Here is a 144179-nt window from a genome sequence, read left to right as displayed (position 1 = left end):
TGCCACCATGTTTTTGGTATCTCTGATGTGTTCGACATGAGTATCAAATGAAGGAGAGTGGACTAGGTTGTCTTCCAAATAGCCCTCTTAATTAGTCCTCCATGCTTCATTGAAACTCTGCTGAGGCTCAAGGCCTAAATATGCAGTTTTGCTGCCCCAAGGTGTGATGAAGGCTGTGAGGGGGCAACCTTTAGGGTCCAGGAACCCCTGTTGATATGCTTTGCCCTGATCAAGAGCAGAAAACCAGAAGCGGCTGTCAAGGGAATCTAGCCTATCTTGAATTCTGGAAATTTTTTAATTCTGTGCCTCTGTACTGACGTTCTGTTGAGTCCCCTGAAATCTCAGCACAATCTCAGTTCACCTGACTTTTTTCTAATACAGGCAACTGGGGATGAGTAGGGTGACCGGGACTCTGAAATCCACTCATGGTTCAGCAGATCTTGAAGATAGTCTTTCACTTCAGAGGTTTTGAGGCTGATATGTAGGTCTTCAGTGATGTACATGTCTAAAGTGTGGCTGCATCCAACATGATAGTCATCATAAACAAATGCTGACATGCTCGTCTTTACTGAGATGGTCTAATTTATCTGGAAGGTCCCACTGAGGTGGCTTATGGCTGGGGGCAAAGGTGGATAATAACTTTATCTATCTGTATATGTGGCTTTAAGGAAAGTGGTCCCACTGATCCTGATGTCATGTCTTCTCTGCCAGGACTCTGCCCAGACTTTAGCTTGGGTCAGGTGTCACAATAGTTTTAGCACTGATTTAGCAGTATTTACTGACAGTGAGAAGATTCGGATGATTTTTCAAATGTTGCCTGATCTTTTTAGCTGCTTGCTCCATTTACCCACTCAAATCTGCAACATTGGGATCACTAGATCCCCGAATTTGAACTAGAACCCTGTTTTGAAGGTAACAGTCCAAATAAAACTCTGTCTCTATCCACTCATCAGATTTCGCTGCCATTAGTTGCTAGAGCTACCAGTGGTTCTGTTCCCAAAAGCTCAGCATACTTCCTTCCTGCCGCCTGTTACTCTTCTTTAACCAGTTCATGCATGAATTATGACAACCTCAATCAGGATTTCTTTCTTAAGTATTTTTATTCATCTTTAGGTATGAAAAAAAGATTTTTGAACTTCATTTTTTTTAAACATGTACTTTTCAAAGAGTTTTTTACATGTCCACTTAGGTGGACAACATATGTTTTGACTTATGAATTTGGTATTGAGTGACACATCAGTGTCCAATGTAGTGGTTTATGTGCAAGTATACCATCAACACTGACACAAATACAAGAAAACAGCCTTTGAATAGCTGTCCACTGTAGTGACCACTATGTGTGAAAGCGTTAAAGACCAGTGCTGTGGATACCACCTGCTTTTATTGTAGACATTGGTTGAGTCAGTAGGTTGTAAAATACTCGTAATATTGCAATTGTAGTCTATTGGCAGTTTTTACAGTTGAAACACATTTTGTTGTGCATCTGCATCACCAGAACTTGAATAGATTTTCTGTCATTTTAGCATTTGCATTTTTTTAAGCATTGCATTTAGCATTTGAATCATTCAGCCATCATCATTCTTGCATATTTGGTTTTTGTAAAAAAAAGAAAAAAGGATGTGCTAATGTGTACAGAAACAACTAGTCAAAAGGTGTGTGTGAGTGTGAGAGAGAGTGTGTGTGACTGACATTCTGGGGATTTCTCTATATAGCTTTGTTAGTGTTGCTATGATAAATTGTTGTGGCTGTGATGTGGTATTGAGGATGTCATGCTGCCAAGCTTCATGCCAAGGAGTCATAGGAAGACAAAGAAATTGCAAATGCACGTAAGATATTTCTTTTGTTGTTTTTCTTTATTTGAAAAGTAACTACATCAAACAACAAATTACTAGAATTAAGAACTAATGCAATATGTGATATTACTTTTTAACACCCAACACTGATTACTAATACGTCAGTGATAAATCGATTTAATGGTTAGCTGAAAGCAGCACATAGCTAAATGTAAATAATTAAACTGCTATTTAAAAGAAAGTTATGGTTAGCATGTTTTCAGTTCATTCAAAAGCGGACTCATCACCTCATCAGTTGAAAGTCCCTCTCTCATATCTGATAGAAGAACTTTGGCTGTTTCTTTAACTGGGTCAGGGCTGAGCATCTCATTTGCAATGACTTTGCAGGCAGGTCATATTAATGTGTCTGCGATGGTGTATTGCTTTTTGGATTCAGCTTCTAAGTAGCTAGCTTTGAGAAGTCTTTCAGACATCTTTGTGGTTAAACCAAACCAAGAGTGACATGTTTAGCCGCATGTTCTCCTTAAATTCCTGGTTGTCTGAGCAGTGTCCAAAAAATGAAATGGGCTTTATAGATAATTAGGAAACTTTCTGGGGAAAATCTGGTCTTATTAGAAGAGACGGCATCCATCCCACTTTGGATGGAGCAGCTGTCATTTCTAGAAATCTGGACAAATTTATTAACCCCCTCTAAAACGTGGCTATCCAGAGTTGGGACGAGGAAGCAGAGCTGCGGTCTTACATGGCTCTCTGCAGTTTCTCTCTTTCCATCATGCCTGACACCTCCCCCTCCGAACAGAAAAGCAGGACAGAAATCTCTGGAGGGCTACCTTTGGCAGCCCATATCCTGGGAGGGGTGATGGGCAGTAACAGTAGTATTTAAATATTAAAAAATAAACAGAAAGAACAATATAATATCCACAACTACATCAAAGAGTAAAACTGTTAAATGTGGATTATTAAACAATTAGTCTCTCTCCCCTGAGTCCCTGTTAGTAAACCATTTAATAATTGGCTAACATATTGATTTACTCTGCCTTACAGAAACCTGGTTACAGCAGGTTGAATATGTTGAAATAAATCAACGTCCTCATGATAAACTAACTGTCAGAATCCTCGAAGCACAGTCTGAGGGTGCAGAATAACAACAATGTCCCATTCCAGCTTATTAACCATAGACACAGAGTTTTAACTCATTTGATAGCCTGACTCTTAACCTTGTCCACTCTAATTGGAAAACTCAAAAAGCTGTTTTATTTGTTGTTATATATCGTCTGCCTGATCCTTATTAAGAGTTTCTATCTGGTTTCTTGGGCTTTTTATCACATTTAGTGCTTAGTTCAGATAAAATAATTGTTGCGGGTGATTTCAACATTTGTGTAAATACTGAAAATGATAGATTAAACTAGACTCGACTCAGTTGGCTTCTCACAAAATGTGAAAGCGTCCACACACCACTTTAATCCCACTTAGATCTTGTTCTGACATATGACATAGAAACTGAACATTTAACAGTATTCCCCAAAAACCATCTTTCATCTGACCATTTACTAATAACTTTACATTTACAATAATGGATTATACAGCAATGGGGAAACATTTTATCAGAGTAAATGTCTTTCTAAAAGTGCTGTAATTAAGTTTAAGGATTCAATATAAAAGCATCACCTGACCCAGCCGTCTTAGCTAATCTCCAACCTTCATTTAATTATTGAAAGAGTAGTTTTAAAACTTCCAGCTTATCATCTGCAGAGGGATCATTTATTTGAAGAGTTTCAGTCAGGTTTCAGAGCTCATCACAGCACAGAAACAGCTTTAGTGAAGGTTACAAATGATCTTCTTAAGCCCTCTGACAGTGGACTCATCTCTGTGCTTGTCCTATTAGACTTCAGTGTAGCATTCGACACTGTTGACGATATTTTATTACAGCAATTAGAGCATGTCATAGGTATTAAAGGTACTGTGCTGCAATGGTTTATATCATTTCTATCTAATTGACTTCAATTGATTTAATTTGTAGTTTGAATCTGTTTAGTCTTTTTTGTATATTTTTCACATGTTGATTTATTTCACGATTCAGACTGCTGTAAGCACACTGAGCACAAGGGGAAAGAAATGCCAAAGTGAAAAGGAGAGAGGAGATATTTCAGACAAATTAGAGCTACTAGAAACACTAAATTGTTGTGTAAATGACTAAATGACTCATGAAAACAGTGATTAAGAATATAAATGTTTTGTGATGTCATGTGATCCAACACCTCTATTTGCAAAATTTTCCTTTCGGTCAGGAGCGCCGATAAAACAGATTCTCCTGATGTAGTCTGCGGGCAGAATGCATGATGCCATGATGTAAATCTGTGAATCCATTCAAAAAAGTGTATAAATCTGCTTGTCCAACAGAGCTGAATGTAATAATGTAAAGAATAAACCAGTCTCTCCTGTGCAGTAAGTTAACCCTAGCCCTAACCTGGAGATGTGGAAGAAAGGAGCACCAGAGGTTCTAATGGCAGAATGGGGGATTTAGTTGTTTTAGTAGCTTTTGCTGTTTCTGAGATGTTTGTAGCTCAGTTCAGTTGCATTTTATTTATATGGCGCCAAATCACAACAGCAGTTGCCTCAAGGTGCTCAACTATTTTGAAAAACACACAAAGAAAATGGCAATTGTATAAATTCATGTTGAGTCTAAGTGACTCTCAGAATAAAGTTTGTGCTTTTTCAAAGCATGTCTTGTTTCATTACTTCCATATGACAACAAATTAAGATTACACACGTGAGGTTTTTTTTCTCTCTTCTTGACCTCTTCTTCCCTCCACAAATTGTTCCCTCTTTTCCTAAACCCATCTCCACTCACTCCCTTGTTCTCATGTTGACATCTGTTGTGGACCCCTCTGCCTCACTTCCTGCTCCATCTTCAGATGCCCTCTTGCTACAGGAATGCGCTGAACATTGTGGTCACCACCCTTTTTGCTGCGGTGGTCCTCTTCACCATTCTGTTGGCCTATGTTACAGGTTCATTTCAATCACAAACACAAAAAGTATATGATAATTAAAATGTATGATCGTATTTACTGATTTTTTTTTCCCTTCTTCATTGTGAAGGCTACCAGTTTATCCACACTGAGCAGCACCACCTGTCCTTTGGCCTATATGGTGCCTTCCTCTCCCTCCACCTCTTTCTCCAGAGCCTCTTTGCATTCTTGGAGCATCGGCGGATGAGGAGTCCTGCCCGACCTCAACACCTCCGGCGTTCCGTGGCCCTCTGCATCGCAGCTTACCAAGAGGACCCAGACTACCTAAGGAAGTGTCTCCACAGCATCTGCCGAATCTCTTTTCCAGGCTTGAAGGTGGTGCTGGTTGTGGATGGAAATAGACCCGAGGATCGCTACATGATGGACATTTTCCATGAAGTGATGGGAGGAGCGGACCAGGCTGGCAGCATGGTGTGGAAGGGGAACTATCACAGGGACGGTAGTGGAGGTGGGGGGGAAAGCACAGCGCACATGGAAGAGATGGCACAGGTGTCAAGGATGGTCAGAGGTTGCCGCTATTCTTGCATTATGCAGGAGTGGGGAGGTAAAAGGGAGGTGATGTACACTGCCTTCAAAGCGCTGGGGGACAGTGTGGACTACGTGCAGGTAAGGGCTACACAGACACCATCACATATATGTACATTTGCAATGGCAAAGAATTCATTTGAACAATTTAGGCTGACCTGATGTATAATCTGAATATTCATCCTGACCACTTGTTATGATCTGCATAGTTTGTATAGTCATTCTGACCACTTAGCTACTAACCACGGTAATGTAAAACGGGATGGCTGTAGCTCAGGAGTTAGAGCAGGCCATCTACTAATCAGAAGACTGGCAGTTCAATCCCTGGCTGTCCAGCCTGTATGCCAGATACTAAACCCAAGTTGCTCTCCAATACATCCATTTTTGAATGCCAGAGAACCATGTTTGATAACAGATGCCATTTAAAACCTGCACTTATGTCTACCTGTGCTAGCTGTTTCTTCTGAACTACATGCTAATGCTAACACACTAATGTTAAAAACTGGGCAAAATACTGCCTTAGAGCAAGAAGTACATAAGTTCTATGTGGCCATTAGAAAAACCACACTCACAGTGAAATAGAGTACACAAGATTTCTTTTTATTTCAAAGCCTACTAGTGCTGACAGTGTAATTCTGACCTGCAGTCCAGAGCCCAAGGATACCACAGTCAGAATTTCAGCCTGGTTTCATACAGGAAAAGGTGGTCGCTCAGAGGAACAAGATGTCAATCACATATCTTAATAATCGGACTCTTGCATCTTCCTAAGAGAGTTTTCATCTACCTTAATAGGCCTTGTGTTAGTGGAACACGAGTTTCCATACCAGATCCTTGGACTAGAACTCTCTTTTTCTTTGGGTCCTCTGTGATTTCAGCAGGTTGGCCACCTCCTAATTGCACAGTAGACTTTTGCTCAGAGCCCGACGGCAGATTCGGTCCAGTGCTTTTTTAAAAACTTCACAAACCCTGATTTAAATTGATCCTTCTGTCAAATAAAACTACGTTATTTTAAAAATAGGACCAGACCAGGTTACAAACTATGTTTTATAGCCCCCTTCTTTCCTGTTTACCCACAGCCGGATTCCCCCACCAATTATAACGCATGACTTTTCTTACATCAACACTGTGAAATGCGTTGTCAGCAGTATAAAATCCTGCACACCCAAAAATGACCTCTTTTGTATTTAACATGACAGTAACATTACTTGTGATTTTTTTTCATAGTAAAAATAAACCATCTGTTTATTAGAAGAATGAAAATCTTCACCATCCGTGAAGGACTTGCAATGTAATGTAAAACAAGAATGAAATCCTAACTACTTTACACAAGTAATAGTCAAGCAAGACTGTTGAAACTGTTGTTGTTGTTATTTAACTGCTTATGGAAAGACTTTCCGGGTCTGCATCCAGACCTGTGGGTTAATGCTGGATATTGAGTTCCTTCTTCATGGCCAACTGTTGCACGCCTTTGTCCTTGCTGAGGGTAAAGGTCGAGTCCACAGCTGACCCAGGTGCATTGAAATTACAGAGAACCAGCTGGGATGTTTGTCAGCAGCCTCTCATTTTTCTCTTGGATTTTACAATCAATACCAGCCTGTGTTTGGCAACACCTGGGGTCTTAGACTGCTGGTTGTAATTGTCTGAGCCCGTGTTTAACCCCCACTAGGCCTCACCTTTTGTTTTTTATGTCGTCTTTTATTTCTCCAGGTGTGTGATTCAGACACAGTTTTAGACCCAGCATGTACCATAGAAATGCTCAAGATCCTTGAGGAAGATCCAATGGTGGGAGGGGTTGGTGGAGACGTGCAGGTAAAACAGCACTGCAGAGGAAAAGTGTAATGAGAAAGTCAACTTGAATTTCCTCTCTTGTTATTGATTAAACTCAATATCTAAATATCAGAGTCACAGAATACTGAACCCTTTATGCATCAAAATGGCTTTTATCTTCTTTATTACGCTGTGTCTGTGAGTATGCAGTTCATTTTTGCATCAAAGTACAGGGCAAACTTCAGATTGCTAATATGCTCGCTTATGCCCAAACCACCTCAACTGGCTCCTTTCAATGTGGAGGAGTAGCGGCTCCATAGCGGTGGGTGTTGTTGGACAGGGCTTCCCTTTGTCACCGATTGTCACTTTGCCTTCTAGTGTACTTTAAAATATCACAACAATTGGAAATGTCATAGACAGCTCTAAATCCTTCTCAGTCATACAGTTATCTTTTTACATTGAACACGTGTAAAAATAGGAGATATTGTGATTTGGCAAGCAGCCCTACAACTAACTGCCGGATGGCTTTCACTGCAAGACAAGGCCTTGTTAAATCATTCAAAGACAGACAATCCATTTTCTTTGTCCTTGGCATGGCTATTAACACAACAGTGGCCGTCATTCACAAAGAACCGTTCTGGGCACTTCAACGAAAAACTGAAATTATAGCTAGCCTAGCAAGTGGTCGTATCCAGACTGAAGTTATAACAACATTTGCATCATGAGACGATGCTTTCCCTTGTTGTCGGAAGACCATGGCTATATTGTGAAGCTTGAAGGCTCTACTTGAAATGCAAATTGGTCTCATGGTGTGCTCAAAAATCAGTCAATCAATCAATAAATAAAAAGCAAGAGAGGCTGGAATAGACTTACCAGAGCTGGGGGACATAACGAAAGGAGATAAAAAGAAAAGCACGTAACATCAGCTTCACATCCAAAGTGCTGTACAATAAAGGAAATGCCAAAGGGGAATCCACACTGTTACTAGCTCATCTTCCTGTAGCCAATTCCAGCAACGAAGAGGATTGAACAAGATAATTAGTATTCACAAAGCTGAACTTGACAGCTATGGACACTCAGCCCAAAAACCAAGTGCTCAGTCAGGCCTCAAATAAGGACACTAAGGACACTGTAATGCCAGTTCCACCCACAATCCATTGCTCAACAATCTCTCCGTAAAGGCAATGGCAGGTCTGCACCTCCTATGGCAGCCCAAGTCCATAGGACAACTCTGAACAAAAGTCCCACACTAGCTGCTGCTCAAATCAGGCAATTTTACAAGTAGACAGTTCAGTGAGCTACATTTAGGTGAATTATCAGCTGTCATAACGCTAATTATTTAAGCTGACAGAATCAGGTGAACAGACATGCAGCCTACCTATAGCGGGTTAACCTCATATATTGCTGACAGCCAAAGAGAGACATGAGAAACAGAGCAGGGAGCATAACCAGCCCAGCTACAGCCACAACCTTGAATAACATAAAGTTTTACATTAATTAAAGTAAAGGAGTTTAATGAGGTAGATAGATTAATTAGCAATTTAATGAGTTAGATACAGAAATGAGCTGTATCTAACTCAGAAAAGTGGGCTAACCATGCATATTTTTGCACATTTGAAATACTCAAATGTAAAATCCTCACAGAAAAAAACTACAATGCAAAAATGTATAAAACTACATTTGAAATGTCATCTAGGTCCTGAAAATGTGTCTATTTTATTCTATTTATATCTGGGACAAAAAAAGGTGAAGGCTCCTTGGAGAGTTTCAAGACAATATTCTCTAAACCTGAAAAAAAAAGGAAAAGTTGATGGAAAAATCTTAGCTTTCAGTAACTGTTAAGATACAATGAAACCTGACTGTGATTTTCCTTTCTTTCAATCTTAATATATTCTTATGCACTTTCCTATCTTCCAGATACTCAACAAGTACGACTCATGGATCTCCTTCTTAAGCAGTGTGCGCTACTGGATGGCCTTCAACATTGAGCGTGCGTGCCAGTCCTACTTTGGCTGTGTCCAGTGTATCAGTGGCCCTCTCGGGATGTACAGGAACTCCTTGCTACAGCACTTCTTGGAGCCATGGTACCATCAGACCTTTTTAGGCTCCAAGTGCAGCTTTGGAGATGACCGCCACCTCACCAATCGGGTGCTTAGCTTTGGGTACAAGACAAAATTCACAGCTCGATCACAGTGTCAGACTGAGACACCAACCCAGTATCTGCGTTGGCTCAACCAGCAGACTCGATGGAGCAAGTCTTACTTTCGTGAATGGCTCTACAATGCCTTGTGGTTCCATAAACACAGCCTCTGGATGACTTATGAATCCATGGTCACTGGCTTCTTCCCGTTCTTCTTGGTTGCTACAGTCATCCATCTCTTCTATCGTGGACGGCTGTGGAATATCCTGCTCTTCTTATTGACAGTCCAGTTGGTTGGGATGGTGAAGGCGACCTACGCCTGTTTTTTGCGTGGCAGTCTGGTCATGATCTTCATGTCACTTTACTCACTTCTCTACATGTCCAGCCTTCTTCCTGCCAAAATATTTGCCTTGCTTACCATAAACAAGGCTGGATGGGGCACATCAGGCCGCAGGAAGATTGTGGTCAACTTCATTGGAGCGGTGCCAGTTACAGTTTGGGCTATGGTGCTGCTTGGAGGTGTGGCATATACAGTTTACTGTGAAACACAGGAGCCATTCAGTGAGACTGAGAAAGCCTTATTGATAGCAGGGACGATACTCTACGCCTGCTACTGGCTTATTCTTGTGGTACTGTATTTGGCAATTGTAGCCAAACGGTGTAATAAGAGGGAAGAACAGTATCATCTGCCATATGAAGAGGCCTAAACTGGAAATATTGCTCGTCTGAGTTTCACTGCAGTTTGATTCAAGCAAGGTCTCTACTCACCTTGCTGGAACAATAAACATTGAACAAGGAAAACACATCTTCATTGCTGGTGCTACAACACTGTGATTCTTAAATTTGAGAAGCATGACTCTAGTTGTGGGGACTTATAGATCCATACAGTTCTTCCATTTATCCCATTTTTATGGTGCTTCACAGTGAAAACCTTAACCAAGCAGAATAGGTCATAATGTTTTAAAATATCCATATACTTGCTACGAAAAACATCAGGTAATTGATGGGTACAGGTTGCTTTTTGTAATGAAAAGTGTCATACAGTGTTTTACTTTTTTTTTTAAAAATACATGTGAAACTTTTATATTTAAGATGTTTACTTAGATTAGTCAGAGCACCTGCTTTGGAAAAGATTAGGGAGGCTCAGTAGGTGTAGAGTCCAGACAGAGACAAAGCAAATTTTAAAAAATATGAAACTGCCAACAAATTCAACTGAAGATGTGTTTAACATGGAAGAGAGGAAGAGATGAATTTGTCCTGGCCAGTCAGCATGAATTTAAAAATATAGAGAGGTAGGAAGTAGGAAGAGAGTCTTTAAGAAATAAACAGAAAATACACTAGTGTGTGAGTTATACATAAAAATACATCCATACTCTGTAACATCCTAAGATCTGTACAGTTGGTGCATGAAAAAAAATTACATAAATATTCTGTGTCTTAATTTCGCTACTTCCATTTTTACTATTTATACTTTAATAGTATATACATTATACTATGTATCTACTAGTGTAGTGTGTGAATTTCAGTAAAGTAACATTGTCTCAAATTGTCTGTGTAGGTTCTCAGTCATCCAGGTGATCCAGGTGAGGAGCTTGGAAAGAAATCATCTGGACTTCTTTAAGTTTCTTTAAGACTTTTAACCTCTGATCTGAGAAGCTTCTTCAGGTCCACTGGTCATTCACAGTGGGCATAGATGAATGACCATCTTTGTAAAGAGGGGATGGCTTACGACACCAACTGTCTGCCACTTACTATGCAGTTCTGTGTTCCCTTCCCAGGCGCCTCACCCTCCACTTAGCTCTTGCATCAGGTGATCTCAGTGGGTCAGATAATAGGGAAAGGCAAGGCCTCACAATGGTTTCAACCGAAGCCTCTGCTGATAGTGACCTTTTTTCGCACCTTGCGGCGTGTTGTGAGGCACGAGATCAAGTTAGTTTTAGAACTGAAGAAGCTTCTCAGATAAGATGTGAAACGTCTTCAAGTAATTAAGAAGTCCAGTCACTTTCTTTCCAAGCCATTTAGATCATTGTCTCAGATTACAAACAGTAAATTGTAAAGGTCACAAAAATAATGTTTGTAAGGTTTTACCATGATTGTGCACCAGCTGCCACCTTTTGTAATAATTTGAAACATGTTGATCCTAAGATGATACATATTGCTAAATTCATCACCAAACACCACCATAACGTGTTGTGTTAGTGCTTGAAAAAGATCTGCTGTGTTTACCTCGTTGATTAGCATTGCCACATAGCATTCCACTAAAGATGCTTTTTCACACTGATTTGTTTAACTCTCTTTCAGTTACTGTATGTAGCCAAGAGTAGATTAAAAAAGTATGGTTCACTCTTAGCTTTGACCGGTACCTGTAGGGCTCTTGAGATTTGGCAGGTGGGTGAACCACAAGATTTAGTTTATCAGTGCAGGGAAAAATTATTCTCAAATTAATATTTGCTTTGAACTTGAGTAACAGCAAGAAGAGATTTAGACAAATGAGGAATTGCAAGAAACATTACTAATATAGCTTCAAACAGTCATGGAAAGCTGTTACATTATTAAAACTGTTATACTGTTATTAGGCCAGCTAGCATATCTCCCCATGTGAAGACCCTAAATGTATTTAGTTAAGATGCATACATACAGTGATATGAAAAAGTATTTTCCCGTTCCAGATTTCCTGTTTTTTTGCATGTTTGTCACACTTAAATATTTAGGATTATCAAACAAATTTAAATATTAGACAAACATAACACAAGTAAACACAAAATGTAGTTTCTTAAATTCAGCCGTTCATAAGTGGACTGGCTGGTGCGTTTTGGGTCATCGTCCTGCTGCAGAACCCAAGTGCGCTTTACTTTGAGGTCATGAACAGGTGGCCGGACATTCTCCTTCAGGATGTTTTGATAGACCGCAGAATTCTCTGTGTACCACAGCAAGTCTTCAGGTCCTGAGGCAGCAAAACAGCCCCAGACCATCACACTACCACCACCAAATTTTACTCTTGGTATGATGTTCCTTTTCTGAAATGCTGTGTTACTTTTATGTCAGATGTAACGGGACACACACCTTCCAAAAAGTTTAACTTTTGTCTCATCAGTCCACAGAGTATTTTCCCAAAAATCTTGAGGATCATCAAGATGTTTTCTGGTAAAATTGAGACTTGATGTTCCTTTTGCTCCGCGGTGCTTTTCATATTAAAACTCTGCCATGCAGGCCATTTTTTTCCGTCTTTCTTATGGTGGAGTTGTGACACTGACCTTAACTGAGGCAAGTGAGGCCTGCAGTTCTTTAGGTGTTGTTCTGGGGTCTTTTGTGACCTCCTGGATGAGTCATCAATGTGCTCTTAGGGTAATTTAGGTCGGCCGGTCACTCCTTGGAAGGTTCAAAACTGTTCCGTCCTTTCGCCATTTGTGGATAATGGCTCTTATTGTTGGCTGGAGTCCCACAGCTTTAGAAATGCTTTATAACCTTTTCGAGACTGAGAGATGTGTCTGATTTGCTCCTGAATTTCCTTGGACCGTGGCATCAACTCTGGCTTTTGAGGATCTTTTGGTCTACTCCACTTTGTCAGGCAGGTCCTATTTAAGTGATTTCTTAATTGAGAACAGATGTGGCAGCAATCAGGCCTGGATGTGGCCACAGAAATTCAACATGGATATCACATCCAAAGATGTGATATGCCACGGTTAATTTATGTTATAACAGGGGGGTCCAATCCCTTTTTCACACAGGTCGATTTATGTTTGGATTATTTTTGGATTCCCCCCCCCCCCCCCCCCCTTAATAATAAATGCCATCATTTAGAAACTACATTTTGTGTTTACGTGTGTTATCTTTGTCTAATATTTAGATTTGTTTAATTATCTGAAACATTTGAGTGTGACAAACAGACAAAAACATAGGAAATCGGGAAGGGGGCATTCAAGACATTAATATCTTTTGTGCTAGTTAGCAAGCTGGCAAATTGACTAAAGCAATAGGCCTACAGATTTTACACTGCCGCAAACTGCCACTACAGCATGGCACTACAATTCTGAAATTCCTGGGGATAACCCTAAAATGGGCGTTTTTCTAGTAATGCGTAGGCATGCCAATATAAACAACTGTCTTAAACATTGTTGTGATAAATTTTTGAAACAACTGATTTTGCAGCAACTATGAGGAGAAAAAAATCCATATTAATACCTTTAATGATTCAAAGTATGTGGTCGAGGTGCAATTGTCATTTGTTCTACTGGGGTATCAAAGTCTTCTTGTCAAAATCTAAAAACAGTGACCATCTTATCAGACAACAGTATGTTGACACAACTGTATTAAAGTTTAATGATGTTTGGAAGTTATATAGTGATTTCAGACAGTACTATGAACCTCCCTTCTGCATACATGCTAAAGTGTGTACTGTATCAAAACCAGACCTGAAATCTGTTCCTACTGAGACACTGATTGCATTTGGAAGTATACAGGATAGGTGTGGAAGTTTTCTAGACTTTGCGTGTTTCTCATGAATCACGAACAGCATTATCATCCACTATGATTTACCAGAAAAGAGAATCCAAACATCTCTGAAGGTAGGGCTGCATTTTGTTGTGGCTGAGCAGTGTCATTGTTAGAATCGTTATTTTACAGTTCTCGGTGTGTTGTAGTTTAATTCAGAAGTCTTTTTTATATAATGAATTATATATTATATCTGTGTGTTTTTCTGCTGGATACAGTTATGTTGATGTGGGTCATTTACACATTTTACACTAGATTTTGATTTTGTCTGTTCACACCAACAAAAAGACTAAACACCAAAGTTTTTTTCTAGGATATGTTCCAAAAACCTGTATCTGTATGTTTCGTGTGAGAAACATCTGCATAATGGACACTTTAAAATATTTAAGTTATATTCATATTGCTTTATTTTGAGATGTAAAAGCTTCAACTTGAAAGGTGAAAAGGTCACATACATTTAAAGGAACATTACAACTCTGACATTTTGTAGCTCTTGTTTCTTGATCTTCTGCTGTTTCCATCTCTGGGCATCAACAGGATGCTGAAAGTCATTAAACTGCTTTCTATTTAGAACACAAAAATCCTATTCATATGATACAGAAAATGTCTCATTTAAAGGACTACATGGATTTCCCCCCTGTTTAAAATCATTTTCTGACTGTTTTTTTACTGTATTTTTTGTTCACTTGAAAACATAAAATTCATTTTTAATAAGTCACTTTGGAATCGTTCTTTAGTGTCGTCACTCTTCAGTCTTTTTTGTGTCTTTTCTTATCTTTTTCTGCAATCAGCAATATTTTTGCCTTTCACGCTGCTATTTGGTTCATTAACATACAGTACAGACACAGAAAAAGCAAAAAAACACATTAAACAAAGATATACAGAGACATACAAGACAGACAGACTAAGTGAACACAGCATGTTGCCCAAAGATAGCTTGGAGCAGCCAGGGACAGAGCCACCTCCCCATTAGTACATGACCTGCTCTACTACAGCCTTCCCACCTGAGAAAACTAAAACTGGAATTGAATTAAAGAATTGATAGGAAGACATAATTTCTGGTGCCAAGACTGTGTTTGGAGAACTCTAAACATGGCATTAAATCTGCAAAATCCCTTGCCAACTAGATAAAGCAAAAATAGTGAAAATGTAACCAGACAAATTACATAAAGTGGAAATTCTGATAAGCGATTCTACACAAATTTTAATTAAGTTCATCCTTCCTAGGCTGGATCAAAACATTATACAGTTCTTTATAGCATCAATCCTACTGCACTTTATATGCATATGAAACAAAAAATTCTCAATTTGAGTGCATTGACTCTTTATAAATATTTGTAAATATTATACATTTTATAGGTTTTATTTTTTTGCTTTTTTGTACAGAATTTTTTCTTATTCATTTATTTTTTCTGCTATATCTTTAATTCGCTTTTCCTTGCTGCTATAATGTGAATTTCCCAAAGTGAAATAACGTCTATGTCCTGTTCCTCCTCGTGAAGCTTTCTGAAGGAGTCACGTGAAGGACAGTCTTGGATTCCACGCAAATGATTTCAAAGTTGCAGCCCTGCTTTTCCCACTGCTCTCTGCACTTCTTGTAAAATAAAAGCTTTAAAAATTTCTGATATATACAGTGGAAATACAATTTACTAATTACAAGAGAAAGCTGGAGTGGATACTCCAGCAGAACAACATGAGAGATGTGGAGTGGCAAGAAGACAATCACTGGATTCCTGCCATCCAACAGCAGAAGAGCTGAGGGTGGTGAGGAGAGCCAGTCTTTAACAGATTCAACACTGCAGTTAATGCTCAGCCCCCTGCTGACTTACCTCTAGTCTGCCTACAATCCAAAGCAATGCCACTATAGCCTCTCTTATATTAGCCCTGTCACCCCAGGGCTGTGGTCAAAGCCTTGCCAACTGGCAAGGATCCTCATCAGGCTGTTCAACCTCTCCCTGACTCATGCCAGGGTTCCCACCTGTCTGAAGGCCTCCTCCATCATAACCTGCGATTCATTTCAAGCTATGCATGTCTTCCACAGTGTCTTTTATCCTGTCTTTCTCCCATCACCTCCAACTGACTGTGGGAGATGGCGAACCCTCCTTAAAATCTGTTCTGCCAGAGCTTTCTTCCTGTTAAAAGGGAGTTTTTCCTTCACACTGTCACCAAATGCTTGCTCCAAGAGGGTTGTTTGATGGGATTTCTCTCTATTATTGTAGGGCCTTTACCTTATAATGTAAAGCACCTTGAGGCAACTGTTGTTGTGATGCTATATAAATCAAACTGAACGGAATATTCAGATAAAACAAAAACACATTAGACAATTACAGTATTACATATTGAATTTATTCATGTACATATTCTTAAACTGCCCATAAACCTTTATTTTTAACTGTATTTGTTTCAAACATCACATTTATTCAGTTTTAACATCATTCAATTTCATCATCTACACTTCAGTTTATTATAATACAACTGCTGCATCAATCCAAAGACAGTAAAGAAACACAGAAGGGATGAGAAGATAGCTCAGTGACTCACAGTGTGCATGTATCTTTGGGGAAGATACTGAACCCAAATCCACTGCATCTGTGAGAGAGTGTGTGAGTGTTTATTTTTTTATTTTTTTAAAGTCCAATTCAAAATGCTCTCAGACTCTGGGCTACTATGTGATGCTAGAACAAATTCAGTGTGCACTGGCAGAGTTCCCAAATCTCTGGAATGATCAAAATGTGTTACTCCGAATAAATGTGTATTGATTTGCAGTGCCCTTCCCCTCCAGAGTGTTAAGGTGAACTAAAACTACAAAACAATTAGCATCATCTGATTTTTATCTCGATGAATCCATTTTAATTAAATCTATTTTACCAAAAATAAAAGTAAAACAGAAAGTGTAAGTGAAAGTATGTCTAATTTCTGGTTCAAAGCCCCTAAAAAACTTTGTCTGCACCAGTATTTCTTTATAATATATATTCATGACTGCACACAAAAACTGCTGTTACAAACATCTCTTTCACTTGTCCTTATCAGGGTCACAGGTTTAGAGCCTATCCCAGCTACCACAGGCGCAACAGGCACGGGACACCCAGGAAAGGAAATACAGACAGGATAAGACCCACTAACTGCAGGCCTTCATCCTGTGGGAGGAAGAGAAAACCTTCTTGCTGCGAGGCACGAAGGTTGAGGTTGAGTGCATCAGTTATTATATATGACAAATATAATTTTTGCCTTCAGACACGCTTCACCTGTCCATCAGTCCGCCCAGCATATACAGTCTTTCCTATGATTAAAAGGAAATGACAATTTTCATTTGCAGTTTTTCTTTAAATTTGGACAGAAAGTCAGGTAGTGACAAACCCATTGATGTCTTATTTTGCTTTCCAAAAGCTGCCTTCAACAACATTCAGATCAGAAACCATCACAGTATAAATACTTCTTAGAATAAGACAAGTCAGACAGGGACTCTGTCCCAGCAATGAAATGTAGTCCTGCTACACCTTCTTGGGTACATTAGTGATGATAGGTTTGGGGCGGATCTTAAAAATCAGTTTTGTTTTAATGAGTGCGGACACAGAATAAGATGTGGAAGCAGAGCCTTGTTGGTCTGTTTCCATTGCTTCCTGTGTTATTTCATCGTTGTTACTGCTGTGACTGCCCTGTGAATGGCCCGAGTGCTTGGTGAGAACAGCAAAGGGTTTCTCCAGTTTGACCTGCTTCCCGTAGATAATGTGATGTCCTACAATCAGCACTGGCACCCCCTGGTGGATGGGAAACAAAATAATAATACAGTGGCAGTGGATTCTCAGCTTTCCCCCAACACGATGACCATTTACAAGAACAACTTAAGTACCACTTTTTCTTTGATCTGATGATTTGGGTTCATTTTTGGAAGTCTGCTGTCTTAGCCCTAAAAAGGGGTATCAAACAGACGCTTAAGTGCCAAGTTGATGGCAGTCTTGTGCAGCCACAGGCACAGCCCAACTGAGACAAGTGGAAGCGAACATTGTTGTTACTTCAGTTGTACATGTTGATATTATCATCAAGTATGCTGACTTCACGAGTCTGTGTGGCTGGTATGACCATGGTGTTTATGCTGGGAATGGAAAATTCCTAAGCATCTCATTTTCTCTCACCAGCCATTTTTGCACTGATGTGACTGCATTTTGAAACTGAATTAAATTAATCAAAGTACACAGATGTTTTCGACATAACATAGCAGCTGTTTCTTCACATTCTGTTAACATTGTTAGCTAAGTTTGGAAGCCTGTAAACTATTTGCATTTCTTTAATTAATCTTTGTATTATCCAAAACTTGCATTTGGGTGACACAATGACAACTCAAAACAAAACTGAAAATGAAAAAATTCAGAAAACAGAGCTTTTCATGTCAGTCTGTATTTTGTACCAATACTGTCCCATTTCATAAATAAACTTGCTTTATTACTACCTAAAGTACTTTCTTCTGTGTGAGATTGTGCTATTCTCGTATAAACTTAATTTTAATTGATTTATAAACACTGCTATTATTTTTGAGGGAAATGATGCTGGATTTTAGTAAATACATAAATGATCTTTTTTGGGGGGCTATACTGTGTTTTTCAGCATGTTGTGTACCTCTTTGGTATACAGTAGATCTCCCATCACATTTCCTGCCAGACCAGAGTTGTGTCTAGACACCATCTCCCCCTGTAATTCCACCACCAGCCACTCGGGGGGACTGCTGCCATCCGGGCTGCCTCTACAAGAGCAGATGCATATCAACAGCCTATAAAGCAGTCATACTCAGCCTGTTTAATTCGGTAGATAAAAGAGCATATGTTTTTAATTAACATAAAAAAACATCAGATTAAAAGTTATATTTCAAGAGCAATACAACATCCTTTCAAAGTTGCGTTTAATAATGGCAATGCTGGACAATTAAGCAAAACTTTCTGATAAAATCCTGCCACCTTGTGGTGAAAGATTTCAATACATTTTACAGTTATAATTTTCTATAATAAAAAGGTACCCCTAAAAACTTAATTGTAAAAAAACAAACATTCAAGTGTCAATATATTCTAAAAAGAAAAAATATAAATATTCACACTGTTAGCTCAGGCACACACCACTCACATGTACGAAACAGATTCAACTTTAGACTTAAACCTTGACTTCCCTCATTCTCCTACAAACTTATTGAGCTAAAACAAGTATTTTATCTCCGCATGTATAATGTGATAGCAATACTGTATAATGATATAAATTTCAAAAAACCTAAATTTGTTAAAATGAAAAAAAAAAAACCATCTCATCCTCTGATGAATGCACCTGTCCAAGCCTACACAGGGATGTCTAACATTTCTCTCCCTCTCTGTCAGCATCATGGCAAAACCACAGGAGGATTTACTAGAGCTTGAATACCCAGGTCCTGAGTTTTTAAGAATAGAATAGAATAGAATAGAATAGAATTCAACTTTATTGTCATTGCACATGTCACAGGTACAGGGCAACGAAATGCAGTTTGCATCCATCCAGAAGTGCTTTAGTGATATAGATATATTACAATATATATTAGCAATAGTATAGATATGTAAGTATATTAAAGAAATGGGTCTATTATGGTATGTTATAATGTACACGGTATGAAGTATGTTGTGAATATTCTATAACTATAAGTATGTACAGGCTGTAGTGAGTACAAGCTATGTACAGGCTATGAACAGGATATAAATATGAAATGAGCCTTTTCTTACTTTTAACAAACCAAACATTAAGCCTTTCAATGGTCTAGTCTTTGTCAGAAGTGTTGCTGGACCATAAATCCCGCTTTAAATTTAAGTATCAATTCTACTCTCCTCTTAAAATGTGGCTAATGACACTATAGTTGTTCCGATCATTAGCGTGAACTTGCCTTGAGTATTTCCCCCATAAACATATATTTGGCACTAAGTAATGGAAAGATAAAGTTCGCTCATCAGTTTTACCTGATCATTATTTGAACCATCCTCCCGTCAATAACGATTGGCAATAACACTAACTAATTTGCTACCGATGTAGCGCTTCAGCTGCAGTAACAAACCAGCACTCTTCACTCAGTTCGTATTCCGACAGTATTTCCCGCCCACTGGGAGCGTTTCTTCTTCGTCGTCTTCTTCGGCGCTTGACATCAACAACCAGGTGTATTACCGCCACCTACTGAACTGAAGTAACAAGACTCCGGGATGTAATCTACAGCACACGATGGGAAATTCCCATTCCACAAAGAATCCATGCACCAATTACCAACTCCCTGATACTTGGAGCAGTTGAATGAACCATTCCAATAAATCCATATGCAACTACTATCCACTACATTTTATCCAAGCCGTTGTCCGTACTGTCGACGTGATGACGTATGTCCATGAATCCACTACCGGTTCAAAGGGTAACAACGTGGGTCCTGGCGTGTCTCAGTTGGTGTTCAAGATAGTCTGGCGACAGCGAAGAGGCACAGTTGGTAACTTATGTTTTACATTAATAATTAATGCAACTGAATTACACGACGTGTTTGTAATGAGCTGTAAGGTGTTACACTTTGCTAACGAGTAGGTTGTCGCAGTGCTTCTTATATTAGCACACAGAGCGAGCACTTTTTTTTACCTAGATGTGTGAATTTTGTGATATTTGTTTGATTAATATATTCAGCGCAGCGTGTGAGAGATTTTTAACTCGTTTACTCATTATGTACTTCAGGTGGCAGACCGGTGTTACAGTTCACATTAACTGGTTATGTTTATCCACATGTCAGCCCGTTGTAACGAACAAAGTAGAACACCTCAGGCTCCCCCACACCTGGGGGGCTGAGATGTTATAAGAGAAAGAGGGAGTCTAAGACGCGTTTTGACACACAGACAAACAAGCACACACAGACACAAACATACATTCCCACCCTCATGCACGCATATATAAACACTCACCCAACATGGAGACACAGAAATGGACGCCGTACACACACACACACACACACACACACACTGCCCATACAAACTCTGAAGTGCTCCGGAAAAGACCCTAGGCCTCACTCCGTCCACTCATATGTGGTGTTGATGCAAAAGCCTGTTTTTCCTCCCTCGCTTTTTCTTGAACGCGCTAACTCCGGAGTTCGAGGTATCTGGACTGGGCATTCAACATTCCCCGAGTTAGGGTCCGCAGCAAGATGGTGTAGGGAGCAGATGTATTGTAAACAACTCCACATAGCAGGATCCCGATTCACCGGAAGTTGTCACCCTCTCACAAAGCTCCTTTCTGATGGTCTTGTATCTCATCAGAGCTCATCTGACAGCTGTTTTGTCTCATCTATGGTGTGCCATCACCATAGATGAGACAAAACTCATGTTGAGATGTGCCACAAGGGGGCATAGCCAGTCTGTGGGAGCCAGAATTTTGACTGGGCTTCAAGGCATCAAATAGTTATTTCACTTAATCATGTACAAAAAATTGTATCATTTGTATCTATCTGGGGTTTTTTCCTGAACTTTTGGATGATTTTTTTTTAATCTCCATTACAGTGAAAAGACTGCTCATTTCTGTATATTTTATGAACTGGAGATGGCGAACTTTTCATTTTATTGCTTTGATACAAGGTCTTAATCTTGTCAAACTTTGTGATATACTGGCAGGCAGAGGTGACTGCTCGTGGAAAAGGACGAAGCGTTTTATATGATAAAACTGCAAATTGTAAGAAACGTCTTTATGTATTCTAGGTACATTTTCAGATCGGCAGTAAGTGTTTTCAAAAAATAATTTGGGCTTTTTGGAATTGTCAATTTCTTACTAAGAAAAACCTTCAATGAACTTCAAAATGCCATTAAAGGTTGTTTTATGAGTATTGTTTTGCTTCTTTTGCCCAGCTGTCACTGAAATGAGACTACCTTTTTTCCTGTTTTCTAGTCAATAATGGGCGAGTTTAAAGTACACCGAGTCCGCTTCTTCGACTACATGCCGAGTGCTATCCGGACCATGGCGTTCAACAGTCAAACTGAGCGGCTGGCTGTGGCCCGGGCTGATGGCGCAGTAGAAATCTTCAACTTCAATGACAATTTCTTCCAAGAAAAGGTAATGCCATCAGATAGATGACATTACTGCATGGTTTAAATGCACTAAGTATTCATTCACACATCCAAATCATCCATTGGAACACCCGAGTTGGCTACAAGTATATAAAATCAAGCAGCTAGGTATGCAGACTGCTTCTACAATCATTTGTGAAAGAATGGATCAATTTCAAAAGCTCAGTGAACTCCAGCATTGTACTGTGAGAAGATGCCACCAGTGCAACAAGCTCAGTTGTGAAATTACCTCTCTACTAACCATTCCACAGTCCACTGTTAGTAGTACTGTAAACAGGAACTCAGCCATAAAATGGTACGATGTGTAAAATCACAGAGTGAGATCAGGTGCTGAGGTGCATAGTCTGCAGAAGTCTCCAACTTTCTGCAGGTTCATTTGTTACAGACCTCTAAACTTCATATGGCCTCCAGAACAATGCATAGAGAGATTCATAGAATGTGTTTCCACGACCAAGCAACTGCATCCAACCCTTACATCACCAAGCGTCACATACAGGTGGTGTAAGCACGCCACCACTGGTTCCTAGAGTAGTGGAAACATGTTTTCTTGAGTAATGGAGCGTTTTTCCATCTGGCAATCCAATGGATGAGTCTGGGTTTGGAGGTTGCTAGGAGAAGAGTACTTGTATGATTGTGTTGTGCCAAGTGTTACGTTTGGTGGTGTGGGGTTGTTTTTCAGGGGTTGGGCTTGGTCCCATAGTTCCAGTGAAAGAAACCCTAAACCCTTCAGCATGCTCACACATTTTTGGCAATTTCATGCTCCCAACTTTGTGGGAACAGTTTGGGGATGGTCCCTTCCTGTTCCAACATGACTGCACACCAGTGCACAAAACAAAGTCCATATAGACATGAACAGTTTGGCATGGAAGAACTTGACTGACCTGCACAGAGTCCTAATCTCAACCCAACAGAACATCTTTGGGATGGGGGTGAAAAAGGCCCGACAGCGTCTCTACCACCTCAGACGCTTGAGAGACTTCCAACTGCCCTCCAAGGTGCTCAGGAACTTTTACTCGTGCACCATAGAGAGCATCCTGGCGGGAAACATCTTAACCTGGTTCGGGAACAGCACCATGCAGGACAGACGAGCTCTACAGAGGGTTGTGCGGTCAGCTGAGCGCACCATCCGCTCCGAGCTCCCTGACCTGCACTCAATCTACAGCAGGCGGTGCTGGACCAAGGCCAGGAAGATCGTGAAGGACCTCAGCCATCCCAACAACAGACTGTTCTCTCTGTTGAGGTCAGGAAAGCGATTCCGCTCCCTGAAGACCAACACAGAGAGACTGAGGAGGAGCTTCTTCCCGCAGGCGATACGGTCTCTCAATCACACCACCACACAGTACTGACCCACACATATGGTTCTTACACACACACTGGACTTTCTGGACTTTGGTTTTGCACAACACTGGTCACTATATTCTTCATTTCCGGTTAATACTTGTACAGCTGCTGTTATTGTGTATATATTTATTTATATTTAGATTTCTTCATACATTCTTATATAGTTCTATATTGTGTATTTTGTTGTACAGTTATTTTATTTTCAACTTTAATTTATATATTTTATCTTATTCTTCCCAGTTAAATTTACCCTTCATTCTAATTTGTGTTGTACAGTTATTTCATTTTTAACCTTAATTTATATTTTATTCCTTCCTAGTTAAATTTACCCTTTTTAATTTTTCATATTTATTTCTTATCTTATTCATAGCCGTTTCCTTTTTGTTCTCTTTAGGTCACGAGCAGTTGTCCAAGCATTTCACTACATATCGTACTGTGTATGACTGTGTACGTGACAAATAAAATTTGAATTTGAATTTGAATTGGAGCGGAGACTGAGCCAGACCTCCTCATCCAACATTAGTGTCTGGACGCATAAATGTGTTTATGGAAGAATGATGAAACATTTCCATAAACACACTCCTAACCTGTGGAAAGCCTTCCCAGGGAGGATGATGCTGTCACAGCTGCAAAGGGTGGGCTGGCATCATATCGAACCCTATGGATTAAGAATGAGACGTCCATCAAATTCAAATGCGCGTGAAGGCAGATAAGTGATTACTTCAGCAGTATAGTGTAGTTTTGATAATGGCTGGAAGATTAATTGTAGGGAACCCTTCACTGCTCTGTATCACTTTTTGTCACACTCTTAAACCATAGTGTTGTTGTTTTGTGCAGTAATTTCCCTCATTATTGAAGGAGTCAAGGATGAAGCCAACAGAGACACTGGGTCTCCAACTCCTGCATCTGTACCAAATAGATCTAAAAATGCACATAGCACCTTAAAAAATAAAAGGAGATAAACAAAAATACAATTCTGCTGTGTGTTAGTGTGTGAGAGAGAAGATGTCAGGAAGCTCCCACGACAAGTGGAGAGTGGCAGGCATGGGAACCCCCTCACCCCCAGTAACCATGTTAAAGAGCCTAGCCAGACACTCGAACTGCACAAAGAGACACATCCACCTCACCGTTTGAAGTGTGGATGATGGGTGGATGTTCAAGACCAAGGCTTCTGGTTACTGTCCAAATTTCTTTCTTTTTTTTTTATTGCTAAAAGCCAATGAAAGTGGTTAAATGTAGCCACAGGCATGATGATCACTGCTGTGAGTGCGAGATGTGTCAGGTGCCAAAGCTCAGGGTTTGCATTTTTCTACATTTTTTCAAACCCCTCAATCGCATAATGGAGTTTTGCAAAAGTGGTCTTGAGGGTAATAATATGATGCTAAAATTATTATTAATTTTTGGTTTGGGTATTTTGTACTTTGCTTTTGTGTTGTGTCTGTTGTTTCTGTAATGGCAGAAGGAAGGTAGATGATTCACGGCTGCAGACCAAATGAACCTAACCTCCACACTGGTTTTAATTTTCTCAGGTGATCCCAGGACAGGATGGCCGAGCTACTGAGGCTCTGTGTTGGGTGGGCCATCGACTGTTCAGTGCTGGTTTGAATGGAGAGATCATAGAGTATGACCTGGAGAACCTGAGGCCCCAGTATACTGTAGATGCATATGGAGGACCAATCTGGACCATCAGTAGCAACAGCCAGGGAACACAGCTGGCAGTGAGTGTAAACCTTCTGGATGTTATTTTACACTTCAGATATTTCCTGCGTCAGACTCATCAGGAAGTCTTGTTGATACATTAATCACAAGAAATGTTTTCTGGGTCAGGTTGGTTGTGAGGACGGGACTGTAAAGATATTTGCAATATTGGAGGAGAGGATCCAGTTTCAAAGAAACCTCAACAGACATAAAGGTAAGACGACAAACTAGTTCACAGGTCTTTTCTTTAAAGAGTCTACATTTCTGTCTTTAAAATGGCTACAAACGTTAGACAGTGAACAGTAGAACAGCTAATATTACTGCAGCTGCGATTGTCGTCTGTGTGTTGTATTGAAAACAGATCAACTGAACTTAAAATGGTGTCAGGCTGTGCTTTTGCATAATACAAATTTGTACCACAAATGGTGCATCGAGTTTTTTCTGACTCCAACTTGGAGTCTGCGCTCTGGAGAGACAGAGACAGCACCTATACTAATGAGAAGATGAGATCATTTGTGTTATTAACCACTGGATGACAAAACTGTCTTAAACAAATATTTGTGTTTGTGAACCCGCCTGATTCAGTTGTATTTGACCTCTTTAGGACGCATCATATCTTTGTGCTGGCATCCATCGAGTGCACAGATTGCTGCTGGAATGACTGACATGATCAAAATCTTTGATGCAGAGACGGGTATTTTCTCCTTGAGCTGCTTTGCACAATTAGCAGAAATACAATCAGTTAAAACTGAAATGGAGCATGAGAAGAGATGTGTGTTCTTTACTGATGTGATTGTGTTTGTGACTGCAGGGCATGCTACACGCAGACTGCTGGTGGACAGGGCTATGGGAGCATCAAAGAATAAAGAAGTGGTTGTTTGGAGTGTTGGTTATCTGTCCGACCACACCATCATCAGTGGTGATTCTGCAGGAAAGGTCCAGATCTGGAACGGACTCACAGGAACTCTGGTTAGAACTTACCTGGTCACCAAGTGGGATGTTCTGGTTCTGTCCGTTTCAAAGGTGAGATGATACACTCACTGCTGCAGCTAGCTATGGGTGCACACACCTGTAAAGTCACTGGTTATAAATGCTTCACAGGATGAGAGCAGTGTCATAGCTGGAACATCCGACGGCACTGTCATCCAGTTCCAGTTCATCTCCTCAACCGTGGACCAGCATGATAAAGAGTGGGTCCGGACCAGGACGTTTCGAAACCACTCCCATGATGTGAGTGCACTTGCTCACACAGACACCGCAGTGGTTTCTGGAGGTAAGTGTTAAATCTGCTTTTGGAAGTTTCTATATGTAATCGGTTATTGTTGATGTTTCAAAGTTTATACAGGCGATGAGTCCACGATTCTGTCAGTAAAGATGTTTTCTAAGTGTTCTTTTAATGTTGCTATTGACATGATGGCTGGTAGCGAAAGATGAGCTTTGTAGGTGAAGCTGTAACTGAACTAGTTTTTTTGATCTTCCAAAGGAGTAGAGCTGCCTTATTAGATTAAAGGTACAGTCAGTAATTTTTAGGTCATTTAATAGGAAAAAATGATATTATGCTCAAATTTGGAGATTAATGTGTAATTTCAAACAAAGTGATGCATTCACATAAATTTATCTTTTAAAAATACATAGGAGTAATCACGTGAGCTCATATGTAGTACACCAAAGGCACAGGGACAGACGTCAGAGGTGTTCGTGTGCCGTAGAGACATTTAAATGTGTGCCAGCATGAAGGTTCATGCTGTTTAATCATTGGAGACGGGCTCCCCAATAAATGAATGAGAAGGAAAGGGACAAAGCGTCTTAATAAAATGTCATCCTCCTCACCTCAAGCAAACATAGAAGTTAGTATTTGCAGCATATTTTAACATGTCTTTTTTTGGTTTTTTTAGCCAATATTTCAGCCTTGAAGTTTCCTGTGACCTGCTCTCTAGAGCACCCATTCCCAAATTCAAGAGTGCTGTGGCCTACTTAAAAACAAGAAACTCCCATAGAGCCCACCCAAGCTTAAATCTTCACTCTAATCAAAAGATGAGGGAGAGTTATGTCCTTGTGAATGTTACCCAGTCATACGCAAAGTGTTAAAGACAAAGTGAGACTCACCTGCCACTTAGACACAAACCTAAATACAAAAGCAGTAAATTCAGGTCAACGTAATGAATAATATCACAAACTAACCATCTCAAATTATATGTTTTAATTTGCTTTTTATATAAAAAAAAATACATTTATATGAATATGTAGCTGTACACAGTAATTTCAAGCTGAATTTCTGTTATTTCTGCGGCCCTTCTGCAGTAGTATCTTTGTGGCCACCAGGGGGCCCCGGCTCACTCTGAAAATCACTGATCTAGAGATGAATGTAGGAATGCAAGTATTCAACACTGTGTTAACCTGCCACCTCCCCAGGACAAAGTCTGTGATGTCAGATTGCCTGATGTGCAAAGTGTAGGTAACTGCATTTACCTCTACAAAGAGGGCATCACCAGTGTTGCCTCCAGTGCATCCTCTCAAGGCAGCAACCTCACCTAAATAACACTGAGTATTTCCACTTGTCCAGAAGCATCTGGAGCAGACTATTTTCTGCTGTTTGGTACATGTGAGAAACGAAGGCTGGAAAATGTGGAAAATAAAGGATGGCTCGCTTCTGTGCTTCAAATCTGTGCTCATTCTAATGGCCAGTACAGGCAACAACCCTGGTTGCACAAAGAAGGTGGCTTGTATAGAAGTCTTATTGAACACAATGTCATGTCCCTATTAGTGGTCTGTTTGTGGTTATGGTAGTGTCCAGATGGATAATAGAGCTGGGTATAGAGAGGGCCTGTCTTTTAAAAGTCGCTGTTGCTGCCGTTAGTTTTACATTCAAATTCAGTCATGCTGGTCTCATGATGTGTGTTTGTAAAAAGTTAAGGTGACAAAAGGAAAAAACATTTGGGATCATGCAAATCAGCGCATTAAATCAAAGTGGCTAAAGAAGCAACCCAGGGATTTAAAGTTTAGATGTAAAGTTTCGATATTTTCCTTCAGGTATGGACACCCAGTTGGTGGTGCGCCCATTGCTGGATAAGGTGGAGAAGAACACTCAAGAGTCAGCACTGCGCAAAATAGCTTTTCCACATGTGAGTAGAAGAAAACGTCGAACAAGTCAATTCAGCTAAAGTGGCGTCTTTAAAATTGAACTAACCTGTTATTCTATCTGTATTTCATGGATTAGCCTGTTAACAAATTATTCTGAAGCACTTTAATAATGTTTAATACCATTTATTAAAACAATGTTGTCCATGACTGTTCCTGTTACAATGTGCAGTGACCTTTTTTTCTGTCTTCTTGTAGAGGAGCCTGGTTGGCTGTGCAAAGAAAGCTGGACTCCTTCTCTTCCAGTTCCCTGATCGCTTAGAGCTGTGGAAACTTGGAGAAAGTGAAGGACATGGTGAGCAACACACTTGAATAGAGAAACATTTAACTATAAGAAAATGTAAGGAGCTCTTTGATCTACGTAGTTAATCAACAATGAAACAAAAAAATTCTACTGCTATTGAGAATAATCCCCTTATTGTGTCTGCTTCAGCTTTGTTCGTCGTGCTAATTGTGCACTCGGCACCTTCACTGATTTGCTAACAATGAAAATTGCCCTTGAAGGGACAAATAAAACAAATGATTATTTCCAGTTCCACAGTTTATTCTTGAATACTACAGCAGCTTTGCATGAATTACAGTCCAGTAATGAGAATCCTTGATGAGTAAATAATAATAATAATAATAATGACAGCAGGTGTACCATCGCCTTGACGACCTCCATCGCTGTGCTGTGTTTGTGTCACATACTGCGTCACAGGACTTTTGGCTGCACTGCTGTAACAATCCCACATGCATTAGGTGGTGCTCAGTTGTAATAGATGTGGCAGAAACCGAGTGGAGTTTAATTGAGTTGTGCCGAGTAGGTACTGGTGGAAAAGCTAAAGTGTAATAATTCTGTTATGTACACACAGGAAAACCTGGTGACCGTCTACCTGTGAAGAGGAAACCAGAGAAGCTGATCGAGCTGAAGAGGAAGGTATGTGTTAATATTTTCGATGTATCCGTAGTTTCTTTCAGAGCAACATTTGGTTTGCTGCAACGCTCTAAAAGTTGGCTGCTTCCTTTCGAGCTGTGGCGTCAAGGCCTTTCTGTTCACAAGGAATGTCACATTTTTAGAAAGTGTACAGGAAAAAACAATTCTCTACAATCATGAAATCTGGTAACTTATCAGTGTTTAGTTGACATAAACACTAAAATATATAATCTGTCTTGTTTGTGTGTTTAACGCCCTTATATGTGCGAAAAGTGTTTTTACAGTGAAGTTTTCTTGTGTACGTCCTGTGATTCACAAAATAACTTTATAGGACATTTGCTAAAACTACAGCAGCATGATTGCACACATGGTAAGAGTCCAGCAAAACATCCTAATAATAGAAACGTCCTTTATTGTAATTGTACATGTGCAACAAAATTGGGGGTGCACTGCAATTGTATTATGTCTTTATAGTGTGTTAAATAAATACATAAATAAATAAAATTAAAAAAACAGACTTTGACCTTCTAATTCTAATGTGACCAGCTTTAAATATAATTACATTGTCTTCTAATAAAATACATTTAATTTAATTGCAGGGAAATGATGTCCCTAGTGTGTTAGTGTGGCCTTTCTGTTTCCTTTCAGTCAGATTGAACAAGACACTTAACAATGACCCTTGAAGAATTAGCTTTAGGCGCTAGTGTGCTTGATGTATCCATACTTTGTGTGTCGCTTCCTGCAGGGAGAGGATCACATCTGCTGTAGTGCTTTGTCTGCATGTGGAGGCTGGTTGGCATATTCCACTGTCTCCAGTGTTCGTCTCTACAGAATACAGTATAACAACACCATCAGCATTAACAAGGTGGGTACCTTAGCACGAGCATGCCTGTGACATTGCACTTAAATAACACAACTTTAAATCATAGCAGGAGTTTTTGTTTTCTTTTGTTTTTCTAAAGGTGTAAAGTAACTTCAGCAATGTATGTGTCTTAAGTACTGTGTGGGATGTCCCTCTTGTCAAGAACTGTGAGTGCAAACAGTGCACAGCTCTTCTCTCAATGCACCACAGAGTGGCTAAAACTAACATTTACCCCCCTTGACAAGCTACCGGGGTGTAGACCGCAGGTTCACTGGATGTGTCAATTTACCATCCAACAAAAGTTTTTACATGTAAAGCTGCTCAAATAATCACAAGAGTAAAATGATGCCTTTGACTAAATATAACAAAGTGTGATGGTCTCTGTGTCTTCATCTCTCCAGGTGTCCAAGCTGCCTAAAGAGCTTCGCTCGGTCCACCAGCTCTGCTTCTCCTCTGACTCCTCCAAACTCTTTGCTTCCTCCTGCCAATCTTCAGTTATTGTTGTTGCTGTCAGTCAACAGGAGTGCAGATATCTTCATACCCTTAAACATAAGACCGGTGAGTGGAAAGCCAGGAGCACAACCCACAGAAGCCAAACCAAACGGAAAGACAAGACAGTACCTTAAACACAATATATTGTGTACATGCATCATATTTTGAAGCAAATTAATGCCCAGGCCTGAGTGATCTCACCAAGGCTAAAGTTCCAAAAATGCATTCGAGTGAATGCGTTTTTGGAACTTGAAGCTGGCTCCTAGACTCCATGCTCCTCGGAGCCTGTTAGTGAGTCCAGAGTCCAACACACACACACGCACACCATTGTGTGCATTTTTTTCCACTTTTCTATCCAGGTATAGTTTTACTGCGCTGGGAGACTGTTTGGGATCTTTGTCATGCTGATAAATGAAACCACTGTCCAGATGATATTGCATGGTGATCAAAAAGCTGACAGTGATTGTGTGTTCATTTAATTACAATTGCAATAATTTTAACAATACTTCTGGTTCAAAAATAATCCTAAGCCAAGCAAGACGTTCCACCATGTTTTACAGATGCCTGTAAACTCGCTGTTCTGACCTCCTTTATACATATTTATGACGCATCAAAAATATCAAATTTGGGTTCATCATAGCTTCTTGTAATAAGATTACGGTACAAGAAGGTCTGGCCCCTTGGAAGGAAAATATAAAGAAATGATTGCACTAAACGTTCTCCCTCAAATGTCTAGGGACGGTTCTGTAAAGCCCGATATTTACAGGGACAGATCAAAGCCGGACTTAAATGGTAACCAGTAGGCATTCCCGACCTGATGCAGCTCTTTCTGTCAAGTTATTGTTTCCTCTTTGTAGATTGTAGCAGTAGACTCAACTCTTGCTTAACTCTCCTCAGGCTTCTTGCCAGAGATCCTCACTGCTTCTGCTCCATGATGCAAATTGCCAGTGTGGTCACATGTAAACAAATCCTAATGCACGAAGGCCATTCCCTGCCAATGCTACATGCAGCTATACTGTGCAGTTGTAACTGTTTGATAACATCTTGCATAACTGGTGTGTGTATGTATGTGTGTTGGATATCAAGGTTCCAGACAGCCAGTGCACCTCCTTTGTGCCAGTGATGATGGTAAATGGCTGGCTACAGCAAACACTGACTGTGAGATCCACATCTACAACCTCCACAAGATGAAGGTGAGTTCTGATTTATTGATGTGTCAAACTTGAATCATTTTTGATAGATTGGAGTTTGTAAAATTGTAATTTTTGTTTTGTTGTAGCTCCACTGTATGGTTCCTGTGTACAACTCCTGTCCGACTACAATCGCCATCCACCCAGTGACCAACAATCTCATCTCTGTGCATGCTGACCAGCAGGTCAGAAACAGCTTAAGATTTAGTTTTACTCAGATCTCATAGTAACCAACAGATCCTGTAACTGCATGTGTTCTCTGTCGTGTGCAGATCTTTGAATTCTCCTTGGTGCAGAAGGAGTACACACAGTGGAGTCGAAGACTGCAGGCACAAGGACTGCTTTCCCTGTGGCTGGAGCGGGACACGCCCATCACCCACATTACCTTCAACCCGAAAAACCCGGATCACATCATTCTGCACGACACATACATGTTCTGCATCATTGATCAGAGTCTGGTATGTGTGTGCATGTCCATAGCTGTGTTAAAATAGTTGGCCCAGGCGTCAGTGTGATAGAGATGGAGGAGAAAGCTGAATATGATTCAATGGTCTCGATAAGCTTTAATAACAGGAAGTCCAGAACCAGTGGCAGCCCTGATCATGTGACTAACACCACTGTGCTTGCCTCTCTCTTCATGCTACATCATAACTAATTCAGCAGTGTTGTTTTTGAGCACACAAAACTACAAAGCACTGCAGACTTCTGTGGAGAGCAGCAGCTGTTTCTGTGGTTTCCTACTATGGACACCACTGCAGTTTAAGCATCTGTGTGTGTCGAGTCATGAGCAAACATTTTAACCCTCTCCAAGGATTTATGGACAGTTCAGCAGTTATTTCAGACCTTGTTGAACATTCTGTGGTCTGCATTTATACTCCTCTTCACTGATGTTCCCTTGTATGACTGATTAACTAATATCTTTGGATTAGTTTGTATGTATCCATTAGGACAATTAATCGAGAAGTCCTTGGGAGAATTTTTGTTATTCCCGCCAGCTTTTGCCTTGAGCATCCAGCTGGCGCCAGGGGGGGTCGCATGAGAGGAAGATGGTAGTTGTTTTGGTTAGTGCGAACAAACTGCTTCCAATTTTACAGTTGGTCTAATGTCAGTCACTGGTCAACAGGTCTCTCAATTCCCATTGTTCTTCTTCAAGATCTTATCCATATTGCGTTTAAAAACAAACACAGTCTGAGTACTCACAGCCCTGCCCATCGTCTATCATGTCCGCCAGCCTTGTGGGATTTTGAACAGCTATAGCCGCTTCATGTTCTTCGATAAGCCAAGTCCGAGCCAGCTCCAATCAGCTGTTCAATGTCCTCCATCGAGAGTGTCGCCAGACACACGACGCAACCAACCATCGAGTATCTGGCAACAAACGTCTCCGCAGGACAATCAGGCTCTCCCAAGCCCAGGAGGGTGTCAATTCTGTTAAGGGACCAGTTGATCAAATCCATAATTCTTCTTTAGGTTTTTAGAGAACAAGTCTGGGAGACTCTCTTAGGGTTAGAATAAGCGAGACTATACAAAAGACATGAGAAGCCAAGCAGGAAAGATAAGGGAGAGGGAGAAAGTGCGACCGCCTCTGTCAAGAGCTGGCTATATTTTTAGAAAGATTTTTTGAGAATCTTGAGGCTTTACTAATCTCTTTCTGTCACTGTGTATTTCTGTGTCTTTGTATCTACATGCAGCCCTTCCCAGAATTGAATGCAGTGCTCTGGAATCAAATGACATTAAAGAGCCTTCCTGTGTCACAGAGGATTGGACAAAGCCATGCCTTTAAGATCTGTAAGAGTTTCCAGGTAGGATATTTATGGTGACTACAATCTTTCATTTTACTCCTTCAAACAGTAGCGTCCGCTTCACACTCATCTATGTTTATAAGCGCACATGTAGTAATTTTCAAGGATGAAATCCCACCTTGTGAAATACACATCATCACAGTCAGACAAATAATTCAGAGCTGCACGGTGGTCAAAAAGCAAAGAAACCACCTTGTTTCAAATGAGACATTTGAGCAATGTCATTGTTGTTGCAACAAATAAACAATAAACTACAAATAATAAAAAATAACTTTCAGCTTCCATTAATCCTTCACATGAAGCTGTTATACTAGCTCGCACACTTGTAGCCACGTGTCACTAAAGTGTGACTGTTCTTCACTGTGAGTGAGGAAGACACAAAGTTAACCAGAGCAAATGAAAAGAGAAAGTCCTGCTATTGGCTAAAGTTATAAACATGCTGGAAAATAAAATATGTTTTTGTGTTGTAAGGTGCACTATGTCAGGTAAGGGTGGATGTACAGCAACGGTTTTCAGTTCATTGTTTGTAGCTCAGTCCAATAGCAGAGCACTTTATTTTTAGATTCGTGTAAGGGAGAGAAGATCCTGGAAGTTTAGAACTAGCAGTTCCTTGTTTGTCTGGAATTTCAAGTCCCACAGGACCTTGGCACTGTTGTTCACAACCACAGCTGATGATACAGTGGGGCAAAAAAGTATTTAGTCAGCCACCGATTGTGCAAGTTCCCCCACTTAAAATGATGACAGAGGTCAGTAATTTGCACCAGAGGTGCACTTCAACTGTGAGAGACAGAATGTGAAAAAAAAATCCATGAATTCACATGGTAGGATTTGTAAAGAATTTATTCGTAAATTAGGGTGGAAAATAAGTATTTGGTCACCTCAAACATGGAAAATCTCTGGCTCTCACAGACCTGTAACGTCTTCTGTAAGAAGCTTTTCTGTCCCCCACTCGTTACCTGTATGAATGGCACCTGTTTGAACTCATCTGTATAAAAGACACCTGTCCACAGCCTCAAACAGTCAGACTCCAAACTCCGCCATGGCCAAGACCAAAGAGCTTTCGAAGGACACCAGGAAAAGTATTGTAGACCTGCACCAGACTGGGAAGAGTGAATCTACAATAGGCAAGCAGCTTGGTGTGAAAAAATCAACTGTGGGAGCAATCATCAGAAAATGGAAGACATACAAGACCACTGATAATCTCCCTCGATCTGGGGCTCCACGCAAGATCTCATCCCGTGGGGTCAAAATGATCATGAGAACGGTGAGCAAAGATCCCAGAACCACACGGGGGGACCTGGTGAATGACCTGCAGAGAGCTGGGACCAAAGTAACAAAGGTCACCATCAGTAACACACTACAACGGCAGGGAATCAAATCCCGCAGTGCCAGACGTGTTCCGCTGCTGAAGCCAGTGCATGTCCAGGCCCGTCTGAAGTTTGCCAGAGAGCACATGGATGATACAGCAGAGGATTGGGAGAATGTCATGTGGTCAGATGAAACCAAAGTAGAACTTTTTGGTATAAACTCAACTCGTCGTGTTTGGAGGAAGAAGAATACTGAGTTGCATCCCAAGAACACCATACCTACTGTGAAGCATGGGGGTGGAAACATCATGCTATGGGGCTGTTTTTCAGCCAAGGGGACAGGACGACTGATCCGTGTTAAGGACAGAATGAATGGGGCCATGTATCGTGAGATTTTGAGCCAAAACCTCCTTCCATCAGTGAGAACTTTGAAGATGAAACGAGGCTGGGTCTTCCAACATGACAATGATCCAAAACACACCGCCCGGGCAACAAAGGAGTGGCTCCGTAAGAAGCATTTGAAAGTCCTGGAGTGGCCTAGCCAGTCTCCAGACCTCAACCCCATAGAAAATCTGTGGCGGGAGTTGAAAGTCCGTGTTGCTCGGCGACAGCCCCAAAACATCACTGCTCTCGAGAAGATCTGCATGGAGGAATGGGCCAAAATACCAGCTACTGTGTGTGCAAACCTGGTAAAGACATATAGTAAACGTTTGACCTCTGTTATTGCCAACAAAGGTTATGTTACAAAGTATTGAGTTGTATTATTGACCAAATACTTATTTTCCACCCTGATTTACGAATAAATTCTTTACAAATCCTACCATGTGGATTCATGGATTTTTTTTTCACATTCTGTCTCTCACAGTTGAAGTGTACCTCTGGTGCAAATTACTGACCTCTGTCATCATTTTAGGTGGGGGAACTTGCACAATCGGTGGCTGACTAAATACTTTTTTGCCCCACTGTATCTTCCAGAGGGAGACGGCGGCACAAATATTCCTGTACACTATCACAACCACTTGGTTGTGTGTCTCAGTTTATGCCGTTCCAACTTGTATCTCACATTCTGCTAATGTGTGTTGTAGATTGTAGCACTTGGGTTCGTTGGCTGTGGCAGACACCTGCCTCTGTGGATATTATACTGGTTATACGTTCTTGCATAACCAGTGCTTGGAGTTCGTCAGAATTTGTGGGTTTTGTTTGTCCACCAGCTTCTTGAGGATTCACTGCAAGTTCTCAGTGGGTTCTGTGCCGTTTCCTGGCCATGGATCCAGAATTTTGATGCTTCTTTCACCAAGCCACTTAGTTACCACTTTTCTGCTGACATCTCTTCTACTGATCTTTTGTCCCACAGCACCTCATGTGTGTCAGTCTATTGGAGGATCTCTCTCTGGTGGTAGTGGAGCGCCCCCTCCTGGACATCATGTCTCAGCTGCCAGCACCTGTCCGCCAGAAGAAGTTTGCAACCTAAAAGTACATGTGATAGGATGAGATTGTTACCTCGTTGTATTAAGTATCCATTTTGTACAAAAAGTTTTGATAATGTAATTTGAAAATAAAATAAAGTATTTACTGTTATCTGTGTTGGATGCAGAAGTGCGCTGAAATCTTTGTCTCTTCTTCACTTAATGTTATGAACTTGCTGGAAACCAAAAGTGTAAACCAGACTGGAGCTATATGATGGGGAAAAGACAAATGATGGAACGTTTCAAAGACACAAAGACCTGGATGACTTCTAATCTTTAACCTGGATTTCCTTTTCCTTCCGTGTGACTATTAAACAAATATGTAGGACTTGCATTTGCACAAGATCTCTATAATTGGAAACATCCTGTCTCAGTAGTGCTGAAAACTAGTTCATGCATGACTTATATCTCACAGAACTGTATGCTTTTAGAGAAAATAAAGCCAAATGCCACTCTGATTACAGTACTGTTGACATATGAAGCGAACGTTTTTAAACCTGTGCTTTGGTGTTAATTTGTGTTTTTAAAATGTTCATGTTGTTCCCTTTAATGGAATAAATTAATCTGTACAGTTATGGCCTGCATTCGTATAGCGCTTTTCTAGTCCATAGGACCCCAAAGCGCTTTACACTACATTCAGTCATCCACCCATTCACATACACATTCACACACTGGCGATAGCAAGCTACATTGTAGCCACAGCTGCCCTGGGGCGCACTGACAGAGGAGAGGCTGCCGGACACAGGCGCCACCAGGCCCTCTGACCACCACCAGTAGGCAAACACGGGGTTAGTATCTTGCCCAAGGATATTTGGCATGCAGCCTGGGATCGAACCACCGACCTTCTGATTAGTGGCTGACCTGCTCTGCCACCTGAGCTACAGCCAGTTAATTGGGAAAGAATCATTTATAGACACTTGGGGGGGAAAAGCATTACATTACCTGAAGTATACAAATGGTAAATATATTCTATTAAATCTAAAACTTGTCACCTCTCAGTATAGATGGTCTTTGATTCACTCTGCTTATGTAGCGCTAACACAGAGAAACCGACAACCAATTTAGAATCACCAGCAAACCCTGACCCCACTAACTGCATGTCTATGGGCTGTGGGAGGAACCCCGAGAGGACCCACCAAATGAGAGCTCAGGATGTTCTTGATGCACAACTGTGCTTCCCATGTGGGTAATTAATGACTGTGAAATATCCATAAATCACCCCCCTCCCCAATTCAAGGGTGTCGATTAGCTAAAGCATGCCACTTAAGAGATGTGGTGGGCTGCAGAGTCACAGACAACAATTCAAGCTCACATTCACACATTTCAGAATGAGGTCATTGCTTTGAGTTTGCATGCTTTCTCCGGGTTCTTCGGTTTCCTCACACCAGGTTAGTGATTTTAAACTGATCAGTGGTGTGGATTTGAGCGTGAACCCGACAGTTAACTGAACACAGCTGGGAAAGGCTTGAATACCCCCTCAAACCTGAGTTAATTTAGCGCTTAGAAAAATAAACCGATTGACATTGTTTTTTCTGTCCGAGACCAGAATAATATCCACTGTATATGCTTAACTGTATTTACTTTAAGTATCCTCCAAAATAATAACATTACTTGTAACTATGGCACATTCAAGTATCACCTTGGAAGAAGTATCATCTCTCAGTGTTGCCTCTGCAGCAACAACTTTGACTTGGGTAGGGACTCTGTACCAAAGATATGCAACTACTGACTGAAGTTTGCCTTTTTTTTTTTCTAAATCTACACAGGAAATAAAAGTTTCCACGGGCAGAGTTGGGGTCAACATTGGGCAGTCGCATACCTCCAGTGACGTAGTCATGCTGGTGAAAACCAATCTCTGCCCTCTGTCTGATCGAAAAGTGTGGGCGGATGAACACATTTGTGGGATTTTCGTGAAACTGTTGCTTCTTCTCCACCCACTTTCCTGTTTTTTTTTCAAATGACGATTGTGTATTGTCTGGGAATTCCGAGATCCCCAGGAGAATTGGCAGCACTGACAATAGCGGGTGTAGTGGGAGGTGCACACCTGTGCACCAGGTGTGGTAGGTCTTGCTCATTGAGCAAGTGTGGGAATTTACGTGTTTGTCAAGCGCAGAATATTATTTACTTATATATCCACGGTTTGTACTTTTAACTAGTGTTGGACAGGGCGAGGCTCCGTGAAACACTGAAACATTCGAGCCCATCTCCACGGTGACGTCTGCTGGATAATGTGACCATCGCCACATTTTGATAATGCTGTTCTGTGAAACAACGACGCAAGCGTTTATCCTGTCTTCCTTATCTCACCGCAGCAGGTGATGTGCCAGAAAGTGATTGCCGTCCGCGGGAGCGTGCGCAGCTGCTTAAAGCTGCAGCGCCCGGATTACTTGCGTTGCCAGATACTTCCGTGCAACTGATATAATGTGTGTGTGTGTGTGTGTGTGTGTGTGTGTGTGTGTGTGTGTGTGTGTGTGTGTGTGTGTGTGTGTGTGTGTCCTAACTCGTGACAGAAACAATATTTCGGCTTCAAACTTGTTGGGTATCATCAAGAAGGGTTAAATGTGACACACAGGAGCCCAAACATTCCCTCAGAACTGCTGAATAACTTTTAAAAGAACATTAATACCGATAACATGTCATTTTCAACCTGTGCATAAAACGTCAAAAATGTTGTAATTCAAAAATAATACAAAACAAGGATAATGGCCAAATGGAAACAGGTGGGAGGAGATCTGCTTAAACAAATTAGGAACACTGAGTAATAGGAAAGAGAAAACAAGCGGTAATAAAAATGTCGATCCAATACAGCACTTATTAATTGAAACGAAAACCAAAAACGAATAACAATTACATCCAATTAAAGAAGAAACCACCAGTTAAAATAAACTAACAAATAGACCAGAAACAGGGGGTATAGCGGAAGCTCAACACCAGTAAACCATGGAACAACATATATATTAATTCTTTGCATACAGTAACTATGCTAACATGTTAGGAAACACAAAATAATTGAATAATCCTACAAACAAATTGCAATCAAAGCTGAACTCTAATGTTGTGAACAACACAGAAACGCACACAGCAACACGAACATAAATTAATGAATTAATAAACAAATAAACAACCAATAAATATTATAGGAGACAACGATACAAAACAAGAAACACTTCAAATCTCTAGAAAACCATTTCAAAAACATAACTTAACATAACCATTCTACCACTACTGTTCACATAAAGTAATAGATATCTATACGTATAGATATACATGAACACACATATGTACACACTAAATATACATATGTATACATATACATACATATACTGTATACCTGCACGTCCATAAACATAGAAGGTGCAATGTGCATGAATTGTAACCATGGATGTCCACAAAGTCCAGTGAATTATGACATCGTGATTGAGTTATAGAGTCTAACTGCTGTTGGGATGAATTATCTGGGAAAGCGCTCCTTCCTGCAGCAAGGATGTTTCAGGAAGGAGCTGTGATAGTTGTCGAAATTGGTTCATATTTATCATAGTTTCATAACAGTTTTCATAATTATTTTCCCACTTTAGTTGTTACTCCTGTTCCATCTTTGCTGGCGTTTTGTTCATGTTTACCTGCCTTAATAAAACCACTTGCTTTTGGTTCTAGTCTCTGCTCTGTCTCCTCCATTGTATCCATTTGTGTCCTCGTTCTTGTTCAACACAAGCACTTACTGTGATTTTTCTAAAAATAAATATGATTCAAATTTTTTGAATAGCAAATGTTACTTCAAATAATGACTGCATTGTTATATATTTTATTCACAGTTTGCAGAGTGCATCTTAAAAGATGTTCCAGTAGAGTTTGAGAACTCTGCTTCAAGTATTGCAAGTCAGAGACAACAGATTGCAATATGTCTTCTTGAGAATACAGGTATCATTACAAATATAAATTAAATGGTAAAATACAGACTGTTATCTTGAATGTGTTTTTAATATTGTTCTTTTTTTGCTATAATCTTATTATGTAGTCTTGCAAACAGAGTTCATTATTGTTAAAAGTAAAGTATTTGCTTCTTGTATTTGAAGATGACCTGACTGACCTATGCCACTATTGTGGGAACCACGATGGTGACACTCAATGGATAAATGCTTTTGTTTTACATGTCCTCAGCCTATTCAGCTTAAAAAGATGATAAAAAAAATCATGAAACAAAATTTAATTTTAAAAATATCACAGACCACACATCATATGACTTATTGTAGTTGTAATGAATGGTGGACTGCTTTATGATCTGAGTATTTTGCAAGATTGTTATTTACATACTTATTTGTATAACACTTTTAACAAAATACTCGTGTTACCTTGTTTTGTCTAATTCATACTGGCTGCAACATTTACCCACGGTGGTACCACAGGAGCTGTGCCAAGAAGAGATAAGATAACTCTTCATTGCACAGTCATACATAGTACAATAGTACAATGAGATTGGAAAACTGTCCTATGTCGGCAATACATATAATACAACACGACACGATATGACACAGCACAACGCAACACAAACAACACAACACAGTATATTAACTTAGTAATAAAAAAAAGAAGAAGTGTATGTGTATTGCACACTGTTATTATTGCACATTAATTATTATTGCACCTTGTCATAAATATAAATATTATTATTGTTATTGCTTTAAACATTGTTTCCCCCCCCCCCCAAAAAAAGCCCCACAAGAGCAAAAAAAAACCCCATTTGTTTGTGAAGCATGCTGGTCAGAAAGTTAGGGACGCTGTCAATTTTTCTAGGGATTTGAAATGTTTCTTGTTTTGTATCGTTGTCTCCTATAATATTTATTGGTTGTTTATTTGTTTATTAATTCATTAATTTATGTTCGTGTTGCTGTGTGCGTTTCTGTGTTGTTCACAACATTAGAGTTCAGCTTTGATTGCAATTTGTTTGTAGGATTATTCAATTATTTTGTGTTTCCTAACATGTTAGCATAGTTACTGTATGCAAAGAATTAATATATATGTTGTTCCATGGTTTACTGGTGTTGAGCTTCTGCTATACCCCCTGTTTCTGGTCTATTTGTTAGTTTATTTTAACTGGTGGTTTCTTCTTTAATTGGATGTAATTGTTATTCGTTTTTGGTTTTCGTTTCAATTAATAAGTGCTGTATTGGATCGACATTTTTATTACCGCTTGTTTTCTCTTTCCTATTACTCAGTGTTCCTAATTTGTTTAAGCAGATCTCCTCCCACCTGTTTCCATTTGGCCATTATCCTTGTTTTGTATTATTTTTGAATTACAACATTTTTGAAATTTGAGGTTTTATACACTGTGCAATAAAGGCTTGATTTAAATTTGCAGCAAAATGTGTTGCATATAACCCTTGGGAATGATGTCCATAAAATTTGAAGCCGAAATATTATTTCAGTGACAGGATATAGGCGCCAATCACTTTTTGTCAGCTTGAAAATGACTATTATCGGTATTAATGTTCTTTTAAAAGTTATTCAGCAGTTCTAATGGACTGTTTGGGATATAATATGTAACATGTAGCCCTTCTGTATGATACCCAATGGGGCCAGTGCTGATGGGCAATCATAGCCAATCAGCAATCCCACTTCACAGTCTTGAAGTGGCTGCAGCTTGTTTGCCAGTTGCCTCAGATGTGGCCACTGAAGTGCGGTGTCCTTTGTAGGAATGTGAGACTTATCGACTGGGATGAAATCCCTTGTGTATGCCTGGCGTAGCTGAACATGCGACTCACTATGGAGCCCACGAACTTGCAATCCACAAGCCACTTTGCTAGCTATGACTGTGTCTACTGCTGTCATTGTACTGAGCCTTAATTGCACTGGCTGAGTCTTCACATTTAGTGCAGAGACCAGATCTCCCAAGATGAAAGTTGAATCGCTCTGTGTGTCGAGCAGAGCATATGTGAGAATCTCACTGTGGGGGTCTTCTGCCAATGACACAAAAACTGGAACAATGCTAGACGTAGCTGAGGAGTATCTTGTCAATGTGTGTGACATGACATTGCGGACTTCCTTTGTCTCATTTCCTGCAGATGGTGAATCACTGTTTAACATTTCACTGGCTCCCTCAATTCTCTCTATGTGCAAGCAAGTTGGATGATTTCGACCACATATAGTGCATGTGTGCCTTCTTTTGCATTCTTTACTAGTGTGACCCTTTCTTAAACAGCCGAAGCAAAGATGGTTTTCACGAATGAAAGCTCTCTTTTCATCAGGAAGCCTTGTGGCAAAGGTTGGGCACTTGGCGACACCGTGTGTTTCATCGTTGCAGACGAAGCATGGTGGTCTTGGCTTTGAAATTAAGGTCCCTGGTTTACCTGCAGAGTGCTTAGCTTGAGCATTGGTGCTGAGTGCCTTGGTTCTCTTAGGAAGCCTTTCATCTGTTACTTTAGTGGTTAATAAGAAGGGAGAAGCAATGGGGTTGCAGGCTATTCTAGCTTCCCTTTGTAGAAATTTGGTGAAATGAGCAAATGGTGGATACTCTTGACATCTGTCTAGTTCATCCACAACAACGCAACCCCATCTGCGTACCAGCCATTCGGGTAGTTTTTTGAGAAGTTTATGATTTTCTTCACAATCATTTAGAATTGCCAGCCCTTTAACATGAGGGATGGCCTCGGCACAACTTTGAAGGAAATCTGAAAACTCTCTGAGGGCTACTGGGTCATTGGGAGCTATTTTTGGCCATTTCATCAGTTTATCCCTGAAAGCCTTTTGGACGACAAATGAACTTCCATACCTCTCCTGAAGAATCTCCCAGGCACCCTGATATGCATCTTCTGAGTTTCGATAGAAGAATCCTTCGACCGCCTTCCGTGCCTCACCTGCAAGATAACTTTTCAAGTACAACATTTTTTCGCCTGCGGGGAGGGGTTTGTGGCCAATCAATGCCATAAAGGATATCTTCCAGTCTATAAACTTTAAAGGGCTACCAGTGAACACTGTGGGTTCAGGTGCAGGCAGACGGTTGGAGACGAACAAGCTTACAAGCTCCTGTGTTAAGCTGACCTCCTGTTGCTTTTGCAAAATCTCAGGTGGTGCACACTGAGGTCGAAATGATTCAGCCTGTGGATTCAATGGATTCTGAGATTCAATGATTTGGCTATCAAGTTGTGATTTGTCATCTGCTTCATACTTAAGGCTTTCCAATCCATCATAGTTGTTGTAAGCTCTCACTCTGGCTGCTGCTACTTTTACCTCATTTTCTGCCTGTAGCTGTTGCAGTTTAGTTCTCTCTTCCTCTAGCTTTGCTGTCATTTCTGCAATCATTTGTGCTTCCTTGATTTTCCACTCATGTTCTAAGCTACTCAACTTGGCTTGCTGTTCATGTATTCGTTGCATTGCCTTCGCCTGTTCTAGTTTAGCTGCAAGGTCAGCTTCGGCATCCACACGTTTGCTAGAAGTCGTAGAGGTGGCTCCAGAGTATGAATCTGAGCCCTTTGAATGCTCTGAAATAACTGTTTCTGTTTCAGTTTTCCCAAAAACAGATCCATACTCCTCCTTACTTAATATCATCCTTACACGCTCCTTCTCGAGCCTGTCATTAAAAGTCTTATCTATATCTTCTAGTCATTTACTAATGAGATCACAAATTTCTGTTGTTAGGGCAACACACGCATCCATTTTCTTGACAACATCTGGAGTAGAAGTATGATTACGTCGGATAGGCTCATACAGTTCATGCATTAATGCTTCTTTAGCCTTAATGTCCGTTTGTGTTCTAACAAGGTCTTCGTTTGAGCAGAAACCTTTCAGCTTTGTTCTAACTCCTCTTGCTAACTCCTTCCAGGACTCATATGCCTTGCTAAATGACCTTTCATTTTTCTTGGCTTCCTGTTCATGCATCTCCTGCCCCTTTTCTGTTAGTCTTCGCTCTCTGGAGCTGGACCTGGCCTCTTGTGCCTCTGTAGATTTGTCTATTTCTTCAACAGGGGACAACATTATTATTAATTTTATTTTTGGCTTGTTGCACCTGCCCTTTTAAGTGTATATATCTGAACTCAAATGGGTTGAGTGGTGGTTTCAAACTTATTAACACTCAACTTAGATATTTACACCTTTAACCTCACAGACTGGCAACAAAACCCAAATAATACTGATGATGCCCTCAAATCAGACAATTTGCCACTTAAGTTTTTACAGAAGTACAACTGATAGCATAAAGCCCAGATTCAATCTTAGACATTCTGATGTAAGAAATGTGGGATATTCAGCATCACAACTTTACATGCTACTGTGTTAAATACAGAAGAGGTCTTTCTTTCTTGCATTACTTTAGACTGCCATGTTGAAGATCATTTGCTCACACAGCTTACAAGATGAAGGTGTGCATGACATTGTATTTATAATGTCCTTATTTTGAGTCCTTTACTGATCCAGCAGTCTCTGGATGATGCGATACACTCCTTTACTCACAGTTCGACGAAAGAATAAGATGAGTGTAGATGGCTGCAAGGCAGCGATGAGTTTTCACTGTAGCAGCCCTTGGCATCAAGAACGACAGAAGAGTCTCTAACGGGTGCAGCCATTTATTTCCTCACCACACACGGCTCATTCTCTGGACGTTGAGCACCGTGAAAACTATAAAATAAGAAAAAATTGATACCCGTACAGTACTTTTTGAACTATAACAATGAGCAATAACAACAATGAGCTTAAGTTAATTCAGGCAAGTTCAAACAAGTAATTCTGAGATATACAGTCACAGATTAAATAAAACAAAAGGGGTTACTTCAAACAGCATCAAGGGATTACACAGTTCAGTTAAATAAAATATAACAACAGATCATCTCTCATCACATACCTCAGTCCGCTTGCCAAGGGTGCAAAACTCCGGTAAACACTTAAACACTTTGGCCCGTTTCTCATGGGGTGCTGCTAGCTTGCATGACACACATGTCTAGCTAAAAAATAGCACATGGATGTAAGTAACGTAAATACAGAATAAAAAGGTTTTCAGATAGCTCACAATACAAACGCAGCAACATACCTTACATTAGAAACACACTTATCATACTTATCAAAGTATTATCGTAACTTACATGGACTTTGTACAACTTATTCCCAGTGTTGGGAAGGTTACTTTTAAAATGTATTCTATTACAGAATACAGAATACATGCCCCAGAATGTATTCTGTAACGTATTCCGTTACGTTACTCAATGACAGTAACGTATTCTGAATACTTTGGATTACTTAATATATTATCATGCTTTTTACAACAACGTGAATGTACTATTGCTGTGTGATTTATTACTATTACTGAAGGTCCGCGACTCCGAACTGTAGTAAAGGGACCTCTGACTAATACGGCGGGGTCCCTGTCGGATCGTAGCTGAAAAATAGCTTTACTTTGTTGTGTGGGTCAACTTTTCTTGCGAGAGACAGAGAGAGGCGTTGAAAGACTGCTCCAACGGAACTTATTGTTTTCGGAGGAAAACACGAACACGGTGTACAGTCGAGTCTTAATAGCTTACTTACAACTGGGCTCGTCAGGCACTCTTGGCTGAAGTGGTTATTATTATATTTACATGCTTCCAGCTCCCGTTTTTCCTCGATGACAACTCGTACCTTTCCACTCCCCTTTTTCTCCCTCCTCGCGCTCACAGACCCATAACGTGTATGGCAGTCCATTCTCCCTGCAACACGGACTACACTGCCCATGATGCTACATTCTTTAGAGCTATGCTTGTAGCATTCTGCCTGTTAGCTTAGCACAACAACAACGAAAAGGCGCTCTCTCACCCAGGAAGCACACAGTCGCAGAGAGAGAGAGAGCGTCGCCCTGTAACCATGGCAACCATAACGCTGCCGCCTGGAACAACAGAACGTAGCTGTCAAACAAACCCAAACAGTCCTGACCCGCGACAAAATGAAACAGGAAAGTACCGCAGTGTAATCCATTTATTTCAACAAAGTAACTGTATTCTGAATACCACCTTTTTAAACGGTAACTGTAACGGAATACAGTTACTCATATTTTGTATTTTAAATACGTAACGGCGGTACATGTATTCCGTTACTCCCCAACACTGCTTATTCCTGCCGCGACAGACTGCTCTATACGCGTTACGGGGCATGCCTCTGAGCACATCTGTCCTTAGTGCGACTGCGCATACAGTTCCGACAACCCCCGCAAGGATGACTTATGGTACAGATCAGCGGTTCATTACACCCAATAAGTTTGAAGCAGAAATATTGTTTCAGTGATAAGTTATAGGCGGCAATCACTTTTTGGCAGCTTGAAAATGACATATTATCGGTATTAATGTTCTTTTAAAAGTTATTCAGAACAAGACCTCTGAGTGAAAAACCGGATTACATCTGGAGGGGCTAGCTCGAATAACACCTTTGAGCGCAAATTCGATCACATCTTGGGGAAGTGCACTGCGGTCGTGAGTTCTCAGAACCTGCTCTTTGAGCAAAAAGAATGACAACATCACGGAACGTAAGTTTGGATAACATCATAGAAAGCTCGCGGCTCTCCAACGGGAGATTGAGAGACCAGTGTTGGACTGTTAGAACAGCTTTGAAATTCATATGAGTTGTTCGCACTAAAGTAAAAACCATCATCACTTCATGCGGAGACCCAGTAGCGGTTTTAGATACGGGCGACACGGGCGGTTGCCCGGGGCGGCATCGTGGTGGGGGGCGGCATCACGGACATCGGCAAAAAAAAAAAAAAAAATTTAAAAATGCTTGTACTCATGCTGGCCCGACGTCAGCCAGCGCGTATTGGGAATGGCATAGGCACCGATCGGTTTTCTATCGCCCATTTGCTGGGAGTAAGGACGCCCTTCGTTTGCCAGGTGCGCCTGCTGCTTGCGGCGCAGAGAGGAGAGGGCGGGGCGGCGGGGGATTCTCTGACCGGCTGGAGCAGCATCTAATAACCAACTCGCAAAGTAACACAAAATAAAAAGAAACCAACAAACACGAAAACACCAGACATCATGATACAGACTTATAATTTGCACCGATGTTTTTTCAAAATTCTATACACGAAAAGTGAGCGCGAGAGCCCTCGGTGCGCCTGCTGCTGAAGTCAAAGTAAACTTTATTGTCATCTCCGCTACATACAGTCCAGTATATAGAGCAGGGGTCCCCAATCCCAGTCCACGAGGGCCGGTGTCCCTGCATGGTTTAGATGTGTCCTTGATCCATCACAGCTGATTTAAATGGATAAATTACCTTCTCAACATGTCTTCAGTTCTCCAGAGGCCTGGTAATGAACTAATCATGTGATTCAGGTGTGTTGACCCAGGGTGAGATCTAAAACCTGCAGGGACACCGGCCCTCGTGGACTGGGATTGGGGACCCCTGATATAGAGAGACGGACGACAAGGCTCCAGTTACAGCAGTGCAAGCAAACAAAAAATATATATAAGAAGAGTAAGAAAATAAATATACACTTTAGGACCAGGGGTAAAGGGATCAATAACAATTTAAAATTTACAGTTTGATGATTTAAAGTCTCACACACAAGCCATCGAAGGGGGGCTTGCTGCTTCCAAATAGAGCACATTTCATTTATAATGTTGTAAATCCAAATCCATTATGTATTCATGATTTGAATCCTGGGTTGTGTGAAATCTCAGAAATGCACCCTAGACAAAGTGAATCTGTGAACTAAGGTGTAGGTGTGTTAGATCATGTTGTGGTGATCCTTGGGTTGAGATGGGTGTTCATACTGGAGTGCAAAATTAAAACCAATGGAAGACGGACAAGAAAAGTTCAAAGCCATCAGGTCCTCAGTTTAGAAAAAGAGAAAAGGAGGAGAAACGAGCAAAAGATGCAGGTAAGCAGATGTGTCATTGGATACTGGCAGGTCATCCTGAAACAATCAGAATCAGAATACTTTATTAATCCCTAAGGAAATTATGTGAGTTACAGAAGAAATGGTAAAAATAGCAACAGTAACAGACTAAACTCCAAACAGTACATTATGTTACAGATTTTAATATTAATAATTAGTCATTGTCAGTTGTTGATTCGTACTGTTCTCATTGTATGACGAATTATGATAGCTGTTTGGTAGCCGTTTGCATACTATGCATACTCTCTCTCTCTTCATATGTGTGTGTGTACAACAATTTTATGTTAATGTACAATCCTTAATATGTTTTGTGTGTGTGTGTGTGTGTGTGTTTGTGTGTGTGTGTGTGTGTGTGTGGAGGGGGGGGGGGGGGGGGGCGCCAGAGGGGGTGTTCGCCCAGGGCGCCAAACTGGCTAGGACCGCCACTGCTGACACCCACACGCCAGCTGCCGCCTCAAGGCTGGAGCTGAACAAAACACCCTGATGACGACTGTGTTTAGACTGTTCCCCCCATTCCATGCAAGGCCACCTGGGTTGGCTGGAAGACTGTTTACTTAGCCTGGCCGGGCGACACTGTCTCAGCTGAACTCTGGACACACACACACACACACACACACACACATGCACTGATATACACACACTCATCCCCCCTCCCTTTCCAAACGCCTTCGATACTTGTGCCCTACCGGGGAAGATGGCAGTCGACTGGACCAGCGCAGACATGCTGCAGGACCGGATGCACTGTCTACACCGGCTCTCTCTTACCCTTTACCCGCCCCTGTTGCTTGTCTTGTGTTTCTATGGTGTATTGGTAGTCATGTGCTTTTTGTGCTGAGGTGTTTTTTCTGTTATCAAACTGTTCTCCCACTAGGAGCTCAGTCTGAGTGGAGTTTTTTTTCTCCTCCTCTTATCTCATGTTATGTATTTTCGTTGTTTTTTTCCTATCAGCCTACCTTTCTGACATGTCTCCCAAATGTGATGTTTGTGTAAAGTTGGTCAGAAGGTTCCTTTGTAAGTGCGCATGCGCCATTAGCGTGCTGCCTGCTGTAACCCCAATTTCCTTCGGGATTAATAAAGTATTCTGATTCTGATTCTGATATTCAGCAGTTCTTGAAGAGTGTTTGGGATATAATATGTCACATGTAACCCTCCTGGATGATATCCAACAATTTTGAAGCAGAAACATTGTTTCAGTGATAAGATATAGGCGGCATTCACTTTCTGGCAGGTTGAAAATGACATGTTATCGGTAATAATGTTCTTTTAAAAGTTATTCAGCAGTTCTGAGGGAATGTTTGGGCTCCTGTGTGTCACGTTTAACCCTTTTTGATGATACCCAACAAGCAGTGGCGTGTCTAGAAAATTTTTGTTGGGGGGGCCAGGTAGGGGCACAGATTTGGAGAAGGGTGGCAGATGTAATTGGCAGATAATGTTAAAAACAATTCTATTAACCATAATTCAATAACCCTGTAAACCTAATAACCGAATGCGCTTTTAACTCTTATTAGAATGAGATTTTAACCACTACGGTGCAAAGTTTTTAGATACTGCGTTGCTAAAGGACAAGAGATACAATCAGTGTTTTGTCAGTGTTTACTCAGCATTCAAGGACAGCAATATTTGCATAGTATTTTTACTGACATATAGTACACATATGTTTTGGGCAAAAACATTTTTTAATATTAAAATATGAACATTTGTAACAAACAATTGACAAATTAGCCAATGCAAAACTTTATCTGCCTGTTAAAAAAAGAAGATAATCTTCTCACAAACTGGTGTTTGATTGTGAAACAGGAAAAAAGTGGGGAAACAACTGAAAAGACTAACATTTGAATAAAACCTAAAGGCAAGTAAATACTTTCTATGCTGCCTTATGGTAAACTTTGGTAATATTGATAAAGAACAACACTGGCTGATGATGAAATCCAGTCAGCTGGCATGGTGACACTGCCAGTATTAACCTGCAGGGCTGGACTGGGACAGAAAATCGGGCATTTTGACTACAGACCGACCCACCAGGTATTAAAGCCATAAAGCCTTTGACTGAAAACAAATGCTGTTGTGACAGTGATGTACAGTCTTGTTGGTATATGTTAGAGATGGCACGATACCACTTTTTTATGTCCGATACCGATACCGATATCATAAATTTGGATATCTGCCGATACCGATATGAATCCGATATAGTGTTTTTTAATCAACAAAACTGTTTTTTAAATATCTTGCTGCATTTTGTATAAGTTCATACTCAAGTTTAAAACAACAACTACACTAAAGCTATTCTATACCTGTATGCAAAAAAAAATATTTCATAGTTCAGCAATACTGATCAATCTAATAAACTTAAACCTACACCATCCTCCCTATTCTGGTATTTTAAAGAGTACTTAGCATAAATATTAAGCAACCTAACTAATAGGGTTCCAACTCCCAGCAACAACAAAAATAAATAAATAAAAAATAGGGAACCACCCCTCACGCTCCACCTCATGATGCTTAATCGACGTAATCAACCTTAATTTGATGCAGTGTGAAAAAAAATGCACAGAATCAATTATTTTTCAGGAAATATTAAATAGATTCAACATCTTTCTTCAACAAAATTGCAGACTGCACAGATGGTACCTTCCCAAAGGAAAAAGTACTATAGCTTACTAGGGTATATTAGACTTAATAGTTACTATATACAGTAATGGACTTCTATTCATTTTGCATCAAATTAAAACTTTGGGTGTCAGATAATTATTTATTAAAAGCTCGACATTTTAAATGAGAATAAGAAAGAAAAGTGTGTCTTTGTGCCCCTTTTCCCTGTTAATGCCCTATCGGCCCCCCTGGCTAAACTTTGCTAGATCCGCCCCTGCACAGTTACCAGCGTCAGCTACGTAGAAAAAGATCCTGGTGTAGAAAGTAATATTAAATACATTCTAACAACAGCTTATCAAGCTTAAACGTGCTGCTGTTGTTCAGCCGCTGGTTTCCTCTTTCTGGTGCAAAGTGTGCCAAAAACAAACAAGAGAGACGGACTCGCGACAGAAAAGCCGATCAGCTGATCATTAAGCAGCTTCATGATTGAAGTAGCAGCAAGAAGAGACAGTCGTTTGTTAAGCTTAACGCAGGAATGCTTTACAAACATTCAGAGATGGACTTACACACTTGCTTTACTTCTCTCGGGGATAACTTTGTCGGAGATGAAATGCCGGGTTGCTAGCGAAGCTCCAAATGCTATCCAGACCACAGGTCCCGCATGCCACAGCCGCTCTATCACGTGACCACACTGCTCCGACGTGCTAACGTTCTGAGGTGAGTTACGGCGTGTTGCAAGTTTTGTGAGGTGCTTTCGTGATATTTAATGGATCGGATTACATTTTTTATTTTTCTCCGATATCCGATCCAGTAATTTAGGTCAGTATCGGACCGATACCGATACGTAATATCGGATCGGTCCATCTCTAGTATATGTATGATTTCTATACATTTTACGTCAGATAAAAACTTTGGTTGTAAGATTTAGATAATTATTTAATAAAAGCTAGATATTTAAATTGAGAATAAGAAAGAAAAGTATTTCTTTGTGCCCACCTTTCCCTGTTAATGCCCTACCTGCCCCCTGGCAACACTTTGCTAGACCTGCCCCTGCACAGTTACCAGCTGTCAGCTGCTTAGAAAAGGATGCTGGTGTTATTTGTCTCTCAGAAACCGTTCATCACTTCCCTTCAACTCATTCATGTCACCTAAAAGGTAAACCTGTTTCTCCATCACAGCTCTGATGATTCAGTAAGGACATCTCCTGGTTTCATCTTCATGTTTCCCTCTCACCACATATCCAAACCGACATCATGACCAGCAGCTTTACAGCTGTGGCTCCAGCAAACATCAGCTGATACTAGAAATGAATATTAAATAAATTCTAACAACAGCTGATCAAGCTTAAACGTGCTGCTGTTGTTTAGCGCGACATCTGCTGGTTTCCTCTTTCTGGCACAAAGTGGGCGATAAATAAACAAGAGAGACGATCAGCTGATCATTGATCAGTTTCATGATTGAAGTAGCAACAGGAGAGGGAGGGGGAGAGAATGAGAGAAGAAGAGGCAGCTGTGCAGCGTAAACACAGAATAACTCCAGCTTTGTGTCTTTTTCCATTCTAGCTAAAGTTCGGGACAAACTGCGTCCCCTCTCAGCTCAACACGAAACGCGTAATATTTTCTCTGAATATGGGACGATTCCGTCTTTTTACAGGACGGTTGGCAACTCTACTAACTAACCTTATGAATAAAATAAAGTTCACTATCAGTAACATCATAGCACCCACCCACCTAAAAACTCCATCAAGCTGGCTAGAACGCAGTACGAGTTATTGCAACTGAGGGTAAAAAGTCAGCACAACGAAAATAAACTCCACCTAAACTTGGTTCATATCTGACCCAGATAGACTGCAGGTCATAACTTCTTACCTGAAGTTCAGTTCACCTGACACTCGGACTGGCGGCTGCCTCGGGGCTCTCCTCCTGCCTCCCCTTCCCTCATCCACCTGCTGGCCTCTGTGGAAGCCCCGCCATAGCCACCACCAAACAACTGAGTCATTTTTACACATCGACCTGCATCTGGCCAATCCACCACCTCTCATTGTTCATGCCATTACAAAAAAAAAAAAAAATAAGTCACCGGGCACATGCCCGGTATGCCCGATGGCCAGTCCAGCTATGTTAACCTGCAACCAAATCTGCAGCTCCATACAGCAATGTTACGACTTAGATTATATCTTATAACTCATAACTCTTATGTTAGCTGCCCTCAGTAGCATACTGTCAGAAATATTCCACGGCTGCAATAATTCTTTAAGTGTTATTTTTTCTTTGGTATTCTAATTTCACCGAAGTTTACTAAACTCAACAAACTTAATATTACTTACCGGGACATTTATTCTGTCCTCATTTTCTTTCACCGAAAAATTGTTTCCTGCAGTGCCGTCTTTCTGCTTGGCTCTCCTACCTTTGCTAACGTGATGCACATAGCGCAGAAGCCGATGCTGCATTCACTTACACTCGGATATCTGAGCTTCACCGTGAAAACATAATCGTACATTTGATATTTGATTGAATTTTATTGTTTTGCCTTTGGGGTGGCACCTGGGGTGGCCAGTCTGGTTGGGGGGGTGGCCTGTGCCCCCCCAGGCCACCCCGCTGGACACGCCATTGCCAACAAGTTTGAAGCAGAAATACTGTTTCAGTGACAAGTTATAGGCCACAATCACTTTTTGGCAGCTTGAAAACGGCATATTATCGGTATTAATGTTATTTTAAAAGTTATTCAGCAGTTCTAATGGACTGTTTGGGATATAATATGTCACATATAGCCCTTCTGTATGATACCCAACAAGTTTGAAGCCGAAATATTGTTTCTGTCACGAGTTAGGTCACAATCATTTTTTGGTAGCGCTAAAATGCCATGTTCTCAGCCGTTATTCTGAACAAACAAGAAAGAGTCATGGTGATACTGGCACAATAGGTCTTTATTGTTTTAACTACTATTCGACAGTCTTATAACAAATATGAACAACGAGAGTAGACATACTAAGCCTGTAGGCATTAATTATTCCATCGTGATGCGTGTAGTCATTCGTGACTGCGCTACACACTGAAAGCAACCTTCTGATAAGCGTCATAGTTCGGTTACAAGACACGTTAAAGTTCTATAGATGACATAACAAAGGCATAAATGTGTTTGGGTTTTTCCCACGTTATATCAGTTGCACGGAAGTAGCTGTCAACGCAAGTAATCCGGGCGCTGCACCTTTAACCGCTCCCGCGGACGGCAATCACTTTCTGGCAGACAATCACTTTTTGGCACAACACCTGTTGTAGCTTTTCAGCTCACAGCCCGACACACGCCAACACAACAGCATAGATAGCACAGACGTTAAGGCGGCGTCCTCCTTCCCTGCAGCGGCGCTGCAGACCAGGCCCCGCCACACACATTAACCAGGTAAAATACATATTTAGGCAGAATTTTGCAAATATCTATTTTTCATTTTTCAGCAGCACAGTGCTTTTTTTCCAATTATTTTTTTAAAAGTCAGATCAAGGCTCCAAAAGTTTTTGTTTGCTGGGTCATTTTAGTTCCGCTGGGTGTCTTTGCTTTTGTTATATTTCTTTAAGAGTTCAAAATGTATTAATTACATAAATAAAATGTAATTTTCTCTGTAGCACTTCATGGTTTTAAGCAACGCACCTTAGTTGTTCACACAAAGCATAAAGGTAAAAAAAAAAAAAACAAACCCAAAAAAAACCAATATATACAGTGTTATCTTCATTTTAGATGTCAAAAAGTATTTGCGGCTCCCAGTGTTTTCTTTTGCGTGGAAATCGCGTCCAAATGGCTCTTTGGGTGCTAAAGGTTGCTGACCCCTGCACTAGGTTCTATATCAGTATAAAGCGCCTTGAGACTGTTGCTGTGATTTGGCGCTGTATAAATAAAACTGAATAGAATAGACAAGCACAGCACAATTCCAAACAAATGAATATATATATAATTTACTGGTATGATACCAGAATTTCAATAATTCTGGTAATATTGATTTACATTTTATGTTTTAGAGAAATTGCCACAGAAACAAGGCTAGAAAAATATTGTGACTGTTAAAGACAGCAAGCCCAAATATCTCCACCTGTTAAAACTCCTTTTCCCCCCACAGTAACTCGTTTTACAAAGTCAAACATACAGAGAAAAGACTGCTGTGTTTACCGTAATAAGGACACTGGTTTACAGCTTCTTTTGGACTCAAACTCTGGATGTGTTTGGTTGATTTTTAAGTTTTCTAGTTCGTGTGATCATCTTCTGCTGAGCAGCCTCTGAACCATGAAGAAACTTTCCGTAAGTCCACACTGCTGTGGATGCTGTATCTGTGACACTGGCATGATGCTTGAACCTACAGTTTTGGTCATAGTGACCCTGCAGCTTCCTGTTGTTTATGAGATGTTCGCACCAGTGGGAATTAAAAAAAGTGGGAAAAGGAAAAAAGAAATAAGAAATAGTTCGCCTGTAATTAATGGACGTGTTTTTCTACATTTTCAGTATACATACTGCAGTATAAATATATTCCTTATGGCAGCACAGTTTGTGAGTAAAGGGTTAGAGTGAGTCACTTGATACGTCAGCAAATAACATTTTCTGTTGAAAGTAGAAAACAACTAGAGAACAGACGGAGTCAGAGCTGAAGAGTCCTCCCGTTTTATGTCCTCACTGAAAGCAGAGGCGTTTTTTTTTTAATTCAGATATTTTAACGAATTTTCTCGCTTTCTCTCATCTATATGACAGCAATCACTGAATGAGATACTTATACATTGTCTCTAAATATTTCTTTGATTACACTTTGAATTCCAGTCTTTAAGCATCAGATATTCAGATCAGATCAGATATTGGTCTTCACAATCCACAACAAAAAAGAGGGTATTGCTTCTTTTTAAACATGCACGTGTAAGCGGTAGTATCACAAACATTAATTCAGTAATTACAATGACTGTGGTTCATTAAAAAATCATGCTGGCGCCTCGCAATGGCCAGAAGCAGCGGGTACGCCATCTGTCAGAAGTGGGCTGACGCGTTTTGAGCCACGCTTTGGAGCAGTGTTTCGAAATCTTGTAAATTCTAAATTCTAAAACTACGGTTATTACCCGACCCTAAAACTCAATGAAATATGGTACATAACCAGATTCGTACTCTGGATGGCATTACCTTGGCAATGTAGGACTGCTTTCTTCCATTTACGCAACATCTCTAAAATTAGAAACATCCTGTCTCAGAGTGATGCTGAAAAACTAGTTCATGCATTTATTCCTTCTTGGCTGGACTCCTGAAAATTCATTATTATCAGGATGTCCTAAAAACTCCCTGAAAAGCCTTCAGTTGATCCAAAATACTGCAGCAAGAGTCCTGACAGGAAAGAGAGAGCAGACTTCTCCTGTACTGGCTTCCCTTCATTGGCTCCCTGTTAAATCCAGAACTGGAACAATCAGGCCCCAAGGTTATCTTAATGAACTTATTGGACCGTATCACCCCAATTAGAGCACTTTGCTCTCAGATTGTGGGGTTATTGTTGTTCCTAGATTATTTAAAAGTGCAATGGGAGGCGAAGCTTTCAGGCCCCTCTTCTATGAAAACAGTCCCCTGTTTAGATTCAGGATGCAGACACCGTCTCTACTTTTAAGCTTTAAGAGCCTTAAAATTTTCCTTTTTGGTTAAGTTTATAGTTAGGGCTGGATCAGGTAAGCACAAATCTTCCCTTATTTAAGCTGCTATAGATTTAGGCTGCTGGGAGCTTAGAAGTAGAATGGGAGGGAGAGTCTTCAGTTTTCAGGCCCTTCTGCTGGCGGTTACTTCCTGTCAAATCGGAGTTATTCCTTCCTACTGTTGCCATTGTGCTTGCTCATAGGGGGTCATATTGGGTAGTTAGTTGTATGTATTATTACTGAGTCTACCTTTCAATATATAGCGTCTTGATGCGACTGCTGTTCTGATTTGGCACTGTATAAATAAAATTGAACTGAAACATCTGTGCTTCGGAAGCTTGATGCAGTCTCGAAACATTAGTTTCGAGCTTCCCATCCCTACTTTTAACTTCTTTTTTCCCCCATATTGTCCACTTTAGATATTGTGTTAGTGATTTAACCCTGGTCCTGTTGTTATCATTGGGGTTTTCTGGTAACAGCCGGCAGGTTTATGAAGTTTTGTGGTGGAAACTGGTGTGGTAGTGGAATTGTGTGTAGTCTGTCTGGTTGATTCCCAACTGAATTCATAGTAGAACCAGTGGACACGTTTCTTTGTTAATTGATTTACATTTTTTAAATACTCAATAGAGTTGCTTGTAGCAGCAGTTGAAATGGGCATTTCCGACTGCAGTGTTTGTCTTAACATTAAAAAGACTGACCACCTCTCTGCAGGGCAAGTAGTGTTGTCAGTACCAAAAGCTGAAAGGTCACAGTCTCGTGCAACAGCTCCTGATAGAGTGGTCTATACTGATATTTTAATATTTAGATTCAAAGTGATGCAGGAGAATGTTCTGTTTTACTGGTGTTGTACCTTACCTTCTGCATTGGTTCAGATCATAAAATGCTTTTCTAAGTAGGAGAGTAAGAGTTCCTCATCTATTTCTCTTACCTATGGTGTGCCACATTTGGCTCTTCTTGTTTCTATTATGTCTGCTCCCTCTTCTGCATATTCTGAGCACCTTCAAGGACATTTAATATCACTGCTATGCAGATGAAATTCAAATATACATCTCTTTTTAACCCCAAGATGTTTCTAAGCTGCTGATCCAAAATAATTTCTTAGACTCTCTTCAAAGTTGGATGGCTGACAACTTCCTGCAACTTAATGAAGAAAAAACAGAAGTTCCTGTGTGTGCCCTGACAGATTTCTGCCAAAGGTAGCTCCTTTGTCCCCTTACAACATTTGGTAAATCATCTATCAGGAACCTTAGAATTTTGACTCTTTGTTCATTCTTGATGTTCATGTGTAATCTCTAGTTTGCTCTTTTTGTTTTCACTTGCCAAGTTAAGTCCCATTGTGTCACGCTCTGAACCTGAGATTATTATTGATGCATTTTTTCATCTTGTGTAGATTATTGAAATTCATTGTTCACTTGTCTAAGCAGAAACTCCTTGGAACACCTGCAGGTTGTTCAGTGTGAGGGACCAAGCAGCCCAGGCACAGAGGACACAGGAAAAAATGGTTTTCTTTCTTTTAACCCTCAAAAAAGTTCAAAAGACAAAATTTAAAAACACAACTAGCAGGCCCATAAAAGAGGTCAACTAAATATAACTCTACAAAAAGTATTTTCCAGAAACTTAAACAAATCGGACACAACTTAACTCACAAACTGACCTAATTACAAAGACACAAGAGGGTAGCTTTTATGGTGGTTTGGCCAAACCATTTAAAAATGATTAATGAATTATAGTAATGAAGAAAACTGCAAACCAGACTAATAAAGTGAACAAATGGACTGATTTACCCATGTGTGGCTGATGCCATCACATTCAGAACACTACTGTGAGGCTTATTGTTCTAAGTACTTTCATACCTCACCATTGCTGACCCAGCTCCACACTGAATTCTGGGTCCATTTTAAGATTCTGTTTTTGACTTCCGGAGCTCCTCCATACATTCCCAGCAGCTCCTTGAAGTCATGTGATCAGGGACTACTTGTTTTGAATAATACGAGACTGAAAACTGGAGCTTTGCCACAGTGTCCCCCAGACTCTGAGATCTTGAGATCTGTGGACTCAGTGGTCTCTTTCAAGAGGCAGGTAAAAATGCATCTTTTTAGACTTACATTTGGAAATTTTTTAACAATATTAAAATTAAGTTCTGTAGTTTTTTTTTTCTGTTTTTTTTTTTATTGTGAAGCACGTGGTGGCTATAAGACTATAAGTGGAAATTCCAACATTAGAATAAATACTAGAGATGTGTTAACAATAGTAAACATGTTTTACATATTCAAATCACTGAAACCTACTGACACTGGGTATTTTGGAAGATTGTGTGGTTGTTTTACACGATCCAGTAACAGAAACACATACTCTTTTTTTTTTTTTGAAATGCAGACATTTTCTTTATTTTGCTTCAAAGAAGCTAAACTTGAAGTCTTCACTAGACTTATATAGTCCCACTAGGACAAAACCTTGAGCATAAATAAATACAAAGTAGAGTAGCAGACCAAATAAATAGATCATTCTTCAAATACCATTTGAAGTTATTGTTATGTAACAAAACTATATAATAGCTTTTTTCAATGAGAAGGTCATCAATATGAATTAAATCAAGTAATAAAATACCCAGATTACATTTACTGCACTATGCAGGAGGAGTCTGTAAACAGAACTAAGAGAGCAAACATCTACAAAACATATTATTGATAAATAAACAGTAAATAGCTAAGTGTATAAATAGGCTTGTGTGACTTTTGAAGCCGCATTAAATATTCCCAGCGATGTTCCTTCTAAGTCACAGCCTGCTCACTATGAGCATGCTGCAGGACTTCACACCGCTGATTAGACTTGGTGCATTTCATGAACTTCATGCATTTTATGCGTGTCATGTGATAGCAGGTCTGGATGGTTCTCCCCTAGGAGCTCTGGGGTCTGACACAGGTACACCCCACAGCTACTTCCACATTCACTGGCCTCAGACGGTAAGTCTTCTTATCGTCACAAAGCTCCTTTTTGAGAAACACTCTGTTCTGAACGATGGGAACTGAGTTGTAGTCATAGTCCTCAATCATTTTATTGTCTTTGAGCTGGATGCATCCTGAACACAGGCACTGAGCACCAACATATGTCGAAGGAAAGTGATCTTCCTTGATGTGAGTTCTGTTAAAAACAAAAGAGGACTCGGTGAGCTACAGTTTATTCAGACATGTGGAGCGTGTGGTTCTATATGTCAGTAACAGCAGATGGTCTTAGTAAATACAGAAGCCCCGTCCAAAATGTTAGGAAAGCAATCCTAAGAACAGGGCACATTCATCCTGTGCTATTTTCTTTCTTTTCTTTTCTTTTCTTTTCTTAAAACAAAACAAACAAACAAACAAACAAACAAACATCAAGCTGTCAACAAAATTTAATCAAACCATTCACCACAAGATGGCAGCGTTTGGCTTGAAGGTTTTAGCGTCATTTGATACAGAATTATACTATTTTGTTCTTTTGAAGTGACTTTTTTATCGTTACCTGAAGAGACGACTCGTAAATCTCATTTATTTATCTGTTTTCTGTTCTCTCCAGTTATGGTTAATGAAGACACAGGATGCAGTCATTCCCGGCAGCTATGTACCAAGAGAGCTTCATTCGCAGTAGGTGACGCAAGCATTGGATGAATCGGGGAATCCCCCGATTCATCCAATGCTTGCGTCACTTGCGCTGGAAGGACCAGCGCCAATTATCACTCAAGGCCAACTTAGCGACTTTGTCGCTATATTTAGCGAGTTTTCAGACCCCTTAGCGACTTTTTTTTTCTAAAAAAAAGTCTTTGAGTCTTTCAAAGACATGAAAGCGCGTATCGCTTTTACTCTCAACAAGCATCGGGTGCTGTAACGCAGTCAGTTCTTTTAGTCTTTTACTCGTATGCTGTTTTGTGGATCACAAGGTTTAAAACTGGTACTAAAAACACACACACAAAGTAACTCCACCAGAGTGCCTATTTCGGGTCACTTTTGCCGGTCCAAGCCCGGGTAAAGGAGCAGGGTTGGAATTGTGACATTAAAAAAAACAATAATTGCTAAAAGAAATTTAATTTGTAGTTCTAAATAAACTCTAAATGCATTTAGGACGTTTTTTACTCACTTTATATCTCTTCCACGATGTTATTTCTCTCTCCAACAACATAGGATTAGCATGACCAATTATGCAAATTAGGCGATGACGTCATTTAGCGACTTCTAGCGACTTTTAGGACAACCAATAACGATTTTCCTTACTGAGGAGTTGGCAACACTGCTCAAGGCACGCAAATAAGCTCGACTGTGCGCTGATTATGGCTTTATTTTACCGTGTAGCCGTGTGATCCCCGAGTTATTTATTCTCTTATCTGTTTAGCTGTTATGTCTCTTTCAAAATTCAAAACAAGAAGTTCTAGTTTCTAACTGCTGCTCATTTATATTTGCGCGCAGTAGACCGGTTTGTAATTAGCTGTTGTTAAGGATTTTACTACGTCATAAAAATGAAAATCGAGCTTCTAGTTTGCGCCTCACTCTGTGTAAAGGTTTGACTCAAGTCTGACGTGACAAAGACCCCAAACAAAATGTAAAGATGGAATTTTTGTAAAATCTCTTGACACTTTTTTATCTTTCGGGAACTTCTCTCACCCGCTGTTTGTGCGAGGTTAGAAAGGACTTTTATATATTTTAAAACATCATTTGCTTCATATGCTGCGTGTTAAATACTGAATAACATCGGGATTTAAAATGTGCTCAGGCTGCTGCTTACACGAATCTCCAGGGGGACAGAGACCTGTCTCGCTGCTCATCTGACAGCGGCGTCTTGTAAAGTTCCAGGGGACAAGAGTAAGATGAGCTGCGAGCCGTTGTCCGCGGAGCCTCTGTGGGCCGCAGGTAGTGCGTCCTCAGCTTCCTGTCCGCCGCTGCCTGTAGCTCCTGGTCGTTATAGCACCGGAACATCTTGGACGACCACATGGGCACGATGAACAGTACGAAGATGAGAACCTGGGGAGACGCAGGCAAACCATGTCATTTCATTCATACAGATGTGAAAAAAAGCAGCAGTCTGGAGGTGAAAGCAGAAGCAAAGGGAAAACAGTGATGGAGGTAGCAGAGGCAGATGTCCCGCATTCGACTCACCGGTTTATAGTCCATCCTCCGACTCTGAGCTCTGTCTGATTCTTTCCAAGATTAACCGGTCGGTTCATGACATCCAGTCATTCATCTCTTATTTATGTATACAAAAGATGGGGGCGTGGGAGGGGAGGGGGGGGGGGGGGGTGCTTTAACTTCCTTGTTTCCGGCAGTGAAGCAGCTGTAGCACCGGCAGTAGGTGAGGATACTGTCATAGAGAACACAGACCTGGAATTTCTTCTCTCTCTCACACACACACACACACACACACACACACACACACACACACACACACACACACACACACACACACACACTGACAACTGAATCACCTGTGTGGTGCCTTTCACGCCTTCTATTTAATGTTATAACAGTAAACATTAGAGAAACACAAACTAATCTTTCGAGCAGGGGTATCCTACTATCAGATTACTGTCGAAACAAATAAATGTTATAAATATTTATAGAAGATCTTGGTGAAGAATATCAGCAAACATGTTGTCACTCAAATGCATCTATAAATGTTTATACCTGCGCAGGGAGAGAGCCTCTGACCGAAACTGTACAAAGAAAAATCATCCCAGTTCCTGTGATGGTTGGGTGTAGTTAGGTTTTAAAGACATTGTAAATTACTCAATAGAGTTATTCACTTATACATTTTTAATTTCAGAAATTCACGTCCACACACTAGGGGGCACTACAGGGATTAAACAAGTGGGTCAATCCGACATTCCCGTGGGGCTATCCACACCAACTCACCTGGCGATAAGTTGTAACTTTTTCTTTTGAAGTTAATGCGACTTTATAAAATCTCAGAGCTACAGTAGACACAGTGGACATTTGTGTGATTCCCCTGAAGCTTAACCAGTAGCTTAATTTTTTACATGGGACTGAAACGTGTTTTTACTCTAACAAAGTCTAAATGATAATTTACAACTAAATTCTTCCTAAAGCTTTACAATGATAAATTAAAAATCCCCTACCGTAATGAAGAATCTTTATTTTTCTCCAATTATTAGCAAAAATAATAGAAAAGAAATAAATGAAGAAAGTTGACTCTTGCTTATAGCTTTTAAGATTAAAAACCCTAAACACACACTGCTGATCCCAGTTCCTGTGAAGTGTCAGGCTACCATGCTCTGCCAGAGTAGCTTCTAGTACTGATTCCAAGTCTGACTCTACTGAAGGGATGAACACTATTGTTTCAAAAGACATTTCCTCATGTGGGTTTTTGATGATGCTGCTGGAGAGGACTTTCTAATTTGTCATAGCTGAGCTGAGATCTGGTTGTTGTCATCACCTTTTGTATGCTATGGATGTGTGCAGTGTCATCCTGGAAGAGAACACTCGCATCAGGACATACAGATGAGGAAAACCCTGTTAGCCCACATCTGAAATTCAAAGTTTTTGTCAAAAAGTCTTTTAATTTTATTTAATTAATTTTTTTTGTTTTTTAACAGAGCAAGGGATTTTCAACACAGAATTTCTAAACATAGCAGTTTTATTTAGAAAGCATAAATTCCTCAGTTTCATACTTTTATTAAGACAAAGCACAAACCACTGCTGTGCAGTGAAGTTCTTTAACTTTGTAACGTCCAAAGCTTCTAAAATCAAGTGAACACGCTTTGCTGACACCCTTCTTGACAAGGGGAACCACCCCAGTCTACCAATCCAGAGGCCCTGTCCCTGACTGTTGCAGTCAGTGTTGCAGAGGTGCGTCAGCCATGACAGCCCCACAGCATCTAGAGCCGGGTGAATCTCATCCATTCCAGAAGCCCTGCCACCATGGAGTTGTTAACTGTCTCTGTGACCTCACCTCCATTGATGGACAAATCATTCCTTTCACTGCCTGATATAGTTGGGGGAGTGGTTGAAGGAATAATATCTGGAATGACAGAATAGTCCCACCCCCAATATACACAGTGTAGAGAGGAAGCTGCTTTTTCTCCTGAATTGTCTAAAGGCTTACCAGAACCACTTCGAGCCCTGCTCAATTGCTTCACCATATTTGTCGCATTCTGCTTGGCCTGCCAATAGCTTCCAGCTGCCTCTAGAGTCCCACAAACTAGCCATGCTTGATGGAACTCCTCCTGAAGCTTAGCAGCTCCTTTCACCTCCATTTGGTTTGAGGATTACTGTCATGACAAGCACTAGCTGCTTTGGAGACACGACTCAGCACAGACCCAAAAGCAATGGAGATGCAGAACATGGTCCATTCAGATTCACCGTCCCTAATTTCCCTCCCTTGTCCTGTGTCTCAGGGATTCTGACAGTTAGTATGATTTATGATGATTCATTCACATTAGCATATTACAATGTTGCAATCAGGACTTTGTAAGGCACAATAATTAAAACACTTTGATCAGTTATTAAATAATTTATTTAACAAGAACTTAGAAGTGAACAACATAATGTTTAATGATCCACATTTCACTGTTTACTACTCTTTGCATCTGGGGATTTTATATTGTTCTGTCTATGTGAGTTTTTATGCTTAAATTGTTTTTTGCTAATTTGAAGTGTCTGATCACCATGTTGCTTTTTCCTTTGTAAATGCTCCTTAAAGATTGGTATTTTGTCTGTCGCCGTGTTGGGTAACCAGGAGTGGTAGCAACCTTGGTTAGCAAGCGGCATTCATAAAATATGCCGGTACAACACCTAGACAGACATACTAAGTTCTGAGCAATCTTCTTGTAGTGTCTGTACTGCACAGCAAGACATATTATTTGTCAGATAATTCCATTGACAAGTAGAACTGGTCATGCCCATGCTATAAAATTGGGTATTTAACACAGGAGTCTATGGAAATCAACTTACTTTTTGAGAGTAATTTAAGTTTATGCCACCTCCAAACTGAGTTCAATTACTAGTCCCAGAGGTTGACACATGCACCTACCCTTTAAGCTTCAGTACTAAACTCTGTCTAATTATTCTTAGTAACATAAAAAAGAAGGCTCCCTGGAGCTGTCACTGTTTGGACCTCTAATAAATAAGGTTCTATCCAATCACAACCAACAATGAAAGCTCCTACATTCTCCTGTGTATTATGCTGATGTTATTTCGATTTCCACAGTTCCTATTTGCCTCGGCACAAACACTACCAATGATGTCTTCTTGTTTTTCAGGAAACGTGCAATAAATGTAAGAAAGCACCTGCCAGCCTAACCACAGTGTCCAGAGAGCACATGGTACCATGCCGTTATGTCCATGTAGATTCCACTGTTCCCCTTTCTTCCCTCAAGGACATTCAGTGTTTTCAAACAAACCCCTTTCCAACACATGAATTATAAAACAAAACAAAACAAAACAAAAAACAAACAAACAAACAAAAAAAACCCCTCCATTTAAACTTCCCATTAAAATATGTAAATATAACAAGTCATTATATCTTGGCATGAATGAGTGTCAACAAGAAAATGGGAAACTATCACTGCCCTGCCCCATAAAAGTAAGTGTGAAGTATCTTCAGTGAATATTTTTGCTCGCATCTTAGCATCATCTCCTTCTCATATTTCCTCATATACTCTTATGACATGTCATGAATGCTACTGTAATAATTGTTATTATTACCCAAATAGTAAAGACAGTAGAACAAGAAAAAAAAGTATTCACCGTCACCTTCTCCAGCTGACCTTGTTGCTCGTGTTGTCAGATTTGGCACGAGTCACTTTTTCACGAGTTATTTTGTCTTTTGATGTTGTTTCTGTCCTGTTCAGTTTCTCCCGTAGATGAAAGGTATGAAGACATGGATGCTGTATATTAGCAGTAATATTGAGTACAGCATGAAAATAAAAAAGTGTAGTTTCATGTCCAGTTTAAAGAGACTTAACAAAGACTCCAAATGGCTTAAAAAAAGATGTGTGGTTTCGTTTTGTTTTTTTAAATTAACTATATCTACTCTACAAGAGTACTCAAAATTTGTTGTATTTTGCCTGGGAATCTTACTGTCACAGTGTCTGACCGCATTGGGGCATTTTGTCGATATGCTGGTTAATTTATCAACAGAGGGGAATGTCCTCTTATCTGCACAAGTGTTTCAGGGGCATTTGCAGGTAACTTTCCAATGGTCATTCTACTTAGAGGCCATTCAACATCCCACATAGCAAGCAGGTCTGGCCCGGATCTGGTATCAAGCCGGCACTGCTGGCTGACTTCTGGCATGATAAGGCGTATGTCATCCAGATATGGGCCAGGCCTGGCATAGATGGCACTGTCTATGTGATGGCATGCCACATCTGGCTCGATTGTGATTCGGTTTATGTGGCCCAGTCTCATAGAAAACAGGTCTGGCCCGGATCTGGCATCAAGCTGGCACTTCTGACTGACTGGTGTCATGGCAGAGTGTATGTCAACCAGATGTGGGCTAGGTCTGGCAATGATGGCACTATTTATCTTCCTATTTTAGTTAGAAGACCCAAATGTCATTTTGCAATACTATACTGCTATAGTAGCCAACGTTTCAAATGCAGGTTTGTGAGTGTACACTTTATCCAAAACCTAGTTAGGGTTTACTCGTGTTTTCCACTGTGTGGCTGTAGCTCAGGAGGTAGAGCAGGTCACCTACTGATCTGAAGGTTAGTGGTTCGATCCCTGGCTCCTCCAGTCTGCATGTCAAGAGTGTGAATGTGTATGAATGTAGTTAGGAAGCACCCAGTTAAGAGAAAGTGTGTGATTTGTGACTGTGGCATATTGTATAGAGTACTTTAAGTGGGAGACTAGAAAAGCACTATATAAGATTAAGTCCATTCACTGTCTGAACAGTTTCGTCATGTTCCAACACATGTTGTTATTACATGGCTTGATTAAGGTACACATTAGGATGACATCTTGGACCAGCACAGGACCACCAGTTTGTCTACAACTGGCCCGTGGCTGCCCACATACTGCAAAGAATGACGGCCCTTTGGTGGCCCAGATCAGGTTTGCCAGAGGTAATCCACACATGGGCCAGCACAGGATCTCCAGTGTCTATGCAACTGGCCTTGTGCTGGGCCACCAAAGGGCCGTCATTCTTTGCGGTGTGTGGGACAGATCTGGGCCATACCAATTTTGCTATGTGGGATTGAAAAGCTTTTGCAGATGCAAACGTGAATGTCTCTAGACATCTGCAAATTACAAAGAGCCAAAGAGACTTCACTACTAGTGCCTAGTGACTTCACTAGAGTTGGCTGTTTCACTGACTTAATAATCCTGTCTGCACTCATTTAAGTTAATGTTATAAATGCAGGCCTATATAGCCAACCTTGCTGCATAGTTTGGCCATGCACATTATTATTACTGCAAACATTAAAACATCTCAGCTGGCAGGCACTCAGATCTTAATGTAAATGTTTGAAGTTCATTATGTTTTCAGTTTTACAACCATTCATTATATATAATTTGCTACCAGTTCTAAACATATTATTGCTATTGTGAATTTTTAATTGACGATGGTTAGTATGTAAAACAATGAAGAATTAATTGTAGACTTTAGTAATGACTTAAAACTTGACAAAAGACTTTGGGGTCTTAACTTTGGACTCATAAGTCATGATTTGAGAGTTAATATTTTGATTTGGGACTTGATCACCTTAACTTGTGTCCTCTAAACAACAATGCATGACATCACCCTTCAGACAAACTTCAAAGAAGTATAACAGGAATAGCGAGTCTTCTGTGGTGTTGGCAGCAGTCCATGTCCAAAAACAATATAATATTTGCATAACAGAGATGCAGCCAAGGAGACTCACAGGTTAATATGGACATCCATCAGCCTAAATCCTTAAATTCAATGACAAGTCATAACCATGTTGGAAGCGTCACTTACCTGTTGGCAGATTTGTTTGTTTATTGTGGTCTGGTATTTCCCCTAAACTATGTGCTCTGGGTGCTCAAAGTAGTTCCTATTTATGACTTCCTCCAGGATTATTTCTTGAGTCTGTAGGCAACTTTTTCCCACGACTGCAAAGTTGATGTGGTTCATTTTTCTAAAATTTCTCCAAAATTGCAATAAAAGTGTTTCCACTACATGCCAAATGGGGTGTTCAATGTTAGAGAGTTGTTTATTCAGTTATGTCGACGTTATGGAAAACTAAACAAATTTTTTGGTTCAGATACAGGTCACATGTTTGGAAGAGGAATTCCTAAATGCAAAACACTTCATGCATCCAGAAAATACCCCACATAGATCACATAGCTTTGAATATATCTATCTATCCACACACACACACACCTATCTATCTATATGTATGAATAAATAAAATTCCCCTCTCTCCCCTGTGGGCGGTCTATCCTTCAAGCTCGAGTCCTCTACCAGAGGCCTGGGACTTAAGGGTCCTGCGCAATCCGGTGCAGTATCTTTGCTGTTCCCAGGACTGCGCTCTTCTGGACAGAGATCTCCGATGTTGTTCCTGGGATCTGCTGGAGCCACTCGCCTAGCTTGGGAGTAACCGCACCAAGTGCTTCGATTCCCACTGGGACCAGTTACCTTCGCCCCTCACATCATCTCGAGCTATTGATACTTCTCTAGCTTCTCGTGTTCCTTCTTCCTGATGTTGCTGTTATTCGGTATCGCAACATCTATCACTACACTGGGATGTCGTGCTTGGAGAAAACTCCTGAGTTTCTCTGATTGTCATCCCCTATGTAGCCAGTGTATCAGAGAAACTCATGAGAGTTTTCTCCAAGCATGACATCCCAGTGTATTTCAGACCCAGCAACACACTCAGACAAAAACTGGTTCACCCGAAAGACAAAACTCCAAAACACAAACTTAACAATGTGGTGTATGCTGTACAGTGTAGTGAGGATTGCCCAGACCTCTACATTGGAGAGACCAAACAGCCACTTCACAAGCGCATGGCACAACACAGAAGAGCCACCTCCACAGGACAAGACTCAGCAGTCCATCTGCATCTTAAGGATAAAGGACACTCTTTCGAGGATGCCAATGTTCACATTTTGGACAGAGAGGACAGATGGTTTGAAAGAGGAGTGAAAGAAGCCATCTATGTCCACTGTGAGCGACCATCTTTGAACAGAGACGGGGGTTTACGACACCAACTCTCTGCCATCTATAATCCAGTTTTGAGATCCCTTCCCAGACGCCTTTACGCCCACTCACATCCTGGGCCATCTGACCTCAGGAAATCACATGATAGGGTGGGGCCTGGTTTCACAATGAGCTCACCCGAAACCCTGGCTGATTGGGACCCACACCCGTTTTCACACCTTGGCTCATGTAATTAGGTAGAGGATCATCAGGGGGTTCTTTGTCCCTCTTTGGGGGGACACTCCCACTGGGCTTAAATCTGGGACTCTCCACCATTTGACTCTTAGAACTGAAGAAGCTTCTCGGATGAGAGGTGAAACGTCTTCAAGCAACTTAAAGAAGTCCAGATGCTTTTCTCTCCAAGCTCCTTAGACTATGATGACCTGGATGACTGAGAACCTTCACAGACATATGGTGTACTACCAGTTAATGCAGTACACCATAGTGTTTGCATCTATCCAAAAGATCGACATAGCCAATGTGACATCAGTCACTGGTTGTTGCACGACTGGCCACTGGCGAAGTTTAGACTTCGATTACTAGGCTCACTTTTCCTCCAGCACCAGGTTTTTCTCTTTGTAGAACTGGTAGTTGCTGAGAAATTGCAGTCAGGACCGCAGTGGTGACTGACACTGCCCTGTCAAAAGCAAAACTATGATAAGATCAGGTATGACCTCACTGTGACCTTAGGAGCAATGCAACGGCTTAACAAAGAAATCGATAGTGACTTTATTAGAGATGGCAGATGGGAATTTCTCAACACTCAATTGTGATGGTTCAATGCTGTGAATAGATTCATGATAATGCGCTAGCTTAAAAAAACATGGACGTTCTTAACAAACATCTGTATGCTGTTTAAATTGAACAATGCCCCTTTGAAATTATTATACATTACTGTGGATCTGTACTGTAACACATTTTCTTTTTTCAACAGTCGACAGCACACAAAGGAACTTGTCTTATCAAAATAGTTTATTTAGAGGCTTTTCTCACAAAAGCAAGACATACGTTGTCTCTAAATGTTCCCATTCCACCTCAGACTCCTCCAACAAAAAATGTGACAGAAAACATTGTTTTATCACTTAAGAGCTAAGAAAACAAAACGTTGGAATTTTTTAAAAAGCAGTACTTCACATCAATGTGGTTTATAATGATATGCTTGAAAGGTTCTGAGCTGTGAAAATGACCACTATCCTAAAACACAGCAAGGAGGCGAGGCATTGGTTAAAGAGGGAGCTGGGCCGAGTATGGATGCTTGTGAACTTGGAGATTTGTACAAAGAAACGCTCTGAGGTCCTGTGGGCTGTTGGTACCCTGTAGAGCTGAGCCAACAGTCACACCACTGCACATACAGGAAAAAGGAGAAAAAAATGCAAGAACAAGACAGTAAAAGAGATAGAAACGGCTCAGTGTTCATAGATCTATTATTCACCACACCATGAGGAAAATGCTTCCATTCTAGTGAGGGAACAAAGTGAGCAGCAGGTAAACACAGTACCCCTTTACTATCCTGTCTCTGCATTATGAAGTCTAAACATATTGCACTCCATTCCTGAGACGTCCCTTTCCTTGCCAAATGCCCAGATGACCTCTTCTATTTGTGAGGTAATATGTGGCTGAGACATTAAAAGGATTTTAACGGGAGCAAACTCGGGAACATGGAAGTGATCAATGTTCGAAAAATGAAGCAGAGCCCATCAAGCCCAAGGTGGTTTTTGTGGCAATTACTTCCTGTTCACTCACACAACAGCCTTTATAACCAAACCATACAACATTTTTACATGTCCATTGGAGATTTGAGAAAAAACAAAACAAAAAACAGTCCACCCTGTGACCCTCATGGTTGCCCAGGCAGACTTTGCATGTGGATGAACAGGTTAGGGCTGTGCTGCCATTTATTTGGCAGGAATCTTTGCTCGTTTACGGGCGATGGCATCTTCCACAGCCTTCAGCTGTTTCAGAAGCTCCTCGCGCCGGGACAGCGTATTGCTGGGTTTGCTAGAACCCGATCCGGCACCCGATGCTGGACTCGGTGTGACCAGCTTGGCCGATGGAGCTGCTGGGCTTTTCCCAGATGATTTGGGAGGTGGAGACAGAGGACGTTTTCTAAGAAGACAGACAGAGTTAAGCGTTATAATTACCAGCCAAGTGCAAATGAGAATACATGACTAAAAACAGGAAAAGAATGTCTGAGAGCCATTCCCTGCATTCACTACTTCCACTGCTGAATCAGCCTTTGTTTAACAACACTTAAGTTAGATGACAGCACACATCATATCTTCTGTTTTAAACGGGATGTTATGTTGATTCATCAACTATTATAAACCCATTCAGTGTTTATCTACATCTGGGTCTGTTTTAACTGTTAAACTCTTTAATCCTAGTTGTTAAAGCTAGTTATCCACTAACTTTAGTTATAACTAGATCCCTGCGAGTTTCAATAAGTTCAATATAAAACTTTGTCAGCTTTAAAGTAATTACATACAATTCTTAATATCACATATTTAATAGGTTAAATATAGAATCAACCAACCAAAATCAGCCATCTATGAATTAATCTTTTAACATTACAATGATTCAAATACTTTTTAGTCTTTAGACTGCTAACCAAAGTAAAGCAGTTTAAGCAGTAATTGTGAGCTAAAAAAAGGAAAACGCAAACAAAAAAAAAACCTCTATTTGCATATCAGTCAATGACAAGCAGAAACAATTCTCAGTTTTCAGAAACTAGAAGCAGTTTTGTGGAAGCTTTTTTTCCATTTCTGGTTAACTGTGCAGATTGAAAACAGCACCTGCTGAGCATCTAATGAACTGTTGACACTGTCCCTGAACCATTTTAAAAATCTTTTGATCAAAAGCCTTTTGGTAAATTAGACTACTGAACAATGTTGATATTGTTTATGATACTGGCCTTTCAGTTAATTAAACAATTACTACTATTCAGGTATACAAAAGTTTAACAATGCCTATAGCATAGTACAGTATTTGATGCTTATTCACCACATAGTAAAAATGATTACCTTTTGCATTTGGGACTGTTGGTCAGACAAAACAAGGAAATGGAAATTGTCCCTTTGATCTCTCGATTTTCACAAGTCTGTTCAGAGTTTCACTAAGGCAATTCCCTGGCCCCAACATAACCCTCTCTGTTATTTCTAACTCATGTGTGTCTGCTGACATGCCTCAATTTTGCTCATCAGCTACTGCAGGCTAAAATAGTTAACTAGTGTATATGACCCAGGTTAACCTTGCTGTGTAGCTGGTAAAGTAAACATTACTATCTCTTCATGTTGGAAAAAAACAAACAAACTTGCCACTGTCTCTTCTTTTTGAACTTTCCTATTTCCAAAACCAGGAAACAACCTAACGGGAACATTTATACTGGATGTCCAAAGTGGTATGACATGAATCCATACATTATTCATAATGGAAGTCACAATGAGAGTTTCATGGTGGACAAAACAAATTGTTATTTCAATTCTCTCATTGGTTCTGCCTCTGTGTTCAGTACAGTTCAGTACAAAACAGGATGCTTGATAACACAACGGAATTATTTCATAGAGGGGATTTTGCACAAGAGACAATGCATTCTACAACACGTGCAGGGAAGGTTAACTATCTGTGGCCTGTTCCTCATTTTGGCTTATGAAGTTTGCCAGACCACATGACATGACAGACATGTGTTTGGCCTGAGTCACCATGATCACTGCTGCCTATACAGAGGCTGTACAACATAGAGAAAGGTGATTTAAGAAATTCCACAGTTCTAGCTGAATGTCTTTGTCTTCAGTGAAGGTTTAAAAACCACAGGCCTTCAGCAACAATAAGCCACCAACCTGTCTCCCTGTGGGGGCATGGGTCGCCCTCTGGGTCGATCTATTCGAGGAGAAAGTGGGAGTCGGCCAGGTATCCTCTTATCGCGGCCTAAAAAACACCAGATTAAGAGATAATGAGGCAGACGGACTAAACTACATTTAAGCTTTTCATATGAAAACAGTAGGGGTGCAACGATACACAAAATTGATGGTTCGGTTCGATACTTTGGTGCCACGGTTCGATATTTTTTCAATACAAAAAAAAATGTTCACGCCTTTTTAATTTGTCATTTATTAAAATTATAAATATATATTTTAACTCAAAAGTACAGTTTTTAAATTTAATGTTGCTGAAACAACAAAGTAATAAAAAAAATAAATCTGTCTGATCGAGAAATCACTCATCTTTGGAAAAGAGAGTTTATTACAGAGAAATGTCTCTTTCCAAAATAAAAGCTATACTATATGCTTCTTCTGGGCTATATTCTCAGCAGCATATTAAACATATCAGGTCCCCATAAGGAGAATCATGTGCTAACGGCTGTCTAAATGACTAAGGTAAAGTTTGTAGCATGCATGCTTGTTGTTTTTGTCTGCTTCCACTTGTCTTTGCACTAGGGTGATGTCAGAGTAAATGTGCAGTCATATTCGTTGTGTTCTCACTAGTGCTGTCAGCGTTAATCTGAAATGACGTTAACGCCACAACACGGCAAATCTCTGTTAACGTGTTACCGCGAATCACCCCGTGCGTGGGGCTGGACGGCGTCAACACGTTAACGAGCTAACTGCGCTAACACACTAGTTCCCACCCATGTAATTGAGCATTGCGTGGCACATCCAACATACTGTTTTACTTTAGTCCATGAGCTTACCTTCAGGGTCATACGTCACATGAAGACCAAAACAGTTCCAAAGGCCAGATCTGAATGAGGGTGGGGGAGGTTCAATTTGCCATGTTGCAACGAGCTTAGCTACTGACTTGCTAGCTTGTGCTGCGCTCAGTGGATCTGCGCTCGACAATGCAGCCTAGGCGGAGTAGTCGAACGCAGATCCACTGAGCGCTCAACACAGACAGCATCGACAGAAGAAAAGTTGCTAAAATAAATAAAAAAATGTTGTATTGTTCATACATATGCGTACCGAACCGAAAGCACTGTATCGAACGGTTCAATATCGATACGAATATCGTTGCACCCCTAGAAAACAGGTGCAATTTTCTGGAGCTAATAATGACTGGGCATTCGGGGGGATGTGCAACGATGTGTCTTGTCCTGACTGTTAGATGGTGAACCAGCCCGGCATTCCAAAAGCACCTTCATGCCCATTACTTCTAATGGAGGTCCCTTTTGAGTGTATGGACCTCATTGGGCCATTTCACCAGAGCGCACAAATCATGGACTTTAAAATCTTATTCGGTTGCTCCACCAACCCGTCAGTCTGAGGGTGATAGACGCTGGTCCAAAGAGATTTAATGCCCAATAATTCGTATTGTTCTTTTAGTGTGAGAGACATGAACAGTGTGCCCTGGTCAGTCAGTATCTCGGGGAGATGACCTGAAAACTGAGCTTGCACTACACTCTTTAAAGAAATGGTGCGCAGCGGCACTGCTTCGGGATATCACATTGCACCAAAACTAATACAACGCTAATACAAAGATTTTAAAGTCCATGATTCGTAATTTCATTCATGAAGGATGAACGCAATTGGAATCGCTGGTTAGACCCTCTGTTGTTTACAGGTTCCCCAGTTAATGTTTGGAGTTTTATACCAAATTGAAGAAAACTGGAAGGAAGGAATGAAATTCAGTATGTTCTGGACCTGAGAGCAAAGCTAGACACACTGAGTAGGTTTTCCTGGGAGAATTTGCTCCAGGCGCAGGAATGTTGGCAGCTCCTGTACAACAGAGGGGCTAGGCTCAGGCAAATTTCCGTGGGAGACAAAGTGCTTCTATTTAGTCAGTCATGTTTCTCACCTTTGTCTGGAGACATAGCCATTCTTTTGTTGAGGGGGGAACCTGGCCTGTCTTTGTCTCCAGGCAGGTACCGCTTCCTGTTGCCTTTGTCTCCCTGCTGCTGAAATTGAACAATTCAAACATTCAGGAAAAATTACAGAAATGCAAGAAATGGGTCCATACTGGAATGGAAATCAAGCTCAAGTAAAGAGTCAAGTTGTCTATTGTTTCATGCAAAAATGCAAATAAACTTGCTGAGATGACACTTGCTGGGAGCATAGATACTCTCTATCAGATACAAGAGGAGTGATTGAAGTTGATCAAATTTTTAGGTTAGTTCCTTATTAAGAATGAAATTTGTTTAAAATATTTTCATTAATTTATTCTAATTTTAGGATTTAAACCACAGGCCCAAAAGTGCCACTACTTACATTACGGTTGGAGAAAAATCAGTGTGTTCAAAATGTAAATTTTAGGGTAAATGTGGAGCTCTTCAGTGTGCAGGCTGCAGATCTTTGGCTTTTAAAGAGTTGTTTCAATTCTTCTGATGAGTTTCAGCCAGGATTTAATTCATCATAGCACAGAAACAGCACTAGTGAAGGTTACTAATCTTATGGCCTCTGACAATGGACCGGTCTGTGCTTGGTTTCACAGTACCACCTGACACCACTGAACATTATACTTTGGAGACTGTAACAGACAGTGAATTAATTCAATATTTATTTATTTTTGCGTATTTGTTAGAAACATTTTTTTTTTTTTTCCTTGAACTGCATACTGTGAAGATGAACGTACTTTCTTCTGTTTGGTTACAATTGGCAATGAGGTGCATTCAGTGTGTCTCTGTTAGTTTGAGTTTCCATGTAAAACGTGATAAAACAGGAATTTATGTATGTACACTCGTATTTGCTGCGTTAATCTTGGTAACAATGTTTTTTTTTTTTAAACCATGTCTCACGTGATGGTGTAAATCATTTTATTTTCACTGAGTATGTGAGACAGGCTAAAAGAACATGATTGTTTTATGCTTAGGAAACTTGAGATTTCTAAATACAGTTGCTTTCATTTTTTTTGTCCTCACAATAACAATGCTGAGTGATCCTGTTGGTGAGCTTGGAATAACTGATCTGTAAACAAAGAACTTCTCCTTGTGGTAACTAATGGCAGTAACAGAGACTATAATACACCATTTGGTTTAATGGTAATGCATTCCACCAGCTTGAATCATCATTTTTTAGATAGATTCCAGTCTGTAAGCATACTGCTTTTTCTTAAACTCAAAAGCTAAGTGACAAGTTGGTCAAGATTCTTTTCACGCTGTACATACTTTCCTTATACATTTTTAATTAAAAATATTGTATACATTCCATTTATGATGGAGATGACACCCAGTTATGTTTATCAAGCCAGATGCCACACTGATAAAGGTTATAGTTGGGCCTGGATCAGGCGACCCTAAACCATCTATTAGTTATGCTGCAAAAGGTTTGTGTTGTTGGTGAATCTCCATGATTCACAGAGTCATGATGTCTATTGTGTTGATGCTAGTATGGATTGTCAGAGTGCGTCAATAGAGGCTAATTTTCACTTGTATAGATGTCAGAAAGTACATTTTCTTTAAGGACTTATTATTTTGAACATTAAAGGTTCACAAAAAGCCATTAGAAACAAAAAAGGTGAGGTTTTCTGATTGAGATAACCAGACTCCTTTAAATGTAAGAAAGCAGAATATTAACCTTGTTAAGCAGGGTGAGCTTGATGTCTCTGTGGGAACTTGAACTGCCATAGTTTCCAGGGGGGCCCATGGTGCCAGGTGGAGGATGTACTGGGTGCCCCCCCCTGTTACCAGGCCCTGCTCTGGGCAAGGGATTTCCTTCTCTGGGTGGGGGACCAGACTGGTCAATCTTTCTTCGATCTTCTCTGAAGGGTTCATCCTTTTTCGATGGTCTTTCTTTAATGATGAAAAAAGAAATATGAGAATGTCATGTGTGCAGACCCAATGTCTGATTGAAACACATGAGGACTTACACGTAAGCTCCCAGTTTATCAAACCCCACTGAGCAGTCCTTCCCATTAAATCTAACCTCTCTTCTGCCTCTCCTGCAATGTCTTTCTTATCTTTCTCCATCTCTGAGTGATTAGTGGAAGCTAGCTAGCTTTCTTTTCTCCCTCTGTGAAATATAGCAGCTAGACCTTTAGCTAGCAGTACACTGTGCGACAAACTGCACACAAACAGTTTGTGTGTTTGCTGATGTTTGTTGAGCTAATTGCTGCTCTTCAGTAGCACTAGCTAGATGCTGAAGTACCACAACCGCAATTTACGGAAAGAGCTGTCTCTATTATCTGAGGTGGCAGACGTCTTTTAACTCATTCACTGCCATTGACGTCTATAGCCGTCAATTGCAGTGAATGAGTCAATGGGTTTAACTCATTCACTGCCAATGGCTGGCAGTGAATGAGTTAATATCTGTCAGACAATGCTCAGGATTTTCCTACAACCTGTTGTGGCTAGTGCTATATCCTCTATGCCAGGGGTTGGCAACCCTGGGCATGTGTGCCACAGCTGGCATGCAAAGGGTTAACTGATGGCACGACCATAGCTGGACTGGCCATCAGGCATACCGGGCATTTACCCGGGGGGCCCATCGTGATTTTTTGTTTTTACGGGCCGATGTTTTTTGTTTTTTTTGTAACGTACAAACAATGAAAGATAACTCAGTTGTTTGGTGGTGGCTATGGTGGAGCTTTCACAGAGGCCAGCAGGTGGATGAGGGAAAGGGGAGGCAGGAGGAGAGCCCTGAGGCAGCCGCCGGTCCGAGTATCAGGTGAACTAAACTTCAGGTAAGAAGTTATGACCTGCAGTCTATCTGTGTCAGATATAAACCAAGTTTAGCTGGAGTTTATTTTTGTTGTGCTGACTTTTTACAGTCAGTTACAATAACTCATATCGCGTACTAGCTAGCATGACAGAGTTTCTATACAGCTGGGTGGGTGCTATGATGTTACTGATGTTGAACTTTATTTTAGTCACAAGGTTAGTTATTAGAGTTGCCAACCTTTCTGTAAAAAACGGAATCGTCCCGTATTCAGAGAAAATATTACGCGTTTCGTATTGAGGTGAGAAGGAACACAGTTTGTCCCGGACTTCAAGACACAAAGCTGGAGTTATTCTGTGTCTTTGCTGCACAGCTGCCTCGTCTTCTCTCATCCTCTCCCCCTCTCTCTCCTGTTGCTACTTCAATCATGACACTGATCAGTGATCAGCTGATCGGCTTTTCTGTCTTGTTTTTTTTAATCACCCACTTTGCGCTAGAAAGAGGAAACTGCCGGATGTCGCGCTAAACAACAGCAGCACGTTTAAGCTTGATCAGTTGTTGTTAGAATTTATTTAATATTAATTTCTAGTATCAGCTGATGTTTGCTGGAGCCACAGCTGTAAAAGCTGCTGGTCATGATACCAGTTTGGTTATCTGGTGAGAGGGAAACATGAAGATGAAACCAGGAGATGTCCTTACTGAATCATCAGAGCTGTGATGGAGAAACAGGTTTACCTTTTAGGTGACATGAATGAGTTGAAGGGAAGTTATGAACTCTTTCTGAGAGACAAATAACACCAGGATCCTTTTCTAAGTAGCTGACAGCTGGTAACTGTGCAGGGGCGGGTCTAGCAAAGTTTTGCCAGGTAGGGCATTAACAGGGAAAGGGGGGCACGAAGAAATACGTTTCTTTCTTATTCTCATTTAAAATGTCTAGCTTTTAATAAATGATGATCAGAATCTTACAACCAAAGTTTTCGTGATGATGATGTAAAATGTATAGAAATCACACATATACCAACAAGACTACATCACTGTCACAACAGTGTTTGTTTTCATTCAAAGGCTTTATGGCTTTTCCTATAATACCTGGTGGGCCGGTCTCTAGTCAAAATGCCCGGGCCGATTTTTTGTCCCAGTCCTGGGCACGACACGCAGTGAATTAATCTGAGAGGGTGCATTAAAAAAAATAAATGGCGGTGCACATCGCAAATTAGCTCGCATAGACACATTAGTTGTGCTGCTTCTTAATGATGGTATCTTAGCTAACAACCCCAACTACCAGATTCAACTTGTAATTGGCTAAAAATAACTTAGCCTACCGGTGAGAGGGACGTTGCTAGCTGGCAGTTTTTTCAAGCGATGTTGAAATTTCCACATTCCGACACTTCAAATGCTTCAGGAGCTGTTTGCTCAGCGCAGCATCAGCACCACGGAAATACACGGATACAGCCAAAGACTTGAGACAGAATTCACAATGCGTTTTCGGGACTTTCAGGTGTATGGACCAATGTTTTCTTTTCTGATCAAACCAGAAAGCTTTAATGAGCAGCTGGATTTGACTCGCATTAACTGGCTGGACACAGAGGACATCGAAATGCAGCTGATTGAACTGAAAAGCTCGACTCTGTGGGTCAAGATTTGCAGAACTACGAACACAGCTGGAATCTACAGCTGTGCATGTTCATGGAGCTGCATTTTCACCTGCTGTGCATCACTACCTAACAAGTTTAACTGTCTTCAGAACATTGCAGAGGCCCTATTGACAGTATTTGGCTCTACATGTCTGTGTGAGCAGATTTTCTCTCACATGACTGTCCTCAGGTAGCCGTCTGAATGGTGGACACTCAGTGACCTATTTCTCTGAGTGGGAGACCAGAGATCACATTAACATGTGTATCCCTGTATTAACAAACATGCCATATTGGCCCAGTTTATTTTTCTTATCATTATTGTGAGGAGACCATAAATAGCATTTGCACTTTCTGTTGTATTTGCTGTTATGGAGTTCTTGTTATGGATAAAAATTGTCTTTTTGTGTTTCAGAATAGCTGATAACTATTCGATGATAGCTGCCAACATCTGCAAACAAATACATTTGTATAAAGTTGTTCTATATAGTGTGTAACTGTTAATATAGAGCATTATTAAATTTATTACTAATGCAATCATATTGACTTGTAGATGGCACTCATCATCAGAAAGGTTGCCGACCCCTGCTCTATGCTGTTGCAATGCTGGGGAAGCAGGTTGAGGGGTCACAGATGCCAACAGACTCATTAAACTGATCCACAAGGCCACTAGCATTGTGCGGATGGAGCTAGGGTTTCACAAGATGATGTCATAGAGGTGGATGTTGTACAAGATAAGGACAATGCTAGACAAAGAGACTAAGATGACCTAAATGTGCATCACAGCGTCATAGGAAATAATTTCTGCCTGTAGAAATACACGCCCATAATAGGTGAGTGTACTTCCTTTTTACCTTGACTGTGTTCAACTAAATCTTTTGTCTCCTTTCAACCATAGTGTTTGTTCTGGCCTCATCTCTCTGTGCTCTCCTTCTTTCCCTCACCCCCCAACTGGTTTCAGCAAATGGCTGCCCCTCCCCGAGCTTGTGTTCTGCTTGGGGATTGTGTCACTGGGGTTTTTCTGCCATTACAGGTCTTTGCACCAGACTGTTGTGAGGAACTGTCAGCTACATAAAAGTGAACTGAATTCATTAATTCCAGTTGTATTTAGTAGTAAACCATTTTTTAACGTTAAGACCAACTGTTTCAGATTTAATTTCGAGCTGTTAGATTAAATAAAATTATACTTAACAAACCTTGCTTAAAATTAGACGTATGAATATGGGCTACGTAAAACTGAGAAAGGTCAAACTTTGGGAAGAAATTGGGGTTGAAAAGAATCAATCTGTTATGTCCAGCAACACTACATTTATGTTTGCATGATAGGCTGTTGGGTCCTGTGTTCCAGTTGAATGGGTGTTAGGTGGCTTGTACTAACCCCTATTCTTGTCTCTTCCATGTGGGGACCGATCGCGTGGAGGCCCTCGCTCCTTGCGAGGGTGATTTGGTGTGGGTGAGCGTGAGCTGGCAGAGGATACTGGGCTGGCCAGGTCGGCATACATGTCATCTGAGTCTGCACTGCGTACAGAGCTGCTGCTGGATGACGCTGATGACACAGACGACACGCTGCTCACACTAAGTGATCTGCAACAAGAATTGACAGGTTGCCCCGTGAATACACAAAACACCATACCCAAACACAAAATACAAAGCTTGAACAACAACTGTCATACCTGGATTTTCTGTAGGATTTTCCAAGAGAGGCAGAGCATGAAAGCAAGAGAAGAGAAAATATAAATTACTGAAATATAAATTACTGATATTAGGTTGCATTGCGAGTAAATACAGATCAATAAGGGCCAAGGCAACAGATAAATAAGATATGATAGTAATAATAGTACTCAACTCTTAACTGGCAAAATGCAGTACTCAGGACAATGACTGTGAATAAGTACCTGGATTTCCTGGATCCAGAGTGTGATCTTGAGAGGGTGTTGGATGAGGATCTAGATCTGGAGCTGGAACCAGTATAACTGCTACCACTTTCACTAATACTCCCACTCATAGTTCTCCTGCAGCACATACAGAGACAGAGCTAAGAATGCAAAAAGGTTTTGTTTTTTTCTAAATAAACGAAAACCAGAGTAAGACAGGAATTTATTCAGTAGCTTTCACACAAGCAGATCATCACCAAAAAAAGAAACCTGAAGGAGAGTACATGCTAGTACATCTAATTTATTATTGACAAATGTTCTCTTGTTAATGTTCATTCTGGGAGCCTTATCAAGTCACCACCCTCATTATCATCAAATAAATCATTGCTCATTGATGTATTTTTCTAACTAACATGCTGGATAATCATATTTGCAAATGATGTCAGTGTAGCTGCTGTCAATCGAAGCTCCCAAAATGAAGACCAAAAGTAATTTTTCAATGAGATTTTAAGGATTTCTGTGAGCAAGTTTTAACATTTTTGTGCGCAGAGTTAGGATGGAATGGCACAATGTACAGTGCGAGCTGAAATGATCAGAACTGATTATAATGCAGAAGTCTAAGCCCATTTTAAAGGAAAATAGCTTTTAGTGTGACTGTTTTTAATGTTGCTAATAAGGGTTATAGAAAGCAGACTAATCCTCTAGAACAGGGATGTCAAACTCATTTTACACCATGGGCCACTTACAACTCAGTTTGATCTCAACTGGGCTGGACCAGTGAAAACTTTTATGAAGAAGTTGAACTACACATATAATCCCTGAGATATCTAATATACGAAAAAGTGCAATTTCAACAGTACATCTCAGTTTTTCAACATGATAAAGAAATGCTGTTTTTTAAGATAAATGAAAGAAACCTGTCAGTGACTCTTTGGACTTAGATTGTAATAAATAAATGTGTAAAATTCCAGTGAAGGTTCTGGTAGTTTATTCTTGTAATGATAAAACAAAGGTTCTGTTAATTCACATAGAATTTCCTTGTGTTAATATTATTATTACTTTACAACAAACAAAAATGTATGAATGACCATTAACAAGGTCTTTATCAGTAGGAAAAGCTGTAAAACCTGTGAAAATGGAGTCAAGGTTATAATTGGCCATTTTTGACATTTATATTTCACCTTTAAAAACTGTTGCCTCGCCTTGTTTGCTGTCACTCTTTTCAGCACAACCTCATAGCTGACTTTTTAGGGGTTTTTTTCTTCTTCTTTCATTTTGACATACTGTTTTAGCACAATGGACATAACATCAACAAAAATGTATCAGTTGGAACATGAGTTCTTTCTGAGCTAAATAGGTGGACACAATTATCTTGCTACTATCTCCCTACTAAAAGTCAACACTGGACAATGTTTGGCTCTTAAACAGCAAATCTTATTCCTCTGCATCACTTTTTCCCTCGTCAAATAAAACCAAAATGCTGTAAAATGCAGTGCAAGTACGGCTGCAGTTACTGATTACGTTTTGTGAGCGTATTCTACTGATTATTCCATTGATTAATTGGATAAGAAATACTTCCTAAATAATAGTAATAACAATAAATAGTATTCATATAAATAATATATTCAATATTATTTAATATTCGATAATGAGCAATAATAGATATTCACCAGAGAAAAGTCATAGGTCTTTCAAAATGAACTGGTCATTGCTTTGTATTTTAGAAATTGAGTGAGCATTTTAGAAATTAAAAGATTTTAAAGACAAAGGCAAAAAAAAAGAAAAAGAAAAGCGCACATGCAATTTAAACTAACGCATTAAAAAAATTGCCTATGCTCTGTCTTTAATTGGAGGTAAAAAGAGTTTTGACAGTATCACATCTCCTGGATGAGGTGGATTTGGTGTATGCTTGGCACCACTTTACTTGTGTGGGTAAGGAGGCGACCACACGCCACATGACCGGAGAGCAGCAGCCGAGTCCTTCCCATACAGTAGGATACAATATGAGACCACCTTTAGCTTTTCTGTTCCATAAATACACTACTTAAAGCGTAGTCACTTACAAGTGATACAAGCAAAAATGAAGTGGTGGAGTCATAGCAAATGCTGTATGGTACAGTCTGTACAAGACGTCTTTGTGACAATTTTGGTAATTAGATTCTAGTAATGCCTTTTTAGTCCTGTACTGAGAACCAGTTAGTGAATATCTGTGAGTATAGCCCCTTTTCCATTAGTACGGATTGACTCGCCACAGTTTTCGGGGGTTTCCATTAGGTTATAGTACCAGGTTCTAAAATGGTGCGTGCTTGGCAGGGTTTCAAAGCGATCCAAGAAAGTAAAACGTGACGTCGTCCTCCAATGTAGAGCACCCCTTGCTGCACTCCACAGCATACACCATGTTGATTACTTTATGTTTGGGAATTTTGTCCTTAGAATGAAGTGGTTTTTGTCTGAAGGTGTGGCTGGGTCTAAAGTACACTGGGACGTCGTGCTTGGAGAGGATTTTCCCGAGTTTCACTGATTAACCTGTTACATATAAGGGATGACAATGTTATTCTGTTTGTCATTCTTTTTCTCCCATTTGCCAATTTGATGAAAGCACAAGTGGGATAACCACATTTTTTAAAGACCTTTCTTCACATCTCTGTGTTCCTTTTTTTCCCCTTCTGCATTAGAGCAAATGTTTTCTGCCCGGTGTTGTAGGGACCTGATTACTCCAAGTTTGTGTTCCAGCAGGTGGTGGGAGTCAAAGAGTGGGCACTATTCTGTGTGTGTGTGTGGGGGGGGGCTTTGTGTAAACTTCAATGTTGAGGCTTCCAATCTCCTCAATGTGCACAGCACAGTCCAGAAATGTCAAACTATTATCCTTTGTATCTTCCCTGGTGAACTTTATATTTCTATCCAATGAGTTGATGTGAGCAGCGAGGGTTTCTGCTTCTTGGGTTTTGATTATGACCCAGGTGTCATCCATGTGTCTGTACCGGTGACTAGCCTTATTCTGTATTTTACTCAGCCAACTTGATAGTCAAGCTTGCTAGCCTTAGCCAATACTGTAGAACGACACTAAATATAAAACGAAAAAGGTAAATAATAAAAATAAAAGATAAGATAATTCAGAACCCCTGAAACTAATCTTTTATATACAGTTTAATCTAAATTTAAACATCTAGGTGACCAGTCACGCCCATCTATACTCTTTTTAATACTGCAAGTTTAAGTTTAAACCATCGTGTTGAAGAGGCAGACAATAAATTACACCCCTAGTTACATCATATATATATCGGTTCATCAGAGTGAAGTTAAAGGAAGGGAAGTAAACATAATAACAAGCGCCTGAACTGGTTTTCCTGGATTATTTCCACATGTAACTCAATCAGCCCACAAACTTGCACCCACCCCCACCCCCACACACACACACACACACACACACACACACACACGAAAACAGCCTTGCACACACAGACTGTTCTTCCCTGCCCTTTTACTCTTCTTCCGCTTTGGCTGATGTTGCTCTCTCACACACTCTCATAAACAAACACAAACATAAGCGTACAAAAGAGAGGTTTTTCCTCAAACTATGTACCCACTCACTCGCCCACGTGTGAGCTCTATGGTCTTCCCCCAAAGTGGAATACATCTGCATTATCACTTACATTACAAAAATATGCAAATAAGAACACAGTTCTCCTTACTGCAAATGAAACTTTTAAACAACGCCGTTCACTGTTTGTGCACTTCCTTGAAAACGTGAGCAAAATAGACATGGTGGGCCAACATGCTGCCATCCACCTACACACACATGGAGAACATCCAAAATGTTTTATGCTCACTTGAGAATTTGGCAGGAGCCACACATTTAAGTAAGTAACAGAATGACAAATCTAAGTACCATAAGAGTTCTGGAAGGGCCTGAGGATTAATAACTAAGACTAAGAACTAAGAGTTCTTTTTTGTTGAACTGTTGCAGTCAGACTTCACTTAACATACAATTTCTTCTTCTTTTGACTGACATCTTTAGGGGCTGTCACAGTACATCATCTGCTTCTGTCTCTCTCTTTGTTCTGTGTGAAATAAAGAATAATATGGGCTACTCTTGTTTATGTTTGTGCTTTTGCTGGTCATTTCCTTTTGCACCCCCAAAAAAGAAAAAAGAGAGTAAAACAACAGACTTCAGAAAAAAAAAATTGAAATACCTGGAACAGAGTATTAGCTCTTTGGTTTTTGTTTTTTCTTTGCCTTTCTTCCTTGTCATAGTGAACTCTGTCACATTTTTTCCTGTTCAAGCCAACTTTTCATCTAATCATCATTTAACCTAACACAACTGAGACTGCTCTGTTAGCTTCATGAAGGACATGTTATGTGTGTCACAACTGAACCATCCTTTCCCAATTCCCAAAGAAAAGTATAGCAACACAGATTCCAAGCTGTGTTTAAATTTTAACATCAACAGATTAATGCAGTCCTCTTATTTTATGCTGATTTATTGACATTGCATTGCCTCATAAATGTCTTGTATCTAGTTAAATGTCAAACCAAATTAGGTGTGCAGACAACTTTTCCTGATTCTTGAAATAGCTTAAATTCCTTTTTCAATGTCATCTTTTTTATTTATTTATTCATTCATTCTAAATAAGAAGCAAAATCCACAACAGGCCCTCCATGGGTTTGTATCCAGGAGCCTCTTGCTACAAAACAACACTAGTAACTTCTCCTAAAGCCAATAATCTTGTAATAGATCATGTCAAATGTATAAGTGTATAACCATTTTTGTGAATTTCTGTGTCCTGTAAAACAAAACAAGCTTTAAGATGAGATGCTTACCTTCGAGGAGGATGCTGCTGTCGCTCCTTCCGCCTGCCTTCCCTCAAGTTGACAGGTTTTCCAGGTTCCCTGGGTGGCAGGGGTTTGACTGCTCCACCAGCTCCTGCACCTCCAGCATCTCGTGGATTGTTAGGAGGCTTTCCTCCATCTGGCAAGGGTTTGGATGGTCTGGACTGCAGTCCCGAAGGCATAGAAGGGCTGGAAGCTTTTTTCATGGGAGGCCTGTCCCTGCGAGGAGGGGGCATGGCATCCTGCTTCAGTGGTATGCTAGGGAAGGAAAAGGGATCTTATAGGTATACAGACAGTAATGGCAGGCATGTGATAGTAGCTAGTAGTGGTGCAACGGATGAAAAATCTCACGGTTCGGATTGGATAACAGTTTTAAGTCACAGATCGGATCAATTTCGGATCAGCAAAAATAGAAAAAAAAGACAAAAATTCGACTTGCCATTTATTTATTTAAGTATTTTTTGCTTATTAAAAAACATTCAACTGAAGACTCATTCCACGCACTTATATAAAAACAAATTAAGGTGCAATATGGACATTATGGACCATGCTGGGCAGCCTCTGCATCCTCTGCACACAGCCATAAAGTCTGTTTAGGGAAAGGTTGCTTCTCCCAAAGTCAAGAACCAGCAGACTTAAAAAGTCCTTTGTCCCACAGGCCATCAAACTGTCTAACTCCTCGCTGGAGGGGAGAGGGAGGGGAAACGGGGACAAAGGAGGGGGGAAAAAGTAGCTGTAGTGCCTTTTCACTGTGCAATAGTTTTTGTTAATATCCAACGGTGTAATAGACTCACAATACTTGAAATGTGCCGTTCCCTTGTATTCTTATTCCTATTTATTGTATTTATGCCTTTTGTGTTCTCTGTATTTATATATGTGTATATATGGTATATTTCTGCTCACATTCTGCAACTTCTGTCGGTGCTGTGCTACTGGAAACTGAATTTCCCAGAGGAAACCACCCGAGGGATAAATAAAGTTTCATTTAATTTAATGTAATCTATAGGGCAGTACAGGGCTTGTACCTACCACTCCGCTGTGATATAACGAGCGGTCACGGTCACGTGGCTTTCCGTTGCCCTGGAGGTCCACCCATTTGTAGTTAGAGCAACAGAAGATGCCTGGGACAGTGCAGCCATAACTTTAAACTTCTCCTGCTCATACCTGCTTGGAACGATCTTGTCGCTGAAGTGGACGCGCAACGAGATATCATAGTGTGGGTCAAGCACGTTCATCACAGTTTAAACCCCTTGTTTTGCACAACGGAATACGGCCTCCCGTCTGCAGCTAAACACCCCAATAGCCCAGTCGGATTGGGCAGCAAAGGGCTGCTTAAATGCCGCAAACTCCTGTACTCCGCTACTTGGACCGCTGACCATAACTACCGCTCGACAGACTGACCACGCGCACCACACACATACTTTTTTTTTTCTTTTTCGAATCTTCGGATCACGTGCGTGCCGAACCGTGGACTGGGATCGGTTCGGAATTCGGATCAATCGTGATCCGTTGCACCACTAGTAGCTAGCATGCAACTATCCAACTATGGGTGGCTGTAGCTCAGGTGGCAGAGCAGGTCAGCCACTAATCAGAAGGTCGGTGGTTCGATCCCAGGCTGCATCCTGGCTGCATGCCAAATATCCTTGGGCAAGATACTAACCCCGTGTTTGCCTACTGGTGGTGGTCAGAGGGCCCGGTGGCGCCTGTGTCCGGCAGCCGCGCCTGTGTCCGGCAGCCTCGCCTCTGTCAGCGCGCCCCAGGGCAGCTGTGGCTACAATGTAGCTTGCTATCGCCAGTGTGTGAATGGGTGAATGACTGAATGTAGTGTAAAGCGCTTTGGGGTCCTATGGACTAGAAAAGCGCTATACAAATGCAGGCCATTTACCATTTACCAGGCCATCCAATCGAATCGAATCCAACTTTCTGTATAATCCACTTTAAAACAGCCAGCACAGGACCAAAGCTCTGTACAGTAAATAAGTTGAGAACAGTAGATAAAATGAAACAAAAAAAACCCCAAAACTAAATAAAACAACTAAAAGAAAAATAAACTAAGAAAAACAACATCTCACAAGGTGTCAAAGGCCAGGGTGAAGAGACGGATTTTCAGAAGTGATTTTAAAAACAGGCAGAGAAGAGGCCTGTATAGAGGCAGTTTGGGAACTGCTACAGCAAAAGCAGAGTCTCTGAGTTTACGCTCAGTCCTGGGTACATTCAGGAACAGTTAATCAGCTAACCTGAGAGAGCGCGTGGGTGTATAAGTCAGTAGCAGCTCAGAGAGATAAGATGGGGCTAGGCCATGGAGGGCTTTAAAATAACTTTAAAATGAATCCTAAAAGGAATGGGCAGCCAGTGAAGTGAAGCTAAAATAGGGGAAATGTGCTCAGACTTTAAAGTGCCAGTTAAAAGACGAGCTGCAGCATTTTGCACCCTCCGTAGATGAGTAATGGATGAAGCACTGACCCCTATATAAAGTCTGTTACAGTAATCCAGCTGAGTGGTAACAAAGTTGTGAATAACTGTCTCAAAGTGCTGCCGTGAAAGATTTGGTTTTATTTTAGCCAATTGCCTGAGCTGAAAGACGCACGATTTTATGACTGCCTTAATCTAACTGTTAAGCTTAAAGTTCAGAGTCCACTTTGACCCCGAGCTTTGTGACAGTTGGCTCATTATACTGGGCCAAGGAATCTAAAGACACATTGAAGGTCTCAGTGGGGCTACCAAAAAGCATAATCTTAGTGTTTTTGTCATTGAATTTTAAAGTTACAAGACACCCAAGCTTTAATGTCATCAAGACACTGAAGTCATGGCTGTATAGAATGTGTGCCTTTTTTCTTTACATAGATCTGACAGGCATCAGCATAAAAGTGAAAAGCAACGCTGTATTTGCTCAGTATAAAACCAAGACGGAGCACATACAAAGAAAAGAGGAGGGGGCCTAGAACTGAGCCCTGTGGGTCACCACAGAAGAGAGAAGCAGAGGAGGACACATGGTTACAGAGACTGACACAAAAAGTCTGCTCCAACAGTAGGACCTGAACCACTCCAGTGCTGTGCCTCTAATGCCCACTGCATTGCACAGCATAGGAATGCAACCTTGCAGCTACCGATCAACAAGAAGCCCTTCAAGTGCAAACCTCCGCCAAAGCAGCTCACTCTCTGCTCAGGATTTACATTGAAACTTTTAAAAATTTTAATATTTACCCTTTGGCTACAACAGGCTGAAGGTCTGCTTTGTTCTTAGCGTTCCTCAGTGCTGCTGGACTTGGTGAGGGAGATGTGGAGAAAGACTGAGACCTATAAATTAGATCAGATCAGATCACTCAAATGCACAAAACAATGCGATTCATAGTCAGTTGCTTGTTTTCAATTTTAGAAATTCTCGAGTGGCTTGACATATCTTAGCAGAATGTGTCAAAAAATGGTGTTGGAGAGCAGAAACACATTAAAAACACAAACACACTATAAGATTTATGTACCTAGAGTGGCTGCCGCTGAAGGAGCTGCGTTGGGACGAGTGGCTGGAGTAGGAGCTGAATGAGGAGGAACGGCTGCGGGAACGGGACGATCCGGAGCCTGTATATGATGAAGAGCGGGACGAGGACCTGAAACGCACATGGAATAAACCCAATTAAAATTCTGAATGGGCTACTGAAGAATTATCAAGCAATTCCTTTCTACCTTCTACACTAAAACAAAAAGTAACCAGAACAGGACGAAGGTTGTTTTTGGCTCTCAGTGCACTCCATTTGTGTAACTTCCCCCCTGAGGGTACTGAGGGGTGAAAGTATGAGACGCAAATGACCATTCCTGCAGTTAATGGGTCGCTTCTCTGCAGCTGTGACCTCACTGAGGAGAGTGAACACAAGGAAAGCGGCGGGGCCAGACGGCATCACCGGCCGTCTGCTGCGCTGCTGTGCTGACCAGCTAGCAGGTGTGTTCACTTACATCTTCAACGAGTCCCTGGCGAAGTCTGTGGTCCCCACATGCTTCAAAAGATCCACCATCATCCCTGTGCCCAAGAACAGCAAACCCTCATCCCTGAACGATTACCGGCCAGTTGCACTGACCTCGGTAGTAATGAAGGTGTTTGAGAGGCTGCTGAAGAACATCATCTCCTCCTCCATCCCAGACACCACAGATCCGCTGCAGTTCGCCTACAGATCCAACAGATCCACTGAGGATGCCATCGCCCACGTCCTACACACCACTCTCAGCCACGTGGACAAAAAACAGGGTAACTATGTGCGAATGCTGTTTGTTGATTACAGTTCAGCGTTTAACACAATAGTGCCCTGCAGACTGTTCACAAAGCTGAGGGATCTGGGACTTAACAGCCGTCTGTGTGCATGGGTGTTGGACTTCCTCACCGGCAGAACTCAGGTGGTGAGGGTGGGCAGGTGCTTCTCCAACAGCATCACCATCAACACAGGAGCACCTCAGGGATGTGTCCTCTCGCCACTGCTCTACTCCCTCTACACTTCAGACTGTGTGGCCACCCATGGCTCCAACACCATTGTGAAGTTTGCTGACGACACAGTGGTGTTGGGTGCCATCTCCAACAACGATGAGGCGGCCTACATGGATGAAGTGAAGAATCTGGCATCGTGGTGCCAGGACAACCACCTCCAGCTGAACGTCAGCAAGACCAAGGAGCTGGTGGTGGACTTCAGAAGGGGTCAGCACAGAGACTACAAGCCCATCATCATCAATGGAGCTCCAGTGGAGAGGGTGCAGTCCTTCAAGTATCTTGGTGTCCACATCTCCTCAGACCTGACATGGGCTGCCCACATTCAGGTCCAGACCAAAAAGGCTAGGCAGCGCCTGTATCACCTACGACAACTGAGGAAGTTCAGGGTCTCTCCAAAGATCCTCAGGATTTTCTATACAGGCGCTGTGGAGAGCATCCTCACACAGAACATCACATCGTGGTTCGGGAACAGCTGTGTGAAGGACCAAAAAGCTCTCCAGAGAGTGATCCGTACAGCAGAACGCTGCTGCAGGATTGCTCTCCCCCCGCTTCAGGACACCTACACCAGGAGATGCCGGACTAGAGCAGCGCAGATACTGAAGGACCCGTCCCATCCAGGCAACAAACTGTTCCAACTTCTGCAATCTGGTAGAAGGTTCCGCATCTTCCGGGCAAGGACAGAGAGACTCAAGAGGAGCTTCTATCCCCAAGCCATCCGTGCCCTAAACACACACACCCGCCCTCTCACATCATCTATAATTGACTGAGACAGGACTCTCTTCCAGACACTCTAAACCAAGGCACAATGTACATTTCAATTCCTTTAATTTTAAATATGTTTATATTGTCTATCCTGTAAAATAGTCAGATGTCTATTCATATTAATGTACAGAATTCACCTGCTTGCTGCTACTACTGCACATTCACCCAGTGTATATACTATATATATATATATATATATATATATATATATATATATATATATATATATATATATATATAAATAATGTTCTTCCTCTACACCCCCCCCCCCCCCCCCCAATTTTTGCACATGTCAAGGAGCGTGTAAGGCTACATTTCACTGTGTGTTATACTTGTATAACTATGCATGTGACAAATAAAGAACCTTGAACTAGGGCTGGGCCATATTATACCGTTCACGGTAATACCGGTATAATGTTAGGCAACGATAGGAAAATGAAATATCGCGATAGAATATGAGTAAAACGCGCATGCGCAGTGCCTTTGTTTTCATACGCACATGGCCGATTGTTGAGTGAAACAGATGAACCAGAATTGGTTTGTAAAAATGGTGCAACTTCAGAATCAGAATCAGAATCAGAATACTTTATTGATCCCTGGGGGAAATAATTTTTTGTTACAGTGCTCCATTTTAAACCAACATTAAGACAAGACAGACAATACGCTAACTAAGAATAGTACAATATATACATATATATACATACATACATACATAAGTCACTTATAAATAAATATTTGGAAAAGAAACATGTGTAGTTGTAGCAGCAAACAGTGTGTTAAGTGGATGCGTTGTACAGGGAGATGGCCACAGGCAGGAATGATTTCCTGTGTCGTTCAGTGGTGCTTTTCGGTAATCTCAGTCTCTCACTGAGACTCTCCTGTGACTGACCAACATGTCATGGAGTGGGTGGGAGGTGTTATCCAACATTGTCTTTATCTTGGACAGCATCCGCCTCTCTGACACCACCTTGAGGGAGTCCAGCTCCATCCCCACAATATTGCTGGCCTTACGGATCAGTTTATTAAGTCTGTTGGCATCTGCGACCCTCAGCCTGCTCCCCCAGCATGCAACAGCATAGAGGATCGCACTGGCCACAACAGACTCATAGAAAATCCTCAGCATTTTCTGGCAGATGTTGAAGGACCTCAGTCGCCTCAAAAAATAGAGACGACTCTGGCCCTTCCTGTAAAGTGCTGTGGTGTTTTTAGCCCAGTCCAGTTTATTGTCAATGTGTACTCCAAGGTATTTATAGTCCTCCACAATGTCAACACTGACCCCCTGGATTGAAACAGGGGTCAAGTGTTTCCTGGTCTTCCTGAAGTCCACGATCAGTTCCTTGGTCTTTGCCACGTTGAGCTGCAGATGATTCTGCTCACACCACGTGACAAAGGAGTCGACCACAGCCCGGTACTCTGTCTCATCATCCCTGCTGATGCATCCAACCACCGCAGAGTCATCAGAAAACTTCTGAAGATGGCAGGTCTCTGTGCAGTGGCTGAAGTCTGTGGTGTAGAGGGTGAAGAGGAAGGGGGAGAGGACAGTCCCCTGTGGTGCCCCTGTGTTGCTAATCACCTTGTCAGACACACACTGTGGGAGACGTACATATTGTGGTCTTCCTGTCAGGTAATCAACAATCCAGGACACCAGAGAAGCATCCACCCATTCAGTGATGTGGAACTGGTTTGGTGTTCGTCCGTCAGATACACGACAAAGCACATTTCTTTGCAGAACATGCAAGCGGCCGTCGGACTAAGATGCCCTTAAATCTGGGAGTAATCTGGGTCCTAAACTCCGTATCTTTCAGGTCAAACGAACACTGCAGCATCACTAAGAGTTAAAAACTGTCTAAATTCTTTCATCTTTAATAAAACGATCAGCATTGCTGCTTTACCAGGTGTAACTATGAAGTTTAACTTCCAGGCATCCATGAAAACAAAATGTATTAGAAGCTAGCAGGAAGCTAGCGGAAGCTAGCTCGCTAGTTTCGCTAGTTACCTAAGCATGATATTGCACGTTCTGACTGAGAGATTTCTGAAAAAAATCAAACGTACAGCTCTGCTATCACTTCCAACATAAATGAAGAGAGGAAACTAAACAGCAGTGACGTTTGTAGGGTTACTGAAGTTGGGCTAGCTGGTATATAATGATGTGCTACGTGATCGCTAGCGACACAGCTATGTTAGCATAACATAAACAGTGAAGCTGGAGGACAAACACTAACACTTTTCCACTTATAAAAGTTAACGCTAAGGTTCCTCATGGTTAGAGACAAATGCAATCGCATGGCAGGATGCTGTAAAAGGACCAATCTTCAGTCAGGAGAACAACTGAGATAATCCATCCACAATACGAGGTTAGTCATTAATATACTGCAACAACATGGGAATAGAGCAGCTGCCAGAGAATTCAACATTAATGAATCAAAGGTACAGAAGTGGAAGAAGCAAGAAGAATGAGTTTAATAAAGTTTGATTTATCTGACTGCTTTGTTTCGCTTAATGTGCCTTATAATCCCGTGCACCTTATGGTCCGAAAAATGCGTACTGCACACTGCAGTTTAATGTTGCAAAGCACCTCTTTTTAACTTCAGTGGATATTATACATGGTTATGCTCAGGATATGTCAGCACATTTCTACTGGAAATGCCTTTTGGTTAAACTTTCAGCAAGGAATTTGCATTTGCACTGTTACATTTTTATAAAGCTTTAATGTACATAAAAACCAGCTTCTTGTTTAAGTGAAAATAAATGGAAGGTTGTCTTTTTGCGCTAGTAATGTTGTGGAGTTGTATTTTGTCTCGCATCAATTATATCGTCAGTTATATCGTTATCGCAAATTTTCAAATATATATCGTGATAAATATTTTTGGCCATATCGCCCTGCTCTACCTTGAACCTTGAACCCTGACATCTCAGTCGTGGGGCTCTCCGGCCTTGGAGGAGCCCGACAACTCTCGCTGCAGGAGTACCTCTCGGGGCAGTATCATCCAGGGTGACACTGACCACAGATGCATCCCTGTCAGGTTGGGGTGCAACTATGATGGGCAGAGCAGTGAATGGCATTTGGTCACAGAGACTGGCTCTGAATCACATAAATGTGCTGGAGCTCCGCGCGGTGCTCCTAGCCTTACGGCATTTTCTGCCATATCTCAGGGGACGACATGTTTTTGTGAAAACAGACAACTCCACTGTAGTTGCTTATATCAACCGCCAGGGCGGTACCTGTTCCCGGCAGCTACACAGGTTAGCCAGGGAAATAATTGTGTGGAGCAGCACACGGTAGAGCTGGGCGATATATCGAGTTTTTAAAACATATCGATATATTTTTATACGAGATATAAGATGTGACAATATCCTTTATATCGATATAGTCTATGTTACGTTATAATTATAGTTGTGGAGCCGCAAGTTCGTCCACTTTTGTCTCTACGCAACGTTACTCCGCCTCGCCTTCACTGAAGACAACTCCCCCTCCTCCCCCATCGCTTCACGTGCAGGCAGCGACAAGACGGACACGGCAAATCTCCGTTAACGAGTTACTGCGCATCGCCCCATGCGTGGGGCTGGACGGCGTCAACGTGCTAACGAGCTAAACATGCTAATGAGCTAACAGCGCTAACCCTAAAATCCTTTCATTCTCTCAAAAGTTGATAGCGCGCCTTATGTATGAATTCTGGTTGTGCTTGATGGCCGCGAACCGATTTTATGTGTTACACGGCGCTCAGCAATCTGTCAAAAATGTTTGAGTACGACTTTGGTAAGCTACGGAGCTGCACCGCTTGATAGATTGTCGGCGCATTACGGCTACCGAGGAGCTTCGCGGAGTGATACGTACTGTGCATCAACGTAATATTACCGTATTGTGTGTGTATAAGGACCATAAATGGCACCTGTAAGAGACGTGGTTATGAAGCGGATTTCAAACTCCAGGCTATCAGTCACACAGTAAAACTTGGGAACAGAGCAGCTGTGAAATCTGTCTTTGTTATTACGCTCAGCGTCTTTTAGTTTACATTTTGACTGCACAATTGTGAGCTCTTTGTTTAGCACAAAAACAACCTTGTTTTCTTTTATTTATGGAGCATTATTATTTAATGAATTCTCATAATTTAATTTTGAGTAATTTTTCATGTACATCTGTGCTGTATGTTAATAAAAGTGCCTGTGTGACATCTGGGACACAGCTTTGACTAAGAACTCTCTTTTTGTTCTTACTTTATGGCTTAAAAAAAAAATCGAGATATATATCTTATATCGCCATCCAGCTAAAAAATATCGAGATATGAATTTTGGGTCATATCGCCCAGCCCTAGCACACGGCTCCTCTCCCTTCGAGCAACTCACGTGTCAGGAATTCTGAATGGGGGGGCGGACCTCCTGTCCAGAGGGAATCCACTGTTCGGAGAATGGAAGCTTCACCCACAGGTGGTGGAGCAGATTTGGCAGAGATATGGCCGGACTGCCGTAGATCTCTTCGCCTCGCAAGAAAACACTCAGTGCCCTCTGTTTTTCTCGCTGTCAGACGTAGATGCGTCACTGGGCATGGATGTGCTGGCCCATCCATGGCCAAACACACTGCTGTATGCTTCTCCTCCCTTCAGCCTGATCTTCCCAACACTGATCAGAGTGAGTGATCAGGGGCTGTCACTGATTTTAATAGCTCCACGGTGGCCATTCAAACAGGTGCATGGGGAGATATACGATCCCCATCCAGACCAGGAGGCTCTCTGGGCCTGGCCTGTGAAAGGTGGAATTTGAAGGCAGCAGGCATGCCTCCGAAGGTTATTGAAACCATTCCGAATGCCAGAGCCTCCTCCACTCGTTCCATTTAAAACAGTAAATGGCGGGTTTTTGAAGAGTGGTGCCATGAAAAGCAGATAATCCCTTTCCAGCGTTCAGTGGTGGAGCTGTTGTGTTTTCTTCAGGACTTGCTGGACAAAAGGAGAGCTTTTTCTACCATAAAGGTCTATTTGGCAGCTATTTCAGCCTGCCACGTGGGGTTTGGTGATAAACCTGCTGGTCAGCACCCTCTTATATGTTGCTTCATGAGGGAGGCACGTCAAACGCTCCAAGTCACTAGACCACTGGTCCCTTTATGGGATCTGTCAGTCGTTTTAGATGCCCTCTTTAGATGCCCTCTTCCACCACCCCTTTGAGCCTATCGGGGCAGTGGGGTTGAAGTTTCTCTCTCTTAAAACCGCTCTGCTGTTGGCTGTAACCACAGCCAAGCGAGTTAGTGAATTAAAGGCTCTGTCTATTCACCCCTCTTGTCTACAGCTGACCCCGTGACTCACTAAAGCGTGTCTAAGGCCTAACCCAGCCTTTGTCCCTAAGGTGTTGGAAACTGGATAACACCTTTCATTATTAGGCTCCATGTTAAGCCTAATATGGAGAAGTCCCTACCTTGAGGAGTTGGACACAGAGATTGAAGAGCCTGATGGTCGATGACGCCGGCGGCCCCGTGGGGGCGAGCCCGGTGCTGGACGTCTCCTGGGGGATTTGGACCGTCGCCATGGGTCCTTCCACTCATCTGGTCGTCTCATGATTGGAACAACCTCCTTCTTTGATGGGGGCTCAATCGGCCTGCTGACAAAATTGAAAAGTTGAAATCCAATTGAATTTTTTATATATATACACCTTATATAACTATAATCTTAATGAAAAAGAAAAGTTTTAAGCCAAATCTTGCAAGTAGGGACTGTGTCTGTCTCCCAAATCCAAAATGAAGGTCGTTCTACAGAAGAGCTGCCCTGAAAGCTAAGGGCTCTGTCTTAGGAACTACAAGTAAGCCTGCAGTCTGACAGTGAAGTGCTCTGGTTGGGGTGAGGTATTTAAAATAAGATGCGGCCTGATTATTCAAAACCTTGTATGTGAGGAGAAGAATTTTAAAAAAGATTCTGGAATTAACAGAAAACCAACGAATAAAAGCAAGTATGCGAGAAATAGGATCTCTCTTTCTAGTCCCTGCAGCATTTTGGATCAACTAAAGGCTTTCAAAGAGCCGAAAATTAATAAATTACAATAGTTGAGCATGGAAGTAATACATGCATGAAGGCATTCAGGGGGTCACGTGACCAAGACAACAGCTTAATAGAGAAGCTCTGGGAACCATGGTCTACATTTTTAAAAACAACCCTTACAAACTGTCAATCTCTCTGTATAAGGACACAGTATGTCAAAAACCTACAGCAGCTAGGCATCCCACAAAGGGAAATGCCAGTGTTCAAAACAGGTTCTGTGTTCAGTGTGTGCGAGTGCTTGAATGTATAATGTATGTGTAAATTTGTGGTTTTTGTTTGTTTTGTTGGGGGTTTTTTTGTGCACAATCTAAAAGACACCAGGATAATATAATAACAACATATAGCGAGGACCAAACAGGAAAGTTTCATTGTTAATATAATGAGCTGGAATGTCAGCGCAAAGAGAAAACTAAATGAAACAAGTATTCAATAGAATACAAGACTTTAAATCTAAGATGATCTTAAATGCGATAAATGCATCTGACCACATCAGACATAAAATTGCTGACTAAATGTTTATTTCACATTTGTCTTAACAGTTAGGCAAGAGGGGTTGCCATCCCTATACACTAGTCAATGTAACTCCGCATGGGAGTTACATTGTCATTCAAGTTAATATCCTCTCACAAAAATAAATTATATGTCTATCTGTGTGTAGCCCATTGATGACAACCCGTTTTTTTGAGAGAATATTTTTAACTGTCTGCTTTAGAAGGAATCTACACTGTAGGAAGGGACTTTAACTTTACTCAGTAATGGACAGATCCACCCGGACTGACAAAACATGCAAAAAGAAAGAAAGAAAGTGCCATTCATGCGCTATTTTTTTTTAAAATATCCAAAGAGTTACAATCCCAAGTCAAAAAATGCTTCTATATTAGATGTAGTATTGTGATTAGTGATCATGCTGCAATCTCTATGCAAGTTCAATGAGATGGAGACTGCAAACAATTTTGTTAACGGATCAAATTTTTGGTGAATTTGTAGAAAGATGCATAGACAAATACTATGAAAGAAATGAATCTGAAAACAAAGCAAGTATTATGTGGAAGGCTTTTAAAGCCCATTCTTATCCTTAGTCAGCTGTCAATGTTGCCCACTCTGGTTCCTGGAAGACAATAAACATTGGTTGCTGTTTCTTTCTATCTACTTTATTTTTATTTTTTGAGAGAAACCATTCATAAAAGCCAGACTAAACAAATCCTTTTTTCGCTTCTTATCTGCTAACCTGTTGTGCATCAGACATGTAATAATGGCTGAATAAAGCGTAAAATATACCCTGTTACTGTTTTGACAAGTCATTAATGTGACCTGCACATTATTGTGTGTATGCTGTATTTATTCAAAGCATGAGATGTAGAGGTTTAATCTAAACGTTCCAATTAGTAGGGAACATGCTCTAACTCCTCAGTCACAGCTCTTATGAAAACATTTAGTCAAGAAATTGATATGGACATGAGAATTATATTAGGAATTAAAAAGCTAATAATTATAAAAAAAATAGTGAAAAGAATAACATGTCATAATTTCAATATTTATCATCTCCCATTATGTTCTTGTTAAAACGCACATTTGTGTTTTTGTTTAGCTTATCTGTGTACACAATTGAGTTAAAAATTGTATACATAACGTCTTATTTTATAGTGTAACCTTCATGTGTTTTATCTAAAGCACACTCTGTGGATTTACATGCTAATTATATTGACAGGATTCTTTCACTGTCTTTTTAAAGATTCACTAGCTTAGCTTGTAGCCAACTCGCAAGCAGCATGGCCTCTTCACCTGTCCTTGCTGCACTTTCCTGCTCAGTGTGCCAAATATCCTGAGCAGCCAGAAAAACTGGAGAGCTGGGTGACGGTAGGGATGAAGTACCGTCCTAAACAGAAGCCTACAGTACACCACCAACCTCTTCATGTGTCTGAGGGAAATTGAAAACAGCTGGCTAAGGGGCAAATGTAAAATCTGTAAAATTATAATTCACATTGACAATAATGACACCCGGTAATTTGAATCGGACACCAAAATTGATATTGAATGGCTGAGTAACTATATCAGTTAAAGTCTAACGAGCTTGGAAAGAAAAAGCGTCTGGACGTCTGTTTCTTGAAGATGCCTCACCTCTCATCCAAGAAGCTTCTTCAGTTCTAAGAGCAACTGGTGGAGAGTCCCAGATTTTTAAGCCCTATTGAGAGTGTCCTGGACCCCCTATTGATCCTCTGCCTAATTCCACTTAGCCAAGGTCCGAAAACGGATGCCTTGATGATGACATTTTATTACAGCAATTCGAGGATGCTGAAGGTATTACAGGTACTGCACTGCTGTGGTTTGTATCATATCTATCTAATAGACTCCAATGAGTTCATGTAAATGGAGAGTCCTCTTCACAAACTAAGGTTAATTATTGAGTTCCACAGGGTTCTGTGGTAGGAACAATTCTATTTACATTATACATGCTTCCCATAAGCCCCTTTTCGGTTTTCCCTGATGATGATGAAAAAGAAACATTTTGATCCAACACCTTCAAAGCCCTTTGGACCTCCATGTCATCCAGAGAAGAAAAGCTGAAGGGTTAAACCGCAGATTCAGTTTAAATGGCTGCAGAGAGAGCATGCTGCTCATTAAGCGTTATAAATCTAAAAGAAAAATTCAAATAGATACCCTGAAGAAAGAAAATGTTCATTACAGCAGTTAATACAGCTAACATTAAAATGTTCGTGGCAGTTTAACATTTCGATAACTGTTCAATACTGACATGTGAAGTTATTTCAGTGGAAACACAAAGACACCGCAGATGATACTTATTTGCAACAGTATCAGTAGCTAGTCAAGTTAATTTTTAATATTAATTAGTGTCTGAGAATTTAGTTTTTCACGGCCCTAGTTTAGCAGAGAGTTATCTGTTTCACGTTCACTTTTTAATTATCATTTTAAATTGTTTTACTCTGACTCTGAAATATTTATTATTACCAGATTTATTAACTGATTTGTTGACTAAGCATTGGGAATGATAACTGGTACACTTATACTTACTGCAACTTAAATTTATTAACTAATTTTTTTTCTTCTCTTCAGTTTTACTACTGTAATTTGAATACTGTGATAAAGCAACAGTTAGGATATGAGCATGCTTTCCTACATTAGTCACTGAGGTCATAAAACAAGCTCTGCTAGAGTGAGATAAAAAGCTGCTAAATGCGTTCAGACATTCAGGTGCAATGAGCTAACTTCCTCCTCATAAATGACCGAAAGAAAGTGGAAAAATGTCACTGGTACATCATAAAGTATTTTTAAAAATGTACAAAAGGTCACGCTTGATGAATGACGGATGAACAATGTCCTAGAATAACAATTTTGTCCTTGTATTTTTAGAACTAGTACTTATTACCTAAGAACATTGTCAAAGCTGATTGATTAAGTTGAAAGAGCAGAACTAAAAATCAAAATCGGCTTATTAACAGCAAAGAGCACAACTCAAAATCATTTCCCAAAACAGACCTGGGAATTTTTTCCCTTCTTTAGATTAAAACGGGTATGATGCAAACAACACTTCAATCATCACTCGATGGAGCTCAAAAATTTCTCCATTATGACATAAAGATGATCATTTTTCCACCAAACAAAACAGAGGAACCCAGTGTTTTCACACAACAATATTGATGTATGATATTAGTATTTATTATTCCCTAGCTTACATATCCCTATTTCCCACATTGTTTTGGACAGAGGTATTAAAAAGGTAAAATGACTAACTGTTATCGTTTGTGTAGCCCATTTTACTATTATGTCAGAATCAGAAAAATATTTGCCAATAAACCAAACTTTGTATCAAATGAAAATTTTTACTCTAAAAAATTTATATCAATCCATAAGTAAATAAGTCAAGTATCAACTGTCAAAATATGTCATTTAATTTTGTTTTATATTATGTGTCTCTTAAATAGAGTTAAACACCTCTAATATATTTATATTTACATATATAAGTTTTCATGCGTCGATAAAAAAGATCTTCCATGATGACATCCCTTGACTAGCACAAGACAGCTACAATATTTAAATACATAAGGGATTTTCCCTATGTTAGTTTAGTTTTGTTTTGTTTAAACACTGCGAAGGTTCCAGTGATCTTCTTCAAGTGTGTATCGTGTAAATATTTGTTGGAGGAAATGAATACTAGTGGATATTCCCACTAAAGGGTAAACAGTATGTTGGCATATAGAACTCCTTAAAAATGCTCACAGGAAACCTTTTGTGATTTATTATTATACTATATGTGTACCCTGCAAACAGTTTGAAGCAGTTACCTAAAATTACATTGGATAAAAATAAAAAAATAATGACTGCAGGTTCTTTGCACTTGCAAGTAAACAAAAGGTACACATCGCCTAGGGAACGAGAAATTCCACTGTGATGTGGAAGTCATGTTACGAGATTACAACTCACAAATCTAAAAATAGAACTACAACAAAACACAAGTTATTTTTATCTCAAAATTCTTATCGACTTAATGTTTCCCGTGAGAAAGGATCAAAAAAAGGAAGTTGGGCAATTAAAGCCAGGAAGCCCATGGTGTACACCAAAGGTTATGGGATATTTCCAGAACTTTATAAGTGTAATTAATCAGATCTAAAAAGTCTTCTGGAAAGCACAAGCCAGATTAGATTTCCAGTTTCATTAATTAATTTGATTCTACGGCTATTTACTTACATATTACTTATTGCTTATTACTACTCCCAAATTTCCCTTTGTGGGACAATTAAAGGATTATTCTAATTACTTGTACATCTGTGATCTTTTTAAATTTGTACTTGTAATTTGTACTACTCTTTTGTAATTTTCATGTTTGCATGTTAAAAAGGCAGAAGGCAATAATCTCACTGAAAGTCATGGCATTAAGAATGGGAGTTGTAGAACACGTTTTTGTCTATTGTTTTTACAAGAATGGTTTGCCTTTATCCGGTTTATCCAGATGAGTAACCTCAGACTTAAGAATTAAGATGGTTAACAAAAAGAGAAGGCAACTAGACATGCCTTTTTATTAAAACAGTTGCTGTTACAGAATAGATAGTACAAATATGCTTGGCAAAAGAGCTAAAAGGCTAGTTCTGTGGTTTTATTTATGGTATGGTTTGTCTGTTAACTTATTATTAACTGTCTTTATATGCGAGGAATAGTTTTGCGTTAAATCTATGGTCTGGCAACCCTAAGTTGAATTAGTGAAGGAGATACAAGAAAAGAAAGAAGGAAATAAAAGTCCCATGATTTACTCGTTTTCTCAACCATGATAAGGTGAAAGCAGCTCTTTGAACATGTTGATGTTGTTGAGATTCCAGGACACAGAAAGGTCATCATTATTGCTTTTGAGGCTTATGAGGAGACTTCCATAATTTCAAAACTAGAGACTATGAGTGGGGAAAAACAACACACACACACACACACACACACACACACACACACACACACACACTAAATAGTAATTTCATAATAACAAAGTAGTCTTTGTAATTTTTCTTCCTTCTGTCACCTCTGCCTTAGCTGATGTAACAAAAACAAACAAACAAATAAAACAAAAACAAAACAAAAAAACCCAAGATGAACTGGTAGTTGCTAGTACAATCATTTTCCATTGGTAACATCTCTCCACTGTGACTTACAAATAAAAATAATCTTACCAATCATTCTTTAATGAGTCATTACGATGATCATTGTGAGGAGTCCCCTTACTAAATGTTTTGGATGTTTTAATGTGCTGCGTGCACATTGTTGATATTATTACAGTGTCATGTTTACTTTAACAACGCACAACATTGTATACTTTTAGACAATATTTCCAGGGAAACACCAACAGTGCTACGAAATCATGTACTCATTAATTAAAAGTGTCCCAAATGAGGAGCAGAAAAGAAAAAAAAGACAACATAAACTACTACTACTAATAATAATAATATTGGGATATTAAAGAGATGTAGAAAAAAGATCAAGTTGCAGTTGAAATATATGAATTCATTATTAAAATAAACTTTCTATGGAACATTATTTTTTGTATTATTATACATTTCAATTTCAATGTGCCACGCAGGGTTTGACTGACAGATGGTTTTCTGGGGAACTTAATGGTCATAGTAATCGCTAACACAATGCTTACTAAATATATTAGTATAACTATCATCTAATACAAGGTTTATGGCACAGCTGCACTAAATTAACAGTATTAACAATTCCCCAAATAATTCTTTATGTTTCTCTAATAGTCAATTCACCAGTATGTGCCCTTTAATCAAAATTTTTATTTTAATGCTAAAATAAAGTAATTTTTAATTGAAACATTTAACAAATTAAAAATATATAAATAAACAAAATAGTCAAGCACATTGTAATGTTATGCTGTAATAATGAAATTATTGTATTTTGATTAAGATTGCAAATGACGCACACACACACTGACACACTCACTCACTCTCCTCCCACCTCTGTGTAACTATGTTGGTCCGCAATCATTTTCACATTGCTAAACAAGAGAACAAATATAAGGTTTCGCTGTGACCATGGCCAAACACTCCAGTTTAAATGTGGGGGACAGAGCCTTGTCACATGTGAGAAGTTTGGTCCAAGTTGGACAAGTTACATGTGAATAAGAGCAATATAAAATTTCATGGTGAATAATCGAAGTTCGCCATGGCGTTACATGCACTCAAAAGTTCTGCAATTTAATATGGCCTAGGTCATAACTTTAGACTGACAAAATGTAAAGTTGATGAAATAAAATCCCTAAGAAAAGTTCACAAACGTGTAACGAAATTGCCAAAATGGCACAGTAAAATTAAAACGGCCCACTTCCTGTTGGGGTTGGGTCACAGGTCCCATGGGCTTTTTTCTGCATTGTGGGATGTTACATTTGTGTACCAAATTTCAATCATGTAGCTCAATCTATGTGCTGGCAATACTTTCATAGGTGGCGCCATAGAGCCATTTTGCAACACCCATGCTGGAAAACAATAAAATGCATACATTTCAACCAGTTTGCCTGAAATATGTTACTCACTTCGGAGGAAGGCTGATTGGAGAGCGTGGTTTCAGTTTGTCCTCATCTTTCTTCTCCCTGGTGTCTCGAGGAGGACGCATCCTTGGCCTTTCCTTCTCATCTCGCTTCATCCGGTCCCGCTCCCATTCTTCTTTCCGCCGCATCCTCTCCTTCTCGCGCTCCCTTTCTCTCTCCCGCTCCCTTTCTCGCTGGCGCCTCTCCCTCTCGCGATGGTCTCGTTCCCTCTCTCGATCACGGTTCCGCTCCCGAGGGTCGCGATCGCGTTCACGCTCCTGCTGAGATGGGAGTTTTAAAAAACAAAAAGTGGTCCTTAACAATGCATATGTTCTGATAGAACACACACACACACATTCAAATATAATTATTCTACATTATTTTTGTTGTACTTCATCTTTCTTATCGTGTCTCTGAAGAATATACAATTAATGTTTTACAGTAATTGCATACCATTTCCAATTATAGTGTAAAGTAACAGTATGATAACAGATCACACTTGACAGTATGAATGATTCCTTTTTACTATAGGGAGGCTACTGACCTCACTGTGGCCCTTCAAACAAAAAAAGTTTGAGATTACTTTAGTCGCAGCGAAGCTGTGACCAAAGAGACGTTTGCATGATCCGATACAAAATTCAGGCCATTGCCAATGGTAACATTTTGCGCAGCCCTCCATGGAAAGAAATGTCTAATAAGGCAGCAAAAAACAAAACGGTCTATGAAAGAGATATACTTTGACACACTCTTAGCTGGCCTCATAGGCCACATAACAAACTAGGAAGGACAACCAATGGCACAGCAGCCACACCTGAGGTAAACTGTTATGTTACAGTGCTCCAGAAGACCAAACTACAAGTGTCTGGCTCTGCTTGTATCGTGGGGTGGATACTCACACTGTAGTGATAAGGAAGAGGAGCTTCAGTGTACTGCACTCTAAAATTTTCATATTGACCACCTCGCCACAGGGCTTCCATTTCATAGTCATAGTATGGGTCAGCATATGGATCTCTGCAGGAGGAAGAAAGAAAGTTAAAAAACTTTACAGAATTTAATATGCCAAACTTTTATGAATGATTTTGCTTCCATGAGCAATAATTTCATCTGCTACTACTTCTTTCCACTGGTCCCTTTTGGGGGTAGCAGATCAGCTACGTTGAGCTCACCCTATCCTAATTCAATTCAATTTTAATAACATAGCACCAAGAGGATGCTATACATTTTGGTCTATACATTGATTCCATGATTTCTTTTTTAACTCCAATTGCTTATTTGTACTATGCTTTCATTTCAGACTGAAATCAAACTGCATAATTTTCAATAAAAAACACTGGAAAAAATTGGGGTGTCCTAAAACTTTTGACCGATAGTTCACTCTCAGACTGGTGACTTGTAGTTCCTATTTTTTTTTAAACTGGAATGGGAGGCAGAGCCTTCAGCTTTCAGGGCCCCTGTTCTGTGAAACTAGGTCCCATTTGGGTTAAAGACACCCTCCCTACTGTCAAGAACTTCCTTATGTATAAAGCTTATAGTTGGGGCTGAATCAGGTGACCCTGAATCCTCTTTTAGTAATGCTGCAATAGTCTTAGGCTGCTGGGGGATTCCCATGATACACTAAGTATTCCTCCTTCATTCACCCTTTTACTCACATTGTATTTCATCATCATCATCACCTTTATTTATAAAGCACTTTAAAACAACCACAGCTAATACAAAGCGCTGTACATTGGAACTATATAATAAAATTACATAAGATATAAATAAAAGCCAAATAAAGGAAAAAGTAAAATAATTAATTAAATAACTATTTAATTATAAGAGGAACTCAGTCTCACTGAGGTTAAAAGCCAAAGAATAAAAGTGGGTTTTAAGACGTGATTTAAAAGTGGACAGTGAAGGGCCCTCTCTAACGTGCAAGGGCAAACTATTCCATTTAGGACCCACGATAGGAAAGCTTCTGTCCCCTTTGAGCTTGAGCTGGTCAGCTGACCTGAGAGACCGACAGGGTGTGTGGGGATGAAGAAGCTCAGACAGGTTAGGTGGGGCAAGATTGTGAACAAACATAAGAATTTTAAAATGAACTCTAAAAGACACAGGCAGCCAGTGCAGAGAGGGGTTATATGCTCTCTTTTACGAGTTCCTGTTAGGAGTAATGCAGCAGCATTTTGAACCAGCTGCAGACGTGAGAGCAACGACTGATCGCTCCCCACATAAAGTGAGTTACAGTAGTCCAGACGGGAAGAAATAAAAGCATGGATCACTGTTTCAATGTGCTGCCTAGAAAGAAAAGATTTCACTCTTGCCAGTTGCCTTACATGATAAAAACTGGACTTTTTATACACAACCCTGCATTTAATGAACAGCCCTGGAACTTTCTTCCTGCTAAAAGTGAGTTTTTCCTTCTCACTGTCACCAAAGGCTTGCCTTTTCTCTACTATTGTAGGGCCTTGACATTGCAAAATAAAGCGCACTAAGGTGACTGTTGTTGTGATTTGACGCTATTGACGTGAATACTGTTTCTACCCAAGTATTCAAAGAAGGCATGACCTACTGTGACAAATTCATTAAAACCATTACAAATCTGCTCAGTTGACTAGTGATAATATAGATTCTGAAACATATTCAAACTGAAACTGGTTTGAAAGCTCTGTGTTATGAGTTTTATTAAACTTACCCATATATGGGATCTCTGAAGTCCATTTCACTAAAAAGGAGAAGCAGATCAGCATCAACAGAAAATATTATGATGTGTGTACTAGGAAATAATGGTGTTTATAGTTAACGGTAAACTGGTACGAGTTTTGCTGTCTTGACAGCTACACTATATTACCAAAAGCGTTCCCTCGTCTGTCTTCAGACATATGAACTTGAGCAGCATCCCATTCCTAATTCACAGGGTTTAATATCATGTAGCCCCTCCTTTTGCATCTACAACAGCTTTAGCTCTTCTGGGAAGGCTTTCACAAGGTTTAGTAATGTGTTTATTCTTTCAGAAGTGAATTTGTGAGGTCAGAGACTGATGGTGGATGAGAAGGTCTGGCTCACAGTATCTGCTCCAATTCATTCCAATAAGGTTGAATTAGAGCAGATAGGTTCAAGTCAGGACTCTGTGCAGGACAGTCAATTTCTTCCATGCCAAACTCACCTATCTAGGTCTTTATGGACCTTGCTTTGTGCACTAGTGTGCAGTCATGTTGGAATAGGATGGGACCTTCCCTTTGGGAGCATGAATTTATCAAATTGACTACCACTTCGTAGCTGACTTGCTTTTCTTTCCAATCACCTCCACTTTGTTATCATACCACTTGTAGTTCACTGTGGAATATTCAGTAGCAATGAAATTTCACAATTGGACTTGTTGCACAAGTAGCATCCTATTACGGTACCATGTGTGAATTCACTGAGTTAAGATGAACCATTGTTTCACAAATGTTTGTAGAAGCAGCCTGCATGACTGGGTGCTTGTTTTTATACACCTCTGGCCATGAAATTGATTGGAACACCTGAATTCAACAATTTGGATGGTTGAATAAATACCTTTGGCAATATAGAGTATATTATGAGCACAAGATAAGAAAAAACAGCCAGTAGTCAGGGTTTCAGGATAACTTTAGGAACTTTCTGAAAAAAAAAAAATGAGTATAATCAAATACACCAATATCTAAAATCCCTGTTGGGATGGGACTTGTGGCCTATGGAGGTGGGCTCAGGTGTAATCAGAGCAACACTTGACTTTCTGTTTATCACCTGTTTTTCTATCGACATCAACAAGCCTAACATTCCAGCTAAACTTCAGGGGGGTTCTATTTGAGACTTATGCTTTGTGTGAATGTTACTGTCATGTGGGCTACTTTTAGGTGTTGACAGAAACTACATGAAGTGAAGTAAGTCATACTCTCTGATAACACGGTAGCTGCGTTCTCTGAAGAAATCATTTTCTTTGTCAAACTCTCTCTCATCCTCTCCAATCGTCACATTAAACCGTTTCTCCTCAAAGTCAGGCTCCTGCTCCTTACGAATGGTGGCCTTCTTCAGCACCTGTGAGATCCAAACACATACAGAACAATCTGAAATACTGACAATCTGTGACTGATGTCATCAATTAGCCCACATTAACACACAAAGTTTTATCATGACAGGAATATCGGTGAGACTACGTTCCAAGTTCAGTATGTCTAATACTATGAATGGCTTGCTGAAACTGGTCAGTTCAGAAGTTAGGTACCCCCTTGTAAGTAAAATAATTACTGTCAAAAGTGTCTGTGAAGGTTCTCAGTCATCCAGGTCATTGTAGTCAAAGGAGCTTGCAAAGAAAAGCGTCTGGACTTCTTTAAGTTGCTTGAAGACGTTTCACCTCTCATCCGAGAAGCTTCTTCAGTTCTAAGGTCAAATGGTGGAGAGTCCCAGATTTAAACCTAGTGGGAGTAACCCCCCACAGAGGGACAAAAGGACCCCCTGATGATCCTCTAATCGCCTGAGCCAAGGTGTGAAACTGGGTGTGGGTCACAATCAGCCAGGGTTTCGGGTGAGCTCATTGAGAAACCTGGCCCCACCCTATCATGTGATTTCCTGAGGTCAGATGGCCCAGGATGTGAGTGGGCGTTAAGGCGTCTGGGGAGGGAACTCAAAACTGGATTATAGATGGCAGACAGTTGGTGCCGTAAACCACCGCCTCTGTTCAAAGATGGTCGCGCACAGTGGACATAGATGGCTTTTTTCACTCCTCTTTCAAACCATCTGTCCAAAATGTGAACATTGGCATCCTCGAAAGAGTGTCCTTTATCCTTAAGATGCAGATGGACAGCTGAGTCTTGTCCTGTGGAGGATTGCCCAGACCTCTACATTGGAGAGACCAAACAGCCACTTCACAAGCGCATGGCACAACATAGAAGAGCCACCTCCACAGGACAAGACTGCCAATGTTCACATTTTGGATAGAGAGGACAGATGGTTTGAAAGAGGAGTGAAAGAAGCGTGAGCGACCATCTTTGAACAGAGGCGGTGGTTTACGACACCAACTGTCTGCCATCTATAATCCAGTTTTGAGTTCCCTCCCCAGACGCCTTAACGCCCACTCACATCCTGGGCGATTACAGGATCATCAGGGGGTCCTTTTGTCCCTCTGTGGGGGGAAACCCACTAGGTTTCAATCTGGGACTCTCCACCATTTGACCTTAGAACTGAAGAAGCTTCTCGGATGAGAGGTGAAACATCTTCAAGCAACTTAAAGAAGTCCAGACGCTTTTCTTTGCAAGCTCCTTTGACTACTGTCAAAAATCTGTTGATGTTCTTCCAGAAACAAAAAGAGCTTGTTTCAACAGGACTGTTTATATAGTGCACCTATTTTTGTCCAAAATGATGTTAACATCTATGCAAACTAATTTCCAATACTTGACCCCGCAAGTGATTTTCCCGTTTAACTTCACTCTCTCATGCTCAGCGGGATACGTGGTAAAAAACCTTACATTTCATTTACAGTGATGTTGTCATAAACTTGATTATTATTCATTATTAATTGCACCCATCTTGTTAATTTCACTCTACATGAAAATGTGAAATCATTAGCAGTAAAGACTCTCACTATGCAAGAATTTTATTCACACATTTAAGTTCAGTGTGAGTGTCTTCACTTTCACGCTTGTAACTCAAAACTGGCACCTGAGCAGATTATCATTTTATTTTTTTTTGCTTAAGCTTCAACTTTTAACAAACACCTTGTTGGCAAAATGCAAGACATCAAAACACATTTGGTTAACAAATTAGGCTTTATAAATGTTTACCAGGCTAAAGGGTAAGGCTTTCCAAGCTGCCTACAGGAAAATACAATAAATTCTATTTGTAAGCATTTGCTTGGAATGCCGTTAAACAGACTATAATGGCAGGTAGTTAACACACACACACACACGCACACACACCGCAGTGTGATTGGCTTTCCATTTGGCGGAAGCTCAATTTAGTTTTCAGTGACAAGCAGTGGAACTGTTTACCTCTTTAGCATGGCGCAGTCCTCTCTCCCAGGCACTCTCCACAGGAGGTTCCACTGGAGGTGGTGGTGGAGGCAGTTCCTCCACAGCAGGAGCAGCCTGAAACAGCGAAGAATAATTAATTTATCTTACTTGCAGAGAGATACAGAAGAAGCCTGATGAGATTCTCAGCAGAATTCAAGCTAGCGCAGAATTCACAACATTGATTCACGTCCTACAATACAAAAAAAACAAAAAAAGCATGATAGATGGGTCTTAGCAGTACTAAGTACAGTCACTGTAACAGAGGCACACATACCCAAGGATTATTGGGTATGAGTGGGTGTGGTCCTCCAGGAGGTGCCCCATTAGGTGAGAAGAGATCTGGCTTACTGATGAGGGAATAGTTTCCTTTGTCATTGACTCCAGGGTGGATAAAGCGACAATTCATTCCCCAGGTACAATTTCCTGAAGAAGGCACAACAATATTTATTATTTATTATTGTAACTTTGCTTGGGGTTTACAGAAATTTTTTTAAGTATTATATGTCAACATTGATACTCTTGAATTCAGGCACCAATATGAGAGAAAGATTCTTGAAGAAGTACTTCCGATAGTATTCCATTTTCTTAATCTGACCAGTATTCTGTTATTTATGTTAGGAAGTATGTTGTGGGAAGGGCTACTGTTCAGTTCAAAAGATAAATTACAAATCTTTATTATCATCTTGCAGCAAATTAAGGTGATACTCAATCTATGTGAAACTTTAAAAATTTGCAGTAAAAGATATAATGGATCAACAGTTTCACTTAAAAGTTTCTTGTTTTCAAAGTTTCTTATTAAGTGTCTAAAAGCAGAGGGGAAAACTTAAAGCTGAATAAAGTTTAAAGTTCAATAGCTCCCTCTACTGTAGATAAACTGAAATAATCAGACAGATATTCTTAACCCTTTAAGACCTACCATAGAACCAAGTCCGCCAGAGCTTATATTATATTTTTACATGCTGTGGAGCCATTTTTGGGAGCATTTCAAGTTGCTATACATCAATACAACCATTATAGCCCAGATTTTAATAATATGTATTCATTAAGTGCATAGTAATTACATAAATTGCAAAAAAGTGCAATAAACTACAAAAAAATTGAAAATCGGTTTTGATTTTTTAACATATATTTGTAGTTAGAGAAATTTAAGAGGCTTATCCCTCAAAACTGTAAATACAAAAAAGTTGCACAAAATAGTTTCCCACCACAGGAAATTTATTTTGAGTGTCTTCATAGTTTTATTTTTGAAATACACCAATTTTTATACACTGCAGGAAAAACGAAAATAAATATTATACTGCAAATTTGCAAAAAAGCAGCATATGCATCAAAATAAACTATTTCCAGCAGTGCAATATGAGTCCTAAGCATCCCAGAAACGACACAGAAAGTCATAAAGTCAAAGATAACTTTTAAAAAGAGCAGTATAGGCCCTGAGGCCCTGATCGCAAAAAAGACTACATTTCCGCGAAAATGACGTCACTTCCGGTTTCGGCCAGGTAATGGCGGAAATGCAAAAGTTCGCGCTGACGTCTATTCCAATGTAGGAAGTGTTTTGAACAGCTGATCGGACCGGCAAAGCGTGTTTCTGGAATATTATGTTTTTGTTCCTGCAAGCGCTTTTTATGCAGTTTTTGCAAAGCTTTATGTGGAAGGAAACCGTGACCTAGGACAAGCTGATGGCACAATATGTAAGTACAACTCCTCCGGTTTCATATGCAAAAAAAATTTTTGCGCTAGCTTACGTGGTTGCAGTGCTACCGGGATTTAAAAATAGTTACGCATAACAGAGCGTTCCCGCTCCAATTGGCTCTAAAGGGTTAATACATTAAAAAGGCTTAAAAAGTTTGTGGGAGTTGACAATTTCTCACAGCTGGTACTGTCACATGGCAACAGCCATCATTCTTTTGGAGACTGTCACTGTCACTAAAGATGTCACTTTAAAAACTCATCTGTGTAGACTATGCCAGAGGAAAAACAGAGTTTAGGGTGTTTTCTTGAAGTTTAAAACAATGATTTACTATGATCAGATGTAGGAATACTTTGTTACGGTTCTTAACTAGAATTTTCTGGTATGTGTACTTCAAGTACTGTATTTTCGCGACTATAAGGCGCACATAAAAGTCTTGGATTTTCTTCAAAAAGTGCGGCGCGCCCTATAGAGATTGAAAATGTGACGTCACTCGGGGGTAAAACCGCAAAGAATTCTGGGAACTCGTGGCAAGAGGTACTAGCGCACGCAGGCTTTCAATTGAAATCAGTCACACAGCGATAAAAAGAAACAAAAAATGCCAAGAAGCTGTTGTATTATTAACTGCAATAGCCGGTCGCATGACAGCTACGGGAAGCCGACGGGTAAAGAGATCGGTTGTTATCGGATTACGTCGTTGAAGAGAAATTGTTCGAGCCATGTTTCCGAAGTAACAAAGAGGCGACTGGATTGCAGCCATTCAAAGACAAAATATAACGTCCCAGAACACTCCAGCTCAGGTTAGTCTGCTCCAAGCATTCCCACAAAGGTCAGTCTGCTGTTGTAGTTAATGCGTCATTTTTCTTAACATAATTGGTGATACAGGTTACAAGCAAGTCTGGCGCTGAACAGAAATGGTCGCGCTATGCTCCTTTATTTATTGTGCATAAATAGTGAATTGTCCTGACACAATATTGTGTTTCGCCTCTGTTATTATGGTACATTGACAAAAACATACTTTTATTCACAGGATAAAACAGTTGTTTTGTATCACTAATTGCCCAGTGCGATTACAGCATACAGTATTATTGTCACTGCTACATTTCTGTGATACGTACCAGAAATTATTTCCACTACTAATTAATTACCGTTGAGCTCAAAGGTCCTATTAATAAACGGTTAACGAATGTGTATTTATGACGACGATTTGTCAGACTGGTAAACTTATGATACGTACGATGGTCTTTACTTTCTACACGGTGCGTTTCAAGGTCCTGCACCCATCCGTCGGTAAACTGTACCTGGGCTTGTTGCAGTGACCTGAAGTTACTAAACTTCATGAGTGTATGCGCTCACTCCAAGAACCGTATAATTATAAATATGAGCGTGGTGAAAGTTGGGCAGCACGCTAACGTATTTTGTCACTCTGTTTGCTCGTAAGGGTCTAACCCTTTCACTGGTTTGATTTTTTTCCTCGTATCTTTTCTTTGACTTTTCATCAAGTCTGTCTTTGTTCGGACCGGCATTGTTCTCCTTCATTTTGTACATACCTTTTTGGGGGGCAAAGAAAAAGCAAGAATTTATTGGAACCGAAGAATGAACGTTTTGCGGTGCTGCAAATGCTTGCATTTGATGCAGGTACTTGGATTGTTTTGCCACGAGTTCCCGGCATGCAATGCGCGAAAGTCACGTGGTCTGTCAATCTCTATAGTGCAGTGCGCCCTGTGTGTGTTGTAAGGAGGACGTAGTAGAGAACACCATGAGAACACTGAAGGGTGGGCGTTGATTGTATATACCGGTACAATCGCACATACCTGTATAAAAGGACAGGTATGTGCATTATGTGGAACATCGTTGTTTTAACAACCCTGAAAATGGCAAAGAGACACGCTTATGAAGCACAGTTTAAACTGAAGGCCATCAGCTACGCAGAGGAACATGGAAATCGAGCAGCCGCGAAAGAATTTAAGATTAATGAATCGATGGTTCGCAAGTGGAGGAAGCTGGAAAACAAGCTCCGACAGGTCAAGAAGATGCAGGTGAGTTTCCGCGGACATAAGGCAAGGTGGCCCGAGTTGGAGAAAAGACTCGAGCAGTGGATCATCGAGCAAAGAACGAGCGGGAGAAGCGTTTCGACGGTTACCATTCGACTAAAAGCAGTTTTGCTAGCAGAAGAAATGAAAATTGAACATTTCCAAGGAGGTCCGTCTTGGTGCTTTCGTTTTATGAAACGGTGCCATTTTTCCATCCGGACCAGGACTACGGTAGCGCAGCAACTTCCAGCGGATTATAAGGAAAAGCTGGCCATCTTCCGCTCCTACTGCAGCAAACGCATCGCCGACAAACACATCCAGCCCAGCCACATCACAAACATGGACGAGGTCCCGCTCATTTTCGACATCCCAGTGAGTCACACTGTGGAGAAGGGGACCAGCACGGTAGCGATATGCACAACGGGGTATGAAAAGTCTTCTTTTACTGTTGTGCTTGGCTGCCATGCTAATGGACAGAAACTGCCGCCTATGGTGATTTTTAAGCGAAAGACTTTGCCTAAAGAGAAGTTTCCAGCAGGAATCATCATTAAGGCAAATGAAAAGGGCTGGATGGATGAGGAAATGATGAAAGAGTGGCTGAGGGAGGTGTATGTAAGGAGACCAAGTGGTTTTTTTCCACGCATCACTATCGCTGTTGATCTGTGACTCTATGCGTGCCCATCTCACAGCCGATGTGAAAAAACAAGTGAAACAAATTAACTGTGAACTTGCTGTCATTCCGGGAGGCCTGACAAAGGAACTCCAACCGCTGGACATCGGTGTGAACCGGCCGTTCAAAGTAAGGCGTGGGAGCGATGGATGACCGATGGAGACCACAGGTTCACTAAGAGTGGAAGGCAGCGCCGGGCGAGTTACGCCACAATTTGCGAATGGATTGTAGATGCTTGGGCTAACATCTCTGCTGGCACTGTTGTTCGAGCTTTCGCAAAAGCCGGCATCATTTCCGAGGAGCCGCACAGCACGGAAAGTGACTCTGACGGTGAAGAAAGTGAACCTGGAATGTTTGATGGAGATTTAGCGCAGCTGTTCAATTCAGACACAGAGGATGAGGACTTTGATGGGTTTGATTTATGATGATTACCGGTAATAAAAATGTGAGTAACCAATCTGAGTCTGAATGAAGGGAAGAGCAAAACATTAAAAGAAAATTCTGATAAATCCAGGATATATCCTGCCTTGAGTTGATCCCCGGTTAGGCCCTCCTGACTCGATTTCCTGAATGCTGCAGTTTTATCGTGGGGGATGTTGATTCCTGTGCATGAGAGTTTCTATAGATAGGTGTAAATATGGGCTGTCTGGATACACGAATGTGATGAGGTTGAGAGCCATACAGGGGTAAAGGGGTGGGGGGATGGTGGGAGGGGTTCACATGATGTGTTTTCTGTCTTGCTCACTTTTTTTTCCTTTTTTTTTTTGAGTTCTTTGTTTGTTTGTTTTTTTGTTTGCTTTTAAAAAAATTCTGTAATTATCAATTATCAATGTTGTTATGCTGTTATTATTATTATTATTATTATTATTATTATGCTGCTTGTATTTTCTGTGTTTGGTTTTCGGATGTCTGAGGTTATCCTTGAAAGGCATAGATACAAGTTGTGAGTTTTCAGTTTGTTTTTTTTGCTTTGTTTGTTTGTTGTTATTTGTTTTCCAATTTAAAAATGAAAATAAAGCTTGGGGGAAAAAATCCAGGATATATCACACACGATGACATGAAAGATTCAAAAAGATATAGTTTATACATAATTTATAGAGCTATAATCAGGGGTCAAAGTGGGTTGCAATGGCGTTTGTGGTCACGCAGCTTCAGCAAGTCTGCTAGCTAAAAGGTACAGTTGCTGTATTTATGGAGAGAAAGTGTGTGAAATAACTTCTCACCCTGGTAAAGAGATGGGTTTTTTTTTAGTTTAGTGCTGGAAAAACACGTGATCTTAAGAAAGCTCATGAAATATTTTCACATGATGAATTCAGTTGTATAAATCCACAAAGAACAATGAACATCAGAGCAGCAGTAAGCACTAAGAAAATTTCTTTCAACTCACAAAAGAAATTATGATGAGTTGCGGCAGAGTCACCCTTTACAATGTCGGCAATAGCAAATAGCAGTTTTTGAGAAGCTAATAATATTTCATTGTTACATCAATATAGCACAAAGTAGAGATAGCTTAGCAGAAAAATAGTTAGTGTAAATGTCCTCCAAATAACCATTTTACTTTCTTACTTTGAGTAGATTTAACTGAACTTTTTCACTTTTACTTAAGTAAAAAAAAAAAAAAAAAAAAAAGTATAGTATAGTATAGTAGTAGTATAGTATTATTTTTTAGAAATAGGATATGGCATTGCTCAGAGAAAGAATTACAAAATGTACATCTTGACCATAGCTACTAGGGGTGCAACATTAGTCGTATCGATATTGAACCGTTCGATACAGTGCTTTCGGTTCGGTACGCATGTGTATCGAACAATACAAAATTTTTTATTTATTTTATCAACTTTCCTTCTGACGATGCTGTCTGTGTTGAGCGCTCAGTGGATCTGCGCTCGACAGTGCAGCCTAGGCGGAGCAGTCGAGTGCAGATTCACTGAGCGCAGGGCAAGCTAGCGAGACAGAAGTTAAGCTCGTTGCAACATGGCAAATTGAACCTCCCCACCCTCATTCAGATGTGGCGTTTGGAACTATTTTGGTTTTCATGTGACGTATGACCCTGATGGTAAGCGCGTCATGGATAAAATGCTCAATTACATTGATGGGAACTAGTGCGTTAGCGCAGTTTGCTCGCTAACGTGTTGGCTGTCCAGCCCCACGCACGGGGCGATCCGCGGTAACTCGTTAACGGAGATTTGCCGTGTTGTGGCGTTAACGTAATTTCAACGAGATTAACGCTGACAGCACTAGTGGGAACACAACGAATATGGCTGCACATTTACTCTGACATCACCCTAGTGCAAAGACAAGTGGAAGCAGACAAAAACAACAAGCATGCATGCTACAAACTTTACCCGAGTCATTTAGACAGTCGTTAGCACATGATTCTCCTTATGGGGACCTGATATGTTTAATATGCTGCTGAGAATATAGCCCAGAAGAAGCGTATAGTATTGCTTTTATTTTGGAAAGAGACATTTCTCTGTAATAAACTCTCTTTTCCAAAGATGAGTGATTTCTCGATCAGATATTTAATTTTTATTACTTTGTTGTTTCAGCAACATTAAATTTAAAAACTGTACTTTTGAGTTAAAATATATATTTATAATTTTAATAAATGACAAATTAAAAAGGCATGAACATTTTTTTTTGTATTGAAAAAGTATCGAACCGAACCGAACCGTGAATTTTGTGTATCGTTGCACCCCAAATACCTACATATGAAGGTTTTTCACAGGTCATTAAATAGGAACAGTCACTGAGTGAATCCGTGTACCGTATTTTCCGCACTATAAGGCGCACTTAAAATCCTTTCTCCTTTTCTCAAAAATCGACAGTGCGCCTTATGTATGAATTCTGGTTGTGCTTACTGACCTCAAACAGATTTTATATGGTACACGGCGCTCAAAAATCTGTCAAGAAAATGTTTTATTACGACTTTTGTAAGCTACGAAGCCGCACCACTTGATTGATCAGGAGTCTCGCGGAGTAATCTGGATCCAAAACTCTGTCCGCTTCAGGTCCCAAAGTCAAACGAACACTGCGGCATCACTGAGACTTAAAAACTGTCTAAATTCTTTCATCTTTAATAAAATGATCGGGTTGCTGCTTTACTATGTGTAACAATTAAGTTTAACATCCGGGCATCCATGAAAACAGAATTTATTAAATTTAACAGAGTTAGAAGTTAGCAGGAAGTCAGTGCACTAGTTTCCACCTAAACATGATATAGCATGTTCTGACTGAGAGATTTCTGAAAAAATTAAAACGCACAGCTCTGCTGTCACTTCCAACATAAACGAAGACAGAAAACTAAACAGCAGTGATGTTTGTAGGGTTACTGGAGATGGACTAGCTAGTACATAATGATTTGCTATGTGATGGATAGCCACACATCTATGTTAGCATAACATAAACACATAGACTAACTTTTTTCCACTCCATAAAAGTTAACATCAGGTTTCCTTATTGTTAGGGACAAATTCAATCGCATGGCAGGATGCTGTAAACGTACCAAACTTCAGTCAGGAGAACAACTGAGATAATCCATCCACAATGTGAAGTTAGTAATTAATATACTGAAACAACATGAGAATAGAGCAGCTGCGAGAGAATTCAACATTAATGAATGAATGGTAAGGAAGTGGAGGAAGCAAGAAGAATCAGTTGAGTAAATTTTGAATTATCTGACTGTTTTGTTTCGCTTAATGCACCTTATAATCCTGTGCGCCTTATGTATGAAAACAGACGCGTTCATCGACAGTGCACCATATGAGGTGAGGTGACGCAAAAATTTCCCCGTTGTGGGATCAATAAAGTCTTATCTTATCTTATATAATCCAGTGCACATATGGTCCAAAAAATACGGTACACCAAAAATCAGGACAAATGTTGAATAATCTATACCAGGGGTGTCCAACTCCAGGCCTCGAGGGCCAGTGTCCTGCAGGTTTTAGATGTGTCCTTGATCCAACGAAGCTGATTTAAATGGCTAAATTACCTCCTCAACATGTCTTGACGTTTTCCATAGGCCTGGTAATGACTGAATCATTGTAATGGTAATAATCATTTGAGTGAGGTGTGTTGATCCAGGGTGATGTCTAAAACCTGGAGGACACTGGCCTTTGAGGCCTGGATTTGGACCAATGATAAATGCTTTATCATTTGATATAACTGATCATTACATGGATGAAGAAAACTGTTCAGACATTATGTAAGTTGTGTTCAATTAAAGCACACTGATAAGCTAGGTTCTAATTAAAATACTTTTTTAAAATACATGCCAACAAGGTATACAACAAGAGACTATTTAGTCTAGTTAGTCCAAATATTTTTCCTCATTTAGTCAACTAAGAAATTAGTCTCCAGGAACATCTCTAATGGGAAAAGAAAAGTATGAGGAAGAAGAGAAAGAGCCCATACCACATTACCTTATCACGGTGGACGCAGCCTTATGGTACGGGTATGTATGGGCTACTGTTCAATTCTATTTATAAAGTGTCAAATCACAAAAACAGTTGACTCAAGGTTCATTATATCGTAAGGTAAAGGACTTTACAATAATATAGAGAAAACCGCAACAAATGGCCCCTTATGAGCGAGCAGTTGGCAACAGTGGGAAAGAAAAAAACTCCCTTTTAATAGGAAGAAACATCAGACAGAACTACAATGCAACTGGCTGGGGTTGATGGGAGGAAGATTTAAAAAAAAAAAAAAAAAAAAAAAAAAAAAAAAAAACACTATGGAAGAGAGTCAGAGATTATGATAATGATCAGTGTATAAACACATCACAAATGAAAAAGGTGAGTGACAAAGAAATACTTACAGGGAGTGCAGAATTATTAGGCAAGTTGTATTTTTGAGGAATAATGTTATTATTGAACAACAACCATGTTCTCAATGAACCCAAAAAACTCATTAATATCAAAGCTGAATGTTTTTGGAAGTAGTTTTTAGTTTGTTTTTAGTTTTAGCTATTTTAGGGGGATATCTGTGTGTGCAGGTGACTATTACTGTGCATAATTATTAGGCAACTTAACAAAAAACAAATATATACCCATTTCAATTATTTATTTTTACCAGTGAAACCAATATAACATCTCCACATTCACAAATATACATTTCTGACATTCAAAAACAAAACAAAAACAAATCAGCGACCAATATAGCCACCTTTCTTTGCAAGGACACTCAAAAGCCTGCCATCCATGGATTCTGTCAGTTTTTTGATCTGTTCACCATCAACATTGCGTGCAGCAGCAACCACAGCCTCCCAGACACTGTTCAGAGAGGTGTACTGTTTTCCCTCCTTGTAAATCTCACATTTGATGATGGACCACAGGTTCTCAATGGGGTTCAGATCAGGTGAACAAGGAGGCCATGTCATTAGTTTTTCTTCTCTTATACCCTTTCTTGCCAGCCACGCTGTGGAGTACTTGGACGCGTGTGATGGAGCATTGTCCTGCATGAAAATCATGTTTTTCTTGAAGGATGAAGACTTCTTCCTGTACCACTGCTTGAAGAAGGTGTCTTCCAGAAACTGGCAGTAGGACTGGGAGTTGAGCTTGACTCCATCCTCAACCCGAAAAGGCCCCACAAGCTCATCTTTGATGATACCAGCCCAAACCAGTACTCCACCTCCACCTTGCTGGCGTCTGAGTCGGACTGGAGCTCTCTGCCCTTTACCAATCCAGCCACGGGCCCATCCATCTGGCCCATCAAGACTCACTCTCATTTCATCAGTCCATAAAACCTTAGAAAAACCAGTCTTGAGATATTTCTTGGCCCAGTCTTGACGTTTCAGCTTGTGTGTCTTGTTCAGTGGTGGTCGTCTTTCAGCCTTTCTTACCTTGGCCATGTCTCTGAGTATTGCACAAATCATACAGGTAGGGCTGGATCAGATGACCCTGAATCCACCTTTAGTTATGCTGCTGCTGCTGGGGGCTTCCCATGATGCATTGAGCTTTTCTCCTTTTCTCACCCCTTTTCACATAACGTGTTTAGACTCTGTATTTTCACTTTTTTCCACAGCATGTCTTTAGTCTCATCTTCCTCCCGTCACCCCCAACCTATCGCGGCAGATGGCTGCACCTCCCTGAGCCTGGTTTTTCAGTGGTTTCTTCTTGTTAAAACAGAGTTTTTCCTTTCCACTGCTACTAAAGTACTCAGTCATAGAGTCTGATTAAAGTGGTGGGTGGGCTCTCTAACATTTTGAAAGAAGCCAATTTAGCCTAGCGTTAGCCTCAACGTGCTTTGAGTCACAGTGGCTATATACAGTGCCTTGAAAAAATATTTGCCCTTTTGAAATTTCTTAGATTTTTTTTTTCTTTGCATATTCTTCACACAGAAATGTTTCCGATCAAACAAATTTTGATATTAGAAAATTATTCCAAATAAATACAATCCAAGTAAATAGAAAAAATTTAATTATTAAAACATTATTTATTAGAGGAAAAAAAGCTATCAAATACAGTGGTCCCTCGTTTATCGTGGGACTTACATTCTAAAAATAAGCCGCGATAGGTGAAATCTGTGAAGTAGCCAACTTTATTTTTTACAATTATTATAGATGTTTTAAGGCTATCAAACCCCTCACTACACACTTTAATAATAATAATAATAATAATAATAATAATAATGGATACTTTATTGATCCCCATGGGGAAATTACTTGTTTTTCTCTGCATTTGACCCATTCACTCAGTGAAGCAGTGGGCAGCCCACTAAGCAGGCGCCCGGGGAGCAGTGTGTAGGGACGGTACCTTGCTCAGGGGTACCTCAGGGTAGCCGTTAAGTGGATTCGAACCGCCGACCTTCCGATCATGGGGTGACCACTTTACCTACTGAGCTATCCCTGCCCTATATCCCTTTATACAGTTTTCTCAGACAGGCATGAACATTTTCTCGCTTTTCTCTCTTGTTTAAACACTCTCAAAGTTCAAACCTTCGTAGAAAAATAAGTCCAGTATTATAGAATGAAACCAAAGACGCCTGCGGTTGCCTTTGACGATGCAAAATGTTTTGTCGACATTGTTGTGTTTGTTGGGGAGAAAACTTACTAACATACACAGTACAGCACTTCAGAGTCACACTGCTAGCGGTCGAAGATTTATGTAAACAAGATTGATTGACAATGGTCTACAGCCAATCAGGACGCAGAACACAATGTGCTGTAAAAATATTTTTAAAAAGCATGCAAAATTGCACCCAAAAAAAATCCGCAAACCAGCAAAAGGTGAACTGCGTTATAGCAGGGGACCACTGTATAACACTGTATATGCCCCATGTGAAAAAGTAAAAAGGATGAAGGTAAATACTTTACTACGACACTTCATCTGCTGTTCACCACCTACCTTTAATGAAAAACCTGCAGATGGGACGTGGTCGGATCTTCCTGTCTGAAGGATCTTTGACCTCCCCCTCCTCCAGATCATCATCCTGCATACACATACACAAGCCAAATCATGACACTTCACAACACATCACTGTATCCAGACTATTGTTGTGAAGTGTGTGCTATTTGTATTTCAAGTGCAAAGTAGAAATTATTTTAAATGTCTAATGAGGAACAATCATTGGGGATGGGTTAAAAAAAAAAGATTTCCTAATTCAAATCAATTTTAATTTGAATAATCCGATATCGATCAAATCCTGCAATCATTTTTTTAAATTAATGTATTTTTCCAGAAATATCAGAATCTCAGCTAAAAGCTCACAAAACTATTTCAACAACCACCAAAGAGATAAAATAGAAAAAATTAAAGAGCAGATAGACAGATTCTACACAAAGATGTAAACACACGGCTTGTTCACTCGATGGCACAGGTGCTGAAAGCCAACATCTCATCACAGAATCCAAAAATGCAGGTTTCGTCACTGCGAACTCTGAATTTTGCAGCATATTTTCAAGAGGGTTATGTGCTATAAAAGATCAGGCCAGTAAAAACTCCTTTATATTTTTCTGGGTTTTAGCCTCAGTTACTTTGACACAAAGGCATCTGCTGTGATGCTTACACCTCTGATGAAGCCTCACGAGTGTCAGCATTGTTTTTATACCTAGATGGTTTACACCAAGTTTGTAATTGCAGAGAAATAGTCCGTTCACTTTGGGCATGTCATTTTCCAGCAGGAACCTCAGAAAAACCCCTGAGGCTTTACGGATTAAATAATAAGTCCAAGACTGTAACTGCTTTAGGATCCGTTTTCCTAATTTGGAAATAAATATATTTTATTTACAAGGTTTAGAGGGTTCTTTCAAAAGTACATATCCAAGATAAATTATCCTAATTATAATATTTCTGACTGAGTCAAAAACGGAATTGAATCGAACCGGGGCCTTGTGAATCAGAATTGAATCAGTTAAAAAAATCAGTGAAAATACCCAGCCCTAACAATCACTAGTGTGTGACATTCTGCTGATCCAGGCAGTTATAAGATAAAGACTTTTAGTGCCCATTCTGCCTCTCCACTAGAGGCAGAACATGACATCACTTGGCTGGTTGGTACTAACAGACTTGTTAGCCCAGTCTGTTGACAGGAAAAAGAGGACACCAAGACTAAAAAGCCGTCTAATGGTAGCCGCTTTTGCACTTCTCTTTGCTGCAGCAATCAGTTTTATGTTTAAAAAAACCCCCACAAGTACATTCTGTCCACTTTTACGCTCTGTCTTTTAGGCAGTAAGTGCCTCCTCGTTGTTGGCTAGCTAAAATGAAACAGGAAAATCCACCTGTTAGCTGTAACGTTGGGGTTTGTAGAATACGTTCTGAATCAGGTACACTGACAAGTTGCATTTCAACACACTGATTTTTTTTTTCTTTTCTTGTCAGGTCAGGTGTACAGGCCGAGGAGCGCAATCACCTGATGTCTTCATGATGTGTCCTTCGGATGCTCATTGGGCAACATGTCTGACAATCCCCATTATATGAAACGCTGCCTTCAATTTGGAGACAGTACTAGGGCTCACTCCAAACAATGTTAGAACTTGTTTTTTTGAAACATCAAAGCCAATTTTCCATCAGTACCTACTCAGATCAACTCATAACGACTCAACTGGTTTTCCATTATATTTCAGTACTATCTTTTGTGCATGCTCGTCATCATAGCAACAGTGCCAAGCATCCTGTGACGTAATTAACATGCGACACGAATGCTACAACAAAGATGGACGCTGAGAAAACAATATACTTGGTGCTTGGTCTGTGTTTTGTTTTTGTTTTTTTGTCAGACTCGGGGAACATGACGTTGTTTTTGTTTAGCCATTTCCCTTGTTGCCGGGTTTCAAAAATAGTGGTTTTGACTTTCGTGAATGAGAAGCTCTCATGACTCATTGAGTGATGCTACTGACCAACCAATAGGTGGCATGCAATCTAATGACGTCACATTTTAGTACTTGCTCAGATCGCTTGGAACCCCAGCTGAGTAAATAGCAAAAAACTGGTAACTGGTAGCCCTAGTAGTACCTGGTACCAGTTACTAGGGCTGCTCGATTATGGCAAAATGATAATCACGATTATTTTCACTGAAATTGAGATCTCGATTATTTGACAATATTTATTTAACAATAACAATGTATTGAATAATGACTTTAAAGATTGTCAAAAAATAATATAAAATAGTGTGCAAATACTGATAACAGTGCAAATGTTTGCAATATAAAAAATAAATGAAAAATGTAAACATCTATGTTTAGTAAACTTTGCAGTGTTGCTCTGTGGTGCAGCTACGACACCGTAGCAAAGTTTACACACTATGTCTACTTGATCCACGTCTGACTCTGCGAACCCATAATGTTTCCACACCACTGAAGTTTTTTTTTACCTCTCTTTTCAACCAGCGGCAGTCACTCTCCTCTCCAGATAACTTCTGCTTAGCTTTCCGAGCTTCCCTCGGGTCCTCTTAATCAGCGGTCCCCAACAGCCGGGCCTCGGACCGGTACCGGTCCGTGAGTCGTTTGGTACCGGGCCGCGAGAGTTGAGGCTCAGGTGTGAAATGTATAGTTTTCAGGGTTTTTATCGGTTTTCAGTGTTATTTTGTTATCGTTTTTATCGTTTACTTGGTTTTCCTGGGTCTTTTCACGTGTGTTATGAATAAATCTTCTTTTTTTTCGGTACCGGTACTAGTTTTATTTTGTTGTATGTATCCACGACACCTTAAAGGCCGGTCCATGAAAATATTGTCGGGCATAAACCGGTCCGTGGCGCAAAAAAGGTTGGAGACCGCTGCTCTTAATTGTTGTGACACGTGTTCGAAATGCAGAGAGGTGCGCTCGATTTGCCACACGGAGCAGCGCGAGAGTAAAGTACGAGGGAGGGGCTAATAATTGGCTCAGTCATTTTTAATGATCGTTGAAAGCCCAGATCGTAATCGTGATTAAAATTCGATTAATTGAGCAGCCCTACCAGTTACTATGACCTAATTCTAAAATGACCGAATTAAGAATTCACACCCTTAAAACCCTTGTGTTTACATTCTGTAGTGCGCACAACAAGACATGCCTAGGCATGTCAGAGAACAAGAACCCAAAACCCCCGCAAAAAAAGAACTAAACCAAAACACTTAAGTTGAAAGCAAAACCTTTTTCACCACTTAAGGCAGAAGCAGGCTACAAATACACATAGGACTATGGTGGAGCAAATGGGTTGTCCAGAAGTTGTTATGGCTGCCTATACTGTGGTGTGTAAAAGTGTTTTGCCCACTTGCTGATTTCCTATTGTTGTATATGTCAGTCACACTTAAATGTTCAGATTATCAAAAAATGTAAACATTAGCTAAAGATAACAAAAGTAAACATGAAATTCGGTTTCTACATGAAGGTTTTTATTATTAAGGGGGAAAAATTCCAAACCTACATGGCCCTGTGTGAAAAAGTGATTGCTGCTAAATCCATTGCAATAATTGGGAATAAGTATCTTGGAGGGCTGTGGAGGAATTTTGACCCACTCATCTTTGCAGAATTGTTGTAATTCAGCCAAATTGGAGGATTTTTTAACAGGAACCACCTTTTTAAAGGTCATGCCACAGGAATTTCAATAAGATTCAATTCAGGACATTGATTGCCTGTTCCATAGTCTTCATTTTGTTTCTCTTAAGCCATTCAAAGGTGAACTTGCTGGTGTGTTTTAGATCATTGTATTGATGCAAAAGACAATTGTGCTTCATCTTGAGGTCATAAACACATGGCCAAACACTGTCCTCCAAGAGCAGAATTAGCAGTATCTTCCCAAAAGCCTTGGGGATCATAGAGATATTTCCTGGCAAAACTTATTCACCCCCCCCCCCCACGCACCTTCATTTAGAAATTAAATTTTGTGTTTACTTGTGTTATCAGTGTGTAACATTTACATTTGTTTGATGATCTGAAACGTTTAAGTGTGACAAACATAGAAATCAGGAAGAGAGTCAGAAAGGGGGAAAAATACTTTTTCACACTAGTCTATAAAACATTCAAAACTGAAAACATATTTCTAGTTTTAGTTATTTGACCGTATCTGTGCAGAGGTTTTAAAGGCCCAAGATGCTTTTGTTTTGTACAGCTCAAGTTGTTAAGCTGTTATTTTATACTTACTAAATACTAACACTACTAAATTTAAAAATTGTATCAATAACAATATTATTTCTGCTTAGCATCGTAAATATTGTTATCACAAACATTCTTGAAATATTGTGATGTAATTATGAGGCTATATCACCCAATCCCAATGAAATACTTGTGTAAAACCCCTTGAATTAAAATTGAAAATCTGTACTTCAACCACATTTTGATTTGATTAAAAATCTAATGTGATAGTGTACAGCGGCAAAACTTTCCAGAACTACTTGATTTAAAAAAATAAATAAAAAACAAAACAGAATTGCATTAACGCATCAGTGGTGGGCCGAATATCAGTATATGTATTATATTGCATTATATTGTGTGCTTTCTCATCCACAGCTCTATTCAGGTTTTACAAGAATGTATAAGTCAACTATTAATCAAATACTAACTCTATTTGGACGTTTTTTGGTTTTCCCTCTTTTGCTCTTCACACAGACCGTTTACTCGCATGCTAAAACGTGACTCGTGAGAAGAATATGGACTTCAAACACAAAAAGAAAGAAGAAACCTTTGAGTTCTGAAAATGTTAAGCCTACAAGGCTTCATATTCTTATTTCCCTATTATGAGAGTGTAACACACACTCAACACACTCAGCAGTAGCATAAAGAGCATCCAGCCAAATTAGGTCCAGTCCACTTGGATTTTTTTTTCTCTTCAGATTTAACACCACTCTTTATGTTTAAGGCTATTTGTTCTAAAGGTTTATCAATAAAACAAAAACACAGTAGCAGTGCTTCCTGACTAAAGGCTTATTTTCAAACACAAGGGATTTTTACAATTTACCTGCACTCAGCAAATCAGGCAGCACTACTACCAATAGAACTACAATAACTTACATCAATCTCTCCTTCATCAATTTCTCCATCATCCTCATCCTTCTTCTTGTCTCTGAAGGATTCCTGGCGTATCCTCTCCGGCCCTTTCGACCCATCTGTCCTCCTGGATTCGCTGTGTTTAGGAGATGGTGGAAGGATTGATTTTTTCTCCTTTTTACTGCTTTTGTCCTCGCTTTCCTCCTCATCTTCATCTCCCTCTACTTTTGTGTCTTCCTCATCATCCTCCTCGTGTGTAGGGATGCCAGGCTCCTCTGGGACCTCCTCATCATAATCAAGCTCATGTTCGTCCAGTTCCCGGGAAACTGACACAGAGTCATCCTTCACTTCCCTTAGCGCAGCAGCTCTCCTTGTCTCTTCATCTCTTATTCTTCCATCCTCTTCATCTTTGTTTTTGTAATCCTCCTCTTGATCATCCACTTCAGCTACCTCACATTCTGCAGAGGCAGCTTTTATGTAGTCATCATAGCCTTCCTTCCAGTCTTCTCCATCTTTTCCAGCACTAAGGCTCTTGACATGTTCTGGCTCAGAGTCTGGGGATAATGGAGTGCTAACAACTCTCTCCTCATCCTCCTTTCTTTCCCTCTCCTCCGCCACCTGAGGACTGTCTTCATTCCCCTCCATAAGCACAATGCTCTCATCATCCTGTCCCAACTCTCCCATTTCTCCAAAAGGTTCCTCATCCTCTGGCTCCGACACAAAGTCAGGCACCACCTCATCCTCCTCTTCCTCTAATTCCACATGTTTTCCATGGCTTTCCAGCATTTCTATGTCCCCTTCTTCATTGAGGATCTCGCTGTCTGAAATGACCCTGTCCTCCTCTTCATTAGGAGACTCCAGCAACTCACTGTCAGAAAGACCCTTCTCCTCCTCCTCAGGAGACTGAGGGGACTGGGTAGGGCTTTCAGGAGTATCCATGTGAATCCACTCTGGTGCAAAACAAAAACAAAAAAAGCAATCTGCCAAAAAAAGAAAGAAAAGACAACTGTATGTCACCAGTAATCTGATAGCAATTAAATACTGTTTAATGTAATGCTACGTGCCTTTTGTTAATCGATTTAAAAACAGTCAATTAAAAACAGTCACAATTAACCAATAAAATGTCTATAATCACAAATTAAATTTAAAATGATGCACCACAAAAATATGTTAATTCCGCTACCCACTGAAAGAAAAATGGTACAGTTAACTTTTATAGTAACATATAACTGTCATACACCATAACGTTAAATACTTGTTTTTGTTCATTTGGTGATAGCTGACACAAAGAACGGAAAAGAACCGATTTCTATTAACTTTGATAACACCGTTCCTGAGATTAAGACGTAGCTATATGTTGATCACAGCAGTATATGTTTTATATGAAATTAGTTTCCGGCGCTGCTAATTCACCAGCAAAGTAAACGTTAGCTATAACAAGCTAACTAACAACCACCATTTAGTTTTAGGTGTATATAAGTCTCCATATAGCTCCATGGTACAACTACATGTGTATACATAATTAGATAACATGCTCAAGTTTATAAAGACTACAGGTTTCCCTGTAGCATAATGTCACTGGTAACACTTACAATGGCTGGGTCGCGCTAGTTCGCAACAAGGCCCATAACTTGGCGGTGCGAAGACAAAGCTAATAACGAGTAAAGTGTCCCCAACCTATGGATAGTTTTCTTCAGCGATTATAAACGCTTGGCTTAACCGTACAAATAAGTGGACACTACCGGTTTAGTACGAAGCGTTCGCACCAGTACACTTGGCCGTCTTACGGTTAACAATGTAGCCTCCCCTGAAGCTAAGCTAAAAGAGCAAGTACACTGTGCTAGGAGCTAACAACACATTTTTAATCACCTTGCCGACACGAAGCTCTATAAAGACCACGCCTCTACCTTTTCAGCTGCACTCTCTCGCGGATATAACTTTTTACAGTCTGCAATAAATATTAGACGGTTTTATTTTTAGCCGCTGTAGCGATGAAAATAAAACACCCTGCACGGCACAGCGAGAGCGGCCATTACCTCAACGTCATCAAAATACGACAACCGTGTGGTTGGAACTGCGCTGAAAGCTAATCAGGGCAGATCTGAGATCAGTATGGTCCAACGTTGACAGGAGAATATCTGTAATATTTTAACAATGTTGTTAGACATACATGATTTTTAACCAGTTACTTAGAAATAATGGAAGACATTTTTGGGGAGCAGTTACGTCGTTCCATGTAAGTATTATTTTTGATTAATGTTTTCTCTTCAATTCACTTGGTGAACTCTCATCTCTGTTGACAATAACTGTAATATGGATACAATGTTTTACCACTAATTCTTTTTGAATTAACTATTTGAGTTAACTCGTCTAATTTCATTTATTTCAGTTCTCCATATCCAAAGACTTTTTTAAACCTTTGTTTAGTTCACTAAAGAACAACAAAGTAATCATCAGAATCAGAATCGTGTTTATTGGCCAAGTATATGTGCAGACACATACAGGGAATTTGGTTCCGGTAGATGGTGGCTCTCAAACACAGCAATGTAAATCACACACACACACACACACACACACACACACACACACACACACACGTGTCTATATATACACATTACACATACATACACAAAGCTCTGTAAACCAACTATAAATAACTAATCTAACCTTATATACATAAAATACAGAAATTAATGAGGTGGAATGAATACTACAAAATGTACATAAGGTGCAGCTGCAGTCTGGCAGTGGGAGCAGTGTGACAGGTCAACTGTTAAGAAGGGAGATGGCGAGGGGAAAGAAACTTCCTGTGTCGGGTGGTCCTGGTCTGCAGGCTTCTGTACCGTCTGCCAGAGGGCAGCAGATCAAAAAGTCTGTGTCCAGGGTGTGAGGGGTCTGTGATGATTTTCCCTGCCCGTTTCCTGGTTCTTGAGAGGTACAGATCCTGGATGGAGGGCAGGGGGGGTGCTGATGATCCTTTCTGCTGCCCGTACAGTCCGCTGCAGTCTGCTCCTGTCCTGTTTAGTGGCTGCACCATACCAGACTGTGATGGAGGAACACAGGACAGACTCAATGACCGCAGTGTAGAACTGGATCAGCAGCTCCTGTGGGAGACTGTACTTCCCCAGTTGTCTCAGGAAGTACATCCTCTGCTGGGTCTTTTTGAGGATGGAGTTGATGTTGGTCTCCCACTTCAGGTCCTGGGAGATGGTTGTACCCAGGAACTTGAAGGTCTTCACAGTCGACACAGGGCTGTCTGATATGGTGAGGGGGAGCAGAGTTGAGGGATGTCTCCTGAAGTCCACTGTCATCTCTACAGTCTTAAGAGTGTTCAGCTCCAGATCGTGCTGACTGCACCAGAGTACCAGCCGCTCAACTTCCTGCCGGTATGCAGACTCATCACCATCTTGAATGAGGCCAATGACGGTGGTGTCATCTGCAAACTTTAGGAGTTTGACAGCCGAGTTCTTGGAGGTGCAGTCGTTAGTGTAGAGGGAGAACAGTAGTGGTGAGAGGACACATCCTTGAGGGGCACCAATACTGAGGGACCGGGTTTCAGAGGTGATCTCCCCCAGCCTCACTTGTTGCTTTCTGTCTGTCAGGAAGCTGGTGATCCACTGACAGGTAGCTGGTGACACGCTGAGCTGGGAGAGTTTGGAGGAAAGAAGTTCAGGCACGATGGTGTTAAAAGCTGAACTAAAGTCCACAAACAGGACCCTGGCATAAGTTCCTGGGCGGTCAAGGTGTTGCAGGATGTAATGCAGCCCCATGTTCACTGCATCATCCACCGACCTGTTTGCCCGGTAGGCAAACTGCAGAGGGTCCAGCTGGTGGCCTGTAATGTCTTTCAGATGGGCTAACACCAGTCGTTCGAAGGATTTCATGACCACAGACGTGTCATATCAGTATTATGACCAGTGACTATATAAAAGTAGATTTTCGTCAATGATGTTGATTGTTGCAGTTAATAAACTTTTTAACATAATTCTTGATCATTGTTATTTATTTATTTATTTCTTTTTTGCCTTGAAAACAGTAGCTCACATTAAGCTCACAGCAAGTTGAGTGGCTGAGTGAAAAACTTAATGCTTAATACTGGTGGCAGCCAGTGCTATCCCTCAGCCCCCTAGTAGATGCACTTGTGGCATAAATTTGAAAATCTTAAATAAGTCTTAAATGAGTTGCTGTTTTCAATAGGCAAACCAATATAAACTGTCTAAACAAGAAAGGCCACTTTGTTTGAGCTAACTAATCGTTTGTAGATTATAAAAAAATTATTTGCTTTTAGTTTGATTAAACTTAAAATGTCTGTTTATTTCCAGAAACGTCTAACTTGAAAATTCTTGCCCATAATGAAACCAATCCTTATTTCTTCATATTTTGTTAGTAATATAGAAAATGAGCACAGTAATGTGTAAACATGAATACGGTGTAACTAGGCGGCACCAGAGTTACTACGGGAGAGGCTCAGAGTACAGCAGGAGTCTCCACCACATCACTTGCGAACAGGGCCTTTTTCAGTAGCTTGCCAAAGGGATCAATAACAAAAGTGGTCAAGAAAATAACAAATATAATTTGTAGATTGGTGAAACTGGCCAAGCTTTCCATCCAATTAAAATTAAATATACCCCTACCCCTCTTGAGATAAAACAATTATTTGTCAACTAGCTGTCAATCAAAAGTTTGTGCCGTCAGCAATTGAAGCGGTTAGACGCCGTATGGAGGTAGCAGGCAGACGAGGTGCCAGGCTTTTAGCAACAATGATAGCAGCAGAGTTTGGTTATGCTAGTAAGAGGGGAAAAAAATATGTTCTTGAGGAGTGGGAAACAACTTGTTTTTTTTTCCACAAATGTGTGCGTATGTGTGTTTGACCTGTGGCACGAACCTTGGTGTCTCTAAAAAATGCAACACGGAGCAGCATTTCACCAAAGTTCACAGCAACCTTTCCCAGGACTTTGTAGTGGGAAGCAACCTCTGCAAAAAAAAGGTAAAAGAATTGAAAACTATCCTCCAAAAACAACCATCTAAACAGACAAAGAACGCTAGCGCATCAACCGAGGCATCATTTAAAGTGGTGCACATCCTCACCAAGCACAAAAAACCCTTCATCAATGTCGAGATCATTAAAGAGGCAATGGCAGAATCATTGAGAAAATAAGACTGAGATTCTTTCTGCTATCGCTAATGTTCAGCTTGGCTTGAACACAGTCAGCAGATGCAGAGAGAAAGCTAGATTTGGACCTGCACAGGTGCTCCTGGTATTTACTTCAGTCTGATGAGTCTGTGGACTACAGTAATATGGCACAGCTAGCTGTGCACACATGGTGATGACTTTTCTACAAAGGAGGAATTTTTGACGTTGCTGCCACTGAAAACCAAGGAAGTTGGCATTTACAATGCAATGAAGCGGTACTTGTTGGGGGGGGAAAAATCCATTGAAAAACTGGTTTCTATAACAACTGATGGAGTAGCAGAGGTGACAGGACCTCACTCCAGATTTATTGCACATGGCAAAGTGCACCCAAACTTTGCTAAATGTTCGAACTATCACTGCATCATTCATCAGCAGGCATGACGTCACATAAAATGTGACGTCATGCCCGGATGGCCCGGATTGCAGCCGTTCGAAGACCAGATATAACGTTTCAGAACAAATACTCCAGCTCATATGTTAGTCTGCTCCAAGCATTTCCACTAAGGTAAGTCTTCTGTTGTAGTTATTACGTAATTTATCATAACATAATTGTTGATGTAGGTTACAAATAAGTATTATATTGACTTGAATAGAGATCAATGACTGTTTTCCACAGTCATTGATAGAGATTGACAGACCACGTGAATTTCGCGCGTTGCATTGTGGGTACTAGAGGCAACAAAATCAAAGCACTGCATCAAGCGCTAGTATTTCCAGCTTTGGTAATCATTAATTCTGCGGTTTTAATCCCTACTTGTATTTTATTTGCCCCCAAAACAGTTATGTACAAAACGACGGAGAACACGGCAGGTCCGTACGAAGACAGACTTGACGAAAAGGCAAAAAAAGAGGACAAAGAAAAAAATCAAAGGAGTAAAAGGGTGAGACCCATTTGTGCAAAAGTCACATGGAAGTCTGGTGTTGAGCAGACATAAGCTTTTTTTTTTTCTTATTGGGTGAGATCGAGGCTTTCATGACAATGAGAGGAGAGGATAACATACTACTAAGAGATGCTGAGTGGGTGATCTGGCCAAAAATCCGGATCAAGAAATTAAAAAGCTGAACCAGCAGTTGCAAGGTAGACACAAAAAAGTGTGTGAAATGATCGGTGCTGTGAAGGCATTCACAGCAGGTGCAGCAGCCACTATTTTGTGGTCCATCCCTTGAGGAACTACTCTCTTGTTTATACTCCTCCTGTTTTGCCTGTGTTGTTTTGCCACAGTTACTTCTTGCCCGCGTGTCTTGCTACTTTACCTGCATCATTTGTTTATTTCTACTAGCTTGTTTAGTGATTTGCTCCAAAGGCCACAGAAGGTGCCAAATGGGAATTCCTTTATGTTGTGTTTGAGCTAGGATTACCTGTTATAACAACAGTCACTGGCACAGCCGACAGTTCACCAGTTGAGTGTGTATATGTGGGCGACCGTGGCTCAGGGGGTTGGGAATCGCATCTGTAACCGGAAGGGCGCCGGTTCAATCCCTGGGCTCTCTGTCCTGGTCGTTGTGTCCCTGGGCAGGACACTTTACCCTACTTGCCTACTGGTGTTGGCCAGAGGGGCCGATGGTGCGATATGGCAGCCTCGCTTCTGTCAGTCTGCCCCAGGGCAGCTGTGGCTACAACCGTAGCTGCCTCCACCAGTGTGTGAGAGTGAATGAATAGTGGCATTGTAAAGCGCTTTGGGGGCCTTGAAAAGCGCTATATAAATCCAATCCATTATTATTATATGACTATTTGGCTTGTGTATTTTAGCGTGTGTGTGTGTGTAAGACATTTTAACACTGTATGCCTGGAGTGGATTTTAGTAGTTTTTCTTGTATGAGTCTGATGTCAATTCTGCCATGGTCTGCCATTCTGGACTATGGTCAATGAGCCACAGGTGTCCTCCTTACAAACCCAGTGTGTTCCCCGGAGGCTTCCATTAGGGGGTGCACTATCACAGCTTCCCAGTCTTTTTATTTTTATTGCCCACTGCCAGTTTCTGTCTCATCTTTTCATTCTTCGTCTCTTTTGTTCTCTCCATGTGTTTGAGGCGCTGTATTTACCTTTTCCAGTGGTAGTCATCCTTGGTGCCTGTCAGTAGTGGGAAGTAAAAAGTACTTTACTACTGTACTTGAGTAGAATTTTCAGGTATTTGTACTTTGTTTTACTATTTATTTTTCTGACAACTTTTACATTACTCCACTACCTACATTTTTACACAAATGTAAAAATGTACAGCAGGCAAAGAGGGAGCTGCAGGGAGGGTTTAGTGGTGTGCTGTCAGAGAGGCAGACCAAAATGGCTGATCTCCATCGTATAATCATAGGATGAAGAGACCACACAAGAGAGCTGTGTGGTGTGTTGAGCTGGAAGAAGCAGCTGGAAAGCTGTGTGAACTAAAAGTGAAAAGCATTTGTAAATAGCTATTCATGTGCATTGGGTACATTGATTACAATATTTTTACCTAACAACATATAGACATTAAAAAATTTTAAAATTTGGAGACATCAATAAATGACAGCAGCTGATCTGTTTTTCTTCCTCACACAAGACGACTGACTGCATTACCGAAATTATTATACCTACCACTAGAGGGAGCCAGAGCATCAAGTCAAATCAAGGGGCTTTAATGTCATTTTAACGATATACAGTACACAGTGAAATGAGACAGAGTTCCTCCAAGACCATGGAGAAACATATAACAGAAAATACACACAGGACTACATAAAGTGCAAGTGTGCAAAAATCAATGCAACACCAGAGAGAACGATACAGACACAACAACACACAAAAATTTCAGGTCGATCGAACCTCTGTTTTCATTTTTAAATGAGTGATGAAAAAGTAAAAACAGCTTCTTCATTGGGCATTAGCTTCAGTTGTGAACCAGTCCAGAACATTCTTCTTGTTCTCTTCAACCCATTTAATGTTAGCGATGGTTCTCTCAATGGATTGATCCAGTGCTAAGGTCCCAGAGCCAAAACCAACATCGGAATTGTCAGCCTTGAACTGCTTCAGCTGATGCAACAGACACAATGTAAATCAGGGGAGTAGTTTTAAAGAAATACATATACTGAAAATACATGGCTTTGTTCATATCACTCATCTCTTTTGTTATATTACAATTATGTTTTTTTCAACATTTTAATAATGAGACATGTTGTTTGTCATTCATAAAATGCTACAAACACTCAAACCTTTTGTTATTGTTATTGGATGAATGTTCCTCTTGCACACAGTCACTGCAACTTTTTATAAACTGACCAAATATTGCAGCTTGGTTATGGCACAAGACTGCACTGCTTGCATGTTGATGTTAAAGTTGTCATAGTCCTGAGTCTCAGGCCAAGTATTTTTGAGTTTTGTTCTGGACTTCTGATTCTCTCTTTGGACATTTGAGATAAATCATATTCAGGGTTTTGTGTACTGATTTCCTATTACTTGTTTATCTGTTTTTATTCATATTTCTTGGTTTCTTGTTTGATTATGTTAGTTCCTTTTGGTGCCCTGTCTGTCACCTCTGTGTCCTGTCCTCAGTGTCCATCCATCCAATCATTCGTTTCCGCTTATCGTTTTATATTGTTTGTTTTATCTTTTATGACTTGTTATCTTACGTGCAGTACTTTGTGATTCTGTATAAAGAGGTGCTATATAAATAAAATTTTATTTATTTATTTTTGTTTTCAAGGTTGCGGGGGGAGCTGGAGCCTATCCCAGTTATCTTAGGGCGAGAGGCAGGGTACACCCTGAACAGGTTGCCAGTCTGTCGCAGGGCTAACACACAGACAGAGACAACCAATTGCAGTCCCATTCACTCACCCATTCACACCTATGGGCAATTTAGTGTTTCCAATTAACCTGTCCCCACTAACTCAGTGTCTCCTGTGGTAATCACAGTGGTTGTCTCCATGTTTGTATCCCTTTGTGTCTCCCCAGTCACTCATGTCTCTGTGTAGCTCCGGTCTCTTTGTCAAGTTCATGCGTCTTAATCTGGGTCTCAGTGTGTGTTACTTCCTGTTTTATTTTCTTAGACCTCTCTCTTGTGTGTATCATGTTCAGTTTTGGATCCCTTGTCTTGTTAGTTCTATTCTTCACAGCTGTGCTCCCTGGTGTGTCCACTCTGTGTATATATTCTCTGTATCTGTGTCCTTTGTTGTGTCAACCTCTGTCAGTCTGTTTCTATGAGTCAGTCCAGACTAGTGATGAAGCGTCATGAAGCCTTGAATTGAAGATTACCAATAGTCAAGGCTTCACATTGGCTCTCTCTGGTCAGATCTTTTATTGCAATTTTAACTTTGTGTAACATTTAACTTTGACTTTTTTAGCTGTTGTCTGCCTTGCAACAGTCTGAGCATGGAAATAATCATTACCAAGAATAGAAATAAAAACATGAATGAGTGTGTGTTGTTCGTTTATTCATCTAATCTGTTTTTGGTTATGGTGTGATAATAGAAGTCTATCAATGCCCCCAAAAGTGGATTCTGGTCATCTGGACATAGTGTGTTCAGTGGGAGAAAGGTTTCCTCACTCATCCAAGTGACTTCTTCAGTCTCAGCTGACTGCAGGACTGTAATCAGCCATCTTACTTTCTGTATGCTCATACTGACATACACTCTTATTTTACTTACCTGCATTATTGAGCATGCATAAAGACGTTTTAACCCACTTTGGCAAGGACTGCCTAAAGCTTGTACGTCAGTATGAGCAAATGGCATGTAAGATGGCTGATTTCAGGAACCACCTGAGATTCAATCTCAGATGTTGATAAAAGAGGATTACTCCTGAAAGTCTGCAAATGAGCTCTTCTTCTGTCTCAGCAATGACAAGCCCCCAGCATCCAACATCAGCATGGAGGAGAGGAAGGTACTCACATCATTTAGTAATGACAACAATATTATCATCCTTCCGGCAGACAAGGGTAGGTGCAAAACCAGAAAGAGTAGCATGAGAAAATTTTGTCACTGGTCAGTGATGAAAATACTTATGAGCCCCTTATGAGGTTTGATTCTCATCATCCACTAGAGCAGACCTTCCCAAAGTGTAGGGCCCGCCCCCTAGGGCGGGGCTCCCACACAAACACAAAGCAGGGGATGAAGCATCGCTGAATATGTTTCCAAGCCAACTTCATTCTGAGCCAAAGACTAGAAAATATGGTGAAGCATATCTTCCCTTTGGCTTCACCTGTGTAAAGTGTGCATGTTAGTCCCCATAGGGAAATAGTTCCTCTGCATTTAACCCATTCACCCAGTGAAGCAGTGGGCAGCCGCCAGTGCAGCGCCCGGGGAGCAGTGTGTAGGGACGGTACCTTGCTCAGGGGTACCTCAGGGTAGCCGTTCAGTGGAGTCGAACCCCCGACCTTCCGATCATGGGGCCACCACTCTACCTACTGAGCTATCCCTGCCCTGATAAGTGCCGAGGTAGGTCTCCCCTGCAAAATTGGTTTTCCCTTCGTCGGGAGCAGCGCTGGGGGACAAACAGTATCCCACATTCTTGATTTTTAGTTCATTACTTGTTGTAATGACTAACTACTCCTGACATTTTGGAGACGTTAGCTCTTTATACAGTAAAGTTACAGCTGGATACAAATAATATCAGGCTGATCCTGCCACGATTTGTTCCCCCTTAAAATCACGGACAAACAGTATCCCATAGCTGTTTATGTTTTTAAACCAATTTCCACAGAGAGGCATTTTTTGAAAAATGTATTGATAGCAATGTTGAATATTATTACACAGGAAAAAACACAACTACATGTAAAATAATCACACTGTGACGCCTCTGCCTTTCTAAATGGAGGGACAGTAACTGCGTGTTTATATGTAAGCGTGTAAAACCTGAAGATAGAGACAAAATACCGTCACTGTTAATCTGACTATCTGCCATTCTGCAATTCCTCTCATGTAAACAATAACTTGGCGCACAGCGTGACGTGAAAAAAGGCACATACCTTTGACGTTGCGTGACAAACTCTGTATTCCTTGTCCACACGTAAACGCAAAAAATGAGTTTTAAAAAAGTCTCAGTTTTCGGTGATTCGAAACACCGTTTACATGTGGACGAAAGGTCAGAACGCATAGAAAGAGCTGCGTTTTTTTTTTTTTAAATACCCGTGTAGGTGTGGACATAACATAAAAGAGTTAGTAGTTTATTTTCTTACTACCTGTAACTTATTGCAGATTACTTGTATTTACTTAATTGTTTACTAAATGTTTGAGGTGTGAAATAAATTGCAATGGAGCAAAATATGGGTGTGTGTGGTTAAAGGGAGGACGCAAACATTTTTCTTGTAAAACAAATGGGGGCCTAGCAAAAAAAGTTTGGGAACCACTGCACTAGAGCATAAACTGGGTGTCATCAGGACTCTATAACATAGAGCAAACACCAACCCCGCAGACACAGTGGCCAGGGAAGCAGAAGAACATCACATCAAGAAGGCCCTGAGTAAATGTGGTTATCCCAGCTGGACTTTTATCAAAGCTGGGAAGGCGCCTAAAGAAAGCTCCAGCTGATCCAGGAGAGAAGGACAACCGCTGCCTAAGCGAAAACCCGTAGTGATTCCTTATGTCTCAGGAGTATCGCAACAGTTGAAATGCATTTTTTAAACACTGCGTCTCGTTGGCTTTTAAACCCCAAAATATGCTGCGCCAAAAATTCGTCCATCCCAAGGATCGGGTCCCCCAACACAAACAGAGTAATGTAGTGTACTGTACACTGTTAGGGGCCAGGAGGATTGCCAGTATCTATACATCGGGGAAACCAAACAACATCTGGCGAAGCGGATGGCACAACACAGAAGAGCTACCTCATCAGGCCAGGACTCTGCAGTCTATTCACACCTACAGGCCAGTGGACACTCTTTCAATGATGACGATGTACACATCCTGGACAGGGAGGAACGCTGGTTTGAGCGCGGAGTCAAGGAGGCCATTTACGTGAAAAGTGAAACACCATCTCTGAATCACGGAGGGGATCTAAGGGTCCATCTTTCACCATCTTACAATGCTGTGATTGAAGGCATCCCCAACTCTCTGTGAATGGTACTCATGTCCATTGATCATTGGTCTTTGGTCAATGGCCCATTGTTTCCTCAGTGGTGCTAGTTTCAGTCATCAAATGACATCTTCTATAACCGAAAATCCTCGCTCCATCTCTTTCTGGAATATTAGCAAAATTAACCCTGATACCCTTTCTACTGCCTTCTCTGGGTGTTTGCATTTTAATAACCTGCTCAGCCTAGAGGATTTGGTTTTCTATTATAACCACAGTCTCAATAATATTTTAAACTCTGTTGCTCCACTAAAAACCAGATCTGTATCATTTTCCCCCTCAGCACCCTGGTTTGCATCTGAACTCAGGCGTCTGAAAGCAAAAGGTCGACAGCTTGAATGTCTCTATAAGAAAACTGCATTATAAGGACTGTATTAGTTAGTCGTCTCCGTCCTTTTCTCTCCCCACATGCCACTGCCTTTCTTGTTCATAGCCTGGTCACTTCCCGGATCGATTACTGCAACTCTCTTCTTTTTGGTCAAAAATTGATCCATAAGCTTCAACGTGTCCAGGACTCTGCTGCCCGTATTATCATCAGGACCCCTTCCGTGCACCACCTCACCCCTGCTCTGCAGCAGCTTCATTGGCTTCCGGTTAAATACCGCATCAATTTCAAGATACTTTTTTACACATTCAAGGCTATCCATCATCTCTCGCCTTCATACCTCTCTGACCTGGTTCAGATCACCATTCCTTCTCTGTGTCTCAGATCCTCCTCCTCTCTTTCTCTGTCCATCCCTTCTCCCCGGCTAGCCACCATGGGGCACAGGGCTTTCTGTTGCTCTGCCCCCTATCTTTTGAACTCCCTTCCTCCTGAGATAAGAAACATCTCTTCCCTCCCTCATTTTAAGTCCAGACTCAAAACTCGCCTGTTCACAATGACCTATTCCACATAAAACTTTCCATCCTGGAATTATTATTATTATTATTATTATTATTATTCAGAATAATAATAATAATAATAATAATAATAATAATAATAATAATAATAATAATATTATTATTATTATTATTATTATCATCAATGGGTTAATAAATGTGGATATTTCAGAGTTTAACATCATATAAGCTAAGTAGCAGAGTTTCTTAGTTCCAACTATCACATATCTATCTGATTTATGAGTGGAGACTGGTGTCTGCTGTATTTTGAAATTTGTCTTCACTCACTGGTCCACGTGTCCATCAGGAACTTTGCTCCTGTTGTTTGTAATTTGTTTGTAGTATTCAAACAGAGGGGAGACTTTTTTTCTGAGATATTACTGAAAGCAACAAAGACAACTCAGAAAATGTGACAACCTATTTGTGTTTTGTTTCTTATACTTCATGATACTATTAATTAATATCTGCTAGGTAAGTATTTAAACCCACAGCCTACCAACACCAAAATACACGGACTACTGACCAGGATGCCTGGGGACCCCGATAATCCAGAAAAATAGATTGATAGGATTATTGCAGTTATAATAAATCTGCATTAAAATAAAATACAAGTTTCATTCTTTGATGCAACTTGCAGATTTTATCCAAAGTATACTATTACATAACAGCTTGTTATCTGATTCTGAACCATCTGATTCTGGTATTCAATTCAATAATTTCAAGAAAATATTGTTTGTATTGATCTTTAGATGATTAAACCATACTGAGGTCATATTGATCCCATATAAAAAAAAAAAGCTGAAATAAACAAAATGGTAAATGGACTGGTTCTAATAAAGTGGTTTCATACTCTACCTCAGCACTCAAAGCACTTTATACAACTTAACTCATTCATAAAAGCACTTTTTCTATGCCTTTTCTATGTAAGTGCTTTCTATCTAATATTCACATACTCGAATGAATGCAGTGGAGAGCAACTTGGGGTTAGTACCTTGCCCAGGAATATTTGGCATGCAAACTGGCAAGGGATCAAACCACCAACCCAACTAGATGACCTGCTCTACTTTATTTAGAGCCTGTTGATGGCTAACTAATCAGACATAGTTGTGTCAGACAAGCAGAAATGGCTGTAGTGATAGATGTAGCTATTCCAAATGATAGCAACATCAGGAAAAAAGAACACGAGAAGCTCAAGAAATAGCACGGGCTGAGAGAATGTGGAAGGCAAAAGCAACAGTGGTCTCCATGGTGATGGACTGAGGGAAGTGTCCCTCACATATATCAAACATTCCCTTTAGAAAAGACAATTATTCATGTCTTCTCCATTTGCGGGTAATGGCTCTCCCAGTGATTCACTGGAGTCCCAAAGCCTTAGAAACGGTTTTGTAACTCTTTCTAGAGTAACAAAGTCGGATGCAAATGACATCTGACTTTGTTCTTGAGTCTTTTAGAATCACCTGTTGCTTTTTGCTAAAGTGAAAAGCGTTCGTAAATAACCACTCACGTGCAATGCAAGGGTGTGTGCACTGAGTATTTTTATTACAAGATCTTTACCCAACTCCATATAGACAGTTAAATGTTTTGTTTTTTTAATTTGGAGACATCAGTAAATGATAGCGGCTAAGTGTGGTCAAGTCCTAAAGCATTGCCTAAGAGTTTTGCATAGACCCGTTTTTCTTCCTCACACAAAGCGACTGATTGCACTACCAAAATTACAATACCTACCTTTAGAGAGAGCCAGAGCATCAAATACAGTCAAATCAAATGGCTTGTCACTGTCACTTCAACCATACAGTACACCAGGGGTGTCAAACTCAGTTGGAGGGGGGGCCAAAATTCAAGGCACACTTTAGGTCACGGGCCAAACAAGATAAACATTTTTGAACACACTAAAACAAGGTTTTTTAAACATAAATATGAATAAAAACAGACAGGAATATTATTCCAGAATAAATACAATTAAAAAAATAAACTTTAACTTTAAATATTTTGCTCTCCATAAAAATATATCTTTTCAAAATTATGCAAGTTAGAAATATAAACATGCTGCCAAAAACCCCAGAAAAAATAAATGAAAGCATACACAAGGTTCGAGCCGCATGTAGATGGAGCCAAGTGCCCCAACTTTGTTCAACATTAGTTGGCAACAGGGAAAGTGAGGCAAGTTGCGCTGGTGCATTTGTGACAGCTTCACTTGAAATGCCTTCACCGCATCATACATGCCATGTCCATGAACTGACAGGTTTCCTTGCTGAGCTCAAAAATTATATTGAGAACTTTTCCCCAACTCAGCCAACAGACCTCTGTATGATAAGGAATGTCGGCAAACTCTGAATCTATTTCCCACATAAAAGACTGAAATTGAAGGTGATTTAAAACTTTTAGCTCAGATAAAATGTATGGTCTGCGTTATGGTGATCATTACATGCTCGATTTTTAAGACTTTACCACACTGCGTTTCCTGATGTGTGATGCAGTGATCTGCTGTTAATTCACCTGCATCTTTACTAGATCCTACATCCTACACAACACCAGCGCTCCATCTGTTGTCCCAGGGCAGTTTCATGTCGGTTACACTTTGAAATACGTTTTCAAAAATGTCTTTTCCTGTCGTTGTCCTGCGCATCGATTTAATTTCCAATATTTCCTCTCCACGGATGAAGATGGTCAGCTGTGCAATGTCCATCATGTCTGTACTTTCATCCATAGCAACAATTTAATGTATTTCTCCTCAAACTCACATTTGCCAAAATCTCCGTTTTGTCTGGACACAAGACGTCGCACACCTTCATCGTGCAGCTCTTCAGAAACGCTCCCTCGGTAAATAGCCGGGCTGATTTGGTTATCTCCTCTGCTACAATAAAACTTGCTTTCACAACCAGTAGCGGTTTTAGATACGGGCGACACGGGGGGTTGCCCGGGGCGGCATCGTGGAGGGGGGCGGCATCACGGGCATCGGCAAAAAAAAAAAAAAAAAAAAATGCTTGTACTCATGCTGGCCCGACGTCAGCCAGCGCATATTGGGAATGGCATAGGCACCGATCGGCTTTCTATCGCCCATTTGCTGGGAGTAAGGGCGCCCTTCGTTTGCCAGGTGCGCCTGCTGCTTGCGGCGCAGAGAGGAGAGGGCGGGGCGGCGGGGGATTCTCTGACCGGCTGGAGCAGCATCTAATAACCAACTCGCAAAGTAACACAAAATAAAAAGAAACCAACAAACACGAAAACACCAGACATTATGAGACAGACTTATAATTTGCACCGATGTTTTTTCGAAATTCTATACACGAAAAGTGAGCGCGAGAGCCCTCGGTGCGCCTGCTGCTGAAGTCAAAGTAAACTTTATTGTCATCTCCGCTACATACAGTCCAGTATATAGAGCAGGGGTCCCCAATCCCAGTCCACGAGGGCCGGTGTCCCTGCATGGTTTAGATGTGTCCTTGATCCATCACAGCTGATTTAAATGGATAAATTACCTTCTCAACGTGTCTTCAGTTCTCCAGAGGCCTGGTAATGAACTAATCATGTGATTCAGGTGTGTTGACCCAGGGTGAGATCTAAAACCTGCAGGGACACCGGCCCTCGTGGACTGGGATTGGGGACCCCTGATATAGAGAGACGGACGACAAGGCTCCAGTTACAGCAGTGCAAGCAAACAAAAAATATATGTAAGAAGAGTAAGAAAATAAATATACACTTTAGGACCAGGGGTAAAGGGATCAATAACAATTTAAAATTTACAGTTTGATGATTTAAAGTCTCACACACAAGCCATCGAAGGGGGGCTTGCTGCTTCCAAATAGAGCACATTTCATTTATAATGTTGTAAATCCAAATCCATTATGTATTCATGATTTGAATCCTGGGTTGTGTGAAATCTCAGAAATGCACCCTAGACAAAGTGAATCTGTGAACTAAGGTGTAGGTGTGTTAGATCATGTTGTGGTGATCCTTGGGTTGAGATGGGTGTTCATACTGGAGTGCAAAATTAAAACCAATGGAAGACGGACAAGAAAAGTTCAAAGCCTCAGTTTAGAAAAAGAGAAAAGAAGAGGAGGAGAAATGAGCAAAAGATGCAGGTAAGCAGATGTGTCATTGGATACTGGCAGGTCATCCTGAAACAATCAGAATCAGAATACTTTATTAATCCCTAAGGAAATTATGTGAGTTACAGAAGAAATGGTAAAAATAGCAACAGTAACAGACTAAACTCCAAACAGTACATTATGTTACAGATTTTAATATTAATAATTAGTCATTGTCAGTTGTTGTTTCGTACTGTTCTCATTGTATGACGAATTATGATGGCTGTTTGGTAGCCGTTTGCATACTATGCATACTCTCTCTCTCTTCATATGTGTGTGTACAACAATTTTATGTTAATGTACAATCCTTAATATGTTTTGTGTGTATGCGTGTGTGGGGAGGAGGGGGGAGGGGGGGGGGCAGAGGGAGTGTTCGCCCAGGGCGCCAAACTGGCTAGGACCGCCACTGTTCACAACAGCTTCACTTTGTGATTTTGCTCTGGTGAAAACCATCTGCTGAAATGTCAGATTCTTCTTTAGCTCTTCTACCTTCTGTAGTTTCTGCTCTGCATTTCGGTTTTTCAGCTTATCCTGACGTTTTGTCTTGAAGTGCCGCCTAAAATTAAATCCCTTAGTTACAGCCACATTAGCTCCACAAATAAGATGCGGGTTTACCAGCAATGTTTGTAAACATATATTCAGTCTCCCGCCGCCGGTGCAGAAAGGCTCTGTTTTCAGAATCAACTTTTCTCTTCGCCATTGTGAGCAGCTAGCTAACAGAAGTTTGACTTGATTGAG

General features: G+C 40.5%; 5 protein-coding genes and 1 long non-coding RNA gene across 7 annotated transcripts; 2 read left to right on the top strand and 4 right to left on the bottom strand.

The window, feature by feature from the left end:
• The first annotated feature begins 4708 nt into the window (after window positions 1–4708).
• has3 (hyaluronan synthase 3) lies at window positions 4709–13018 on the top strand. The gene is made up of 4 exons (XM_085462802.1): window positions 4709–4802; window positions 4893–5428; window positions 7055–7156; window positions 9032–13018. The coding sequence occupies exons 1-4, from the start codon at window positions 4709–4711 to the stop codon at window positions 9959–9961; spliced, it is 1662 nt and encodes a 553-aa protein (XP_085318928.1). The 3' UTR covers window positions 9962–13018.
• Window positions 13019–16069: 3051 nt separating this feature from the next.
• On the bottom strand, window positions 16070–19888 carry chtf8 (CTF8, chromosome transmission fidelity factor 8 homolog (S. cerevisiae)). Its single transcript, XM_085462801.1, has 3 exons — window positions 19709–19888; window positions 18360–18483; window positions 16070–17503 (listed from the first exon to the last, which is right to left on the bottom strand). Exons 1-3 carry the CDS (start codon window positions 19726–19728, stop codon window positions 17237–17239), a joined length of 411 nt encoding a protein of 136 aa, XP_085318927.1. The 5' UTR covers window positions 19729–19888; the 3' UTR covers window positions 16070–17236.
• Window positions 19889–20078: 190 nt separating this feature from the next.
• On the top strand, window positions 20079–36612 carry utp4 (UTP4 small subunit processome component). The gene is made up of 17 exons (XM_085462800.1): window positions 20079–20220; window positions 21654–21818; window positions 24703–24891; window positions 25001–25085; window positions 25476–25565; window positions 25683–25894; window positions 25973–26144; window positions 27902–27993; window positions 28208–28304; window positions 28864–28928; window positions 29671–29790; window positions 30189–30345; window positions 31366–31472; window positions 31559–31654; window positions 31742–31927; window positions 33158–33268; window positions 35930–36612. Exons 2-17 carry the CDS (start codon window positions 21660–21662, stop codon window positions 36044–36046), a joined length of 2055 nt encoding a protein of 684 aa, XP_085318926.1. The 5' UTR covers window positions 20079–20220; window positions 21654–21659; the 3' UTR covers window positions 36047–36612.
• LOC146705199 (uncharacterized) lies at window positions 36124–45811 on the bottom strand. 2 transcript variants are annotated; one of them, XR_014921305.1, is made up of 3 exons: window positions 45549–45811; window positions 42808–44971; window positions 36124–36248 (listed from the first exon to the last, which is right to left on the bottom strand). It is a non-coding gene; the product is annotated as an uncharacterized LOC146705199 (long non-coding RNA). The 2 variants fall into 2 exon arrangements; XR_014921304.1 differs by lacking the exon at window positions 45549–45811 and having other exon boundaries at window positions 42808–45151.
• Window positions 45812–58333: 12522 nt separating this feature from the next.
• On the bottom strand, window positions 58334–65174 carry il17c (interleukin 17c). Its single transcript, XM_085462798.1, has 3 exons — window positions 61235–65174; window positions 60864–61099; window positions 58334–59252 (listed from the first exon to the last, which is right to left on the bottom strand). The coding sequence occupies exons 1-3, from the start codon at window positions 61247–61249 to the stop codon at window positions 59009–59011; spliced, it is 495 nt and encodes a 164-aa protein (XP_085318924.1). The 5' UTR covers window positions 61250–65174; the 3' UTR covers window positions 58334–59008.
• Window positions 65175–69208: 4034 nt separating this feature from the next.
• zc3h18 (zinc finger CCCH-type containing 18) lies at window positions 69209–128289 on the bottom strand. The gene is made up of 20 exons (XM_085462797.1): window positions 127852–128289; window positions 126284–127239; window positions 121206–121290; window positions 109744–109892; window positions 109449–109544; window positions 107357–107499; window positions 106136–106165; window positions 104358–104472; window positions 103468–103739; window positions 95812–95994; window positions 88655–88780; window positions 88380–88472; window positions 85167–85433; window positions 80367–80483; window positions 80145–80153; window positions 79850–80055; window positions 75761–75975; window positions 74046–74145; window positions 72095–72182; window positions 69209–70364 (listed from the first exon to the last, which is right to left on the bottom strand). Exons 2-20 carry the CDS (start codon window positions 127196–127198, stop codon window positions 70154–70156), a joined length of 3420 nt encoding a protein of 1139 aa, XP_085318923.1. The 5' UTR covers window positions 127199–127239; window positions 127852–128289; the 3' UTR covers window positions 69209–70153.
• Window positions 128290–144179: the final 15890 nt, after the last annotated feature.

Source organism: Copadichromis virginalis, linkage group LG7, assembly GCF_057382275.1.
Source record: "Copadichromis virginalis isolate Kocher_CV1m ecotype Utaka linkage group LG7, C_Virginalis_male_GT1.1, whole genome shotgun sequence".
Classification (NCBI taxonomy): Eukaryota; Metazoa; Chordata; class Actinopteri; order Cichliformes; family Cichlidae; genus Copadichromis; species Copadichromis virginalis.
This window is presented reverse-complemented; position numbering and strand designations above follow the sequence as displayed.

Bases quoted from the DNA above. Each gene is read 5' to 3' on its own strand.
- chtf8 (XM_085462801.1), bottom strand. From the start codon at position 19,728: ATGGTTCAAATAATGATCAG. The intron at 18,484-19,708 runs GTAAAACTGATG...CTGCTCTTGTAG, and splicing joins ATGGTTCAAATAATGATCAG to AGGCAGCCCGGATGGCAGCA. The intron at 17,504-18,359 runs GTACACAACATG...CCCATCCACCAG, and splicing joins ATCTACTGTATACCAAAGAG to GGGGTGCCAGTGCTGATTGT.
- il17c (XM_085462798.1), bottom strand. The intron at 59,253-60,863 runs GTAAGCAGCAGC...TGTTTTTAACAG, and splicing joins CTGTCCCCCTGGAGATTCGT to AACTCACATCAAGGAAGATC.
- has3 (XM_085462802.1), top strand. From the start codon at position 4,709: ATGCCCTCTTGCTACAGGAATGCGCTGAACATTGTGGTCACCACCCTT. The intron at 5,429-7,054 runs GTAAGGGCTACA...TTATTTCTCCAG, and splicing joins ACAGTGTGGACTACGTGCAG to GTGTGTGATTCAGACACAGT. The intron at 7,157-9,031 runs GTAAAACAGCAC...CCTATCTTCCAG, and splicing joins GGGTTGGTGGAGACGTGCAG to ATACTCAACAAGTACGACTC.
- zc3h18 (XM_085462797.1), bottom strand. From the start codon at position 127,198: ATGGATACTCCTGAAAGCCCTACCCAGTCCCCTCAGTCTCCTGAGGAG. The intron at 107,500-109,448 runs GTAAACAGTTCC...TGGATCTCACAG, and splicing joins GACTGCGCCATGCTAAAGAG to GTGCTGAAGAAGGCCACCAT. The intron at 80,484-85,166 runs GTAAGCATCTCA...TATGTGCTGCAG, and splicing joins CAGCAGCATCCTCCTCGAAG to GAGAACTATGAGTGGGAGTA.
- utp4 (XM_085462800.1), top strand. From the start codon at position 21,660: ATGGGCGAGTTTAAAGTACACCGAGTCCGCTTCTTCGACTACATGCCG. The intron at 24,892-25,000 runs GTGAGTGTAAAC...TTTCTGGGTCAG, and splicing joins GCCAGGGAACACAGCTGGCA to GTTGGTTGTGAGGACGGGAC. The intron at 28,305-28,863 runs GTGAGCAACACA...ATGTACACACAG, and splicing joins TGGAGAAAGTGAAGGACATG to GAAAACCTGGTGACCGTCTA.